The sequence below is a fragment of the Suncus etruscus genome, chromosome 5, assembly GCF_024139225.1.
Source record: "Suncus etruscus isolate mSunEtr1 chromosome 5, mSunEtr1.pri.cur, whole genome shotgun sequence".
In the NCBI taxonomy this organism is placed as follows: domain Eukaryota; kingdom Metazoa; phylum Chordata; class Mammalia; order Eulipotyphla; family Soricidae; genus Suncus; species Suncus etruscus.
The window spans coordinates 28169844-28314022 of NC_064852.1; the positions used below are offsets into that span (position 1 = coordinate 28169844).

Consider the following 144179-nt stretch of genomic DNA (forward strand, 5'->3'; position numbering starts at 1 on the left):
TACCAGGGAATCAAACCCCGGGTCCATCCCCGGTCAGCCACATGCAAGGCAAAAACCCTACCCGCTGTGCTATTGCTCCAGCTCTCCAACATAGTTCTTTTTCTTTCTTTCTTTCTTTCTTTCTTTCTTTCTTTCTTTCTTTCTTTCTTTCTTTCTTTCTTTCTTTCTTCTTTCTTTCTTTTTCTTTCTTTCTTCTTTCTTCTTTCTTTTTCTTCTTTCTTTCTTTCTTTTCTTCTCTTCTTTTCTTTCTTTCTTTCTTTCTTTCTCTCTCTCTCTCTCTCTCTCTCTCTCCCTCCCCCTCCCTCCCTCCCTCCCTCCCTCCCTCCCTCCCTCCCTCCTCTCTCTCTCTCTCTCACTCCTCTCTCTCTCTCTCTCTTTCTTTCTTTCTTTCTTTCTTTCTTTCTTTCTTTCTTTCTTTCTTTCTTTCTTTCTTCCAACATAGTTCTTAAGCCCCTTTAGTTGATTGATATTTGCTTTGTTTGTGGGATTATATACTCCATGGTGTTAGGAGACTGAGTGGTAGGTGCCTTGTCCAGAGCTCTCCTCATGTAAGCATGTTCTCAGCTGGGTGGAGCTAAGTACATTTCCTCTCACCTATATATTGTGGGGCCCAATGAATGTCACCAGAGCACAAGCTCCATGTGTATGGGAACACATGTATGTATGTATGTATGTATGTGGGGTGGGGGTCTGATTCCATATGATGTGTGTATGGCAGCTGTGGGGCATCCACGACTCAGAGGGGTGGCCCCGGAGAACTGATTCAGGCAGCTGAGCTTAGTCGCACTGTACAGATTCTTTGCTGCAAATCGCAGGTTAGGGGACACAGAGGGGACAGGGTCACCTCTTTCTTACCTGGTAGTGGATACACCTGGAAGGTCCTAGCCTGAGCTGAGAAAGAGAGGTGGGGGAGGACAGAGAGAGACAGAGACAGACAGACAGACAGAGACAGAGAGACACAGAGAAAAGGGAGACAGAGAGAGGACAGACAGAGACAGAGAAAGACAGAGACAGAGAGGCACACAGAGGGAGACAGAGAGAGGGGAGAGAGGAAAGACAGTCAGACAGAGACAGAGAGACAGAGAGAGACACAGAGAGATACAGAGAGAGGGGAGACAGAGAGAGAGGACAGACAGAGACAGAGAGAGACAGACAGAGACAGAGAGACACAGAGAGAAGGGAGACAGAGAGAGGACAGAGACAGAGAGAGACAGAGACAGAGAGACACAGAGAGAGGGGAGACAGAGAGAGAGAGGACAGACAGACAGAGACAGAGAAAGACAGAGACAGAGAGGCACACAGAGACAGAGAGAGGGGAGAGAGGAAAGACAGTCAGAGACAGAGAGAGACAGACAGAGTCAGAGAGACACACAGAGAGAGGGGAGACAGAGAGAGGACAGACAGAGACAGAGATAGACAGAGACACACAGAGAGGGAGACAGAGAGAGGACAGACAGAGACAGAGACAGAGAGAGGGGAACAGAGAGAAAGAGAGAGGACAGAGAGAGAGACAGACAGACAGAGACGGAGAGACACATAGAAACACAGAGAGAGGGGAGACAGAGAGTAAGAGAGAGAGAGGAGAGAGACAGAGGAGAGGGAGAAAGAAGAAAGAGAGAGAAAAGAGAGGGGGTCCCCGCTTGTCCCCACCTCCCGCCCACCAGAAGGAGCCCCGGGATGTTGTTGCTGGGTCTTGGGCGTGCACGGAGCAGGTGGGGTGGCTCCGATCCGCGACGCGCCTGTGCGGGGAGACTAGGCGCAGGGTTAGAGGAGCTGATTTTAGGGGGACTCACAGGTGACACGGGGCAGTGGAAGGGGGGGCCAGGCCGGACGCGCAGGCGCCAACAGAGAGCCGAGATCTCACGAAAGAACTCCCCCACCCCTAGGAGGGAGAGAAACGCCCTTTGTCCCCCCGGAAAGGGGCGCGGGGAACGGGCGACCGGCGCGCTCCGGGGGCCTCTCGGAAGGCGCGCGCACCGCGGTATCTCCATCACGCATCGCCGGCTGAGTCTCTCCCTGCAGCCGGGGACCCCCGGATCGTGGTTCCCCGGGTCCCGGAGCACGGAGCGCGCGGGGAAAGCCTCCCTCCCGGTGCCACGGCAACCGCGTCCAGGCAACGCGCCCGCTCCGGAGCGCAGGGGCCGCGCGCGCCCCGGGAACCCCAACTCGGCCGGGCGGTGCGCGTTCGTTCATTGGCCGCACCCCGTGCTTCCCGCGTCCCGTGCCCATCTCTCGCCCAGCCAGCCAGCCAGCCAGCCAGCCAGCCAGCCAGCCAGCCAGCTAGCCAGCCAGGAGCTCCCAGCCAAGGGCCCCGTGCCAGCCCCGGTGCCACACCATGGGCCGCCGAGGAGAAGAACCTTCCCTGCGCGTCGGTGAGTGTTGCGTCCACGACCCCCGGCCCATGCCTCCTTGGGGTTAGGGGTGTCCTCGCGCCTGGCGCGCCCCGGGTATGGTCGATGACCTTGGAACGCACCCCTCTGGGAGGGAGAGGGAGAGGGAGAGGGAGAGGGAGAGGGAGGGAGAGAGAGAGGAGAGGAGAGGAGAGAGTGAGAGAGAGAGAGAGAGAGAGAGAGAGAGAGAGAGAGAGAGAGAGAGAGGAGAGGAGAGAGAGAGGAGAGAGAGGAGAGAGGAGAGAGGAGAGAGAGAGAGAGAGAGAGAGAGAGAGAGAGAGAGAGAGAGAGAGAGAAGAGAGAGAGAGAGAGAGAGAGAGAGAGAGAGAGAGAGAGAGACTGGGAAAGAGCGCGCCGACGAGCCCTGCATGGCCCCTCGAACCTGCAGGCGCTCAGGGGTGAAGTTGGGCACAAGACACAACTGGCGTTGCATGGATGCAACACATGGATGCAAAGAGACACACCATAGTGTGTGTGTGTGTGTGTGTGTGTGTGTGTGTGTGTGTGTGTGTGTGTGTGTGTGATAGCGGTGGTGGGGCGCTGTATTGAGCGTGGGAGGTGGTAGTCACTCAGCCCTGGTCCCAGAGGAGCGCGTGACCTTGGCACTTCTCTGGCCCGCTGGTCCCCATCTCCAGAAGCTTCTTAGGCTCCTCGAAGAAGGGGCCCCCCTGGGAGCCATCTGCAGCTATCTGTGAGATGACCTTGCTGGTTCTGCAAGGAGTTTTCCATGGACTGGTTCCCAAAGCGGGGCAGAAACCCTAATTTTAGGTTAATTGTGGAGAGCCAAGTGGTGAGTGGTCCAGAGAGAGACTTCTCTCTCCAGCCTCCTAGAAGAAAAGATCTCTCCGTGTTTTAAAATCACGAGTAGGATCAGGGCTAAGTCTTGGAAGTGTTTCTTTCCTGTAGTTCATCTAATAGGAAACTTTGTATTTGAACAGGTAAAAATCAAAAACCCAATAGTGAGAGGCAGCAGCGAATGAAGTGAGTCACTTCTTCAAGACGTTTCAACACCACACACACACACACACACACACACACACACACACACACACACACACACGTGCCTGGCTCGACTCAGGCCCTCATTTTTTAACTCTGTGTGTGTGTGTGTGTGTGTTTGTGTGTGTCCGTGTTGAAAATAATGTCAGAGACTTGAGTATCTGGAAATAATGCTGGAATCTCTTGGATCTGCACAAGTGGTCTTTTAAATAAGAGTGAATTTGTGGAAGCAAATCTGTTCTGCACCCAGCACCTTTCCCAGGCAGCACATTATGTGGGCTGTCTGGCCCTGCTGTGGGTGCTGCGTGGGAGAGGGGTGCCCCTGAGACCAGGAGGCTGATACCTCTTCTATTTTTAGCCGTGGCTCTTGCTAGAAAAGGCAGCAAACAGGCCCTATCTAGAGATGTCTTAATTCTTCACTTTGCCTCCTCCCAGGAGAAGAAAGGAAGAAAATGCTCTGGTTCTTTCCCTGGTCACTCTCTACGCGCTCTCGTCTGGTTTTGTTTGTACAGAAATGTGGGCAGGGAAGAAAGACAAAAATGTCAGTGTTAATGAATAAGCCTCTGTTAATGTGTTTACCTCTGGGTTTCATCATCTTGAATGGTTTACATGTTAGCAATCTGATAACTTGAAAAATCCCCGACACCCAGGAATTCTACCACCAAGCTCCTCCAGTGTTTTTATGAATCACACCCCATTAACAGACCGCTCAGCTGCCTTTCTGCAGTGTGAGTTTTCAACCTGCCTTCCATTTGCTTTCTGTCTTGCATCCTGCAGCCATATTCCTGTGTTTCCCATTTTTCTGGTGCCCCCTCTTTAGCTCCAGAGCCTGTCTGAACCACCTCCCCCAGATCTTTCTGCTCAGATCCTACTAGAACAGGGCTGTGGTAACCCCCTGGCTTTCCAGAGCTATTCCCCCATTTCCAGACCCACCAGACATGGTGAACCCAGCTAGGGTTTCTTTCTTAAGGCCGGGATACCTCCCTTCGTATTTCACACTCCTTGCTCCTCTTCAGGGTCAGCTCCTCAGAATCATTTGGAGGTTAGAAAATGGGTTTTTCAGATTCTCTTAAACATGCAAAGTGCCTATGGTCTGCAAATCAAATCCTTATTTTATAGGCAAGCCCCCCCCCCCCCCAAAGAGACAGAAAAACCAAGCAGGCCCATGATTCTGGTGGACATCCAGGCTTGGAATCATCTGATAGTATTGAAAAAAAAAAAAGTAATACAGAGAGAACACCTGGTTTGGTTCTCTTGTTGACTTTGGAGTTTATGTTGAAGCTCTATTCTTCGATCTTGAAGTTCTTGAAAGTCTTCGACATCACCTCCCACGGACTTAGTTTTGCACCTTGCTTTGCTAGTGCAACTCTTAGACTTATTCAATCCTAGAAGGTTTTATTTATTAATTTATTTTTGAGTTTTGAGCCAAACCCAGTAGTGCTCAGGACTTACTTCTTACTCTGTATTCAGGAATTACTCTTGGTGGTACTCAGGAAATTTTATGTGGTACTAAGGAACAACCTGGTTCAAAGCAAAACCTTACTTACTGTACTATATTTTCCCGGTCCAGGGAGTTTATTATTATTATTATTATTATTATTATTATTATTATTATTTTACTTTTAAGCTTTGAAACTTGACCATTGGCTTGTATTACTGAATCTTTGTGTCCACTGCAGTCCACTATTGGCCCTAAGGTTGCTGGTCCTTTTATTAAACGCTTGTTGTTCCAATCCCTTTGTGGCTCCATTTCTCCCCTTGGTGTCTGAATATGTATGGTGTGTGTGTGTGTGTGTGTGTGTGTGTGTGTGTGAAAGAGAGAAAGAGAGAGAGAGAAAGAGAGAGAGAGAACACTTGTCCAGCCATTTTAGTTCCCTTTGTCTTTATTTGTTTTGGTTTATTTATAGGCCACTCCTTCAGTGCTAGGGGGTTATTTCTGGCTCTGTCCTCAGGAATTACTTCTGGTGGGCATGGGGAACCACATGGAGTCTTGGGGATCAAACCCAGGTCAGCCTTGTGCAAGGCAAGTGTCCTATCTATTGTACTCTTGTGCTGTCCCAGTCCACTTTGTCTTCATACTTTGGTCTTTTCTTGATCCAGTTCTCAATCTCAGATTACTCTCAGTATGTGATTTTTCTTCTCTTGAGCCAAATTATCTAGGAGAAACTCACAAAGACATCTTTTTGTTTTTGTTTTGGGTCACACCTGGCTTTGTGCTCCAAAGTCGCTCCTGGCAGGCTCATATGGGATGCCAGGATTTAAACCTGGGTCCTTACCGCTGTGCTATTGCTTTGGTCCCACAAAGACTATTTGTACATATGTGCAAATAATGTGCTGGTTTTGATGTCACTTACGTTTTATTTCTCCATGAAAAAAAAAAAGCCCATTTATGAGGATTTTGGGGGGAGGGGCCATATCTGGTTGTATTCAAGGTTTTCTCCTGACTCTGTACTCAGGGATCCCTCATGGTGAGTTCTAGGAACCATATGGGATGACAAGGATTAAACCTATGTTGGCTGTATACAAGGCAACCAAGGGTACAACAAGGTACCCTGCCTGCTTTTAAACTCATGACTGAGTTCCATAGCTGGGTTTCCATTCTTTAAACTTCCAGTTTCCGGGCCCGGAGAGATAGCACAGCGGCGTTTGCCTTGCAAGCAGCCGATCCAGGACCAAAGGTGGTTGGTGTCCCACATGGTCCCCCGGTGTCCCACATGGTCCCCCGTGCCTGCCAGGAGCTATTTCTGAGCAGACAGCCAGGAGTAACCCCTGAGCACCGCCGGGTGTGGCCCAAAAAACCAAAAAAACAAAAAACAAAAACAAAAACTTCCAGTTTCCCTTTTCAAGAGCCTTTTCCCATTGAGAAGATGAAGAATATTCATATGTTAGTTGACTGCCTTTTTAAAATTTTTTAAATTTTTTTTATTTTGGGGTTATACCTGGTAGTGTTCAGGGATTACTCCTGGCTCTATGCTCAGAAATCACCCCTGACAGGCTTGGGGGACCATATGGGATGCTGGGATTTGAACCAACGTCCTTCAGCATGCAAGGCCCTACCTCCATGCTATCTCTCCGGTTGACTGTCTTTTAATATAAGCTCCCTCTGCCCCCTTTTCAGCCCCTTACCTGTATTTGGTATTCTTTATTTTCCTCTTTCTCAGAGAAAGAACATGTCTCCAAATGATCTCTCCTCCCAAATCCCCATGCCTACACTCTCTCTTCTTTGGACTTTCCCACGTATCTTGGATCTTGTTCCATTAGCTCTTCTATTTCTTTCCCTTTCTTTTACCTTTTTTCATTCTGTCCAACTCTCATCCACCTTATCTTCAAGTCACCTGCTTTCTGGGGGAAAAATAAAAGGTTTGGGCCATATCTGCTGTTGCTCAGGAATCACACCTGGCCATGCTCAGGACATCCTGTGTGGCTGTGTGGATGGAGCCTGTGTTGGCTGTGTTCAGGGCCAGCACCTGATCCCTATTCTCCCTCTGACTGTTCTGATCATAAAAGCCTCATTCTAGAGAAATCCTCTGCCCAGGAGGGCATTCAGTGCTGGCTCATCTACATCTGTACCACTGAGCAGTCCTTGCCCCCCATGGTCCTCACGACAGCTAAGCCTAAGAAGTATGGAATGAGGAAACTAAATTCTAAGTTTCCATTAGAGCCTAGGGTGCTGTGTTCTCCAGGGCTCAGGGTTGTCCTGGTTGTCGATTCCAGGCCTTTATCTCTTTGTGCCCTTGGCAGGCTGAGGGAGACCCCCTTGCACCCTCCTTCCAGCTTCTCTCCCACAGTTTCTCTTCTATTCTAAGGGTACGTGCAGGCCCCAGACATCCCCTCTCCCTCTGGAACTCTCGGCGAGCTTCATGCGCCTCTCCTGCCTTCATGTCCACATCACTGCCCCTGACCCTTATTCCCTCCTCCTCTTCATGTTGCTACTGTGCACTGACCAGTTCAAACTCTGTGCCCAAGGCTTCCTAGGGGACGAAGTGTTCACTCTGACACCTGTGTCCAATCTATGCCCTGTGTAGATGTAAGACCCCACTTATGAGTGTGAGACTTCCTGTGTATGGGTGTTACCCCTTATGCGTGGGTGTGAGACCCCCTATGTGTAGGTATGAGACCTCCCCCAGTCTAGTCTCTTTGCTGTTGGTTGTGGGTTCTGCCAATCAGAAATATTGCAGGTGGCTCTTCAGCGTGTGCTGGCACTGGAGAGACACAACTGAATCACAACAACATGTTTTTGGGTGATGTCAAGACAGAAAGGAAGAGCATGGCATGTCTTGTTTTCAAAAGAAGAAACCAACACCACCAGTAAAGGGCTTGAGGCCATATCTGAGAGCAATGTGAGGAGCAGCTTCTCATCTGCTGGGCCCCCGAGTGTCCTGACACCTTCCTTCATCCACACTCTCCTGCTTTTCTCCACCCCACCCCACCCCGCCTGATGCCACTTCCTGATGCTACTTCTTCCTTGCTCCCATTAATTCTTCATCCCCTTCTCCAGCCCTTTGTCACCTCAGCCTTTTCATTGGCTGAAGGGTAATGTGAGACTAGTTTTGAACTACTCAGTGGTCCTTCCTTCCTTCCTTCCTTCCTTCCTTCCTTCCTTCCTTCCTTCCTTCCTTCCTTCCTTCCTTCTCTTCATTCCTTCCCTCTCTCCTTCCCTCCTTCTCTTCCTCCCTCCCTCCCTTCTTCCCTCCTTCCCTCCCTCCCTCCTTCCTTCCTTCCTTCCTTCCTTCCTTCCTTCCTTCCTTCCTTCCTTCCTTCCTCCTTCCTTCCTTCCTTCCTTCCTTCCTTCCTTCCTTCCTTCCTTCCTTCCTTCCTTCCTTCCTTCCTTCCTTCTTCCTTCCCTCCCTCCTTCCTCCCTCCCTCCTTCCTTCCTTTCTTCCCTCCCTCCCTCCCTCTTTCCTTCCTTCCTTCCGTCCTCCCTCCTTTCCTTCCTTTCCTCCCTTCCTCCTTCCCTGCCTTCCTCCCTCCTTCCCTCCCTCCCTCCTTCCTTCCCTCCCTCTCTCCCTCCTTCCCTCCCTCCTTCCTTCCTTCCTTCCTCCCTCCCTCCCTCCTTCCCTTCCTCCCTCCCTCCTTCCTTCCTTCCTTCCTTCCTCCCTCCCTCCTTCCTTCCCTCCCTCTTCCTTCCTCCCTCCCTTTCCTTCCTTTCCTCTCTTCCTCTTTCCCTGCCTCCCTCCTTCCCTTCCTTCCCTCCTTTCTTCCTCCCTCCCTTCCTCCTTTCCTTCCTCCTTTCCTCCCTTTCTTCCTTCCCTCCCTTCTTCCCTCCTTCCTTCCTTCCTCCTTTCCTTCCTTTCCTCCCTTCCTCCCTTCCTCCTTCCCCCTTTCTCCTTCCCTCTCTCTGTCCCTCCTTCCTTCCTTCCTCCTTTCCTTCCTTTTCTCCCTTCCTCCCTTCCTCCTTCCCTGCCTTCCTCCCTCCCTCCCTACTTCCTTCCTTCCTTCCCTACTTCCTTCTTCCCTCCCTCCCTTCCTTCCTCCTTTCCTCTCTTCCTTCCTTCCTCCCTTCCTCCTTCCCTCCCTCCCTCCTTCCTTCCTTCCTTCCTCCTTTCCTTCCTTCCTCCCTTCCTCCTTCCCTGCCTTCCTCTCTCCCTCCTTCCCTCCCTCCTTCCTTCCTTCCCTCCTTTCTTCCTTCCCTCCTTCCTCCCTCCCTTCCTTCCTCCTTTCCTTCCTTCCTTCCTCCTTTCTCCTTCCCTCTCTCCCTCCCTCCTTCCTTCCTCCTTTCCTCTCTTCCTCTCTCCCTCCCTCCTTCCTTCCTCCTTTCCTCCCTCCCTTTCTTCCTTCCTTCCTCCCTTCGTCCTTCCCTCCCTCCCTTCCTTCCTCCTTTCCTTCCTTCCTCCTTTCCTCCCTCCCTTTCTTCCTTCCTTCCTCCCTTCGTCCTTCCCTCCCTCCCTTCCTTCCTCCTTTCCTCCCTCCCTTTCTTCCTTCCTTCCTCCCTTCATCCTTCCCTCCCTTCCTTCCTCCTTTCCTTCCTCCCTCCTTTCCTCCCTCCCTCCCTCCCTCCTTCCTTCCTTCCTTCCTTCCTTCCTTCCTTCCTTCCTTCCTTCCTTCCTTCCTTCCTTTCTTCCTTCCTTCCTTCCATTTTTTGGACCATATCCAGTGATGTTCAGGGGTTATTCCTGGCTATGAGCTCAGAAATCGCTCCTGGCTTGGGGGACCATATGGGAAGCCGGGGATCATCCTAGGTTAGCCATGTGCAAGGCAAACACCCTACCACTTATGCCACAGCTCCAACCCCTCTCAGTAATCTTTTTATGAGCTCTGATTTCTTGAGCTGTGGATTTCTTTTCATGAACTCACACATGTGAGGCAAGTATGCTAAGGTGAGCATATAGAATGTAGTAGTAGTGAAGCATAGCAGAACCCCGGCCTCTATTTTATGGTCTTTCATTCTTTTTCTTTTTTTTAATTTATTTTTTGTTGTTTTTTTATTCTTTTTTTGGGGGGGGTCACATCTGGCAGTGCTCAGGGTTACTCTTGGCTCTATGCTCAGAAATCACTCCTGGCAGGCTTGGGGGACCATATGGGATGCTGGGATTCAAACCATTGACCTTCTGCATGCAAGGCAAATGCCTTACCTCCATGCTATCTCTCCGGCCCCTGTTTTTATTTTATTTTATTTATTTTTTATATATTTTATTTAAACACCTTGATTACATACATGATTGTGTTTGGGTTTCAGTCATGTAAAGAACACCACCCCATCACCAGTGCAACATTCCATCACCAATGTCCCAGATCTCCCTCCTCCCCACCCAACCCTCACGCGTACTCTAGACAGGGCTTTCTATAACCCTCATCACGTTTCTCATTATTAGGATAGTTCAAAATGTAGTTATTTCTCTAACTAAACTCATCCCTGTTTGTGATGAGCTTCATGAGATGGGCTGTAACTTCCAGCCCTTCTCTCTTTTGTGTCTGAAAATTATTATTGCGAGAATATCTTTCATTTTTCTTAAAACCCATAGATGAGTGAGACCATTATGCATTTTTCTCTCTCTCTGATTTATTTCACTCAGCATAATAGATTCCATGTACATCCATGTATAGAAAAGTTTCATGACTTCATCTCTCCTGATGGCTGCATAATATTCCATTGTGTATATGTACCACAGTTTCTTTAGCCATTCATCTGTTGAAGGGCATCTTGGTTGTTTCCAGAGTCTTGCTGTGGTAAATAGTGCTGCAATTGAATATAGGTGTAAGGAAGGGGTTTTTGTATTGTATTTTTGTGTTCCTACGGTATATTCCTAGGAGTGGTACAGCTGGATTGTGTGGGGGCTCGATTTCCAGTTTTTGGAGGAATCTCCATATTGCTTTCCATAAAGGTTGAACTAGACGACATTCCCACCAGCAGTGAATAAGAGTTCCTTTCTCTCCCCATCCCCGCCAACACTGCTTATTCTCATTCTTTGTGATGTGTGCCAATCTCTGTGGTGTGAGGTGGTACCTCATAGTTGTTTTGATTTGTATCTCTCTGATGATTAGTGATGTGGAGCATTTTTTCATGTGTCTTTTGGCCATTTGTATTTCTTCCTTGTCAAAGTATCTGTCCATTTCTTCTCCCCATTTTTTGATGGGATTAGATGTTTTTTTCTTGTAAAGTTCTGTCAGTGCCTTGTATATTTTGGAGATTAGCCCTTTTTTATTAAAAATTTTTTTGTTTGTTTGTTTTTGTATCACCCAGTGGTGCTCAAGGTTAACGCCTGATTTTGCACTCAGGAATCACTCTTGGCAGTGCTGGGGGGACCATTTGATGAAACTTGGATTAGTAGCATGCAAACATCCTACCTGCTGTACTACCACTCTGGCTCCAATTTGATGGAATTGAATTGAGTTTTCTCCCCCTGGATCTGTATATCCTGATTTTTGTAACATGTAGTTTTTGGTGGTAATCATATATGAAGACCTCTTTGGGGTACATTGGGATGGTGACTGAAATGAAGGAGGCATCGAAAGGTTGCCTTTGGCTGGGGAGATAGTACAGCAGGGGTGCTTGCCTTGAATGTGGCTAACCCAGGTTTAATTTTTGGCACTATGTATGGTCTGTCGAGCTTGCCAGGAGTGTGATCCTGAGTGCAAAGCTTTGAGTGACTGCTGAGCACTACAGTGTGTGGTGGCTCAAAAGCTAAAAACAAAGAAAAAAAAAGCCAACCAACTTAAAAAAAAATCAACCAACCAACCAAACAACAAAAAAGGGAAGAGCCACTATCACGATCTCTGTTAGCACCAGCAGGGTTCTTGAGATAGGAAGTATGATTTTAGAGGGAGTTGATTATTTAGGGAGACATAAGGATTGCTCCTGGCTTGACTGGCTGTTGGGCATTCTTCCCCTTCCAGAAGGCTTCTCTGCAGAAGAGTCTCTCTGGCTAGAGTAGCTGCAGAAGTGAACACAAGTAACTGCCGCTGAGCTGAGTGTGGCTTCAGTAAAAAATGTGTTTATGTGGGAGAATGTGTGTGTGGGTGCTTTCACATTATGGAATTCTTAACAGTGTTGAACTGGGAAGATGTTATTCAGAAACCCGGGTGCCTGCAGCTTGGGTTTTGTTTATTTCAGATTCCCTCTTCCTCCCCCCCATTTTTAATCATCTCTGGGAGAGTTCCCGAGTCCTCCCCTGCTCTGGCGAAAATAGTTCTAAAATGCAGGCGCTGAACTCAGTCATGTCTGCAGAGGAGTCTGGGGGACGGGGCTCCACAGGGAAGTCCCGCCTCTCCTCCTGAGTCTGAGAAGCAGGATTCACTCCTTCCTCCAAGCCCAGTCTTACCTTCCTTATCAGAGACTTCTTTGGGCAGAATGCAACAGTCCCTGCCAGCATTTGACCCTTGGAGCCTGGAGGTCAGGGTAGGGGCAGAGAGCTTAGTAGATGGAATGTTTACACCAGTTCATATAAAACTTCTTAATATATTTTTTCTGTTCTAGCAGTTGCATTTGGCACATTTCTGTTTTTTAACATTTGGGTATGTGCTTCCACTAATGCTAGAAAGAAAAGTTTGCCAAATATAGCCATTGATCATCAAAAAGCACCTTAAAGTCATATTAAGATACTGCCTGTGCAATAGGTCCCATGTATGTTGCTGGACAGCACTGCAGTGTGTGGCTAGGGAATTGGCTTTTCCCTGGCTATCTGAGCCCAGAGGGCAGTGATGAAAATGATGGGTCTTAACTAATTAGAAAAATAAAACAAGCAAATGAGCAAATATTTGTGGATGTCCATGAAGAGTTGCCCCTCAGGGCTTTCCAAGGGTTGCAGATTCATCCATGGCCTTGCTATAACCATACAGCTCAGTTGGGGAGAAAGACTCCACGAATGTTCAAATAACAATAGGAGATTTAAATAGCACTTCAAAATAGCTGTTATTAATAGATGGGAACAAAACCAATCTGGCTTTTTTTTTAAGGGGTTCTCCTAAAAAAGTGAGCTTTTGAGCTGTGGAGAGTGGATTAAAGCCACATGGATTCTTGGGCCCCAGGGGTTTGATGCAGATTCAGTTGCTTCTGAGAGAGGTTCTTATATGTCACAGGCTTACAGATTCCATTGCCCTTAGGGAATTCCTGCACTGGCTGGAAGGTCAAAATGTTTAGGGCACCTTAGATTTCTTTGGCTTTCTTTCTAAGTGGGTCAGAGATGCAGGCATTCTACATCCTTGGAATAGGCAGAATTCCTTAGGTCAGAGAGAGGAAAGTAGACAGGGTTTTGCAAAGTAAAATCAGGCTATATTTTCCAAAAGACAGCAGAAAGATCTGCCTTGAGCCCCTAGGTAGTGATTCGCCCTGGAATCCCACAAGTTTTAGGATGGTGTGCTGATGAGTAGTGCCCATTCATGACCACCTTGAGCCATGCCTGGTGCTTGTAGTCTCTAAGGACCTCTAAGCCCAGGGGCTCCTCAGCATTAGGCCCAGGGGAACAAAGCTCCAAGAAAAATGAGCAGCAAGCTAGGAGTCATTCAAGGGATCAAGTTTCAGTGTAGGAAGATAAAAAAAATGTTCTAGAGACCTTTCATTGACACTATGCATATAGTTAAAATTACTCTGCCATGTTCTTAAACATATTTAAAAGAGGGGATGAAGAGATAGTACAGCAGGTACTAACCGGGTTCGATCTCCAATACCACATAGGATCACCTGAGCCCTACAGAAGCAATCCCAGAGTACAGTCAGGTGTGGCACCAAAACATTAAAAAAAAAATCAGGGACCAGAGAGATAGAATAGGGGTAAAGTATCTTCCTTGTATACAACCAATCTGGGTTTGATTCCTGGCACTGCATAGTGCCTTAAGCTACTTTAGGAATGATCCCTCAGCACAGAGTGAGAAGTGAGCTCTGAGCACTGCTGGGTATATGGCCTTCACTCATTTTCCCTGCCTAAATTCAAATGGTAAATTTCATGTTTTTAAATATATATATGCTACATTTAAAAACTAAAGCAGATTTATATTTTTAAAATTATTTTTATTTTTATTTAACCAACTTTATTACATACATGATTGTATTTGAGTTTTAGTCATGTAAAGAACACCACCCATCACCAGTGCAACATTCACATCACCAATGTCCCAAATCTCCCTCCTCCCCACCCGACCCCTGCCTGTACTCTAGACAGGCTTTCCATTTCCCTCATACATTCTCATTATTAGGACAGTTCAAAATGTAGTTATTTCTCTAACTAAACTCATCACACTTTGTGGTGAGCTTCCTAGGTGAGCTGGAACTTCCAGCTTTTTTCTCTTTTGTGTCTGAACATTATTATTGCAAAAATGTCTTTCACTTTTCTTAAAACCCATAGATGAGTGAGACCATTCTGCGTTTTTCTCTCTCTCTCTGACTTATTTCACTCAGCATAATAGATTCCATGTACATCCATGCAGATTTATATTTTAATGAGCCACATCACCTCTTAAATTCAGCACCAGGCTTGTCTCTTGAGTTTGCTATCAATAAATAGGTAATTTCTATTTCTTTTGATTTCTTTACTTTTTCCTCACTGGTTTATTTATTTGAGTTTTCACTTAAATTTTTATTATTTTGATTAGGACTATGACTCAGTAGGAGAGCCTTGTACATGTGAAGTGCTGGTCTTAATCCTCTGCACCCTAAAAACATAAATAAATTTGTCATGAAAATAGCACCCCCATTAAAGTATTTTGAAAAGGAGGAAAAGTAGAATAAAAATACTTTTTAAAAATTCTAATGATGGGGCCGAAGCAATCGCACAGTTGTAGAGTGTTTTCCTTACATGTAGCCAACCCAGGACGGATCTAGGTTTGATTTCTGGTATACCAGAAACCTGCCAGGAGCTAATTTTGAGCACAGAGCCAGGAGTAACTTTTGAGCAACACCATGTGTGGCCTAAAAACAGAAATAAATAAATAAATAAATAAATTCTATTTATATTTTGATTTCATTCTATTATTAACATTATTACATAATGCTTTTAGCATTGGAACCCCATGCACACTCTCCCCTGTGTGAGGCTGAGAGATTTCTGGGTGCTGGAATATTCTATTGATATATGCAGGGGACAGACAGGGAATGCCAGCACATCAGGTAAATATCATTTTCTGTTCGAGGAAGGATTTGGGTGGAGGATGCCCAGAATCTTAGAGGTCATGGAAGGCCTTACGCTTCCTCAGATGACTTGCCGAGATCCAGCTCATAAATCATATGACATCTACGCCTCCAAATGTGCTAACCTAGGCTATCTTTTACAAAGTTGGCTTCTCTGGTCTTCAAAACTCAAACAGGTATAGAGAATGAGGAAACATTAAAAATGTATTTTTAATTTACTTTTTATTTATTTATACTGGGGAACCACACCAGCTGTGTTCATTCCTGGCTCTGTGCTCAGGGATCTCTCCTGGTGAAGCTGGGGATCAAACCCATGTCAGTTGTATGCAAGACAAGGGCCCTACCCACTGTTCAATCTTTGCAGCCCAGGAGGACCTGACTTTTAAGGAAAGGTATTGAGTCCATCCACTTTGTTGCTCTCTCCTGTTCTGAGCTCCATAATGAAGGGATGGATGCAGAAAGCTCTTTCTGTGAGTGGTCTTTCTTTCGCTTCATGGCATGAGTCATCTCTAGCAACAATGCTAACAGTCCTCACCCTCCACTTTCACTGAAAACAAATCATCTGCCCAGACACTAGCTATTCACACCAAGGAATTCCTGCAATCCTGTATGAGGGATAAGGTGTGGGAAGTAGCATGAAAGGGAAAGGAAAGTCTGAGGAAAGAGGCCTCTGGAAGTTAGAGAGAAGAGGGAAAGAGGGCGGATAATGAGTAGTTGTTCTTAATCATGGATATTTTGGCTTCTATCTCTCTAAGTGTTGTGAGCTTCTTGGCCTGAAAAGAGAAAGGATATACCAAGAAGGAACTTAAACCTCTGGCAGGGTCCCTTAAAGTCTTTTTTTGTTTGTTTGTTTTGTTTTTGGGTCATACCCGGCAGCACTCAGGGGTTACTCCTGGCTCTATGCTCAGAAATCGCTCCTGGCAGGCTCAGGGGACCATATGGGATGCCAGGATTTGAACCACCGTCCTTCTGCATGCAAGGCAAATGCCTTACCTCCATACTATCTCTCCGGCCCAAGGTCCCTTAAAGTCTTAAGTTGATCTGTTTGCATGCCTTTCATTGTTAGGATCTGGAGTAAAGCTATTTTCCTGATGTTAGTTCTAAATAGGAGTATGAACTGGCCTTGAACACAACTCCTGGTTCAATCCTCAGCATCTCAATATAGTCATATTAGTCCTACCAGGAGTGATTCCTGGGTGCAGAGCTAGGAGTAAGCTCTTATCACAGCCTAGTGTAGCCCCAAAACAAACCAACCAACAACAAAAGAATCCAGTTTCATCTTATTCTTTTACAAAGAAAAAAAAAACAAACAAAATCCCCCAAACAAACCCTTTATATGTAATCTAATATATGTATTATTTTTCTGTTTTTTTTTTTTGTTTGCTGTGCTATCGTTATTTTTCTGTTCATAATCTGCAGCCATTATCTGAAATTTTTGCCAAGGGCCTGGAAAGGGTGTAGCTCAAGGGGCCAGTCATTAATGTACTGAGCCCTGGGTTTGAAGCCCAACCAGTATCTTCTCCTAAGCACTGCTGGGTGTGATCCCGAGGGGCCCTTAGCACTTCTGGGAGGTCCCTTCCAAGTCCACTTAAAGAGGGATCAGAGAAATAGCACAGCAGTAGGGTGTTTGCCTTGTATGTGGCTGATGCGGGACAGACCCGGGTTTGATCCCTGGCATCTCATATGGGCCTCCCAGCCTGCCAGAAGTGATTTCTGAGCAGAGAGCCAGGAGTAACCTTGAGTGTCACCAGGTGGGGTCCAAAAACTGGAAGGAAAAGAAAAAAAGAAATACTACTTTAGGTAACATCACATGTTTAGAGTAGATATTTGTTTTAAGGGTGGAGATTGAATAAAAATTGGAAACAGAACAAAAGCACAGCAGTTGGACATTTGCTTTGCATGTGGCCAACCCAGGATAGACCCGGGTTAGACCTCCCATATGGTCCCCTGGGCCTACCAGGAGCACTTCTGAGTGCAGAGTCAGGAGTAACCCCTGAGTGCCATTGGGTATGGTCCAAAAACCAAACCAAACCAAACCAAATAAAGTTTCATTATTGCTCCATAATTTCAACTTGATGAGACCCAAAATGTATAGTCCCCAGAACCTAGGGTAAGATTAATATTTTTGTTTTGGGACCACACCCAGCAATGCTCAGGGGTTACTCCTGGCTCTGTGCTCAGAAATCGCTCCTGGCAGGTCTGGGGGACCATATGGAATGCTGGTGATTGAACCTGGGTCAGTCCCGGGTTGATCGCATGCAAGGTAAAAGCCCCACTACTGTGCTATCTCTTCAGCCCCCAAATTAATTTTATGTGCATGCTGAGAGACTCTTTTGAGCTCAAGGTCTATATATGTTTGCTATATATATATAAACCTCTGCTTTATATATATATTTTTTTTGGGGGGGGCACACCTGTTTGATGCTCAGGGATTACTCCTAGCTATGTGCTCAGAAATCGCTCCTGGCTTGGGGGACCATATGGGATGCCGGGGGATCGAACCGTGGTCCCTCCTACGCTAGTGCTTGCAAGGCAGACACCTTACCTCTAGCACCACCTCGCCAGCCCCAACTGCTTTATATTTTTAAATTAAAAAAAAAATTAAGCCAAAGGTTTTTTTTTGTTTGTTTTTTGTTTTTGTTTTGGTTTTTGGTTTTTGGTTTTTCGGGCCACACCTGTTTGATGCTCAGGGGTTACTCCTGGCTAAGCACTCAGAAATTGCCCCTGGTTTGGGGGGACCATATGGGATGCCGGGGGATCGAACCTCGGTCCTTCCTTGGCTAGCACTTGCAAGGCAGACACCTTACCTCTAGTGCCACCTCGCCGGCCCCTAAGCCAAAGTTTAAAAAAAAAATTTATTTTTAAATAATGTAGTGAAATGGTAAGTTTAAAAAATAAAATTCTCGGGCCCGGAGAGATAGCACAGCGGCATTTGCCTTGCAAGCAGCCGATCCAGACCAAAGGTGGTTGGTTCGAATCCCGGTGTCCCATATGGTCCCCCGAGCCTGCCAGGAGCTATTTCTGAGCAGACAGCCAGGAGTAACCCCTGAGCACCGCCGGGTGTGGCCCAAAAACCAATAATAATAATAATAATAATAATAATAATAAATAATAAAAATAAAATAAAAATAAAAAAAATAAAATTCTCAAAAAAAAGTAAAATTCTCATATATGTATATATAGGTAAGTTTCTCATAGTCAGAGAGAAATTCTTGTTTATTTGTTTGTTTTGGTCACACTCAGTTGTGTTCAGAGCTTACTCTTCTTGGCTGGCTCTACTACACCTAGGATCACTTCTGGCTGTGTTCTACCATGTGATGTGCTAGGAATTGAGGATAGGTTAGCTGTGTATAGGCAAACACTTTACCTGCTGTACTATCACTCTGATCCCCGACTCTAAATATTTTATTGAAATAACATAGCATTACATTATCTAGGTTTCATATATGGCTGACTTTTTTTTTTTTTACCATCTGCATTATTTCACAGAACAAAGGAAACTACAAGATCAAAAAATGGAATTAAACCATAATAGTGAATAGCATTTCATTATAAATGTCAATCAGTAAGGGGTAGCTTACAATTATGGTAGATACATTTTAGGGAATGTAAAGCAGGCATTCAATGTTGTGATATGCTAAAATCCAGCAATACCTACACTCGTAGGCATTTATATAGAGGATCTGAAAACACAAACTGGAAAGGTTATTTGCATCCCTATGTTTAATGGAACTATTATTCACAATAGTTAAAACATAGTATTCATCTAAATATCAATTGACAACTGAGTGGATAAAAAAGCTATGATGTAGTTGAATACTACTCTGCTGTTTGGAAGATTAAGATGTGTGTGTGCTGGGTGGTTCAGTGGTAGGTTGCCTCATACGTAAGACTTTGTACCTGACTCTGCAAAAAAAAAAAAATAAATAAATAAAAAAGAACTTAAAATTCTACCATTCAAAATATATCTTTCCATTTGGGACAAAATGTTTTTGTTGTGTGTTTTTGTGCTTTTGTATTTGGGACTACATCAGGTGATGCTCAGTGCTTAATTTTGGCTTTGTGCTCACTCCTGGTGGTGTTTATGGTGCTGAGGATTGAATCATAGTAAGATATGTGCCTTATCTCTATTATTATCTCTCTAGTTCCAAATGGATAGAAAAAAGCAATATGCTAAGTAAAAAAAAGTCAAGAAAAGACAAGGATAGTATTTCATTCACACTTAGGTTCACGTATACATATAGTGTATGTGAACAGCACATGAACGGTCCAAATCCCACCAAACTTTTAATTCCTAGACTTAGTGGCTTCCAGCAGAAAAGTGGAGGGATAAGAGGAAGGGACAGGTATTACTTTGGTAGTGTGATGACACTGGAAGCTGGGTAGGGAGAAAAGTGGGAAGTGAGCCAGTAATAAATCAGTATGGAAGGAGGAGGGAAGGAATTGGAAAGATGATATGGGTTAGTTTAAGGAAAAGGAAGTATCACTGGAGGCAGAAAGAGAAGAGAGCTGAACGGGGAGGATGGGAGGTGAGAGAGAAGAGGTAGGGGAGAGTTGAGTCCACTTTCCTTCTGCCAAGCCAGGTCTCTGCCTGGCTAAGGGAATCCTGCTCTGGCCTCTACCTACTACCTCATCCATCTGCCTGTCCTCTTATCTTGTCTTTCCCCACAATGGATGCTATTACCTTTCCTTAATAAGTTTCCTGTTCCATGAGAAAGTCTTTCTTTGGCCTTTAACCAATTCCCACCTGTCTTTCTTAGACAAGCCTTCAACTGTTCTTGCCCTCTATTCCTTGTATTCTTATTGTTTGTTTGTTTATTTGTTTTGAGAGATACCACCACTAAGCTCAGGGATTACTCCTGACTCTTTGCTTTTGGTGAACTGGGGAGACCATAGCCGAACTCAAACCGGGGTTGGCTGCATGCAAGGCAAGTATCTTCTGCTGTATTATCTCTCTGGCTCTCAGAGAGTTATTTTTTTTTATTTATTTATTTTTTTTATTTAAACACCTTGATTACATACATGATTGTGTTTGGGTTTCAGTCATGTAAAGAACGCCACCCATCACCAGTGCAACATTCCCACCACCAATGTCCCAAGTCTCCCTCCTCCCCACCTAACCCCTGCCTGTACTCTAAACAGGCTCTCCATTTCCCTCATACATTCTCATTATTAGGAAAGTTCAGAATGTAGTTATTTCTCTAGTTAAACTCATCACTCTTTGTGGTGAGCTTCCTGTGGTGAGCTGGAACTTCCAGCTCTTTTCTCTTTTGTGTCTAAAAATTATTATTGCAAGAATGTCTTTCATTTTTCTTAAAACCCATAGATGAGTGAGACCATTCTGTGTTTTTCTCTCTCTCTCTGGCTTATTTCACTCAGCATAATAGATTCTGTGTACATCCATGTATAGGAAAATTTCATGACTTCATCTCTCCTGACAGCTGCATAATATTCCATTGTGTATATGTACCACAGTTTCTTTAGCCATTCATCTGTTGAAGGGCATCTTGGTTGTTTCCAGAGTCTTGCTATGGTAAATAGTGCTGCAATGAATATGGGTGTAAGGAAGGGGTTTTTGTACTGTATTTTTGTGTTCTTAGGGTATATTCCTAGGAGTGGTATAGCTGGATCGTATGGGAGCTCGATTTCAAGTTTTTGGAGGAATCTCCATATCGCTTTCCATAAAGGTTGAACTAGACGGCATTCCCACCAGCAGTGGATAAGAGTTCCTTCCTCTCCACATCCCCGCCAACACTGTTTATTCTCATTCTTTGTGATGTGTGCCATTCTCTGTGGTGTGAGGTGGTATCTCATCATTGTTTTGATTTGCATCTCCCTGATGATTAGTGATGTGGAGCACTTTTTCATGTGTCTTTTGGCCATTTGTATTTCTTTTTTGTCAAAGTGTCTGTTCATTTCTTCTCCCCATTTTTTGATGGGATTAGATGTTTTTTTCTTGTAAAGTTCTGTCAGTGCCTTGTATATTTTGGAGATTAGCCCCTTATCTGATGGGTATTGGGTGAATAGTTTCTCCCACTCAGTGGGTGGCTCTTGTATCCTGGGCACTATTTCCTTTGAGGTGCAGAAGCTTCTCAGCTTAATATATTCCCATCTGTTAATCTCTGCTTTCACTTGCTTGGAGAGTGCAGTTTCCTCCTTGAAGATGCCTGTAATGTCCTGGAGTGTCTTGCCTATGTGCTGTTCTATATATCTTATGGTTTTGGGGCTGATATCGAGGTCTTTAATCCATTTGGATTTTACCTTCGTACATGATGATAGCTGGGGGTCTAAGTTCAATTTTTTGCAAGCAGCTATCCAATTGTGCCAACACCACTTGTTGAAGAGGCTTTCCCTGCTCCATTTAGGGTTTCCTGCTCCTTTATCAAAAATTAGTTGATTGTATGTCTGGGGAAAATTTTCTGAGTATTCAAGCCTATTCCACTGATCTGAGGGCCTGTCCTTATTCCAATACCATGCTGTTTTGATAACTATTGCTTTGTAGTACAGTTTAAAGTTGGGGAAAGTAATTCCTCCCATATTCTTTTTCCCAATGATTGCTTTAGCTATTCGAGGGTGTTTATTGTTCCAAATGAATTTCAAAAGTGTCTGATCCACTTCTTTGAAGAATGTCATGGGTATCTTTAGAGGGATAGCATTAAATCTGTATAATGCCTTGGGGAGTATTGCCATTTTGATGATGTTAATCCTGCCAATCCACGAGCAGGGTATGCATTTCCATTTCCGCGTGTCCTCTCTTATTTCTTGGAGCAGAGTTTTATAGTTTTCTCTGTATAGGTCCTTCACATTTTTAGTCAAGTTGATTCCAAGATATTTGAGTTTGTGTGGCACTATTGTGAATGGGGTTGTTTTCTTAATGTCCATTTCTTCCTTATTACTGTTGGTGTATAGAAAGGCCATTGATTTTTGTGTGTTAATTTTGTAGCCTGCCACCTTGCTATATGAGTCTATTGTTTCTAGAAGCTTTTTGGTAGAGTCTTTAGGGTTTTCTAAGTAGAGTATCATGTCATCTGCAAACAGTGAGAGCTTGACTTCTTCCTTTCCTATCTGGATTCCCTTGATATCTTTTTCTTGCCTAATCGCTATAGCAAGTACTTCCAGTGCTATGTTGAATAGGAGTGGTGAGAGAGGACAGCCTTGTCTTGTACCAGAATTTAGAGGGAAGGCTTTTAGTTTTTCTCCATTGAGGATAATATTTGCCGTTGGCTTGTGGTAGATGGCTTCAACTAGATTGAGAAAGGTTCCTATCATTCCCATCTTGCTGAGAGTTTTGATCAAGAATGGTGTTGGACCTTATCAAATGCTTTCTCTGCATCTATTGATATGATCATGTGGTTTTTATTTTTCTTGTTATTGATGTTGTGTATGATGTTGATAGATTTACGGATGTTAAACCAGCCTTGCATTCCTGGGATGAAACCTACTTGATCATAGTGGATGATCTTCTTAATGAGGCATTGAATCCTATTTGCCAGGATTTTGTTGAGGATCTTTGCATCTGCATTCATCAGCGATATTGGTCTGTAATTTTCTTTTTTTGTAGCATCTCTGTCTGGTTTAGGTATCAAGGTGATGTTGGCTTCATAAAAGCTATTTGGAAGTGTTTCTGTTTGTTCAATTTCATGGAAGAGTCTTGCCAGGATTGGTAGTAGTTCCTCTTGGAAAGTTTGAAAGAATTCATTAGTGAATCCATCTGGGCCTGGGCTTTTGTTTTTGGGCAGACCTTTGATTACCATTCTAATTTCATCTATGGTGATGGGGGTGTTTAGATATGCTACATCCTCTTCCTTCAACCGTGGAAGATTATAAGAGTCCAAGAATTTATCCATTTCTTCCAGGTTCTCATTTTTAGTGGCGTAGAGTTTCTCAAAGTAGTTTCTGATTACCCTTTGAATCTCTCTCATATCAGTAGTGATCTCTCCTTTTTCATTCCTGATACGAGTTATCAAGTTTCTCTCTCTCTCTTTCTTTGTTAGGTTTGCCAGTGGTCTATCAATCTTGTTTATTTTTTCAAAGAACCAACTTCTGCTTTCGTTGATCTTTCGGATTGTTTTTTGGGTTTCCACTTCATTGATTTCTGCTCTCAGCTTTGTTATTTCCTTCTGTCTTCCTATTTTTGGGTCCTTTTGTTGAGCATTTTCTAGTTCTATTAGCTGTGTCATTAGGCTACTCAGGTAAGCTCCTTCTTCCTTCCTGATGTGTGCTTGCAAAGCTATAAATTTTCCTCTCACTACTGCTTTTGCTGTGTCCCATAAGTTCTGATAGTTTGTGTCTTGATTGTCATTTGTTTCCAGGAACCTTTTGATTTCCTCCTTGATTTCATCTCAGACCCACTGGTTATTGAGTATGAGGCTGTTTAACTTCCAGGTGTTAAGGTTTTTCTTCTGAGTCCCTTTGGAGTTCACAAATAATTTCAGAGCCTTGTGGTCAGCAAAGGCAGTCTGCAAAATTTCTATCTTCTTGATCTTATGGAGGTATGTTTTATGTGCCAGCATGTAGTCTATCCTGGAGAATGTCCCATGTACATTGGAGAAGAATGTGTATCCAGGTTTCTGGGGGTGGAGTGTCCTATATATATCCACTAAGCCTCTTTCTTCCATTTCTCTCCTCAGGTCTAGTATATTCTTGTTGGGTTTCAGTCTGGTTGACCTATCCAGTGTTGACAAAGCCGTGTTAAGGTCCCCCACAATTATTGTGTTGTTATTGATATTATTTCTCAGATTTGTCAACAGTTGTATTAAATATTTTGCTGGCCCCTCACTCGGTGCATATATGTTTAGGAGAGTTATTTCTTCCTGCTCTACATACCCCTTGATTAATATAAAATGTCCATCTTTGTCCCTTACAACCTTCCTGAGTATAAAGTTTGCATTTTCTGATATTAGTATGGCCACTCCAGCTTTTTTATTGGTGTTGTTTGCTTGGATAATTTTTCTCGAGCCTTTTATTTTGAGTCTATGTTTGTTCTGACTATTCAGGTGCATTTCTTGTAGGCAGCAGAAGGTTGGATTGAGTTTTTTGATCCATTTAGCCACTCTGTGTCTCTTAACTGGTGCATTTAGTCCATTGACGTTGAGAGAAAGAATTGTCCTGGGATTTAACGCCATCTTTATTTCAAAATTTGGTGTGTCTTTTGGGTAGTCTTGTCTTAGATTAGGTCTTTCAGTTTTTCTCTTAAGACTGGTTTTGTGTCTGTGAAGTTTCTGAGCTGTTTTTTGTCTGTGAAACCATGTATTCTTCCGTCAAACCGGAAAGTGAATTTTGCTGGGTATAGTATTCTGGGTGAAGCATTCATTTCATTCAGTCTTGTCACAATATCCCACCACTGCTTTCTGGCATTGAGTGTTTCTGGTGACAGGTCTGCTGTAAATCTCAGGGAAGCTTGCTTGAACGTAATTTCCCCTTTTGATCTTGCTGTTTTCAGAATTCTGTCTCTATCTGTGGGATTTGTCATTGTGACTAGGATGTGTCTTGGGGTGTTTTTTCTGGGGTCTCTTTTGGTTGGTACTCTTCGAGCATGTAGGATTTGATCACCTATATTCTTTAGCTCTGGAAGTTTCTCTTTAATGATGTTCTTGACCATTGATTCTTCCTGGGAATTTTCTTCCTGGGTCTCTGGGACTCCAATGATTCTTAAGTTGTTTCTTTTGATCTTATCATAGACTTCTATTTTCATCTGTTCCCATTCTTTGACTAATTTTTCCGTTGTCTGCTCATTTGCTTTAAGTTTTTTGTCCAATCTCTCCTGCTGTATGGAATTGTTATGTATCTCATCTTCCACAGCACCAAGTCTATTCTCAGCTTCTGATACCCTGTCCCAGAGCTTATCCATTTTGTCATTCACTTCGTTTACTGACTTTTTCAGGCTTGTTAATTGATATGTTATTTCAGTTTGGAGTTTTGTGATTTCTGTCTTCATATTTTCTTGGTTCTTATTAGTGTTCTGTTCAACTCGATTCATGGTTTCTTTGAGTTCTTTGAACATGTTCCATATTGCTAGTCTAAAGTCCTTATCTGAGAGGTTGATTAGTTGGTTGGCCATTATCTGGTCATCAGAATTGTCCTCTTCATTCTCTATGTCTGATGCTGGCCTGCGTTGTTTCCCCATTGTCACACTTGTATTTTGGGTTTTTCTACGTGTTGTGGTGGTATTCATTGGCTATATGATGTAGGCAGCACACTTCTCTGGCTCCGCCCTTTCTGGATGGGCTGACTTGTCTCTAAGGGAGGGGAGTCCTCTGTGGATGAAGCCTCACACTGGATCAAATCTTAGGCCCAAGCATTCAACGGAGAAGACAGTTCGAAGAGGAATGCTTGCTTCTGTGTTATAGCTCAGTTCTTAGTGTGATTTTTTCTTCTTGTTACGATGGTGTTCTTTTCTTAGAAAGAGCGCACGGCTGCGTAGCGAAGCGGAGCGGCCATGCTCTGCTGGAGCCTCTTTTGCCCCACTCCCAAGTGTTTCACGCAAGAGGACAGTAGAGAAACATTTACAAGGAGCACTCACAGTTAGGCTCCACTGGGCGGGCGCAGATTCGTGGCTTTTCCCTGCCTGATGTCCCAAACAGGGCAGCTGGCTTCTGCGAAAGCCCGCCGGTTTTCACGTTCTGGAGACCCGCCCTGGAAATGGCCAGAGAGATATTTTTTAAACTATTTTTAAACTATAAAGAAGCAAGCTTCTCCTGGCCTCCACTAAATTACAACCACTTTATTTATAAATATTTTGCCTATTTAAAAAATTTCTGACACATTGAACATATCAGCACTGTAATTTAATAATGAATTTAAGTTAATTTAATTTCTAGATGATTGGTATCTAATTTTTAGTAAAAACAATCATTTAAATGCATTAAATTAATCTACCTCTTCCATTAAAATGATATTGTAGATATTTCTGTCTGGTGTCATATTCCTTATGAAAATATAATTGGAAAGTTGCTCAGTGGAAGAGCAGTTACTTTGCTTATATGAGGCTATGGGTTCAATTTCTGTCATTGAAAAATAATAAAACATTTTGGCATTGTCTTTTTTATCATTAAAATGTCACATATATAAAAATTTTCAATTTTAACAAGCGTAAGTAATGGTTTGGGCTTTAGATAATAACCTGCCTTTTATACTCAAATTCTATTCAGAAGGAGCAGATTTGGGGCATTATGATTTTACCTTTTTTATTCTTCCTCTATTTTCCCCCAAATTTTTAAGCTTTTTTTTTTTGGGGGGGGGTCCACACCCGGTGGTGCTCAGGGGTTACTCCTGGCTGTTTGCTCAGAAATAGCTCCTGGCAGGCACGGGGGACCATATGGGACACCGGGATTCGAACCAACCACCTTTGGTCCTGGATTGGCTGCTTGCAAGGCAAACGGCGCTGTGCTAGCTTTCCGGGCCCATTTTTAAGCTCTTAAACTGGAAATTGATTTATAATAGCAAAACACAGCACAATCAAAGCAGCACACAACCCAGAGCTGCCTAATTATGTTGTAATTGGAGTCAGAGATCATATTTATAATGTACAAGAGCTGATTACCTCAGGCCACTGTGCGACAATAGGAAGAGCCAAGAAATGATTTTTTCAGAAGTTATTAAATCTAGTGGCTTATTTTTGTTTAATGCTTGCTCATTTGCAATATGGAGCCCATTGTTCTGGCAAAAAATCATGATATTAACATAAAGAAATTAACTAAACCAAAGATGGTCTTCATAGCATTTATAAAAGGAGCCCAATCTGAAAAGACTCCAATTCTAAGTGTAGGTAAACCTTGTAAACTTAGACTAATATTTCCAGCCTTCAGTATACAGCGCATGGTTGATAGTGTCTACTGAGAAGCAATTGCAACCCGTACTGCATTTTTTTCCCCCAGAAAGTTGCTGTTTGAGGGCTTCTGTAATGCAGGCAGGATAATTCTAGATAAATGAAATGACCCTCAGAAAAGGAGATTCATGGGTATTTTACTGAGTGGCTAATGTTTGGGATATGGCCTCAGTAAAAAGCTAGATCTCTGGGCCCAGAGAGATAGCACAGCGGCGTTTGCCTTGCAAGCAGCCGATCCAGGACCAAAGGTGGTTGGTTTGAATCCCGGCGTCCCATATGGTCCCCCGTGCCAGGAGCTATTTCTGAGCAGATAGCCAGGAGTAACCCCTGAGCACGGCTGGGTGTGGCTCAAAAACCCGGAAAAAAAAAAAAGCTAGACCTCTAATGAAACCTAGTTCTCAAATGAAAGAAACCTAGTTCTTCTGGCTGTGTTTTTAGAAACTGAGCCAAAGGACTGGAGAGATAGTACTGAGGTTAGGTGCACACCTTGTATGTGGCTGACTCAGCCACTTGTACCACTGGCTGCATGCCTGGAGATTTTTGAGTACCACTACATTTCTGTCTCCAGTCCTAGCATTGAATTGTTGACCTAGTTGGTGCAGTATCACCAGGAGTGGTATTTGGATCCTGTGACTATCTCTGGAGATATCTTTCCTGAATGAAAATAAAGAGAGAAAAAAAAATAGAGGTCATACTGTTTTTGTTATCCTGTATATATTTTTTACTTTTTATTTAATTTGGATTTTTGGACTACAACTAACAGGCCGTACTCAAATAGGCAGGCTGTTCTAAAACTCTACACTCAGGAATTACCCTGTTGGTGCTCAGGGGACTATTTAATGGATACTGAAGGTCAAATCTGGGTCAGCTTCATGCAGGCAAATGCCCTGTCCACTGTATTATTGCTCTGGTCCCCTGTGTACATTTTAGGTAGAGCAGAAATGACACTACCACAATCCAGTTGAGCCCCCTCTAACTCTTGGCCCTTTGTCCCTCTGGTGTACATCATGCTGTAGCCAGATGATACGATTGCCTTTTTTTTGGTTTTCTTTTGTGTGCAGTGCTCTGGAGATTCCAGGGCCCTACCCATTAACCAGGTTGGCAGATTCTATGCCATGACCTAAGGGTGTGGTGCTACTTAAACACTTAGTGCTAATAATTCCTAGACCACTAAAGTTGTGTTGGGGGGCATACAAGGCTAAATACAACGATGTAAGGTTTGGGCTCCAGGGGTACACCTGGAGATACTTAAGGGACCATGTGGTTTAGGGTATCTGTAATATCTCTCTTACCTATTTTTTCTCTTACCTTTTTTTCCCATCTTACCCTCTCTCTTCCCTCTCCTCTCCCTCATCTGTTCATTCCCACCTTCCCTTCTCTTCCTTTCTTCCTACCTATCCTTTTTTTTCTCCTTTCATTTTCTATTGTGATTATGTCACATCTTTTTCTACTCATTTTCTTTTTGTTTTCGGGGCACACCCAGTGATGCTCAGGGGTTACTCCAGGCTGTGCACTCAGAAATAGCTCTTGGCTTGGGGAACCATATGGGACACGGGGAATCGAACCCAAGTCTGTCCTGGATCAGCCGTGTGCAAGGCAAATGCTCTACCGTTGGGCTACCCACTTTTTGATGAGCACTTACAATGAGTTTCTTTATCTTGCCTTTTGGGAATAGTGTTGTTGTGAACATAGGGGTTCACATATCTTTTTGAATTATTTCCTTTTTTTTTTTGAGGAGTAAAACCAGGCTTTATTTAGAAATTCTAAGGAAGAAGAGGAAGAGGATGAGAGAGAGAGTAATGAGAGAGAACTCAGCCTTCTTTAATGGTTAAGAAAGCCCCAACACACATCCAGGAATGAAAATATGAAAGCACACTTCTCAATAGGGGAGATGCAGGAGACATGTGCATGCAGACATCATATGTATGGGCTAGCAACACACATGTGTCTGAATTAATTTTTTATGGTTTCTGACTAAATACCTATCATGGAATTGCTGAATTACATGGCTGTTCCATTTTCACTTTTTGAGAAACTTCCACCTATTTTTTTTTTTATAAAAGCGACAACAATTTATATTCATGCTTACAGGACACAAGATTCCATTTTCTTCACATCCTCTCCAGCACTGGTATGAGTTTTTTGTTCATTTGGATATTAACCTCTTGACTGGAATCTGGTTTGTGGATACTGTCTGTCATTTAGTCGGTGACATTTTCATTTTATTGATGCTTCCTTTTGAGGCACAGAAGCCTTTTAGTTTATATGAATTCATTTAGTTTATATTTTTTGTTTCCTGTGCTGTTGGAGATGAGTACCCAGGCAGCATTAAGACTAATGGCAAAGAATTTATACTTTGTATTTTTGTTCCAGATCATATGTTTATGTTTTCCATACATTATGAATAAATTTGTGTAACTGGTGTAAGAGTGGTCTAGTTTTATTCTCCTGCTCAAGTCTTCTGTTTTTACCAACACCTTTAATTGAGGAGACTTTCCTTTCTCCATTGTAGGCTCTTAGAGGCTCTTGGTTTCTTAGTTGTAAATTTGATGTAAAAAAAAAAAAATTGGGGGGGGGGGCCGGGCGGTGGCGCTAAAGGTAAGGTGCCTGTCTTGCCTGTGCTAGCCTTGGACGGACCTCGGTTCGATCCCCCGGTGTCCCATATGGTCCCCCAAGCCAGGAACAACTTCTGAGCGCATAGCCAGGAGTAACCCCTGAGCGTTACCGGGTGTGGCCCAAAAAAACAAACAAAAAAAATTTTTTTTTTGAGGGGAGGGCAGAGCGATGGTGCAAGCAGTATGGTGTCTACCTACCCCGCACTAGTCTAGGATGGATCATGGTTTGATTCCCTGGCATCTCATATGGTCACCCAAGTCAGGAGCGATTTCTGAGCATCTAGCTCAGGAGTTACCCCTGAGCGTCACCAGGTGTGGCCCAAAACACAAAAACAAAAAAACAAAAATTTTTTTTAATACTTTGGTTGTATTTCATTGGCTATGAGCTTGCTTTAAGTTTTATTATTTGAATACTATATTAAAAGTTTTGCTTTATTTTTTTAAATCTTTATTCAAGCACCTTGATTACAAACATGATTGTAGTTGGGAAGGATTTTATTATTTATTTATTTATTTTTGGTTTTTGGGCCACAACCAGCGACGTTCAGGGGTTACTCTTGGTTCTAAGCTCAGAAATCGCTCCTGCCAGGCTCTGGGGACCATATGAGATGCTGGGAATCGAACCCAGGTTCGTTCTGGGCTGCCCGTGTGCAAGACAAATGCCCTACCGATGTGCTATCTCTCTGGCCAAAAAAGTTTTGCTATAATGGGGGAAGTGTGGCATGCTGGAGGGGTGGGGGTGTTGGAGATGGGGGCTCCATTTTTGGTTCTTTGTATTGTTCTTTTGGGGGGGTTCACACCTGGCAGGCACGGGGGACCATATGGGACGCCGGGATTCAAACCAACCACCTTAGGTCCTGGATTGGCTGCTTGCAAGGCAAATGCCGCTGTACTATCTCTCCGGCCCCGGGAAGTGGGATTCTAACCACCGTTCATCCTGGGTCTGCAGTGTACAAGCAAATGCCCTATTGCTGTGCTATTTCTCCAGTCTCTGTATTGTTCTTTTTATTAGTTTTAATTTAAATCTGGAAAAAAAAAAGTCTTGCTTTATAGTACAGTTTATAACCAGGGGTATAATCCTGTCATGATACATTTTAATTCATTTCCCCTTTTCCCCTATCTCCTGGCTTGTTTTGGTTACTTGATTTTTTTGTGGTTCCATATAGATTTTAGATTTTTTTTAGTTCTATTTACTTGAAAATTAATAGTGGGATCTTAAGAAAGATTGCATTGAATCTATATGATACATTTTATAAAATGGCCATTTTTATAATGTTGATCCTCTGACCAACTTGGGCATTCTTGTTTTTAATTCCCATAAAAAGTATCTTACAGTTTACAGCGTACAGCTCTTTCATGTCAGAGTGTTTGTTCTTTTTGATATATTCATGGACGGTATTGTTTTCTTTTTTTTCCTTCTTTTTTTGGTTTTTCGGGCCACACCCGTTTGATGCTCAGGGGTTACTCCTGGCTAAGCACTCAGAAATTGCCCCTGGGTTGGGGGGACCATGTGGGACGCCCGGGGATCGAACCTCGGTCCTTCCTTGGCTAGCGCTTGCAAAGCAGACACCTTACCTCTAGCACCACTTCATCGGCCCCACGGTATTGTTTTCTAGCTTTCTTTTGCAGCCACTTGACATGCTGCCCTTTACATATCTGTATAAATCTTCTGTGTCAACTCCATATCTGTTTAGATGTGAGTTGTGAAGGGCTGGAGAGATAGCACAGTGGAAAGGATGCTTCTCTTGCACCTAGCTGGCCAGAGTTCAGTCCCTGGCACCTGCCATCATATGGATCCCTGAGCTCCATCAGGAGCAATCCTTGAGTGTAGAACAAGGAATAAGCTTTGAGCACAGGCAGGTGTGGTACTCACAAACAAAACCAAAGTAAATAGTGTACTTAAAAAATCATCTAACTGAGCAGGGAAGAAATAGCTACAAATCAGAACACAGGTTGTAAGGAACAGAATAAAGAGTTCAAAAAATTTAGTTGAGGAAGACTTAATGATTGGTGAGCCTGAAAAGAATGGGTCTGAGTTTTCAGACAGGGAGAGGAGAAGGCATTTTCAGAGAGCACATGACCAGAGTGTACCTGTGCCACGGGGCACAGCAGAACAAGGATAGTGGGGGTAAAGGAGGTGAGGCTGGCAACGGAGGTTTATATTGATAGTGTCAGGCAAGAAGTGACCAGATGGGGGCTGGAGAGATAGCGTTTGCCTTGCATGCAGAAGGACAGTGATTCAAATTCCGGCATCCCATATGGTCCCCCAAGCCTGCCAGGAGTGATTTCTGAGCATAGAGCCAGGAGTAACCCCTGAATGCTGCCGGGTGTAACCCCAAATCAAAACAAACCAAAACAAAACAGAAAAAAGAAGTGATCAGATGGGTTAATCCAAAGGCTAGGCCAGAGTGATGTCTCAGTGAATCATTAATAACTCAAAGCCCTTTCATATTTCCATCAAATTTACTTCCATCTTTCTGACTCAGAAATTACTGAAAATTTTAGGTTTCCAACACAAAAGAAAGTTTTGAAGTTTGCTCTTTTGGGCTTGCGTTTTTAGTAACTAGCTCTGTGATGAAAGGCAGATTCAGCTTTTATGTTGCTGTTAAGCTATAAATTTAATACATTGTCAAAAGCAGTGGCAGTACAGGTAGTGTTGGTGTGCCAAGAAGAGGAATTATGGGCCCGGAGAGATAGCACAGCGGCGTTTGCCTTGCAAGCAGCCGATCCAGGACCAAAGGTGGTTGGTTCGAATCCCGGTGTCCCATATGGTCCCCCGTGCCTGCCAGGAGGAAGTACTCTCTTCTCCCCATTCCTGCGGTGTTTTGTTCATTCGACTAGTTAGCCACTACTCCATTCAATAGTTAGTTTTCAGTCCACCTTTATCTTCAGGCTCTGAGTTCCATGAGAGAGATTTTGGTTTTAGAGAGGATTTTGTTTTCTTGCTATCTACTAGATACTAGATAAATGTTTCCTACTTTAGATCAAACTCTCAACTTAAGAAGTTTGCATCTTTAACATGGTAAAGATCCCATGTTTCTAGACATCAGTAGCTTCCACACTGACTGAATCTTATTTAGTCTAAATGGAAGAAATTATTATCTTTGATACTGAGAAACTCTTTTGGCATCACATTTTGGCAAGAATCATTTTTTTTCTCTTAAGTGTAATTTGTTTAACTTCAAAGTTCTTAGTCTAGGAAAGTGAAATATTCACATTTTGAAAGACTAAAAATAACCGTTGGGAGTTGATGCCAAAACAATGGTTTCAATCAGAAATGCTTTCTGATTTCAGCATCTAAATGAGAGCTAATGACTGAATCCAATCACAGCTAGTAAGCACTTTTTAATTAAATTTTATGAGATATACAAGTTGTTCATGATTGAGTTTCAGTTTGTACAATGTTCAAGCAACCATTCCTTCAGCAATGTATACTTCCCACCATCAATGTCCCCAGTTTACCATTCCTTAGTCCCCAGACTGCCTCTATGGTAGATACTTTTATTTTTTTCCTTTTTTCTTTTAGGCATTGTGGTTTGCAATTTTATTACTGAAAGAGTATTATGCATCTCATTTTACCTTCTTTCAGTAGCCAGTTCTTGTCCAGAGTGGTTATTTCCCACTATCATTGTCATACTGGTCCCTTCTCTGTCCTAACTGCACTCCCCTACACTTGTGACAAGCTTCTTACTAAGGACCAGTCCTCCTGGCCCCCATTTCTATTATTATTATTATTATTATTATTATTATTATTATTAATTTTGGTTTTTGGGCCACTTCTGCTGACGCTCAAGGGCTACTCCTGGCTATGTGCTCAGAAATCGCTCGTGGCTTGGGGGGACCATATAGGACACTGGGATAGCTGCATGCAAGTCAAATGACCTGACTGTTGTGCTATCATTCTGGGCCCATTTCTATTATTTTTGATATTAATCCCATACTGACTTTTTTATTCTGCAAATAAGCATATCCCATACTGTGTTTTTTTTAATCCTGCAAATAAGCATGACCTTTCTATGTTTGTCCCTTTTCCTATGATTCATTTCATTCAGCATGATACTTTGCACATCCATCCATGTATAAGCAAATTTTATGACTTTAAATTTCCTAACATCTGTGTAGTGTTAAATGTACCAATTGTCTAGATGTACCATGGTTTCTTTATCCACCCATCTGTTTTCAGGCACTTGGGTAGTTTCCAGATTCTGACTATTGTGAATAGTGTTACTGCGATGAACATAGGAGTATAAATACCATTTCTGCATTGTAGTTTGGATATATCCCCGGAGCAGAATTGCTGGATTGTAAGAAAGCTAAATTCCTAGTTTTTGAGGAATGCCCATATTGTTTTCCAAAAAGGTTGGAACAATTGACATTCTCACTGGTAATGAATGAGGGTCCCATTTTTTTGTTTCATCCACACCAACACTGGTTATTGTTGTTCTTTGTGATGAGAGCCATTTTCTTTGGTGTAAGATGGTATCCTATTGTTTGATTTGCATTTCCTTGATGATAAGTAATTTGAGCATTTCTTTATATACAGTTTGGCCATTTGGATTTCTTTTCAGGAAGTTTCTTTTCACCTCTTCTTTCCATTTGTTGATGAGGTTGAATTTGTTTTCTTGTGAAGTTCTAGCAGTAATTTATATATCTTGGCTATTAACCCTTTATCAGATGAGTGGTGGGCAAACAATTTCTCCCAGTTTGTGAGCAGTCTTTGTAATCTTGTTTTTATTTTCTCTGAGGTGCAGAAGTTTCTTAATGTACTTAATGTAATGTAGTCTCATTTGTTTATTTTGACTTTCACGTCAGTAATGTATCATCTTAATAGATAAACATACATTGTTTTAAGTCATTTAACAGTAGTGAAATATGTTTGAAATTCTCTAGTTCATTCAGATTTCAAAAGTATTGTGATTATATCCTTTGGTATAAGGATCAAATGTCCTTTAGGTGAAGATGCTATATGAGTAGTATATCCTATACTATGATTTTAAAACCTTTAATCTTGATTTCTCTCTGTTTAATAGTTAGATATTCCCTCAAAATGGATATTATTGATAATATTTATTTTTTTATTTTAAAAATAAGTGATCTAGGGACCAGAGCAGTGGTGCAAGCGGTAATCGTCTGCCTTGCCCACGCTAGCCTAGGATGGACTATGGTTCTATCCCCTGGCTTCCCATATGGTCCCCCAAGCCAGGAGCGATTTCTCAGTGCATAGCCAGGAATAACTCCTGAGCGTCACCAGTGTGGCCAAAAAAAAAACAAAAAACAAAACACAAACATAAAAAAGTGATCTAAGGGTCAGACATACAGTATAATGGGTAAGATGCTTTCCTTGCAAATGATCAACTCAGTTTCAATTCCCAGAACCCCATCTGTTGCCAGAGTTGCAAGAAGTGATCCCTGAATACAGAGCCAGGTGTAAGCTCTGGCTCAAAACAAAAGAGTAAAAAAACACAAACAAGAGTTCTTCCTGGTCTTGTTTTTGAGCTACACCCAGCAACGCCGAGGACCTGGACTACTATTTAGTTGGTCTCCTTTTTACTGGTCTCCATTTTGTTGGAAGAACCATATGGTGCTGAGGATTGAAACCTGGCATCCTGTGTGCAAAGCACACTTCAATATTTTGAGGCATCTCTCCTGCCTAGACAGGTGGTTTTAATTTGCTATGGAATTTACTAAATTTGCTGAGATCAAATATATAAAGGTAATTATCTGAACATTTTTTACAGAGAAGTAAAATCCAATAAAACCTGTTAAAGAAACTATCACATTTCTGTAAAGGTTATTTCTTAAGCTTGAACTGCAAATGTGGGGTGACAAGACTCTCAGAAATGCCATTGAACAGTTGTTGTTGATCTGTCTAGCAAATCTTAATGGCAATTAATTTCATGAGCATTTAAATTTTGCTTCATTCTTTTTTTCCTTATTTGGACACAGTTGTGATATATATCATAGAGGAGATCAAAGACCTTTCATCAAACAAATCAGTACTATCAGCCCACTTATGCTCTATTTCATAAGTTAATAAACCTTAGAGGCCATTTCAATTCCAGATATAAGTTGTTAAATAATTTAATGCTTATTTTTTCAACAGATGTAAATTATTAAAAAGAAAATGGCCCAGCGGAACACTGCATTTCCTTCTCTTGTCGCCAAGGAAAGGTATAATATATGGAAAATATGCATCTAAGGTACACTTTTCCTTTCCACCAATCCCATGGGAGTGGCCAGTGGGTGTGATTGGTTGTGGAAAAACGTTTGTGACTTCTATTATCCTGGAATGACCGTTCAAGGGCAAGATAAGTTCTGTGGAGTACCTTTTCCAGCTTCCAGTTTATAGGGTACCAAGAGGTACTAAGGTACTAAGAGATTATGACTACGATTTCATAGTAATCCAATAGTTTAGTTTGTAATTTCTCACAACAGTCTTATGTAGTCCTGGAGGCTGAAACTCTTATACTGCAACATTGGATGTTATGAGGCCCAGATGATGATTTCATTGAACTCCCTTGTTTGGCCAGTGTTATTTATTTATTTATTTATTTATTTATTTATTTATTTATTTATTTATTTATTTATTTATTTATTCTTTGAGGTCACACCAGGAGGTGCTCAGTACTTTTCCCTGTTTCTGCACTTGGAGATCACTCCTGGTAGGCTCTGGGGGACCCTATGGAGTGCTGGGAATCGAACCTGGTTCAGCTGTGTGCAAGACAAGTGCTTTACCTACTGTGCTATCACTCTGGCTTCCATGGTCTGTGTTATTTAAAATACTCATTGTATAAAGAGTTCGATCCTTGGAACCCCAAGCCACCCAAGTGTAGCCCAAGCTCCCACCCCACCTCCAAATAAAATAAAATACTCTTCGAGAGAGAGAGAGAGTTGTTAGCTTGTAAATACCAGGTGATTTCAGCCTACAAATCTGGAGTTCCTGGCTCATCTGAACTTGTCAGAGAGTTGGAAAAATAGACTTGTGTCCCCAGATGGTCATTCACAAAAATAGGATTGTGGCTGATTTTAGTTGAGGAATGTATTTTTAAGCTTTCAGCTTGTGGAGATCACAGAGCTCACTATGAGGGCATCTGCTTCTCTCAGTACTGTTGTTAAAGATGGAGCCTAGCTTGGGGCTGGAGCAATAGCACAGTGGGTAGAGTGTCTGTCTGCCTTGCATGTGGCCAACCTGGGATCAATTCCTGGGATCCCATATGGTCTCCTGAGCCTGCCAGGAGTAATTTTTGAGTGCAGAGCAGGAGTAACCCTTGAGCATTGCTGGGTGTAGCCCCCTCCCCCAAAATAAAAATGCACAAAAAATGATGTAGCCCAGCCCAAGAGAAAAATTCATAATTTTTTTTTGAGGTTTGGGATCACTCCTAGTAGTACTCAGGGCTTATTCTTGACTTTATGTTCAGGGATTAATACTAGAGGTACTCAGGCAACTGTCTGGGGTAGTAGTGATTGAACTGGGGTTGACTGAATGCAAGGCAAGCACCCTAATTCCTTTACTATTCCAACACAAAAAATTATGCTTATTTTGTTTTAGGTCACACCTGGCAGTGTTCAGAATTTACTCTTGGCTCTGTGATCAGTAGTGATCCCTAATGGTACTCAAAAGACCATAAATGCTGCCTGGAATTTGAAAGGGGGTCAGTAGGATATAATTTCCATCTCTCTTTTGGGTAGAAATCCTGTGTTAAGATTAGTTGTAGCTGGTAGAGATAGATCACTTGTATTTCCTTTTCTGGGAAGTCTAGGGTCTGGCTCTCAAAGACTGATTTCTGCTGATTAATGGTCAGGATGCTGTGCTTTGTCTCCACAGACGAGTTAGAACCATGCCCCGGCATAGCCAGTCCCTGACCATGGCTCCGTACTCAGTGAGTTTGGTGGAGCAGTTGGAGGACCGGATTCTCTGCCACGAGAAGACCACTGCTGCTCTGGTGGAACATGCCTTCCGGATCAAAGATGACATTGTCAGCAGTTTGCAGAAAATGCAGAACAAAGGTGGAGGCGACCGCCTGGCCAGGCTCTTTCTGGAGGAACACATCCGAAACATCACAGCCATTGTGAAGCAACTCAATCGGGACATCGAGGTACTGGTTTGCCAGGGTGGGAAGGTGCCTTTCCTCAGATTCCTCTATGTGTGCAGGTGGGCCTGGCCCCACACCTACTCCCCACAGTCACAGGCTCAGATAGAAGTTGTTTGTCTAGTCTGTGCCTACTGATCTCCAAGGAAACAGCTTGAACAAATACCCCTGGTTAAATTTATTCCAATGTTTGATAGCAGTTACTGTCAGTGTTATTTATATTTTATCTAAATTTACCTTACTGATTATTAAATCATTTTGTTTTGTTTGGCTCTCAATGGGAAAGAAGGGCCAGTCAGATAATTGCCCTATAAGACATTTTACATCCTTAAAGACAGTATTAAATCAATTACTAGGTCAGCCTTTGCTGCTTCAGATAAAATGTTTTTAGGCCATAATGATTATATGCAATATAGTTTATTACTTTTAGATGCCCCGTTTTATTGCTTAATTTTTCTCTGAGATGAGCCCAATAAAAGGCCAATTTTGTCTGTTTTTGGAATTTGTACACAACTATTTACTCAGCAATCATAAGAACCACACAATATAGCTCTGAAAGTTTAAGGTATTTAGGAGTTTAGGCTCTCAAAATTGAATGATATAAATATTCTTGTATGGAAAATGTAAATATATGAGTCAGAGATATGTCTCAATTAAGGAAAAACTGAATCAAGTCACGAAGACAGATTTGAATAATGGGTCCTGAAATTAATCTTCAGTTTTCTTCTACTGTCATATTTTTAAAAAAAAATTTAGCTTTTTGGGAACTGACGCGGTGATGCTCGAGGTAAGGTGTCTGCCTTGCAAGCACTAGCCTAGGACGGACCACGGTTCGATCCCTGGTGTTCCATATGGTCCCCCCAAGTCAGGAGCGATTTCTGAGCGCATAGCCAGGAGTAACCCCTGTGTCAAATGGGTGTGGCTCAAATTCCCCCTCCAAAAAAATTTTAGCTTTTTTGAGGCAGAACCTTTATTTTATCTCTCTCTCTCTCTCTCTCTCTCTCTCTCTGTGTGTGTGTGTGTGTGTGTGTGTGTGTGTGTGTATGTAATCCTGGCTCTGTACTCTTTGGGAGACCATATTGGTTACTGGGGACTGAACTGGGATTAATTGCAAGGCAAGGACCTCACTCCTGTCCTACCTCTCTGGTAAGGTATAATTAAATAAAATTCTTTAAAATTCTAGGCAGTGGGATTTACAATAAATTTAAATTTTTGGTAGTGTGATTTAGTTAGTGTGAAAGGATTTTTTCATACAATGTTCCAACACCACACCCTCCAATAGAAAGTCTCCCTACCTCGAAACTCATAGCACCCCTCATTTCCCCCTGCAATAAGTTCAGCTCTGTAGACCTTCAGGTTCTGTTTCTTACTTCCTTACGATGCTTATTTACACCCCCACCTATGAGTGAGAGATCGTTCTGTTTGTTCCTCTCCGTTTAGCTTCACTAAACTTGATTATGTTCCAGTTCCATTCACAGAGCAGCAAATTGCATGATTTCATCTTTCCTTATAGCTGAGTAGTATTCCATTCTGTATGTACCATAGTTTCTTTATCTTTATCATTGACCCTTTGTATGTATATAATTCAGGGCTCTCTAGTTAATTAATTTATATAGATTTGTTCAGCTGACTATCTACACAGTTTACTTGTAGGACATTCCCTAAATCTCCAAATTTGAGTATGCCTGTTTGCAGTATTTCTGTTCTCTGCCTCAGCTGTAGGATACCTCTTATTTTTTTCAGTCCTCATGTGTTTGTCTGTGCTTGCTTGGGCAGCAAATCTAAATTAAAATTTAAACAATACAGCAAATATTAGTATGGCCTTTGCACAAGGATAACCCATAAGTGTCTGTTTTGTATGTTTTATATAAAAGAGATCTTGTTTGAACTCTGTGTCTTTCATTGACTTTACTTCTTTTTATTAATGGAATCCTTTGGAGGCTCAGCTATGTTCTAGCACAGATCAGTAATCCTTTCTTTTTCTGTCTGAGTAGTTTCCTGTCATATGGCTATTCCTTATTCTGTTTATCATTAGTTGGTGGACACTTGGATTGTTTCCAATCTTTTGCTTTTATGAATAAAACTTCTATGAATACTTGTCTTTGTGAGATCTGTTATCTTTTCTCTTGGACCAGTTACTAGGAGTGGAATTGCTGAATCTTGCCAGTGTATGTTTAACTTTCAATTTAATTTATTTATTTTGTGGGCTTCTAAGTGTGCTCAGGAGGTTTGGGGTCTTCATCTGTGATTATTGGCCAACTGAGATAGTGGTTCTAGGCAGGGTTCTGAGGGTGGAGTTACTTGTCTGACCCTGCATTATTGAGTATTCCTTGGATGATGTTGGTGGTTCTGGGGACTTCCAGGGCTGCACAAATTATGGTTGGGGGGACCTTGCTGAACTAGAAATTGAACCTAGGAGAGTCCATACTAGGTATGTACCCTAACCATTATACTATCTTCCAACTTCTTAATTTTATTTATTTTATTGGGGTGGGGTTGTTACCCAGCAGTACTAGAGGTCATCAGGGCTGCACCAAGCAATGCTAGACCATGCAGTGCCAGGAATTGGACCAATTCTGTGCATGCCTGGCATATGCTATAGCCCATGGAGTCATCTCTCCAGTCCCTGTTTAACCTTTTTAAAATAACATAGACAGATGGCTATTGAAGATAGTGAGTTATTTGAATTAATAATTTATTCAATTACAGATGATTTGTTTTATTCATTTCCCCACATTTTGCTACTAGCCTAAAACTATCCTAGTAGGCTAGTTTTAATAGAAAAACAGTGTAGATACATTTTCCCTCTTTTTTTTTTTTTTGGTTTTTGGACCAAACCAAGCTATGCTCTCAGAGTATACTCATGACTGTACATGTAGGGGCCGGAGAGATAGCATGGAGGTAAGGCATTTGCCTTGCATGCAGAAGGACTGTGGTTTGAATCCAGGCATCCCATATGGTCCCCCGAGCCTGTCAGGAGCGATTTCTGAGTGCAGAGACAGGAGCAACCCCAGAGCGCTTCTGGATGTGACCCAAAAACAAACAAACAAACAAGAAAAACCAAAAAAGACTGTACATGTAGGGATGACTTCTGGCAGTATTGGGAGACCATACACGGTGTTCGAGATTGAACTCAGGTTGGCCACATGCAAGAAGAGCTTCCTGCCTCCTGAACTATTGCTCCAGACCTAGAACATTCTTTTTTATTTGCTAAATAATTCTATCTATAAGGGGGGGGGGGAGAGGACTCTGCCATTTGTACAATTGTACTAGCCCCATATGACACTTCTAATAGCTCAACATTCTCATCTACACTGAGTTTTATCTGCCCTTTCCCAATTCCCTAACCCATCTCTTCACTGTTATTTTAATTGTGATGATCAGGGTTTGCCCACTTGCCTTATTGTGGTACTTACAGCAGTCACCCTGTCACCCTGCAGTATCCATACCTGCCTGAGTCAGGAGTGGCAGGACTTTACTTACGTCTCTGCAGTCATGGAAAGCAGAGCTTCCAGGATGGCACTCAGCACATGTGGCAGCACAGAAAATTGGACTCTCTTCTAATAGTCTTTCTAAGCTACCAAGCTGTTATGTCAACCCCCTACTGTCTTTGATTATAATTCGTGGCTATGTAAAGCTGTATCATGGTTGTTTTGATTTGCAATTTCATAATGATGATTATGTTGAGCACTTTGTCATGTACTTATTGGACATTTGTGTACTGTTGTTGGTGAAATAGTTTCTGCACATTTTATTTTTCATTTTTAAATGTTGATGTTGATGGAAGGGGCAGTTGGGACATACCCAGTTGTGCTTTGGGCTTTTTCCTGGCTCTGTGCTCAAGGATCCCTGTTGGTGTGGCTCAGAAACAACATATGATACCAGGATCAAATTAAGATTAGTTGCATGTAAAGCAAGCACCTTAACCCCATACTAATTCCACAACCTCTGCTTTTAAATTTATTTATTTATTTATTTATTTATTGGGCCACATCCAGTGGTGCTCAGAGGTTACTCCTGGCTCTGTGCTCAGAAATTGCCCCTGGCAGGCTCGAGAAATAATATGGGATGCCAGGAATTGAACCCAGGTTGTTCCAGTGCAAGGCCAAAATGCCTTACCACTGTGTTATCGCTCTGGCTCTGCTTTATTTTGTTTTTTGTTTGTTTTTTGTTTTTCAGGCTACACCCGTTTGATGCTCAGGTGTTACTCCTGGCTAAGCGCTCAGAAATTGCCCCTGGCTTGGTGGGACCATATGGGACCCCAGGGGATCGAACCGTGGGTCCTTCCTTGGCTAGCGCTTGCAAGGCAGACACCTTACCTCTAGAGCCACCTCACCGGCCCCTCTGCTCTGCTTTAATTTTTCTTTTTAAATTTTTTTTCTTTATTTAAGCACCATGATTACATACATTACATACATGAATGTAGTCATAAAAAGAACAACCCCTTCACCAGTGTAACCTTCTCAACACCAATGCTCCCCCCCCCATCTTGAATGTTTTTGTTTTGGGACCACACCCAACTGTGTCTCAGGGAATACTACTGGCTCTCAGCTCAGAAATCGCTCCTGGCAGGTACTGGGGACCATAAGGGATGCTGGTATTTGAACCACCGTTGGTCCTGGGTTGGCTGCTTGCAAGGTGAACACCCTACCGCTGTGCTATCTCTCTGGCCCGGCCCATCTTTAAATTTTAATTTATTTTTTGCCATCCTTAGCCATGCTCACGGATTCTGGCCCCACTCCCAGTGATATTTAACAAAGTGGTGCTGCTAGAGACCCGAATTGCTGGGAACCATAGGGCCATTGGCAGTTCTTGGGGTTACCAGGGTCACACCTGGTGGTGCTTAGGCCCTCTAGGATTACGCCAGTGATGATAGGAACCCATTTGGTGGTGCCTGGGATCAATCCAGAGTCAGATAAATAAATGGTCATCCCTGCGCTCTCTCTCCAGCCCTTCCTTTGAAATTAATTTCTGGACTGGAATGTGACTTAGTAGTATAACTCAATATTTTTGTGTGCATGAGACCCTGAATTTGATCTTAGGAGGTTTAATATAAATATTTGATCAATAAAAGATTTTTTATTTGGAAATTAATAATCATTCAAATGATTTTACATGTTATTCAGGGACTTTAAGTACATTTACTGTACTGTCTGGGACCATTATAACTGCTTATTTTTAAGTCTTATTTTTTGGGGGACCACACCAGGTTATGTTCAAGGGTCACTCTTGGCTCTGCTCTCAGAAATTGCTCTTGACTGGCTCGGAGGACAATATGGGATAACGGAATCTCCCGAGTTGGCTATGTGTAAGGCAAATGCCCTACCAATTTGCTGTCACTCAGTCCCTGATTTCTAAGTCTTTTTAATGATCCCTAATAATAGAAATTTATTTCTATTAAATAATATTTTCTTGTTCCTACTCTCCTTAACCCTTGATAATTTTTGTTCTACTTTGGATAATTAATTTCTATTAATTTGCCTGTTTTAGGTTTGTCATCTATATCTATATAAAATCATTTATATGTTTGTCTTTTTGTGTCTGACTTTCAAGATTTATTCCTTATTTTATTTGGAAAACTGTATTTTTATTAAATTCTTATGATAAGCTTAAATATTTTATGAACTAGTATGGCATATAAAATAAAAGGATATCTTAAATTATAATGGGAATACTATTTTAAAGGAGAACACTAAAATTTCACCGATTGAAAAGCAGGTAATATCTAAGTACCTATACTAATCTTCCTCAGAGGAAAGAACAGAGGTCAGAAAAGTATAAATATACATAAGATATCTAATGCTGTCCTATCACTCTGGTCCCAAGTCTATTATTTTTGCTTGGATTTTCCATAGACTTTGTTTCATATGCCTTGTCAATATCAGTATAGTGAGAATCCTTAGGACTATTGCTTTAATGTCTTTAGCTCTGTTATGTTCATTCTTTCCAGTCTATTGGTTGTGCCATTATTGTGGCTGAGATCTCTCTCTCTCTCTCTCTCTCTCTCTCTCTCTCTCTCTCTCTCTCTCTCTCTCTCTCTCTCTTTTCATTATATCTGGTGCTCCACACAGAGCAGGAAAGTGGCTGGGGAACTGTGGCAGGGTGGTTTTAAGTGGAGACTGGGGTCTCCACTTCAGCAGTGACAGACCATACACTCTGAGACTGAGACTGACAAGGGTACAATTTCTTATTGGTCATGGTACAGTAGGCAGCAATGCCACCTTTGCTGACTGGTTAGACTTTAGTAGTTATATAGCACTTTCTGTCTATGGGGATATAGTTGGCTTGGGAACTGACTGGAGCTAAGGTTGTCTGTCTTTTGGGAGAAAACAGTCTTGAAAATGGTCTTTCTGCAACCAACTAGCTTAACTATTTGCTAGGAAAGTTAGAATAGCTGTGAGGCATTTGTTCTCAGCATCTATTATTGGAGCATAAGATCAAATATGGCACCCCACTGTGCTCCTGCCAGAAAGTTTAGGAGAGGGTTCCAGGTGGCACCTGTCAGAGACACTGATCCCTATAATTTCTTGCATCTTATTCTAGTATTGCAGCTATAGGATTGTAGTATAGGGATGCCAGGTATTAAGTGTACCTTTGCATGCACCAAGGCAAAGTCCCTTGTCTTAGAACTCTCTAAGTTCACCTTGATGCCCTGTGGTAGGGCTACTTTTCTGCTTATTTTCAGTTTGGGTGCTTTTCTCTTGTCTTCTGCTGAAGAACCTTTGTTCTCAGGATTTGAGGTCTGCTTTTGTATAAATGAATCCAAGTTTTGAACTACAGTTTCTGTCATCACAAGGGACAGGGGTTCAAATGCATATTCTCTCCACATAGCTGTCTTCATCATATTATATGCATAACAACCCATTTTTAATTACATTAAAAATCTGTGAGATAGTCTACAAACAAGTCATTATGTATGAGTGATTTTCTATCACTTTGTGGCTTATACTTTTATTCTTTTAATTTTCTAGTTTGAGTCTTTTGAAAGCACAAATTTAAAACATTTTACTCAATCCAATTTACATTTTTTAAAAACATTTTATTGTTTATGCTCTTCATATCTTATCTTAAGAACTATATACTTAGCCCAAACTCACAAAGATGTTTTTCCTTATGCTATCTTCAAAAGTTTTAATTTTAAGTTTTTTAAAGATCTATAATCCATTTGAACTATTTTTAAATTTATTTTTGGGCCACACTCAATGGTGTATAAGGCTTACTCCTGGCTTTGTGCTCAAAGATAACTCCTGGCTGGTTTGGGGGGACCATATAGGGTGTTTGGGATTGAACCTGGGTTGGCTATGTAAAAGACAAGAGCTGCTATATTATCTCATCAGCCTCATTTAAAAAAATTAATTTACTGGGACCAAAGAGATAGCACAGAGGTAGGGTGTTTGCCTTGCATGCAGAAGGACAGTGATTCCAATCCTGGCATTTCATATGATCCCCCGAGCTTGCGTGATTTGATCCAAACCCCTCCCCCAATTTCCTTATCTTAGATACTGTGGCTTACAAAGTTGCTTATAATACAGTTATTTTTGGCATTTAATGTTCCAACTTCAATCCCACCACCAATGTAACATTTCCTCCACCAGTATCCCCAGACCTCACCCAAGTCTACCCTTTGGTAAGTCTGAATAATTTATTTAGATATTGCTGTTACAACTAAATGATAATGGAATTATTTTTTTACAGTCTTAATCAAAATAACACTGTGGTTACAAGGTTGTTCATAATACAGCCCCCCCATCCCCAATAATATTGTTCATGATTGAGTTACACAATATACAACAATCTTCACCACTGTGGATTTCCCACCACCAATGTCAATTGATCTGGAACTTATTTGTGACTTCACAGTTCAGTAAGTTTAATTTGTGGATCTAGACACTTTTTATTTTTGTTTGTGTGTTTTGAGCTACATCCAGCAGCACTTGGGTTACTCCTGGCTCTGTGCTCAGAAATCGTTTCTGGCAGGCACAGGGAACCATATAGGATGCCAGGAATTGAATCCAGTTTGACTGCATGCAAGGCAAAAGCCCTGTCACTAGTGGTGCTATCACTCTGGCCCAGGATCTAGGTACTTTTTTTTTTTTTTTGGTCCCCCAATTCACAATACAGACCAGGCAAAGGGCCTCAGTGATCTAGGCACTTTTTATTGAAGGGTGTGAAGTTTAACTTTGGGCTGCAGGAGTCAGTCAGAGAGGGAATCTACCTGCTCCCATTCCAAGAAGTCTATAGAGTTTTCAGTCCAAATCAGACTACCTGGAAAGTTGACAGTCATCATTTTCTTTTAGAACTTAGTAGAGGAGTTGGGTCATCTTATCTACTGGGAAGATGGTGGGATTGGATGGAGGCTGCTGGATTTTCTGGTAGCAGGAGGTGGGAAGTGGGGGGACTTGGGCTATCCCTTTCTGAGAATATGCCAGGGTTTTCAGTGAGTAGTTTTGGCCCATCTAAGAAGGTTCAGCTGCTCATTTTATTTGAATTCAATCTTGGAGCTGGGCCATTTCTGTCAGAGACTGTCAGGTGTGGCTATGGACAGCTCCCATTTTTATGTATAAAATGAGGTAATGATCTAAGCTGTTACTTTTTTTTTCATGTTTTTTCATATGGCCATTCAAGGAACATCAATCATTTCTCTAATTTGTGCTTTTGTCAAAAGTCAATTGACCATAAAATAGAAGGGGTTATTTTTGAGACTCAGTGATTGAACTGGTAAGCCACATCCTTGGATTCCTGACTCGGTCTGATTTTTCTATTCAAACACCACATTGTCTTAATTTCTAGCTATTGAATATATTTGAGTAATGTAAATATTCTGACTTTGTTCTTCTTTTTTTCAAACTGTTTGAAAAAGGTCCTTTGCATTAGTTATACTTACATATATATAATATATATAATATTTGAGGATTAGATTGATAGTTTCTATACAAAATTTTACATAGATTTTTACTATTTGTATAGCTCAATTTAGGAAGAAAATATTGAATTTTTAATGATCTTAAAGAATATAGTAATTTTTTTTTTTTTTTTTTTTTTTGGTTTTTGGGCCACACCCGGTAATGCTCAGGGGTTACTCCTGGCTATTCGCTCAGAAGTCGCTCCTGGCTTGGGGGACCATATGGGACACCGGGGGATCGAACCGCGGTCCATCCAAGGCTAGCGCAGGCAAGGCAGGCACCTTACCTCTTGCGCCACCTCCCGGCCCCCAAGAATATAGTAATTTTTTTATTATTTTTCTATCTCTTTCAGTTTTCTTCTGTCAATTTTTAAAAATTCTATATTTTATTTTCCTTGTTTTCTTTTTCTAGTTTTTTTTTCTTTATCCCATACTTGGTGATATCAGTGATTGCTTTTCCTTTAGTGCTTGGGGTTGCTCCAAACAGTGTTGCAGGGACTATAAAGTATTATAAATAATATAGAATATTATAAAATAATGGAACCTGTGGTCTGGAACTATAAGGGCTTGAGCTGCACAGAATTCTTAGTCCTAGCACTGAACCAATGACCTGGACCTGATTGATCAAGTCTCATTGGGTGGTTCCTGTGCCCCATAAACATAGCTTGGGAGGTCTCAGTCCACATATATGTGTGAAAATGTAGAAAGAGCTACTTCTGTATTAGTATAGGAACCTACTCTTAGCATCCCACTGTCGTCTCCCCCCTCCCCCGCCTGCCTCTGGGGCAAGCATTTTACTTCTCTCTCTCTCTCTTTTTTTTTTTTTTTTTGGTTTTTGGGTCATACCCAGCAGCACTCAGGGGTTACTTCTGGCTCTAAGCTCAGAAATCGCCCTTGGCAGGCACGGGGGACCATATGGGCAACTGGGATTCGAACCACCATCCTTCTGCAAGGAAGGCAAACGCCTTACCTCCATGCTATCTCACCGGCCCTCTCTCTCTCTTCCTTTTTTTATTTGATTTGTAATATGGTTAATAAAGGGGTATCATGCATATCACTTTATCTCCTTTAGCACCCAGTTTGTGTCCAGAGTGAATAGTTCTGTCATTGTCATAATGGACTCTTTCCTACCCTAACTGCATACCCTGCTTTATGTTGCAAGCTTCCTTCCATGGTCTGGTCTTCCTGGCCCTCATCTCTATTGTTTCTGGATATTATTACCATACTATATTTTATATTTTTATATCCCAAAATCAGTGATATTATTCTATGTCTATCCCATTTGTTTACCTTAGTTTCCATTTGCCTAGCCAGTAGTTTTTCTTTTTTGTTTTTGTTTTTGTTTTTGGGCCACACCTGGTGGTGCTCAGGGGTTACTCCTGGCTGTCTGCTCAGAAATAGCTCCTGGCAGGCACGGGAGACCATATGGGACACTGGGATTAAAACCAACCACCTTTGGTCCTGGATCGGCTGCTTGCAAGGCAAACACCGCTGTGCTATCTCTCTGGGCCCGCCAGTAGTTTTTTATCCTTGAAAATGCTGTTAGCTTCAATGTCATGGAGTGTTTTGCCTACATTTTCTTAGATGTATCTTATGGTTTCAGGCCTGATATCAAAATCCTTCATCCATTTAATCCATTTTAATCTTTAATTCATTTGACCTTTGTGTGTGGTGTTAAGGAGAGATCTGAATTTCCACTTGTTGAAGAGGCTTTTCTTTCTTTGCATTGAATTTCTTGCCCATTTATCAAAGATGATTGATTGTATACCTGGGGGTCAGATTCAGAATACTCAAGTCTATTCCATTGCTTTGAGAGTCTGTCTTTATTCCAATACCACGTTGTTTTAATGACTACTGCTTTATAGTACAGTTTAAAGTTGAGGAAAATGATGCCTCCCATCTTTTTTTCCCAAGGATTTGTTTTAGCTATTCATGTACAGTTATTATTTCAAATGAATTTCAAGAGTGTTTGATCCACTTCTTTGAAAAATGTCATGGGATTGCATTAGATTTGTACAGTATTTTGCAAAGTGTTGCCATTTTAATTACATTAATCCTCCCAATCCGTGAGCAGGGTATATGTCTCCAATTCCTTGTGTCCTCTTTATTTCTTGAAGAAGCATTTGTAGTTTTCTTTGTACAGGGCTTTCTCCTCTTTGGTTAAGTTGACTATAAGGTATACTTGATTTTCTTTTTTTTTTTTTTTTTTGGTTTTTGGGCCACACCCGGTAACGCTCAGGGGTTACTCCTGGCTATGTGCTCAGAAGTCGCTCCTGGCTTGGGGGACCATATGGGATGCCGGGGGATCTAACCGCGGTCTGTCCAAGGCTAGCGCAGGTAAGGCAGGCACCTTACCTCTAGCGCCACCGCCCAGCCCCTATACTTGATTTTCTGAGGCACAATTATAAGTAGGATTTTTTTGTTTTTATTTTTGGGTCACACCCGGCAGTGCTCAGGGGTTACTTCTGGCTCTATGCTCAGAAGTCACTCCTGGCATGCTCGGGGGACCGCATGGGATCCCGGGATTCCAACCACCATCCTTCTGCATGCAAGGCAAATGCTTTACCTCCATTCTATCTCTGGCCCCATAAACAGGATATTTTTAATGTCTATTTCTTCTCTTTCATTATTTATATAAAAAACATAATGGATTTTCATGTTTCATTTTTGTAGCCTGCCAAGTTACTATGCAAATCCATTGTTTTTTAGAAACTTTTTAGGGAGCAATAGCACAGTGGGGAGGGCGTTTGCCTTGCATGTGGCCAACCAGGATTTGGTTCCCAGCATCCCATATGGCCCCTGAGCGAGCCACAGTGATTTCTGAGTACAGAGCCAGAATTAAAACCTGAGCACCCTGAGTGAGGTTCATAAACAACAACAAAAAGAAAATTAAAAAGGAAGAGAGCAGCTAAAAGCTTTTTTTTTTATTTAAGATTTTCTAAATATAGTGCCATGTCATCTGCAAGCTTGACTTCTTCCTCTCCTATCTGGATGTCCTTGATTTTATTTTCATGGCTAATTGTTTTTACAAGTATTTCCAATATTCTGTTGAATAGACGTGGCAAGAAAGGGCAATCTTGTCTTATGCCAGATATTTTCTGATTTGACTTAAATTCTGTTGACCCAGATGAAAGGCATTTTCTAATCTTTCTTACAGAACTTAAAATTTTTTAATAATTTAAAATCTTTCTACTCTCTAGAATTTGAAATCTTATATTCTGGATTCTGCGGATTCTTTTATATATCATTTGCCTAATGGAATTTCAGTTCTGGTTATCAATATTCGCTGTTCTACTTTGAATCCTAATCCTTTCACTTACTGACCGTGACCCTTGGGTTATTTCATTGGCTTGGCTTAGAATATTTTTTAAACATATTGCTTACATTTTGTAGTTAACTATAATTAAATAACTTAAAAATGTTAAGTGAAATAATGTAAGTAAGCATAGTACTTAGTAAACATTCAAAAAAGCTTTTTGGTGGGGCTGGAGAGATAGCATGGAGGTAAGGCATTTGCTTTGCATGCAGAAGGATGGCAGTTTGAATCCCTGCATCCCATATGGTCCCCCAAGCTTGCCAGGAGCAATTTCTGAGCATAGAGCCAGGAGTTACCCCTGAGCGCTACTGGGTGTGACCCAAAAACCAAACCCCCCCCCAAAAAAAAGAAAGAAAGAAAAGAAAAGCACGGGCCGGGTGGTGGCGCTAAAGGTAAGGTGCCTGCCTTGCCTGCGCTAGCCTTGGATGGACCGCGGTTCGATCCCCCAGTGTCCCATATGGTCCCCCAAGCCAGGAGCAACTTCTGAGCACATAGCCAGGAGGGAGTAACCCCTGAGCATTACCGGGTGTGGCCCAAAAACCAAAAAAAAAAAAAAAAAAGAAAAGAAAAGCTTTATGGCAATGAGCTTTTTCATGGAATTGTTATTTTGCCTATATGCAAAGCAGCCTCAACATTGGGATTTGTTTACTAAAGATGATACATGAAGATGATAATGTAGTTCTGAAACCTTTTTATGAAATATAAATATTCATACTTTTTTATGAAATATATACCTCTTTTATGAAACTCATATATACCTCAAATACCATGCAATGAATTTAGGACTAAGTCATGCCAATTGGTAATAAACCAAATAAGCTCCCAAATTCAGTGTTCCTGAAGAGTGTGCTGACTTAATCGGTAGAAGGCATAAGAAATAAACACTTGAACTCACAAAAGAATTTGATTTTTGCACTATGGTAGATTCTTTGGGTATTATCATATTCTCTATTGTCACATAAAACATACCTCATTGTCGATAATTTCTGGATCAGTCCTACATATTTCCCTGTTCTCTTGTTATTTTATTCTCCCTTTAGTCACAGGAACATTTATTTTTTTCATTCATGGGGCAGAACAGATCATAGTGCTTTCTTCTGGTTATATGCCTAAAGACCTATAAGCAAAAAAAGGTGAGCACATTTGAAATCACACATTTGAAATTTGGGGTACTTAGAGTGGAGACAGGAGCCAGAAAAGGTGTGATTTTCTTTCTGGGAGCTTATAGTGGGATTCTCTGTGTAGAGTTTGTCATTGATTTGTACTCAGCATGCCTTCCCAACCCCTAGATTCCACTATGGATTTCTTTCTGTTGGGGGCTGAGGGCAGATCTGCTTTGGCTCTAGGAAGATGTTCACTCTGGTGTTTTGCTGTAGATTATCTGAACTAGCAAGTTTTTTTTTTGTTTTTTTTTTTTTTGTTTTTTTGTTTTTTGTCACACCCGGAGACACTCAGGGGTTACTCCTGGCTCTGTGCTCAGAAGTCACTCCTGGCAGGCTCAGGGGACTATATGGGATGCAGGGATTTGAAACACGGTCCGTCCTCTGTTGGCCATGTACAAGGCAAACGCTCTACCCCTGTGCTATCGCTCCAGCCCCTGACGTAGCAACTTTTTTTGTTTGTTTTTTGGGGGGACCACACCCAGTGACACCCAGGGGTTACTTCTGGCTATGCTCTCAGAATTCGCTCCTAGCTTGGGGGATCATATGGGATGCTGGGGGATCAAACCACTGTTTGTCCTAGGTCAGACGCATGCAAAGCAAATGCCCTACCTCTGTGCCACTGCTCCGGCCCCTGAAGTAGCAACTTTTTAAAAACTAGAGTTGCTGGATTGGAGAGATAGTACTGGAATTAAGCCAGTTGGTTTGCATGCAATTGACTCTTGTTCAGTTCCCAGCACCAAATATGGTCCCTCCAGAGCACCACCAAGTATGATCCCTGAACACAGAGCTAGGCGTTAGTTTTGAGCATTATAAAGTGTGGCACCAAACCAAAACCAAAACCAAAAACAGAGTAGCTTTTCATAGCTCTTTTTTTTCTACTTGGAATATTTCTGACCAAAAAAAAAAAAAAAAAAAAATCAAGATCGTCAGGCAGTATTGAAAGGATCTCTGTCTCAGGAAAAGGTGACTCAGCAAGTGACTCCTATTTTCTGTCTTCAAATCCATTTTTCCCTCATAGTAATTTAGTTATTTCAACTCTGTTCTGGCTATTGTTTCCATAGGTAATATCCTTTACTGATAATTCTTACTATGTCTCATGGAGGTCCCAGAGTACCACAACGTCACCCATTTTCTTTGTTCTTTAAGATTCACACAGCCCTTTCCTTGAGGCAGAGATTCACTCAGAATTATGTCCTTAGTGAAGTTCATTTACCTTCCAGCTTCTAGAATTTCTTCTCTGGATTACTTTGGTTGTGTTAAGAAAGAGCTGGACTATCTATTATGAAGGGGATGTGACCTGCCTCTCTTGTTTTCTGGATTTTTATTTTAATCCATTTTAATTTCTTTGGACGTCCCATATGGTCCCCCTAGGCCAGGAGCGATTTCTGAACGCTTAGCCAGAAGTAACCCCTGAGCGTCAACAGGTGTGGCCCCAAAACAAACAAACAAAAGAAAGATTGCCTTCATTGGTGCCTGTAACTCAGACTCTGATGTTGAGACTTTCATTTTGTGAAACTTGGAACCTGAACAGAATATAAGGGCTGGAAGTAGCTAGGACAGCAGCTATACCTATAGCTTCCTGCTTTAGGACCCTAGAAACACCTTTGCATCTTTTTCTAAGAAGGAACCTGGGAGGCCTTGCTAATCACATACCTCTCTTTCCCATAGCTTTTCAATTAATTCCATCCCTCCATCGCCACATCCCCTCCCCCCCCCCCCAATTAGGGTAGACAAAGTCAAGTTCAGAGGCCTGTGACCAGAGAACTTAAGTGATTTCAGTGGTTTAAGACCTAGAAGGTTTAAGAGATACCAGAGAGAATTTATTTGTTTTTGGAAAGCAGTGTCTATATTTAGAACCATCTTTCCAGTTTTGTATTTGAATGCGAAACCAATTTTATTGCAGAGACTGAATAACTTGGCAATCCCCAGTTGGCGACTTACAAAACTCATGAGACGTTGAACATTTCAATGCTGGAAATGTTCACATTTAAACATCTTAATGTCAGAACACAGTAGAGGGCAGAGAGCACCCTAATCCCAAGGAGGGCTAATCTAATGAGAATTGGATCAGGATCCAATTGGATCAGGAGAAGGAATGAGCCTCAGGTCCTGCATCCTCTCAACACACATAAAAAATACATTATACAGAAAAAACATACCACTGCATTTCCTTTTAGAAAATAGTCTGACCTCCCCATTCTCCTCATGCCCAGCATTTCCCTGTGGGCTCTTACATAGTTTCCCTTTGCTTATGTGGGTGGTAGATGAACTGGAGATCTCAGTCAATCTATTCTGACAGCACTGACCTCAGGTAAAACAATGTTCTGTGTTGAATAATTCCTGGACTTAATTATCCATATAAAAGTCTATAATACTTTTGCTGCAGTTCCCATGTACTTATCCCATAATGGGAGCCAATTCCAAGACATTCTTTCCAACTCAACAGAGTCCTCCCTGCACTTTGATTTCTCTTCATTCTTGGAAGCCTCCCAGTTAGACCCTTCTCTATCCTGTTCTTTCCCTCAATGCACCCTGCTTCTGACACTTACTGTAGAAGTCACTAGAAATAAATGGCATTGTTTCCAAATCTGTTGCCAGATTGTGAACTCTTCAAAAAGGAAGGAATCTCTGCATTATCCAGAATAGTTTCTAGGAGAAAAGTGCTGATTCTGTGACTGCTCAATTTAGAAGGAAGCCAGTTATAGATTTGCTCCTGGCAAAAAGTCCTTGAAGATACAACAAGGTCATCTCTGTAAAATAGTGTCCTTTTTAGAGAAGGCTTGTGAGGCCCAGGGAGGCTAAAGGTGTCAAGGCCAGCAAGTTGCAGTGCTGAGTCTAAACTTAGTTGGTTAAAAAAAAAAAAAAATATATATATATATATATATATACATATACACACACACACACACTGCTTGGCTGGATCCCTAGCACCCTGAAGCATTCCCAGAGTCTTCCAGGAATGACCCCTAAGTACTGACCAGGAGTAAACCCTGAGCATGGCCAGGTGTGGCCCAAAAGCCAAATAGACAAATAACTAAGCAAAATCCTTTTATGGTTCTGTTTGCCTCTTAGAAGCTCTTTTAGAATCTGTTCTTAGGTAACCAACTCTCAAATATGACCAGCCATACTATTCTGTTTTCATCCACTCAGGAAGGAAGAATTTCTTCAGGAAACTAGATAATTTTAGAGTTTGGTTTTTGTTTTATTTGTTTGTTTTGGGGCCATACCTGAAGGTGCTCAGGGTTTATTCCCGGCTCTGTGCTCAGAGATCACTCCTTGAAGTGCTTAGAGGACCCTATGGAATGCCAGGAATTTTACTCAGGTTTGCTGTGTGCTAAGTTAAATGCCCTACATGCTGTACTAGCTTTCTGTTCTACCCCTAGTTTTAGTTCTCATTGAGTTGTGCCTATCACTTCTGTGGGATATTTTTACTGAGCTGCTTATATAATTAGAGTTATTAGCAAGCATTCTTTGTCAGCAAGGCTTTTGCTAATTTAAGCTTTTGATAATTGTTTTTAATATGTCTTTAAAGATGTTTTTCTTTAACATATTTTTCCCTTCCATCCTTCCTTCTTCCCTCCCTTCTTTCCTCCTTTCCTCTCTGCCTCTTTCCTTTCCTTCTTTTCTCTCTTCCTTTTTATTCTTTCTCTTCTCTCCACTCCTCTTTTCTTTCCTTGCTCTTAATTCCTGTTTCCTTCCCTTCTTCCTCCCCTTTTCCCTTCTTTTCTTCCTTCGGTATGAAGAAGTTACTCCGAGCCATGCCTAAGGTCTGTAGAATGCCAGGGATTGAACCAGGCCCTCCAGCATTCAAAGCAGGTGCAACAGCCCTTTGAGCTGTCTCCTAATCCAATTTTTCTTTAATGTATGTTTCTTTAAGATGACTTTTTCTTTAAAATTGTGCAATGCAAGCAAGTTTTAAAGTAATTTTAACCCTGCTGTTTTTCATCTGAAACACATTTTATGTAATAATTATTCATGCTTTAACCATACGGCTTCTTTTATATTTACATATATTTTTGGAATGTGCAGTTCTGCAAATGAAGATTCCTGTTGTAGAGAGACAAAACTTAGTAAAATCTAAATCAGGGGAAATTTTTTTCCCTTTGAATATATAAGCATTTACTTTTTGTAACTGGTAATAACTATATATGTAATATAGCCTATAAAGAGAGCAGAAGGGAGTCTGCACATTCTATAAACTTCAGTAAGAAACACAATCATATGATTTTATAGATATTATTAGTCTAAGCATGTCTACTCAAGCAACCAAAATTAGGATGCATGATGTTAAAATGAAAATAAAAATGTTAAAATAACAAATGATGCATTTGTTAAAATGAAATAACTAATGCATATTTAAAAAAATACAGAAAGTATTTAAAGGTAATTTAATATTAAGAGAGTATTATGCAAAGGGAATATTGCATACTTAAAGCAAAGAGATTGAAATATATGCAAATTGTATCTAAATGATATGAAACTTCTTTTGGTTTGGTTTGGTTTTTGTACCATGAATCAAATCCAGGGTCTGGTACAAATGAACTGCTGTGATAAACCTTCTTCCATGGTTTGTACATTTTTAAATAATTTCCTCGGGTGCGGGAGCAAGTGGTAAGGTGTCTGCCTTGTCTACGCTAGACTAGGACGGACTGAAGTTCTATTCCCTGGCTTCCATTATGGTCCCCCAGGAGTGATTTCTGAGCTCATAGCCAGGAGTAACCTCTGAGCGTCACTGGGTGTGACCCAAAAACCAAAGAAAACTTTTTTCTGGTTTTTAAATAATTTTTATTATAGGTTACAATCATTTTACGGTGTAAATTTTACTTTTATATATAAAAGCTATAAATCTCACTCCAGGTTTCTCCTGATAAAACTAGTCAATTTGAGATATATTAATACTAAAATACTGACACCCTTTCTTTGATTCTCTATCATGTGACTGAAAACAAGAAAGAAGTGGGGCTGGAGAGATAGCATGGAGGTAGGGCATTTGCCTTGCATACAGAAGGATGGTGGTTCGAATCCCGGCATCTCATATGGTCCCCCGAGCCTGCCAGAGGTGATTTCTGAGCGTAGAGCCTGGAGGAACCCCTGAGCACTGCTGGGTGTGACCCCAAAACCAAAACCAAACAAACAAAAAAAGAAGTAAAATATATTGTTGACTGTTAACCTTCCTATATGACCTTTAAGAACTAGAAATACTTTTAGTATTTGCTATATAACAGCATATAATAGGAGCTCAATAAGTGTGTCACTAAAAAATTTCTGGCATCCCAAATTTGTAATTACTGCCCATTTTCTGTCAGTAGGTTCATGTCAAAACTCAAAACCTTTTGTGTGTTAGTTCACAGTAAATGTTTAATAAATGCTGAATAACAAAATCTACTGTTGGAATACATCTTCATTATTGTCTTCATTGACAGGTTACCTTAGGATGGAAAGTATGTTGTCAATTATTTATTCCTCAGATACTTTCCACAAGTTATCATCATCATTATATTATGTACTTTGAGAAGATTATGTGTCAACTATGTGTTATACTTGTGTGGATCATCCATACTGTTTTTGATTTAAATTGGTATCAGTCCCTAAATGCAATCCTGATGGTTTTGTGGGTATTCAGTATTTCCTTCCAAGCCAATGTGATGGCTAAAGTTTTCACTTTGTTTCTAGCCTTTGTGAAACTGTGCAGTTGGCTCTGCTTATTGGCTAAGGCTGAGACCTGCTTTCCATGTGCTCATATTTAATAATATTCCATTGGCGTAGGGTGTTGGCTTTGAGCTAATTGGGTCATGGGAATCAATATTAAGCACTCATCTAATGATCAGATTATATGCAATTTCCTAGTTTAGGAATTTTCAAATGGGCTGCTGAAGGGTTTTCTGAATTTGGGGTTGGGTTTATTAACATGTCTGAGCAGAGGTAGGAACCAGGATGCCAATGGATAGATATTTGGCAAGATGAAAAGATGACTTGATCCAAATTTATCTAATACTGTTGGTAAGGAGAAAGCCTTAAAGTTTTAGACATATGCCTTTTCCTTGGAAGGAGAATTTCAGCCTGCAACTGGGTATTAGCTCCCGTAGGAATTGCTACATTAGAATATTATCATCTATATTTGGATTTTCAGGAGAAGATAGATTTTAGTATATACACTATATAAATGCTAATATGTACAATGTACATATCTATCATTGTATATGAAGATAGATATTTCATAAAGTAGATGATCATAGGTACCGACAAGTCCTACCTCTGCCATTTGCATTGGGAGCTGACCCAGAGCAGGAGATCCCTATACCAATCCAATGGCAGGCAAAAAACAAACAAACAAACAAACAAAAAAACTCACTCCCTACTCCTTTTTGTTCTGTACTTATCCCCCACAAGCAAGGTGGCTGATTACCCCCCATATTGGAGACAATACTCAGCTTTATTCTTTTCACCATTTAAATGCTAATCTCTTCTAGACACACCCTTACAGGCATACCCAGAATAATGTTTAACCTCCCAGCTGGTCCAGCCAAGTGGATGTATCATTAACTATCATTTTACTCAATTTGTTTTTGTTTGAATTCTGCTCACTAGGATTGACTTGGCATGTGGCTTAATTCAGAAGGGGTAGAATTAATTAAATGTAATTTGACTGTTCTAGTCTGTTGATTGATTTTTTTAATGATTTCTTTTTTTCAGGAGAGGAATACCAGGGTTGGAACCCAGCACTTTATATGGCAGATATTTTCTGTCACTGGGCTGTTTCCCTGCCCTTGCAGTCTTTCTATATAAATCAACAAATTAGGGTTCTTATGATGGCTGCCTTAACCTTGAGGGTCAAAGGATTTGAGAAACTGGGTTCATCTCTGAGGAGTTCTTTCACTAGATATAGTCCCTGAGCTTTAAAAACTTAATCCTGGAACTTTTTAGTCAATGAATTTCTGAGCTTACTGCACTGACCCAAGCAGTGGATTTGGTAAGAGTATCCAGATAACATACTTGACCTCAGGTTTAGAAAGTGACACATTTTAGTGGTGTGTTGAGACAGTAAGGGCACTTTACCTAGGTGCTCTGAGAATTCAATGTGGGGAAGAGTGACTGTCGATTGGATGCCAACTGCATGTGTGAACTGAGACTGGAATAAGTCCGCAGGGATCAACCAAAATGGTAATATAGGTATGAAGTAGTCACAGGGAAAAGAACATTTCAGACACCAGTAACTACAGCTTTCAAGGCCAAGAGTAAGAAAAATGGAGCTCAATGTGTTTGCACAGCAGGAAGAGGACAGACAGGATCTGAGTGAGTTCATGATCTCTGATGGGATGGTGGAGTTTGCACATAGGAAGCCATGATTTCATTCCTGGTGACTCACAGCCCAGTGATGTATACCTGTCAGCTTGTTTCTCAGGCTAGCAGTGCATGGCCCACTGGCAATACCACCATGGTGATGGGGATCAAGTTTAGGGTCTCACAATGCCAGTCTTGTTCTGTGCCTCTTGACCTACTTCCTGGTCCTAGTATTAGAAATTAAACATTGACTTCATTAGTAGATGAAAATGGTGTGATTTCAAGATTTTAAAATGTTAAACGGGCTGGAGTGATAACACAGCGATGGGTCATTGGCCTTGCATGTGGCTGATAACACAGCGATGGGGCATTGACCTTGCATGTGGCTGATCTGGAATGGACCTGGGTTCGATTCCTGCCATTCCACATGGTCCCTTGAACCTGCCAGGAATGATTTCTGTGCACAGAGCCAGGTGTGGTCCCAAAACTAAATATATACATACATACATACATACATACATACATACATACATACATACATACATACATACATACATAAATGTTTAAAAATAAAAATAAAATAAAATAAGTTAGGTTGTTGTTTTTTTTTTTTAAAGATCAGTTGTAGGTTTACTCAGAAGAGAGCAGAAAACAGAATTCCCCTCATCTTCTCCCCACAACCCACCATTATTAACACCTGCCAATAGTATGGTTTTTATTTCTTGCTTTGCTTACTAGGAAAATGGAAACTTTTTTAAAAAGTCACTTTTTAAGCTTTTTTTTTAATTTATTTTTAAGGAATTATCATTTCTTTTCTTTGACTTGAGACTTTTGATTGAGAAACTACTAGAATGAACCAAGATTGGCTATGGCCTTTGCTGTTTCTACCATGTCTAATGGCGTTTTCTTCCAGCAGAGACCTATGGGTCATGAACACCCTTGTTTCTGCCCTCTACGTCTAGATTAGTTGCTCTTGAGGTGAGGCCTCTTAAAGATGTGTAGGCACCCTAAAAATATTCAAGAATCCTCATTCTAGACAGAAGTTCAAAGTGCCACATACAAAAAAGAAGAGTTCTTTTACTAGCTGATAAGTACTGCTTCCTGTTGAGAGAGAGCATCTTCTAGTCTTTCCATCAGTGGGAGATGATGAGAACCACAATTAGTCAGATCTGAAGTTTTCTTGCAGAAATATGTTCTGATGACTAATGTTTTGTCATTCACAGGTGAATATAACTACTTTGCATTCTTCTTAATAGAGCTAGTTCATTCAGAAAAAGCTGAAAACTACAGCAAATACCAGAGAGGTTTAGCAGATCCAAAATGCTTCCAACAAAAAAAATTTTTTTACTCTATCACTCCCACCCCAGTTTTCCAGTACAAAAACCACAGACTTTTCACATTCCAATTTCTGCTTTCAACCAGGATACCTAAAAATACTTCTAAAGATGTTCATTTTTTTTTTCTTTTGGTTTTAACGCTCAGAGCTTACTCCTGGTTCTGTGCTCAGAGATTACTCATGGGACTGTTCAGGAAACTATGCAGTGCCTGTAGATTATTTAGGTTTACAAAGTAAGCCCCATGGTATCACCGTAGACTTAAACATTCTAATGTATTTTTTCAGCAGATATTAAATAGTTTAAAATTTTGTTGAGGGTTTGGAGAAATAGTAGCAAGGCTAAGGTGCTAGTCTGGCCTGTGAGTTCAGATTGCCTTTACAGAGCCAGATGTGTGGTCCTTGAACAACACTGGATGAGCGAAAATAAATTGTAAAAGAGTTGAGATAAAGGGCCGGAGAGATAGCATGGAGGTAAGACGTTTTTCTTTCATGCAGAAGGAAGGTGGTTCGAATCCTGCCTCTAATTCGTGAGTCAAAGGTTTTTATGAGAATGAAGTGAAACTGTCTTGTTAATGTTTTTACATCTAATTAATTGATGAAACTGATCAAATAAATGATGGCATTAACAAAACCTATCGGGGTCTGAGAGATAGCATGGAGGTAAGGTGTTTGCCTTGCATGCAGAAAGATAGTGGTTCGAATCCTGGCATCCCATATGGTTCCCTGGTGCCTGCCAGGGGCGATTTCTGAGCATAGTCAGGAGTAACCCCTGAGCGCTGCTGGGTGTGACCCAAAAACAAAAACAAAAACAAAAAAAAGAGTTAAGATAAGGGAGCATAAAAATAACAAAAGCATAGTCACATCGCTTCTTGTTCATTACAATTTGGACTACTCATTGAGAGTCTTTCAGAAATCATTAAATGCCATGATGATTTTCAGTGCCTCCGGGACTATCCCTGTCTGATGTGTCATGCATCTGTATACAGAAACATGGTACCCAGATCAGCACCCTATGTCATCTTCACTATTGAGATACCTAGGAGCCTTCTCTGATCCTGTTCTTTTTAGTAAACGCTGCCTGAATGCATCTATAAATCAACAGTAACAAGTAGGTAGATGATGATTTCCTTAAGAAACACCTAAATGGCAACATAACCCACATCCCTACATGAATAGATCTCTCTCTAGAGACCTATGTTGCCTGTCTGTCAACATGGCTGCAGATACATATGAATCTTCCACACTTACAGCAGGTGGTCAGAGGCAGAAGCTGTGTTTAGTGCTACCTCTGTTCAAACCAATTCTAAGGCCTGCTTCCTCAACAGTTGGGATAAACAGGCAGCCTGACCTGAGGGTGTTGGCAAAAATATAAAATGGGGGAGCCAGGTGTGGAGACAGAGAGTGGGAGATTGTATTGCTGCCTTAAACCATGAGACTAAACCAGTTCTGCCCTCACAGACAGAAACAGTGGCTCGAGGGGAGTACGGGATATACCGTATTTGCCGGTGTATAAGACTTCCTAAAAGTCGGGAGTCATATTATATGCTGGTATATGGCATGCTGAAACTTGTTCCAGCTTCAGGAACGAGTGATCCGCACCCCTCTTACTTTTAAGAAGTAACTTACTTTTAAGACTTTTAGGAAGTTTTTCATGGGTTGAAGGGTCGTCTTATACACCGGCAAATACGGTAAGTGTGCTTGATGGGGGAATATGTGTGAGTTCATGATTGTATGTGGTGTGTGTGTGTGTGTGTATGTGTGTGTGTCTGCACGTGTGTGTGTGCACTTGCACACCACTCTTAATTTTTTTTTTTTTTTTTTGGTTTTTGGGCCACACCCGGCAGTGCTCAGGGGTTACTCCTGGCTGTCTGCTCAGAAATAGCTCCTGGCAGGCACGGGGGACCATATGGGACACCGGGATTCGAACCAACCACCTTTGGTCTGGATCGGCTGCTTGCAAGGCAAACGCCACTGTGCTATCTCTCCGGGCCCACCACTCTTAATTTTGAGGGTAGGGGGTTAGACCCACACCTGGAAGTGACTTCTGGCTATGTGCTCAGGGCTCATTCCAGATAGAGTTCAGGGTGCTGGGGATAGAACCTGGGTTGGCCATATGTAACCTGGCCTTAACACCTGTCTGAATTTTCCAGCTTCAATTCTATACACATTGACTTCTTACTTTCATGAGCAGAGAACAAAAGAATCATCATACACCCAAGGAGGACCAGTGGCTAGTAGGAGAAGGAATAAGCCCAGGTCTTAGAGTAGGTTCTAATGTAGCTGGAAATAGAGACTTCAAGTTAAAAATAATTAGGGCCTGCTGTGGATTGACTTGCCCCACCCAGAACCAATACCTGTGATAAGGCTCTATTCTCCTTTGGGGAGTGATTAGTGTAATATTGAACTTCCTGTAAGAAGGGGAGAAAGAACCAAATTTTTGGCCAATTGGAAAGATGTAGCAAGAAGGCTAAAAGCCAGGGAAAGAGTCCTCAGTAGACCCAACCATGCTCAGGGGTCTCAAACTCGTGGCCCGCGGGCCTTTTGCGACCCTCGTTACAACATTTTGTGGCCCTGCCCTAGAGGAGTCTTTTTTTTTTTTGTTTTGTTTTGTTTTAGTTGTTTGGGTCACACCCCCCAATATTCAAGGCTTACTACTGACTTTGCACTCAAGGATCACCCTGACTTTGCCTCCTGCGGCCCCCAGGTAAATTGAGTTTGAGACCCCTGCATGATAAGCTCACCTTTCACCTAAGGTCTGTGGAACTTCAAAATAGAACTGTGGATTATGTGTAAGCCACATGGTCCAGTGTATTTTGTAAGAGGAACTTTGTTTGATGGAATCAGGAGCTTCTGTAGACCCAAATACAAATATTTCCTTTATCTTCCAGTCTTCCAATGAGTAAAGGAGAAGGGTGTGTTGAGCTCTCATATGGAGGAGCTGCATTAGAAAGCTGGTAGCTGGGGTAATGAGTATATATGGAGCCAGGAGTTGATCCCATGATGGTATGCTTCAAGGATGGAGAAACCCTGAATCTCTTAGGTCACGGGAATTCCCTTTCTTCCCCAATGCTTACTGTACCTATGCAAAAAAAATAAATAAATAAAAAGTGGGGGAAATGCCAAACCCTACCACTCAGCACCCATACTTTTTCTTGTTTTGTTTTGATTTGTTAGTTTTTTTTTTTTTTTTTTTTTTTTTTTTGGGTTTTTGGGCCACACCCGGTGACGCTCAGGGGTTACTCCTGGCTATGCGCTCAGAAGTTGCTCCTGGCTTGGGGGACCATATGGGACGCCGGGGGATCGAACTGCAGTCCATCCTAGGCTAGCGCAGGCAAGGCAGGCACCCCACCGCCCGGCCCCGATTTGTTAGTTTTTGACTTTATTTTCCTTCTCTTTTTTTCTTCCACTTTTTCTTTTTCACTCTTGTGGTTATTATTTAGAGATTTATTTTTATTTTTATTTGCCAGGTCCATTTATTTTCTTTTTTCTTCCATTTTTCGTTTCTTTTTTTTTTCTCTCTCTCTTCTTTTTTTGGTAGTTGTCACCAAATTTTTTCTCCCTTTTTTCTTATCCTTTTTATCTCCAATGACGGTGGAATGGATGCTCAATCTACAACAAGCTGTAAAGTGGAGACCAGTTGCACTAGCATTCTGGAGGGTAGAGGAGGGAGATATGGGATGCATACTGGGAACAGGGGCGGAGGGAAGACAGCACTGGTGGTGGGAATGCCCCTCATTCATTGTCACTATGTACCATAAATGATGCAGTGAAAGATTTGTAATGCACTTTGGTCACAATAAAAATTAAAAAGAAAAGAAAAAAAGAAAGCTGGTAGCAGATATGGGTTTGGTTGTGAAGTTTGGAAAGCAATGGTCAAATTTCTTAGACCTGCAAGGGCCAGGAGCTTCCCCCCAGCAAGGGAAGCAGCAAAAGAAGCCAGACCCTCTAAGGATAGGGAGATAAAGTCAAACCATACAGAGAAACGTGAATAAACATGACACTATAAAGACAGGGAAGAGGCCTCATCTGGTAGAAAAAGTCCCAGGCCTCTAGTACCACATGCAGCTCTCAGAACTCATGGAGGGTGGTGGCATGGGAGTGGTGGAGGCAGTGCCACCAACTGTGGAGGTTGAGCTCTGTCACAGTTGGCCTTGGGCTCCTGCAGTGCTTGGTGTGACTCTATTGTTTTATTTTTTTTTTAAATAAAGTTGTTGTATTGAAAGAATGAGTGATGATATAAACACAACAGTTTAGTGTGGTGACTAAGAGTCCACACTATGGAGCCAGACAGACCTATTCTTTTTATTTTATTTTTAAATTTAATTAATTAATTTAATAATGATATCTCTATTTAAGCACCGTGGTTACAAAAACGTTCACAGTTGAGATTCAGTCATTGAATGAACACCACTCTTCACCAGTGCAGATAGGTGATGAGATATTCTTATAATCTCAGCTCCGGCACTGCTGACTTGTCAGTAGACATGTCACCTAACAGCTTTAAGCAATGGCCATTTATGAAATGGAATCTTAACAGGCCCCATAGAGAGCCACATGAGGATTATGAGCTACCACACCTTCATTGCCTCAAACTTTGCATGGTGTACAATTAGATGCAGTTACTTACTATTTAAAAGCATGGTAGCAATATTATTATCAGGTCAGCTGGAACTTACTATTTAAAACAACATATCAGATAAAGGAAGTTATTATATAATGATTACAGCCTCTTTGATTTTAACTATGTATTGTCAAATGAAATGGCAACACAATAAAGTAAAAATTGTTTAAAAACGTGAGGAGAATATAATGAAAGTTGTTTGCAGTAGGCGAATTCATATTTCTTTTATGGGAAAAAAGACAGTACACAAAAGGAACTAGAGAAAAAAATAATGAAACAGCAAACTCAACAAACAATATTGAACCTTTTGTTCCTTGCAGCATGTTTTTGTATAGCTACAAAACACTACAAAAATCCATTATGTGCAAAACAAACCGAAACACACTGAAAAAAGTTAAGTATCCTACAGACTGTAAATTTATTTTATTTTACTTTTGTTTAAATGCAGTGAAAAAGTTAAGTATCCTACAGACTGCAATTTTATTTTATCTTATTTTTGTTTAAATGCACTGCAAAAGTTAAGTATCCTACAGACTGCAATTTTATTTTATCTTATTTTTGTTTTGTATCATACCCATCAATGCTCAAGGCTTACTCCTGGATTTGTTGAGGGATCACTCCTGATGGGCTCAAGGGACCATATAATGTAAGGTCAGAGATTGAATATGGGTCATCTGTGTGCAAGGCAAGTGCCTTACCCTAGACTGTATTTTATTATATGTCAGTATGATTAGAAATAAAAAATTAAAAAAAAAACTCAAAATGCTTGAAGTTGAAGAAGCAGACTTCAAGGTAGATACTATTAGCACAAAGAGAAATTCAAAACTAACATTTAGGTTTGGAGACATGACTCAAAGAGTTATCAAAGGGTGTCAAAGTGCAGGATTTGCTTGTTGGAGCCCCAAAACAAGGTTTAATATTAAATGGTCTCCTAGGAGTGATCCACCTATACATACTTATATATATATGTATATGTATGTGTATATGCATAGTTTTATGTGTATAACACATATAATATGTACATATTAAATATATGCACATAAATAATGTGCACATTTACTTATATAATGTACATTATATAGGTACACACATATACTATACCATATTATATATACATTATATTATATGATTCATCATACTATATACATTATATCATCATATCATATCATATATTCTATTATATACATACATTTAATTGGAGCCAGAACAATAATATAGTGGGTAGATTTCTTTAGGGGGAAGCTTCCTTTAACATGATCAGCCCCAGGTTGGATCCCCAGAATCCTGTATTTTCCTCTTGAGCACCACCAGGAGTAATTCCTGAGGCAGAGTCAGGAGCAACCCCTGAGCATTGTTGAGTGCATTGAAACCCCATCTCCCCCAAAGATAATATCATCACCATTACAGTTAACAAAGGAGTAGTTAGAGCTCAGAGAACTCTAGACAATAGCCCAGGATCACAATTAGAGGAAACCAGAATTGGGGTTTACCTGATGACACCATTATATGACACACACACACACACACACACCTGATGACACCATTATATCACACACACACACACACACACACACACACACACACACACACACACACACACACACACCAGCCTTTCTTTCTTTAAGCGGCCACACCTGGTCAGTCCTCAGAGGTTACTCCTGGCTCTGTGCTTAGCAATCATTCCTGGCAGGCTTGGGAGACCATAGGGGATGCCAGGACATGCAAGACATCGCCCTACCCACTGTGCTATCATTCTAACCCTGCCAGTCCCTTTCTTCTTGACCGATGCTTTTCTTTTCTTTACTTTTCTTTTTTTCTTTTTCTTTTTTTTTTTTTGTTTTGGGGTCACACCCGGCAGCGCTCAGGGGTTACTCCTGGCTCTATGCTCAGAAATTGCTCCTGGTAGGCTCGGGGGACCAGGTGGGATGCCAGGATTTGAACCACCGTCCTTCAGCACGCAAGGCAAATGCTTTACCTCTTTGCTATCTCTCCAGCCTCAATCGATGATTTTCTAATAGCTTAGCGATTATTCACTGAACACAACTGACCAGGAAGTTTAGGTTAGGGTCTGAGCTTTGCCTTACTTGATGCCCTGGTGCCAATGTTTGTGTTGGTAAATGGTGAAAAGTTGGAGTCTGGTGTGCTTCTGATGTGTTTCCTAAGAGTGTGTGTGTGTGTGTGTGTGTGTGTGTGTGTGTGTGTGTGTGTATTCTGTGTGTAATCCTAGCCACCTACTCCTGGCTAGGCATGCAGTACCCACGCTGCAAAGTAGGCACTGGAACTAACTCAGACTTGAAAAAAAAATCTGAGCTGCTTCTGTGGCCTCTGCTCATTGGTGGGTGACCACGGGGTGTGTTCTGTGCCCTGCAGGTGCTACAGGAGCAAATTCGTGCCCGGGACAACATCAGCTATGGGACAAACTCAGCCTTAAAGACTCTGGAGATGCGGCAGCTCTCGGGTTTGGGAGATCTTCGGGGGAGAGTGGCAAGGTAGGTCACTTCAGCGTGGGGGTTCTGCTTTTTGAGGCTTTCCATAAACTTCACTTTAGGGGGATCTACTCGTGAAGGCCCAGACAACTTCTCTATTTTCTGAGGGCATTGCCCCCCTCCTTTTTTTTTAAATCTGATGGTAGGATAGGACTGGAGCCATAGTGCAGGTAGGGCACTGACCTGGATTTGATACCTAGCACCACAGAGTATCCCTAGCACCTGAGTCCTTCCCAGAGTGATCCCTGAGAACAGAGCCAGGAGAAAACCCTGAGCACCACCAGGTTTGACTCCAAAACAATCAAACAAAAATCTGACACTCATAGATGAGCCCAGCTCTTAGCATGTCAGGGTTTGTTCGATTTCTACACAAGCGGATCAAGATGTGGGAGAAACTGATGAACAAGGTAGGCTGCACCTATATTATTTGGTAGGGACATATTAAGTTCATCAGTCTCCATAACACAAAATTGGACCTCATATTTTGTCATTAAAATAATTTCAGTTTTGGGGCCAGAGAGATAGCATGGAGGTAAGGCTGCCTTTCATGCAGAAGGACGGTGGTTCAAATCCCTTCATCCCATATGGTCCCCTGAGCCTGCTGGGGGTGATTTCTGAGTGTGGAGCCAGGAGTGACTCCTGAGCGCTGCCGAGTGTGACCCCAAAACCAAAGAAACAAACAAAAATAAAAATTTTAGTTTTGAGGCTGGAGAGATAGCATAGAGCCAGGAGTAACCCCTGAGCACTGCCAGGTATGACCCGAAAACCAAAAAAATTTTTTTTTCGGGGCTGGAGAGATAGCATGGAGGTAAGGCGTTTGCCTTTCATGCGGGAGGTCATCAGTTCGAATCCCGGTGCCCCATATGGTCCCCCGTGCCTGCCAGGACCAATTTCTGAGCCTGGAGCCAGGAATAATCCCTGAGCGCTGCCGGGTGTGACCCAAAAAAAAACTACAAAAAAAAAATTTTTTTTTTCAGTTTTGGGGACCAGAGAGATAGGAAGGACACCTGCTTGCACATGACAATTATGTGCATTAATGCATGAATGCATTAATCGCCAGCATATGGATAGGTAGGTCCCTCAAGCCTACTAGGAGTGATTTCTAAGTGCAGAGCTAGAAATAATCCCTGAACACTTCTTTTCCTTTTTTTGGTTTTTGGGCCACACCTGATGACACTCAGGGGTTACTCTGGCATGTTCAGAAACATGTTCAGAAACGCTCTTGGCTTGGGGACCATATGGGATGCTGGAGGATCGAACCAAGGTCTGTTCTAGGCTAGTGTGGGCAAGGCAGACAGACACCTTACCCCTTGTACCATCACTCTGGCCCCTCCCTGAACAGTTCTGATTGTGGCCCCCAGAGTTCTTTTTTTTTTTTTCCTTTTTAGGATGTCTGAGATCAAACCTAGATCTTTTGCACTCAAGATCTATGTTTTGTGGCTAAAAAAAATGCCATTCCATAACTTTTTTTTAAAATTAAAACCTTTTTATTTTTGTTATTTTGGGCCATACCTGGCAATCCTAAGGGTCAATTTCTGGCTCTGCACTCAGAGATCACTACTGGCAGACTTGGGGGACCATACGGATTGCTGAAGATGGAACTTGAGTCTACCATGTGCAAGTCAGGTGCCCTACATGATGTACTATTTTTCTGGCTCATAATTCATTTTTTTTCAGAATTCATTTTTTAAATGTATATTCTGGAAGTTTTGATCAAGCTTAGGTTGGAAATCAAAAATATGTCTCTTTATTAATATATGCAGGGATAAAGGGGATGCTCTCTTTGGGCCTTTCTTAAACTGTTCAAGCAATCGAATAAATATAGAACAGATGATGGAGGAGAAGAAAAAGAACTAATATAATTGCATGTATAACTGCATAAAGGGAAAGACTAGTCTAAATGGGAAAAAACAGAATTTTTATTAGCTCCTAAAGAAGGGAATAGAGGGTTTTCCTTTAAGGAGAGAGAAATGGGAATTCTGGTACAAAATTAGATGCTCTCTAAATATAGATTCTTAGTATGAATTATCTCCTAGGTACAAAAGGTGGTTTCTTGGGGGAGCCAGAGAAATAGTGGCGTGGCTAGGATGCTTGTCTTGCATGATGCCAACCTGAGTTTGAGCCCTCATATTTCATATGGTTTCCTAAGCTTGCCAGGAGTTATCTCTGAATGTAGAGTCAAGAGTAACCCCTGAGCACAGCAGGGTCTGGCCTAAAAACCAAAAAGAAAAAAGAAAAAAAAATGGTGATTTGTGGAGATGGCCAAGGAGCTGGACTATTCTATTTCTCCAGCCTCTGCCTTTAGTTAGTGAGATATAATTTTCTTTTCTTTCTTTTTTTTTTTTGAGATCTAATTTTCATACCCTTCAATTCATAGAAAGTCTAAAATTCAGTTATCAACTACTCATAAAGACTGATTGGTTTATATATATGTAATAACTATAGATATACAATGATTATAATAATAGGAAAGGTGAATAAGACCAATTCATGCTTTAAATATCAGTGTCCACTATCATAAGCATAAAAAGGTTTTTTGAGGGGCAAGAGGCAGGGGACCACACATGGTGGTGCTCAGAGTTTACTGGCTCTGCACTCAGGGATCATTTCTGGAGGATTCGAGGACCATATGGAATGCCAGGGGTTGTACCCAGGTCGGCTGCATGCAAGGCAAGCACCCTACCCTCTATTGCTCGGCCCTGCAATAAATAAAGAGATTTTTCTTTAGTTTACTGCTCAAGTCAATGATAAGTCTGGCAAGCGATAAAGTCAGTCTGCTCCCTGGCGGCCAAAGCATGGAACTGCGCCTAGGAGGTGCCGCAACCTGTCAAAGCACTGACCTGGGAACATTTGGAATGAGTCAATTACTGGCTCAGCTGTCATCCAAAGCATCAAGGGTGAAATTGGACGTTGGATCAGATCTATTCCAAATGGTTGCTTACCTAAAGTCGTTTAGCATGGACACTGTTTTGTTAAAGCCCTAAGAGATGTCTTTTTTTTTTCTTCACTTTATTTAAAGAAAATGCATCACATAGTTGACATAGTGAGCCATAATACATTTGATTCTAGATAAGTGAGAGTGAAGTTATTTAGAAAATAGAAAAAAGGGGGAAAAAGAAAAAGAAAGAAAATTTTAAAAAGAAAAAGAAATACAGTGACAAATTGGTGAAAATTATTTTATCTCCAGTGAGGTCATTGGAAAATACATTTGTTTCCATATAAGTGAGAGGAAAGTTATTAAAATAAGAATAAGAAAAAAAAAAGGAAGAGAAGAAATAAATTTTAAAAAAGTAAGGAGAAAAGTACACTGCAAGCAAATTTATGAAAATTAGAGTAGCTCTGATGAAGTCATTAAGAAGAGATGTCTTTTAAGCTTTATTTATATTTACACTTACATTTATATTTGTCTTTAAATAGTTTTATATTGATAGAACATGTACCAGACCTTCCATTGGTCAACTTTTTATCTAATTTACTCCATTAATTTTCATATGTACATATTTTGTATTTTTGAAAGTAAGAAAAGGGGGCCGGCGCGGTGGCGCTAGAGGTAAGGTGTCTGCCTTGCCAACGCTAGCCTAGGACAGACCACGATTGGATCCTCCGGCATCCCATATGGTCCCCCAAGCCAGGAGCGACTTCTGAGCGCATAGCCAGGAGTAACCCCTGAGTGTCACCGGGTGTGGCCCCAAAACACAAAACAAAACAAAACAAAAAAAAGAAAGTAAAAAAAGCATTTGAAAGTAAGAAAAAGCATGTCTTTTAGTAGAAGTCCTGAGCTGATGTCATTTGCATGTTGTATGAGGATTTGCTCTGCTGTCTGGGACTCTCCCAGGTCAGAAAAACTCTGAGATATATAAAGTCAAAGGAGCATCTCACAGTCTGATTCTATTTTACTCCTTAAAAGTTAATAATTCGGGGACTGGAGAGATAGAATAGAGGGTGGGTTGCTTGCCTTGAAGGCTGCTGATCCAAGTTTTTTTTTTGTCGTGTTTTATAGTTTAATCTCATGATATTAATACATTTCTTACCAGATGCTAAATTTCCTTTTATAAGACACAAGAGCATACATAGTCTAGTAAATCTATTCATTAAATTAATGTGTTTTATATATAATTATATGAACCATTTTTATATGTCCATTTTTATACTTATTTTGATTTTCACCACATATAGTCTGTTCTAACAAAATGTCATACACTAGGGGCCGGGTAGGTGGCGCTGGAGGTAAGGTGTCTGCCTTGCAAGCGCTAGCCAAGGAAGGACCGCGGTTCGATCCCCCGGCGTCCCATATGGTCCCCCCAAGCCAGGGGCGATTTCTGAGCACATAGCCAGGAGTAACCCCTGAGCATCAAACGGGTGTGGCCCAAAAACCAAAAAAAAAAAAAAAAAAAAAAAAAAAGGAAAAAAAAAAATGTCATACACTAAAACAGCGATAACACTTTCTCTTAAAATTCTTTTTTTAAAAGGAAAAAATATTTTGTATTATTCAAAGGGGATCACACTTATTTGTTGAGTTTTTTTTAAAATATATTTTTATTTAAGTAACATGATCATATTTGGGTTACAGTCATAACCAGAACACCCCCCTTCACCAGTGTAACATTACCCCCTCCCCCTTCCCATCCCCCACCTGTACTCTAGACAAGCTTTCTATTTCCCTCGTACATTCTCTTTATTACAAAACGTAGTTATTTCTCTAACTAAACTCATCCCTGTTTGTGTTGAGCTTCATGAGGTGAGCTGTAACGTCCAGCTCTTTTCTCTTTTGTGTCTGAAAGTTATTATTGCAAGAATGTCTTTCATTTTTCTTAAAACCCATAGATGAGTGAGACCATTCTGTGTCTTTCTCTCTCTCTCTGACCTATTTCACTCAGCATGATAGATTTTATGTACATCCATGTATAGGAAAATTTCATGACTTCATCTCTCCTGACAGCTTCATAATATTCCATTGTGTATATGTATCACAGTTTCTTTAGCCATTCATCTGTTAAAGGGTATCTTGGCTGTTTCCAGAGTCTTGCTGTGGTAAATAGTGCTGCAATGAATATATGTGTAAGGAAGGAATTTTTGTATTGTATTTTTGTGTTCCTAGGGAGGAGTGGTATAGCTGGGTCGTATGGGAGCTCGATTTCCAGTTTTTGGAGGAATCTCCATATTGCTTTCCATAAAGGTTGAACTAGACGGCATTCCCACCAGCAGTGGATAAGAGATCCTTTCTCTCCACATCCCCGCCAACACTGCTTGTTCTCATTCTTTGTGATGTGTGCCAATCTCTGGGGTGTGAGGTGGTACCTCATAGTTGTTTGGATTTGCATCTCCCTGATGATTAGTGATGTGGAGCACTTTTTCATGTGTCTTTTGGCCATTTGTATTTCTTCTTTGTCAAAGTGTCTGTTCATTTCTTCTCCCCATTTTTTGATGGGATTAGTTGTTTTTTTCTTGTAAATTTCTGTCAGTGCCTTGTATATTTTGGAGATTAGCCCCTTGTCTGATGGGTATTGGGTGAATAGTTTCTCCCACTCAGTGGGGGGCTCTTGTATCCTGGGCGCTATTTCTTTTGAGGTGCAGAAGCTTCTCAGTTTAATATATTCCCATCTGTTAATCTCTGCTTTCACTTGCTTGGAGAGTGCAGTTTCCTCTTTGAAGATGCCTTTAGTCTCAATGTCCTGGAGTATTTTACCTACGTGTTGTTCTATGTATCTAATGGCTTTGGGTTTGATATCGAGGTCTTTGATCCATTTGGATTTAACCTTCGTACATGATGTTAGCTGGGGGTCTAAGTTCAATTTTTTGCAAGTAGCTAGCCAGTTGTGCCAACACCACTTGTTGAAGAGGCTTTCTTTGCTCCACTTATGATTTCTTACTCCTTTATCAAAAATTAGGTGATTGTATGTCTGGGGAACATTCTCTGAGTATTCAAGCCTATTCCACTGATCTGAGGACCTGTCTTTATTTCAATATCATGCTGTTTTGATAACTATTGCTTTGAAGTAAAGTTTAAAGTTGGGGAAAGTAATTCTTCCCATATTCTTTTTTCCAATGATTGCTTTAGCTATTCTAGGGTGTTTATTATTCCAAATGAATTTCAAAAGTGCCTGATCCACTTCTTTGAAGAATGTCATGGGCATCTTTAGAGGGATCCCATTAAATCTGTACAATGCTTTAGGGAGTATTGCCATTTTAATGATGTTAATCCTGCTAATCCATGAACAGAGTATGTGCTTCCATTTCCGCATGTCCTCTCTTATTTCTTGGAGCAGAGTTTTATAGTTTTCTTTGTATAGGTCCTTCACATTTTTAATCAAGTTGATTCCAAGATATTTGAGTTTGTGTGGCACTATTGTGAATGGGGTTGTTTTCTTAATGTCCATTTCTTCCTTATTACTATTGGTGTATAGAAAGGCCATTGATTTTTGTGTATTAATTTTGTAGCCTGCCACCTTGCTATATGAGTCTATTGTTTCTAGAAGCTTTTTGGTAGTCTTTAGGGTTTTCTAAGTAGAGTATCATGTCATCTGCAAACAGTGAGAGCTTGACTTCTTCCTTTCCTATCTGGATTCCCTTGATATCTTTTTCTTGCCTAATCGCTATAGCAAGTACTTCCAGTGCTATGTTGAATAGGAGTGGTGAGAGAGGACAGCCTTGTCTTGTGCCAGAATTTAGAGGAAAGGCTTTCAGTTTTTCTCCATTGAGGACAATATTTGCCTCTGGCTTGTGGTAGATGGCCTTAACTATATTGAGAAAGGTTCCTTCCATTCCCATCTTGCTGAGAGTTTTGATCAAGAATGGGTGTTGGACCTTATCAAATGCTTTCTCTGCGTCTATTGATATGATCATGTGATTTTTATTTTTCTTGTTGTTGATGTTGTGTATTATGTTGATAGATTTATGGATGTTAAACTATCCTTGTATTCCTGGGATGAAACCTACTTGATCGTAGTGGATAATCTTCTTAATGAGGCACTGAATCCTATTTGCCAGGATTTTGTTGAGGATCTTTGCATCTGCATTCATCAGTGATATTGGTCTGTAATTTTCTTTTTTCGTAGCATCTCTGTCTGGTTTAGGTATCAAGGTAATGTTGGCTTCATAAAAGCTATTTGGAAGTGTTTCTGTTTGTTCAATTTCATGAAAGAGTCTTGCCAGGATTGGTAGTAGTTCCTCTTGGAAAGTTTGAAAGAATTCATTCGTGAATCCATCTGGGCTTGGGCTTTTGTTTTTGGGCAGACATTTGATTACCATTTTAATTTAATCAATAGTGATGGGGGTGTTTAGATATGCTACATCCTCTTCCTTCAACCGTTGAAGATTATAAGAGTCCGAGAATTTATCCATTTCTTCTAGGTTCTCATTTTTAATGGCGTAGAGTTTCTCAAAGTAGTTTCTGATTACCCTTTGAATCTCTGCCATATCAGTAGTGATCTCTCCTTTTTCATTCCTAATATGAGTTATCAAGTTTCTCTCTCTCTCTTTCTTTCTTTCGTTAGTTTTGCCAGTGGTCTATCAATCTTGTTTATTTTTTCAAAGAACCAACTTCTGCTTTCGTTGATCTTTCGGATTGCTTTTTGGGTTTTCACTTCATTGATTTCTGCTCTCGGCTTTGTTATTTCCTTCTGTCTCCCTATTTTTGGGTCCTTTTGTTGAGCACTTTCTAGTTCTATGAGCTGCGTCATTAAGCTACTCAGGTAAGCCCCTTCTTCCTTCCTGATGTGTGCTTGCAAAGCTATAAATTTTCCTCTCAGTACTGCTTTTGCTGTGTCCCATAAATTCTGATAGTTTGTGTCTTTATTATCATTTGTTTCTGTTTTTGTTTTTGTTTTTGGGCCACACCCAGCAGTGCTCAGGGGTTACTCCTGGCTGTCTGCTCAGAAATAGCTCCTGGCAGGCACGGGGGACCATATGGGACACCAGGATTCGAACCAACCACCTTTGGTCCTGGATCGGCTGCTTGCAAGGCAAACGCCGCTGTGCTATCTCTCCGGGCCCTATTATCATTTGTTTCCAGGAACCTTTTGATTTCCTCCTTGATTTCATCTCGGACCCACTGGTTATTCAGTATGAGGCTGTTTAACTTCCAGGTGTTAAAGTTTTTCTTCTGTGTCCCTTTGGAATTTACAAATAATTTCAGAGCCTTGTGGTCAGTGAAGGTAGCCTGCAATATTTCTATCCTCTTGATATTATGGAAGTATGTTTTATGTGCCAGCATGTAGTCTATCCTGGAGAATGTCCCATGTACATTGAAGAAGAATGTGTATCCAGGTTTCTGGGGATGGAGTGTCCTATATATATCCACTAGGCCTCTTTCTTCCATTTCTTTCCTCAGGTCTAATATATTCTTGTTGGGTTTCAGTCTGGTTGACCTATCCAGTGTTGACAAAGCTGTGTTGAGGTCCCCCACAATTATTGTGTTGTTATTGATATTATTTTTCAGATTTGTTAAATATTTTGCTGGACCCTCATTCGGTGCATATATGTTTAGGAGAGTGATTTCTTCCTGCTCTACATAACCCTTGATTAATATAAAATGTCAATCTTTATCCCTTAAAACCTTCCTGAGTATAAAGTTTGCATTATCTGATATTAGTATAGCCACTACAGCTTTTTTATGGGTGTTGTTTGCTGGATAATTTTTCTTCAGCCTTTTATTTTGAGTCTATGTTTGTTCTGACTATTCAGGTGCGTTTCTTGTAGGCAGCAGAAGGTTGGATTGAGTTTTTTGATCCATTTAGCCACTCTGTGTCTCTTAACTGATGCATTTAGTCCATTGACATTGAGAGAAAGAATTGTCCTGGGATTTAATGCCATCTTTATATAGAAATTTGGTGTGTCTTTTGGTTAGTCTTGTCTTAAATTAGGTCTTTCAGTTTTTCTCTTAAGACTGGTTTTGAGTCTGTAAAGTTTCTGAGCTGTTTTTTGTCTGTGAAACCATGTATTCTTCCGTCAAACCAGAAAGTAAGTTTTGCTGGGTACAGTATTTTAGGTGAAGCATTCATTTCATTCAGTCTTGTCACAATATCCCACCACTACTTTCTGGCCTTAAGTGTTTCTGGTGACAGGTCTGCTGTAAATCTCAAGGATGCTCCCTTGAATGTAATTTCCCTTTTTGATCTTGCTGTTTTCAGAATTCTGTCTCTATCTGTGGGATTTGTCATTGTGACTAGGATGTGTCTTGGGGTATTTTTTATGAGGTCTCTTTTGGTTGGTACTCTTCGAGCATGTAGGATTTGATCACATATATTCTTTAGCTCTGGAAGTTTCTCTTTAATGATGTTCTTGACCATTGATTCTTCCTGGAAATTTTCTTCCTGGGTCTCTGGGACTCCAATGATTCTTAAGTCATTTCTGTTGAGCTTATCATAGACTTCTATTTACATCTGTTCCCATTCTTTGACTAATTTTTCCACTGTCTGTTCATTTGCTTTAAGTTTTTTTTTCCAATATCTCCCACTGTATGGAATTGTTATTTATCTCATCTTCCACAGCACCAATTCTCTTCTCAGCTTCTGTTACCCTGTCCCAGAGCTTGCCCATTTTGTCATTCACTTCATTTACTGTGTTTTTGAGGCTTGTTAGTTGACATGTTATTTCAGTTTGGAGTTTTGTGATTTCTGTATTCATATTTTCTTGGTTCTTGTTAGTGTTCTGTTCAACTCAATCCATGGTTTCTTTGAGTTCTTTTTTATGATCTGACTTTTTTTTTCTTTTTTTTTTGGTTTTTGGGTCACACCCGGCAGTGCTCAGGGGTTACTCCTGGCTGTCTGCTCAGAAATAGCTCCTGGCAGGCACAGGGGACCATATAGGACACCGGGATTCGAACCAACCACCTTTGGTCCTGGATCGGCTGCTTGCAAGGCAACGCCACTGTGCTATCTCTCCGGGCCCAGAGTTCTTTGAGCATCTTCCATATTGCTTGTCTAAAGTCCTTATCTGAGAGGTTGATTAGTTGATCATTATCTGGTCATCAGAATTGTCATCTTCATTCTCTATGTCTGATGCTGGCCTGTGTTGTTTCCCCATTGTCACACTTGTATTGTGGGTTTTCCTACCTATTGTGATGGTATTCATTGGCTAAATGATGTATGCAGCCACACTCCTCTGGCTCCACCCTTTCTGGGTGGGTCGACTTGCCTCCAAGAGAGGGGAGTCCTCCATGGATGAAGCCTCTCACAGGATCAAATCTTAGGCCTGAGCATGCAGCAGAGAAGACAGTCCGGAGAGAAATGCTGGGCTTCAGTGATCCAGCATCATTCTTAGTGTGATTTTTTTCTTCTTCTTTTTTTTTTTTTGTTTTTGTTTTTGGGCCACACCCGGCGGTGCTCAGAGGTTACTCCTGGCTGTCTGCTCAGAAATAGCTCCTGGCAGGCACGGGGGACCATATGGGACGCCGGGATTCGAACCAACCACCTTTGGTCCTGGATCGGCTGCTTGCAAGGCAAACACTGCTGTGCTATCTCTCCAGGCCCTAGTGTGATTTTTCTTCTTGTTGCGATGGTGTTCTTTCCTTAGAAAGAGCACATGAGGGGCCGGGCGGTGGCGCTAGAGGTAAGGTGCCAGCGCTAGCCTAGGACGGACCACGGTTCGATCCCCCGGCGTCCCATATGGTCCCCCAAGCCAGGAGCAACTTCTGAGCACATAGCCAGGAGTAACCCCTGAGCGTCACCGGGTGTGGCCCCCCCCAAAAAACAAAAACAAAAACAAAAAAAAAAAAACAAAAGAAAACAAAAAAAAAAAGATAGCACAGTGGCGTTTGCCTTGCAAGCAGCCGATCCAGGACCAAAGGTGGTTGGTTCGAATCCCGGTGTCCCATATGGTCCCCTGTGCCTGCCAGGAGCTATTTCTGAGCAGACAGCCAGGATCAACTCCTGAGCATCAGCCGGGTGTGGCCCAAAAAAACAAAAAAAAAAAAAAGAAAGAAAGAGCACATGGCCGCATAGCGAAGCAGACCTAAGTGCTCTTCTGGAGCCTCTTTTTGGCCCCCTCCCAAGAGGTTCACTCGAGAGGACAGGAGACAGACACACACAGGCAGCACTCACAATTTTTCCTAGTCGGTCCCCACTGGGCAGGTGTAGTTTCATGGATTTTCCCAGCCTGACGTCACAGACAGGGGACCTGGCTTCTGCAAAGTACTGCTTATAGCTGGTTCTCACGTTATGAAGCAGTTCCTTGGTGTTCCCACCCTAGAATGAGCTTCTGGGAGAGCAAGTTTTCTGGAGCCTCTTTTCGGCCCACTCCCAAGAGTCTCACGCGACAGGACAGGAGACAGACACACACAGGCAGTACTCACAATTTTTCACAGTCAGGCTCCACTGGGCAGGCGTAGTTTCATAGATTTTCCCAGCCTGACGTCAGTTATTTATTTTTAAGTTCAGTAAGTTGTACTTTTTTTTCCCTTAAAGGATAAGAGTAAAAAAAAATATATAGTAAAGGTGTGATAGTGGGAATCGCCATTGTTTGCATAGGTTCAAAAAAATGGGAAAATGGAGAAAAACTCCTTGACCTGATTATAAAAAGGCCTCACCCTAGAAGTTTATCCCTAGTATCCCATGTTGTTCCCCAAGCCCACCAGGAGTGATTCCTGGCACAAAACTTGGAATAAGTCATGAACAGCACTTGGTGTGACTTCAAAACAGAAAACGTTTATAATTTGTTCTAGATTTTTCTCCTACATAGCACAAAGTAACAATTCATCACTATTTTTGTTTGTTTTTCGGGCCATACTTGGTGACACTCAGGGATGACACCTGGTTATGCGCTCAGAAATCGCTCCTGGCTCCGGGGACCTTATGGGACGCAGGGGGTGTGAACTGTGATCTGTTTTAGGTTAGTACATGCAAGGCAGATACCCTACCTCTTCATTATCACTCCAGCCCCAACATCACTGTCTTAATATGATGTTTTGAAGCATAATATTATCTAATATGTGATTTTAACTTTACGAAGTATTGAGCGTATTAGTTTGCATTGGTTCCACATATAAAATCTTGTGATCTTTGTTCTAATTTACATGCAAATGACATATAGCTTTAGTTGGTTTTCAAATGGTTTACTACATGTATGTGCCATAATTTAATTTATTTAATTTTTTATATTTGTGGAAATTTATGTCTTATTTGTGTTTCTAGATGAGTCAGTCTTGAAGTCACACTGTAGTTAGTGAAAGTCAATAGGATGGATGTATAGCACAAGATGGAGGGATAGTACATTTCTGGTAATATTCAGAGATCTAACTTAGGTCAGACCATAGGTAATATCTGGGATTGCGTGCAAGACAAATGCCTCATTATCTCTCAAGCCCCAATAGTAATTTAAACCTGCAAAGTTTTATCAGTTTGCTCATCATGGCTTCCTATATTCTGGTCTTTCCTGGGTGTCCCATTTCTTCCTACTGATGTTCATTACTGTTTGATTTAGTAGGGTTTATTCAGAAAGGTTTATGGTCCCCAAGCACTGCCAGTTATGACCCCTGAGTACAGAGCAAGGAGTATGTAGCCCCCCAAGAAAAACAAAAGCAACAAAACAAAGAATTCATAGTTTTGTTTCTCCTGAGAGAAGTGCAAATGGCACTTTTTTGGAAGGAAGGGGGCACACCCAGTGATGCTCAGTGATTACTCCTGGCTATGGTTCCTCATGCCAGGAGAGGTACCATATGGGATTCCAGGGGATCAAACCAGTCTGTCCTAGGTCAGCCATGTGCAAGGCAAATGCCCCACCGCTGCGCCACTGCTCCAGCCCCAAAAGGCACTTTTATCAACACTTCCAGGCCTGCCAAGTGTGTTTTCTGTGATGGCTATGTGAAATTATACCTAAGGAACCTTTAATGCCTGCTTTTGTGCCTTTGTTGTTTGCTGGGACAGATGTGACGCCAGCATTGCCAGACTCTCTGCGGAGCATAAAACCACCTATGAGGGACTCCAGCACTTGAACAAGGAGCAACAAGCTGCCAAACTTATCTTGGAAACAAAAATCAAGGATGCAGAAGGACAGGTATGACCATATCGAGGATCTTGTTCAAGGAGGATCCTTGTCAATAGTGCAGAAGAACACACATATTTCTTGCAGGAGAAACCAGCAGTATGCTCAGCAAAGAAAGCTTTTCCTTTCCTTCCTGCTCTTCCCTTAGGCTGGCCCTTCCTGATCATGGTAGCCATGTACTGGGGGTTTTCAGTCTTTTTTTTTTAAGGATTCTGTCTTCTTAGTCTTCAAAGAAAATTGAAATTAAAATATCTAATCTGCACAGAAAGGGATCAGGGATTCTCTTGCCTTTTGCTCATACTGATTTTTATTCAGGAAATGGTTATTGCAGCCCCCGGAATTCATGCTCTGAGCTAGGAATAACCCCCTTTACATCACCAGGTGTGGCCCAACAAACAAACAAATGAAAACCCCAAAGAACAAATTCAGTTTGTTATCTAATGAATAAGTGTAGACAGAATTATTGTATGGAAAATTGGATGCTGAAGAAATCTTAATTTTCTTTTCAGTCTAGTGAAAGACATCTAGGAATTCAATCCCAGGTGTGGCCCAAAATCCCAAACAAATGACATCTTTTAAGAACAGAAATGTTGGGGCTGGAGCGGTGGCACAGGGTGTAAGGCATCTGCCTTGCATGCAGCAAACCTAGTACAGACTGCAATTCGATCCCCCAGCATCCCATATGGTCCCCCAAGCCAGGAGCAATTTCTGAGTGCATAGCCAGAAGTAACCCCTGAGCATTACTGGGTGTGGCCCCAAAAGAAAACAAAAATTTAAAAAAAATACCAGAAATATTATTTTTCAACAATTTGACTGCTAAAAACATATCTGAACCTTCCATGGGTTTGATGAGTGGAACTTGATTTCTGTCACCAGCATTCACATTAAGGGTAGGATGCCAGGGTAGAAATAAAGGAATTGAGGGGCCGGGCGGTGGCGCAAGAGGTAAGGTGCCTGCCTTGCCTGCGCTAGCCTTGGACGGACCGCGGTTCGATCCCCCGGCGTCCCATATGGTCCCCCAAGCCAGGAGCAACTTCTGAGCACATAGCCAGGAGTAACCCCTGAGCGTCACCGGGTGTGGCCCAAAAACCAAAAAAAAAAAAAAAAAAAAAAAGAAATAAAGGAATTGTGTGTGATAGGGAGAAGATGGTGTTCAGGGGCCAAGGCATGGATGCCTGTCATCTCGTGTCCTGCTTAGCACCACCAGAATATGCTATCAGCGAGTGTGGTCTTGAATCCTGATGGAGGAACTATGAGGTGAACTCCAATGAGAATCAATTACAGTGAATAGAATCTTTATTCCACTGGCCTTAAAGTCACTGAGTGTGTGTTTTTGGCAATGACCTTGGATATGGCTTTTACCGTAGTTTCTTTTCCAGATCTCTCAGCTGTTGAACAGAGTAGATGTGTCGATATCGGAGCAAAGCACCAAACTGAAGATGTCCCACAGGGATAGCAGCCACCAGCTGCAGCTTTTGGATACTAAGTGAGTGTGAAACTGTGAAGATCTGTTCTGTACTGAAGTTATTTTTAAGAGGTGGTTTCCATAGTGGTACTTGGGGGCAGAACATGTGGTTCCAGGGACTGAACTTGGAGTCCTGTGTTTTCTTGCTTTGTATCTGTTTTGCTGGGAATTTTTAGTTCAATTCGCATAACTGGAATGAAATATTTTCTTTTGGTTTTTATCGCACAAAATGAGAATAGGGAAGTTAAAAGGAAAACTTTCTCATCACTTTGTTTCTGTGTTCAGTACTTCTTCATTTTCTTCTTTCGCCTCCTCCTCCTCCTCCTCCTCCTCTTCTTCTTCTTCTCTTCTTTTCTTCTCCTCCTCCTCCTCCTCCTCCTTCTCTTCTTCAGTCAGTACTTTTTCTTCTTCCTCCTCTTCCTTTATTTTTCTTTTCCTCCTCTTCTCTCCTCCTCCTTCTTCTCTTCCTCCTCCTTCTCCTCCTTCTTCTTTTTCTTCTTCTCCTTCTTCTGCTCTTCCTCTTCTTTGTTCAGTACTTCTTTTTTTTTGTTTTTGTTTTTGGGTCACACCCGGCACTGCTCAGGGGTTACTCCTGGCTTTACACTCAGAAATCACTCCTGGCAGGCTCGGGGGACCATATGGGATGCGGGATTCGAACACCGTCCTTTTGCATGCAAGGCAAACACATTCCCTCCATGCTATCTCTCTGGCCCCATGTTCAGTACTTCTTTTTCTTCCTCCTTTTTTCTTCTTTTCCTTCTCTTCTTCTTGTTTTTTGTTTGTTTTGGTTTTTGGGTCACACCCGGCAGTGCTCAGGGGTTACTCCTGGCTCTATGCTCAGGAATCGCTCCTAGCAGGCTCAAGGGACCATATAAAATACTGGGATTCGGGGGCCCGTAGAGATAGCGCAGCGACGTTTGTCTTGCAAGCAGCTGATCCAGGACCAAAGGTGGTTGGTTCGAATCCCGGTGTCCCATATGGTCCCCTGTGCCTGCCAGGAGCTATTTCTGAACAGACAGCCAGGAGTAACCCCTGAGCATCGCCAGGTGTGGCCCAAAACAAAACAAAGCAAAACAAAAATACTGGGGCCCAGAGAGATAGCACAGCGGCATTTGCCTTGCAAGCAGCTGATCCAGGACCAAAGGTGGTTGGTTCGAATCCCATATGGTCTCCCGTGCCTGCCAGGAGCTATTTCTGAGCAGACAGCCAGGAGTAAGCCCTGAGCAACGCCGGGTGTGGCCCAAAAACCAAAAAAAAAAAAAAAAAAAAAAAAAAAAAATACTGGGATTCGAACCACTGTCCTTCTGCATGCAAGGCAAATGCCTTACCTCCATGCTAACTCTCTGGCCCCTCCTCCTCCTCCTCCTTCTTGTTCTTGTTGTTGCTGCTGCTGCTGCTGTTGTTGTTGTTGTTGTTGTTGTTGTTGTTGTTGTTGTTGTTCTTCTTCTTCTTCTTCTTCTTCTTCTTCTTCTTCTTCTTCTTCTTCTTCTTCTTCTTCTTCTTCTTCTTCTTCTTCTTCTTCTTCTTCTTCTGCTGCTGCTGCTGCTGCTGCTGCTGCTTCCTTCTTTCTCTTCTGCTTCTTGCAAGGCAAACACCCTACCCACCAGGCTATTATTTCAGTCTATCCTTCTTTCTTTCTTCTGACTCACTTCACTTCACATGATATGCTCCAATTCTATCCAACTTGAACTGACTAGTGACTATTTCATGATTTCATTGTCCTTTTCAGGTTCATAGTATTTCATCGGTACACATACCATGCCTGCATTATCTACTCAACTATTGTCAGACACCTAGGTTGATTCCTATCCCAGTGATTCCTATCCCAGCTATTTGATTTTTGTTTATTTATTTGTTTTGGTTTTTGTTCTATAACCAGCAGTGCTCAGGGCTTACTCCTAACCTTGTACTCAGGAATCGCTCCTAGCAGGGTTTAGGGGAGCATATTTGGTGTAGGGGATCAAACCCAGGTCAGCCATATGCAAAACAAGCACCATCAATCCAGATCCCATATCTCAAGTATTTCTCTAGGTACTGCAATGAGTACTGGTGTGCCTGTGCCCTTTTTGTTGTTGTTGTTGTTTGTTTGTTTGTTTTGTTTTGGGGCTATACCCAGCAGTGCTCAGGAGCTACTCCTGGCTCTGTACTCAGTAATCACTACTTGCAGGCTGGGGGGACCATATTGGATGCTGAGAATCAAACTTTGGTAGGCTGCATGCAAGGCCAACACTCTCACAGCTGTGCTATCACTTCAGCTCCACTAATGAATGTTTAATGCATGTTTTTGTGTTCTGGGGGATAGATAGAAAGATGTATCATTTTTAAAATGACCCTGACTGCAGTTGGGAAAAGGATCCTAAGGGGCTGAAGAGGGATGGTGAGCTCAGCAAGTGCTGGGCTGTGCATCAGCTGATGCAGTGGTCCTGGAGAGAAAGTTCTGCACCTGGATGCCTGTAAATCTCTAGCTAGCATACTAGAATTCATCATATGCTCCTATCTTGTGACAGGGATGCTACTTTTAGGGTAGGAGGCATTGTGTTCATGGCTAGCTACTCATGATTTAGTGCTAGAGAGATCAAATCCAATTGTGCTCAGGGGACTGTGGGTGCTAGGCTGAAAGCTGGAACTCCTGCATGCAGAACCTGTACTCCAGCCCTTTGAGTACCTGTCTCCCCTGCATTACAATGGTGCTGCAAACTGTATCTACCCACAACAGACCTTCTCTGTTGCTCTTTCCAATTACTAAACCAGGCATTTTTTCCCATCATCAACCTGGAGGCACTTCGTATTGTCTTGATAAGGCAAAGCCAGACGTGCACATGTCTGTGCCTATACCTACATACTTTTATCCTGAAAAAAGTTCATTATATATGTGTGTCTATGTATGTTTGACCTGGGATATCTATATCCATCTCTACACATAAATATACAGACACAGACTTTTGTTTTCTTTTTGGACCACATCCAATAGTGCTCAGTGTTTACCCCTGAGACTGTATCAGCACTCTTAGTAGGACTTGGGAGACTATATGTGATGACAGAAATCATACTTGGGTTAGCAATGGACAAGGCAAGTGACAAGTGAATAAGGCTCTGTTCTATCTCCCCAGACTCCTTAATCTTCCTTCCTTCTTTCCTTCCTTCTTTCTTTCCTTCCTTCCTTCCTTCCTTCCTTCCTTCCTTCCTTCCTTCCTTCCTTCCTTCCTTCCTTCCTTCCTTCCTTCCTTCCTTCCTTCCTTCCTTCCTTCCTTCCTTCCTTCCTTCCTTCCTTCCTTCCTTCCTCTCTCTCTTTCTTTTTTCTCTTCCTTCCTTTCTTCTTTTCTCTCTCTCCTCTCTTTCCCCTCCTCCTTTCTTTTCCCTTCCCTTCCTTCCACTTTCTTTCCCAGGACATCAGTATTTGTAAGGAAGATTCTCTGCTGTTGAGTCATATCCCTAGCCCCTGAGATTACTGATATATGGCATTTTATTAGTGGCTTCTAGAAAGTTTAAGCTTACCATCCTTACGATTCTTATAGCTCATAAATTTCATAGGACTAATGTCCTTAATAGAATTTTTAAAATTGCAAACCATGTTCTTTCCTCTAATAACCCACTTTTATATAGTTATTGAGTTATATGCCTCTATTTCTTATAGCTCCCACAAGCTTGACAAGTACAAAAAGATCTCTCCAGTACTTTTCCTCATATCACACAGAAAGAAAATAAACATTTTGGTATTTTTTTCTCCTATTTCCTATTTTCATAGGAGTCATGAGTAGTCAGCAGACACGAATCTCTATTTTTCCTTCTTTCAGGCTGCTACACTCTTCAAAAATAGAAGAGAGATGTGTCCAGATTCATTATACAAGACCAAGCCAATGTGACACCAAAGTTAGTTATAAAAATCCACTCTAAGACAATGATTTTTAAAATTTGGGGGCTTTCTGGGCTGGAGCGGTAGTGCAGTGGTAGGTAGGGCATTTGCCTTGCATGTGGCTGACCCAGGACTGACCTCGGTTAGATCTCTGGTGTTCCATATGGTCCCCTAAGCCAGGAGCGATTTCTGAGCACATAGCCAGGAGTAACCTCTGAGTGTCACTGAGTGTGGTCCAAAAATTAAAAATTTGGGGGGGGGTCTTTTCTTGTCTAGTGATCTGGGGGATCACTCCCTGAGATGCTCAGGGGGTTACTGAATTTTGAACAAAATTCTGACAAAACTTTACTCAACAACATATGAAAAGGATCATATACCGTAACAAGTTGGATTTATTTCTAGAATGCAAGGTTGTTAATAAATATGGCTCAATAAGTAGCCAACAGATCAATAGGATGAGTGATGAAAGTCACATGACCATCTCCATATGGACAGAAAAACTGTGACAGATGTCACTTTTTTAAAACAATAAATACTCTTAACAAATTGGTAATAAACAATGTACCTCAGAGCCAGAGAGATAATATATCTGATAATACACATACCATGTACATAGCCAACCCTGATTTGTCTCTAGCACTGAATATGTCCTTGAGCACTGTGTTGGTGGTAAACCCTGAGCATAGACCAGTGTGCCCATTTCCTCCATAATCACAAGAAATACTCTATGAACAAGTAATCCTACTGAAAATAGACTCATAACCAATTAAATACTGTTTAAATAAATTTGAGAAGCTAAATGAAAAAAGTTTACATGGAAACTATAAGACTCTGATGAAAGAAATTGAAGGTGGTATAAGTACATGTAAAGATTCATCTATTCCTGGATCAGAGAATTAATTATAGTAAACAATGTTCATTCTACCAAAGTAATATATAGGTTAAATGTAATCATCATCAAATTTCCAATGGTGTTTTTCACAGAGACTGAAAAAGATAATCTTAAAACTCACTGTAGGGGGCGGGGCAGAGAGATAGCATGGAGGTAGTGAGTTTGCCTTGCATGCAGAAGGACTGTGGTTTGAATCCTGGCATTCCATATGGTCCCCCAAGCCTGCCAGGAGTGATTTCTGAGTGTAGAGCCAGGAGTAACTCCTGAGCACTGCCGAGTGTGAACCCCCCAAAAAAACTCACTGGGGGGGGGGCCAGAGCAGTGGTGCAGTGGTAGTGTGTTTGCCTTGCATGCAGCAAACCTAAGACAGACTGCAGTTCGATCTCCCCAGCATCCCATATAGTCCCCCAAGCCAGAAACAATTTCTGAGCGCAGAGCCAGGAGTGGCTCCAGAGCATCACTGGGTGTGCCCCCCAAACAACAACAACAACAAACTCTTTGGGGTTAGAGTGATAGCACAGTGATATTACATTTTGACTTGCCTGCTGCCAACTTGGACGGACCCAAGTTCGATCCCTGGCATTCCATATTCAGATCCCCTGAACCTGCCAGGAGCAACTTCTGGGTACAGAACCAGGAATAACTCTTGAGCACAATGGGTATGGACCCCCCCCCCAAAACAAAACAAAACAAAACAAAATGAAACAAAACAAAAAATTCATATGGAAGCATAAATGCTGCAGGCATCTTGCATCTCAGAAACTCTAGTGGGGGAAATAATTCTTCACAAGAGGAAAGTGGGTGATCATGAGCGGCTGGACAAAATATGAAATATGAAATATAAAATAATGAAACCACACACAAGTATGTGATGACAACATGTTTTCTGGCAAGCATGGGACAAGTTTAACTTTTAAGCAGGGAGTTTTTTTTGTAAGTTTTTGTAAACCAGTCATAGGTATTGAGAAGAATGTTTACAATTACAAAGCAGAGTTTAACAGTAAACAATACATCAAGCTATGGGTGTGAGCCATAAGAATTCTGAGTTACAAAGGAGAAGGTCATAACTCAAGGCAACTTTAGCAACTAACTTCAGATGCAAAATATGGGATTATTAAGACGTAGAAAAAAATCTAGGAACACAATCTTCACTGGGATGAGCTCTATTATTTTAGAGGTCAAGTGAAAGAAAGAGATAAATCCACTAAGTATAGTTCCTAGTTTTGGGGAAGAGTCAATAGCCCAGGATCTACATTCTGGCTATGTCCTTGATTACCAGAAACTGAAACTGCAAGGACATATTTAAAAAAGAGAAAAAATATTGTCTTTGATTTTGGTGCTAAATATTATTCAGAAAAGGGGTTCTTTGGTGCTGGGATTTCTGAAAGAATTTAATTGAGGCCTTATTTTGGCCTCCAATTTTACAAGGGAGAAATAGCCAAATAGGACAGAAAATGTAATACTGAGCATGGATTTATCTCTTTGGGAATTCCTCAACTATCCACGCAGGGGAAGGCGCATCCACAGAAGGTGTTTTGAGGAACCCTGTGGGTGTTTTTATCCGTTTTCCACACCAGGGAAATCTGGGGATACAACTGGTGGGCTTCCTGATGGAGATGTTTATGCATGGTGTGGCACAAAAAAGACTGATTAGCCAAAGCAATCTTGGGACAAATAAAAGAGGCTGTGAATTTGTTAATATATTTACCATTACAAGTGAGCTTTATACATTCATGTCTTTCCATTGTTGATTAGCATCCTTCCATATCATTTGAAGAACTCCCCTTAGAATTTCTTGTGATTGGCGGAGAGATAGCATGGAGGTAAGGCATTTGCCTTTCATGCAGAAGGTCATTGGTTCGAATCTCGGCATCCCATATGGTCCCCCGTGCCTGCCAGGAGCAATTTCTGAGCATGGAGCCAGGAGTAACCCCTGAGTGCTGCCGGGTGTGACCCAAAAACCAAAAACCAAAAAAAAAAAAAAAAAAGAATTTCTTGTGATTAAAGTCTATTAGCGATAAAATACTTCAGTTTTTGTTTGCAATTTTTAAAATCTACCCTTTACTTCTTGTGGATAGTTTTGCCAGGTATGATATCCTTAATGTAAGTATATTTTTTTCTCTCACTATTTTAACTATAATGTCCAACTGTCTTCTGATCTTCAAGAGTTTTGCCATGAAATCTATAATGTGGCAGGGACCGAAGAGATAGTATGGAGGTAAGGCATTTGCCTTGCATGCAGAAAGATGGTGGTTCGAATCCTGGCATCCCATATGGTCCCCTGAGCCTGCCAGGAGCAATTTCTGAGCATAGAGCCAGGAGTAACCCCTGAGTGCTGCTGGTGTGACCCAAAAACCAAAAAAAAAAAAAAGAAAGAAAGAAAGAAAAAAAAAGAAATCTTTAACTTGGCAAGTCTTTTCTTTTTTGGTTTTTGGTTTTTGGTTTTTGGGCCACACCCAGTGGTGCTCAGGGGTTACTCCTGGCTGTCTGCTCAGAAATAGCTCCTGGCAGGCACGGGGGACCATATGGGACACCGGGATTCAAACCAACCACCTTAGGTCCTGGATCGGCTGCTTGCAAGGCAAACACCGCTGTGCTATCTCTCTGGGCCCTATTTCTTTCTTTTTTTTTGTTTTATTTTTGTTTATGTTTTTGTTTTTTTTTTGGGGGGGGTTACACCTGGCAGCACTCAGTGCTTACTCCTGGCTCTAAGCTCAGAAATCGCTCCTGGCAGATTCGGGGGACCATATGGGATGCCAGGATTTGAACCACCGTCCTTCTGCTTGCAAGGCAAATGCTATCTCTCTGGCCCTAGTTACTATTTATTTAAATAAACTCTATTTATTTAAATAAACTCTCTATTTATTTAAATAAACTCTCTGTTCCTTTCTCTTATATCTTTTGGGCACTCCTATAATAAATAGGTTGGTTTGACTTGGGTTTGGGGCCACATCCAGAAGTGTTTAGGAGCTCTGTGCTTGGTGGTTCCTTTTGGTGGTGTTCAGGTGGTGCTGGACCTCTTTGGGGGCCAGAGAAATAGTACAGTTTATACATCTTTTGCATTGCATACTGCAGACCTTTAATTTCTGGCACTTCATATGGTCCCAGAGTGTAGAGCCAAAGGAAGCCCTGAACACTTCAGGGTGTAGTCCCAAGCCCCAACAAACAAACAAACAAACAAAAAAAGACAAACCTGTGCATCTTGCATTTAAAATATGTATTCTGTGTACTGAGCTGGTAATATGACCCAGATCTGCATTTCTTTGGGACTGTTATAGGAATTTTGTTAATTTTCTTTAGTGGCATTCATTCTTTGAGCTTTATATACATTTCTTTATGTCTGCATATTTGGAAGTCTAATCATCATTTCTATTTGTGTGTTTTTTTTGTTGTTGTTTTTTGTTTGTTTGTTTTTTGGGTCACACCCGGCGGTGCTCAGGGGTTACTCCTGGCTGTCTGCTCAGAAACAGCTCCTGGCAGGCACAGGGGACCATATGGGACACCGGGATTCGAACCAACCACCTTTGGTCCTGGATCGGCTGCTTGCAAGGCAAACGCCGCTGTGCTATCTCTCCAGGCCCTCTATTTGTTTTTTTTTTTAAGTTTGCTCTGACAGAGAAAGACTTTAGTTCTAGACTGGCCAGCTAGTGAAGGTGCTGCTAACATAACTTCATGCCCAAGTGATGTAAAAAACTTTTATAATGGTGCCACCAGGAAGCTGTTCTTACCACTTTTACACGTGTCCCAATACCTGAATTCCTCACATAGCAACATTTAGCTGCAGGGAAGACTAGCAGTGGTTGTCACTGGGTTGCTATATATCCTAGTTATGTTGGAGAGTTTCTCATTAGGGAAGAAGAGGAAAACAGACATTACAAACAATGTGAGGGTTTGCCAAAATGTGTATTCACTTGCAATTGTGACTAAGATCACATCTTGTTCTCACACACACTCCTTGGCAACTTCTTAAAATTTTGTAAAATAAGAAAATAATGGGAGACAGGATTTATGGCATGTCATTTTAAGGTATTTAAAAGAGAGAATGAGAGGAATGGAGAGTTTTGTTTGTTTGTTTGTTTGTTTTTCATAATGGTTGGATCAGCAATTTTGAGAGCCTTAGAAAGAACAGAGGAGGGAAAAGCACTCAGGGAGAAACAGGGAGCCTGGGAGAATCAGCAGGGACAGTCTGTCCTCTGATTTTGGGATGTTGCTTGGTGCTTTGAATTGCACAGATTAGCTCTGGCATGGGGCTGGGTCCTGAGGTATCCCTTAGTGATTTCAGCTTTTCAATGGCAGAACATATTATCTGGTGCTTTTCTTGATTTTTCTCCTTTGTTTTTCTTTGTTGTTTTGTGGTTCCAGGCTACCATGCATTTGGTTACAATGCTCACACACACTTGACTATGGTGTGGCAGAGGCTTTACTCTTGTGGCTCTGGGAATTATACTGTTAGTGTTGGGATCATATTTGGTGATGTGGGACAGTGTCAGGAACTGAACTTTTACAGCCTCATATGTGAAGGGAAGTGTTGTACCACTAAGCTTCACTCTCTTGGCCTACGATTCTGGATATCGCCTTCTCATGTTAGTGCGAAGTGCAATTCTAAGAAATGATAAACATTAGGGTCTAAGTGTTAGCACAGTGGTAGGGCATTTGCCTTGCACACAGCCAATCCAGGAGGGACCTGGGTTGGATTCCCAGAATCGCATATGGTTTCCTGAGCCTGCCAGGAGCAATTTCTGAGTGCAGAGTCAGGAGTAATCCCTGAGCACTGCTCGGTGTAGCCCCCAAAACAAATAATCAAACAATAACAACAATAACAACAAACCACATAAGAAATGATAAACATAGAGTTCTGAGGGAGCTTACTTTAATGCTGACCTGGGTATGAGAAAGTTCATAGCTGAGAGTCATGTTGTGTAATGTCATTTTAAAAGTATTTTGTCTTTAAGTTGCTAACTTTCTTATTTTAGATTTAAAGGCACAATTGAGGACCTCAGTAACCAGATTTTATCTGCCCGGAATTGGTTGCAACAGGAACAAGAACGAATAGAGAAAGAACTTTTACAGAAAATTAATCAGCTTTCCTTGGTTGTTCAGGAAAACAGTGTAGGTATTGATGTTTAGCAAGAATTACGTTATTATTTGGGGGGCTGAAATGTTGTTTTGATTTAACAAAAAAAGCTTTAATACTTTCAGGAAAGCTAAACTTAAGACTTTAATAAAACAAGTTATCTATTTGCATCTCTCTCTATTTTTTTGGTGGCAGGGGATGGGGGTGGGTTTGAGCCACAGTTAGAGGTATTCAGGACTTGCTCCTGGCTTCTGGATCAACCCTGGTGATATTTGGGGGGCCATATATGGCACTGGGGATCAAAACAGGATTGGCCACATGCAAGGCAAGTGTCTTAATTTTTGTACTTTCTCTCCACTCCACATCTGCATTTCTTTCTTGTTTTCTGTTTTTAAACCTTATTTATTTAGTTTTTTGGGGGGCCACACCTGGTGGCACTCAGGGCTTACTCATGGCTCTGTGGTCAGAAATTGCTCCTGGCAGACTCAGGGGACTATGTCGGATGCTGAGAATAGAACCAGAGTCTGTCCTGGGTCAGCCCTACTGCTGTGCTATTGCTAAATAACCCCATATCTGCATTTTTTTTTTGGGCCACACCCATTTGACGCTCAGGGGTTACTCCTGGCTATGCGCTCAGAAGTTGCTCCTGGCTTCTTGGGGGACCATATGGGACGCCGGAGGATCGAACCGCGGTCCGTCCTAGGCTAGCGCAGGCAAGGCAGGCACCTTACCTCCAGCGCCACCGCCCGGCCCCTCCCATATCTGCATTTCTAAAGAAAGAAATGAAGCCTTTACCCTAGTTGGCTTTAACCTCATGATCTGGTAAAAACAGTGTTGGTTAGATTTCTCTTTCCAGGCCCTGCATTACCCTCTGAGCACAGTTCATCATGTTAATCAGAACTTACCATTTTATTTATAGCTTCCTTTTCCTTTCCCCTTAGATTCCAACCAAACTGTGATTTGCAGAACTACTATGACTACTATTGCTTGCACACACAGTATCCAAAATCAGTGGGCTCTGAAATTGGTACATGGCAAGCAAATTATTTGGGTTTGGTTATTTAATCATCTTCACCTTTCTCTTTACTTGTACTACCTCCTTGTGGTAGTCTTTTGGAGAGCTACTGGTACAGTTGGCCTGACTCTGCTCTCTCCAGGTGCCCAGCTGTTTTATTGTATATTCTGCTTTAAATGTCAACAAAATCACATAATTCACTATTACCCCAATATTTTAGCCCTCACCTCCAAAGCTGACCTGCAAGAAAGCAAAACAAAAAAACAGAAGCACAAGATTCAGTCAACCAGGTCCAATCCTTGATTTCAATATGGTTCTCTAAGCAGCATCAGGAGTAATTCCTGAGTACAGAGTCAGGAGTAACTCCTGACATAAGCATCACTGGATGTGGCCCCAGGAAAAAAAGCAAAACATAGGACAGGAGTGATAGCACAGCGGAAGGGCATTTGCCTTCTATGTGGCCAATCCAGAATGGACTCAGGTTTGATTCCTGGCATCCATTATGGTCCCCTGAGCCTGCTAGGGACAATTTCTGAGCAAAGAACCAGGAATAACCCCTGGCCATCTCCAGATGTGACTCAAAAACTAAAAACTAAAAAATAGCAAAACATAAAATTAACAACAATCTTACCCCCCAAAAAACCCAAAGAAGTGAGAAGATTTAATATTAAATTTTGATGGGGAGGAGTTTGGGCCACACCTGACTGTGCTCAGGAATTACTCCTGGCAGACTCAGGGGATCATATGGGATGCCAGGGACTGAACCTAGTGAACTGCATGCAAGGCAAGTTTCCTTTCATGTGCTATTGCTCCAACCCCTGAAAATATTTTCTATATGTATACCCCCCCTTTTTTTTTTTGGGTCACACCCAGCATGCTCAGGGGTTACTCCTGGCTCTATGCTCAGAAATCGCCCCTGGCAGGCATGGGGGACCATATGGGATACCGGGATTCGAACCACTGTTCTTCTGCATGGAAGGTAAACGCCTTACCTCCATGCTATCTCGCCAACCCTTGTTTTTTTTTATATCAGAGTTACTGAATGATTTATTGAGATTCTTACTCATACATCTGTTAACTTCTGGAATTTTTTTTCACTTCTGGAATTTTTTGGATAACAGTTTATTTTTACATGTGAACTGATTTAATAATAGCCAGTAAACCCCAGGGTAATTGTGGTTTTAATAAGAGGGAAGCTTATTTTTGTCTTATAAAAAGGATTCTAGATATTGGATGACTTGTCTAATGTGATAACGTGTTAATTCTCAGCAACCCTGGATTCTTATGGCTTATTGCCCTGACAGCCCTATGAGACCTTTGGTCTAATAGTTCTAGGGGGTTGCTAGAATTCTAATATGTCTGAATTCCAAGAATAGAGAAATAAACAAGGGGCCAGCCTATATCACAGTCATCATTCTTAAAATTTTTTTCCTGAAAACTTCCAATCACTTGTACATACTTACATCTCACTAACAAGAAAAATTTGAGGGCCCGGAGAGATAGCACAGCGGTGTTTACCTTGCAAGCAGCTGATCCAGGACCAAAGGTGACTGGTTCGAATCCCGGTGTCCCATATGGTCCCCCGTGCCTGCCAGGAGCTATTTCTGAGCAGACCGCCAGGAGTAACCCCTGAGCATTGCCGGGTGTGGCCCAAAAACCAAAAAAAAAAAAAAAAAAAAAGAAAAATTTGATTATGTGGCACACCAAACTCAAAGAGACAATAGGAAATTCAGTCTTGATTCTGGGTTGCCTTAAGCTTAGGTGATAATTGAGAGTCTAATATGAAGGAAAAGGAGAATGACTATTGGGTTGAACAATATGCAACCTTGGAGATTCATTTCTACAGGTTGTTGTTATATTGTGACCAATGTAAATGCCATGCAGATTTTCCTTTTGGAGCCAACAAATGCAATTCTTAACAGGGAGCCAATGAAAGGGACATGGAGATGAAACTCAGCCAGATGTCAGCCCGACTTGACAAAATAGAAGAGAGTCAAAAGAAGACTATGGATGTGCAGAGAGCAAAACAGGAGGAGAAAGTGCATGGGCGGATCAGCAAGCTGGAGTTACAGATGAACAAGGACATGAAGGAAATGAAAGCAGAAGTTGATGCTGGTAGGCCAAAAAGAAAAGAACATTCATTTGTTGTTCATATTCTTTTTTCTCTAAAAGCCAATTGATTCATAAATTCTACCCTCTCTGACTTAACTCATGGTAATCATAGTGGCATGTCCTTGGCAGATTTTTCAAAAACCCATAGAAGGGACAGATAAGCAAAATTAAAATTGCTCAGCTTGCAACTTTTGGTACATTTTCTTTTCTTTTTCTTTCTTTCTTTTTCTTTTTTTTTATTTTTATTTATTTATTTTTTTTAGTTTTTGGGCCACACCCGGCAATGCTCAGGGGTTACTCCTTGCTATCTGCTCAGAAATAGCTCCTGGCAGGCATGGGGGACCATATGGGATGCTGGGATTCAAACCAACCACCTTAGGTCCTGGATCAGCTGCTTGCAAGGCAAACACCGCTGTGCTATCTCTCCGGCCCCTTGGTACATTTTCTTTTTTGTTATATGAAGATTATTTTGTATTCACAGCAAAGATAAACATGTCTCAAAAAAAAAAATGGGACCAGAGTGATAGCACAACAGTAGGGCATTTGCTTTGCATGTGGCCAACCCGGGATGGACCTGAGTTTGATCCTCAGCACCTCATATGGTCCCTTGAGCATGCCCAGGGCAATTTCTGATCAGAGGCAGGAGTAACCCCAGAGCACCACCAGGTGTGGCCCAACCCCCCCTCACAAAAAAAAAAAAAGGCATGTCTCAGAAAAAAGCCTAAATCTTTGAGAGTTATTTATGTATAGGGGCCACACCTGGTAGTTCTGGGATGGAAGAGCTGGTACGGCCCAGCAATGCTTGGCCCAGAGTGCTCTGGGTCCACTATGGAATGCCAAGAATTAAACTCAGAATTTCATCTGTGGGGAAGGAGTGATAGTACAGTAGGTAGGCACTTACCTCACATGCAGCCAACCTGGGTTCTATCCCCAGCATCCCATATGAACACTGAGCACCACCAGGAGTGACTACTGAGTGCAGAGCCAGGAGTAATCTCTGCACTGCTGGTATGCCCCCTGTCCCCAAACAAAAAGAATGTCATGGGAATTTTATCAATATTGCCTGAGTGCCATCGGGTGTGGCCTCAAAACCAAACCAACCAAACAAACAAACAAAGCAAGAGTCATATATTCCAATTAATTAATTCTAATCCATGAACAAGGGTTGTTTCCATTTCCTGGTTTCTTCTTATATTTCTTTCAATAATGACATACTTTTCACTAAATAAAATCTTTCCTTCCTTATTTTATTGGTTCTTAAGTATTTGATTTTGGAGGACCCAATTGTAAATGATTTTGCTTTTTAATTTTTTCATTTCTAGTTTAAAATAGAATTTTTTTTGTTGTTTGTTTTTGGGCCACCCCCTGGCTATCTGCTCAGAAATAGCTCCTGGAAGGCATGGGGGACCATATGGGACACCGGGATTCGAACCAACCACCTTTGGTCCTAGATCGGCTGCTTGCAAGGCAAACGCCGCTGTGCTATCTCTCCGGGCCCCAAATAGAATATTTTTTATATAGAAATACAACATATTTTTTGTGTATTGATTTTCAGTCTGCTACGATATAGTCTTATAAATTGTTTATAAAAATTGTTTTTGGGGGGCTGGAGAGATAACATGGAGGTAAGACATGCAGAAGGTCATTGGTTCGAATTCCGACATTCCATATGGTCCACCGAACCTGCCAGGAGCGATTCCTGAGCATAGAGCCAGAGTGATGCCGGATGTGACCCAAAAACCAAAAACAAACAAAAAAAATGTTTTTGGTGTGGTGCCTTTAGAGTTTTTTTTATATTATCATCTGTAAGTAATGATAGCTAATTTCTTCTTTTTCAATATGAAACACTCCAAATTTTTTGCATAATTGCTGTGGCTAAGACTTTCAAGTCTACATTGGACATTAATGGTGCTGGACATCCTTGTCTTGTACCTGATTTTAGAGTGATCTTATACATGACCTAAAAGATCTTACAGTGGACTTCCGTTAGCTTTCAGGGTTGTTATTGTTTCTTTGCTATTGAGTATGATATTAAAGTTAATATTGAGTTTAATGTTGTAAGTTTTCTGAAGGGGCTGGAGAGATAGCACGGAGGTAGTGCATTTGCCTTGCATGCAGAAGGATGGTGGTTTGAATCCTGGCATCCCATATTGTCCCCTGAACCTGCCAGGAGTGATTTCTGAGTGTAGAGCCAGAAGTAACCCCTGATCGCTGCCAGGTATGACCCCAAAACCAAAAATACAAAAACAAAACAAAACAAAACAAAAAAAAAAACAATAGGTTTGCCGACTATGGCTTTACTATATTGAGTTAAATTCCTTCTATCTCCATTTGGTGAGAGTTTTCATCACAAATGGGTATTGAACTTTGGCAAAAGCTTTCTCTGCATCTAATAATATCATGATTTTAAGATTTCTTTTTGTTGATGTAATGTATCATGTTGATTAATTTAAATATAGTCACTTATTTTGCATTCCTAAGTGAGTATTAAATCCTCTTTATTTTTATTTATTTATTTTTAAATATCTTTATTTAAGCACCACGGTTACAAACATGTTTGTAGTTGGGTTTCAGCCATAAAAAAACTCCCCACCAAAGAGATAGCATGGAGGTAGGGCGTTTGCCTTGTATGCTGAAGGACAGTGATTCGAATGTTGGCATCCCATATGGTCCCCTGAACATGCCAGGAGCGATTTTTGAGCATAGAGCCAGGAGTAATCTCTGAGCACTGCCAAGTGTGTCCCAAAAGCCAAAAAAAAAAAAAAAAGTACACCCCCCCTTCATCAATGCAACCTTCTTGCCACCAATGCCCCCATCTCCCTCCTCCCCATCCCCTGCCTTGCCTGTCATCAAGACAGGCATTCTATTTCTCTTACTCACTACGATTGTAATGATACCGTGTTTCCCCGAAAATAAGACATCCTCCGAAAATAAGACCTACTTACAGGTTTCCTTCTGGGTGAAATATAAGACATCCCCAGAAAATAAGGCCCCCTAGGCTCTGTCTCAGAATGAAAATTAATTTACTGTAAACAGGTTGCCAGGGTCGCCCCTACTGGTGTCTGTAGGATTCACAGTTTGTCTGGTTTGTGTTGACAACTCCAGTACTACCATACCTTATACAGGTAATAAATTTCCTTTATTTTCATTTAACAATAAATGTGTACTGTATTCTTCTTCATGGAAAAATAAGACATAGCCTGAAAATAAGACCTAGTGCATCTTTGGGAGCAGTATAGTGCATCTTTGGGAGAAATATAAGACACTGTCTTATTTTTAGGGAAACAGGGTAGTTGTTGGTTATAATTCTCTAACAACTCACCAATCTTTGTGATAAGCTTCATTATATGGGCTAGTCCTTCCAGCCTTCATTTCTATTGTCTCTGGGTATTATTACCATACTGTCTTTTATTTTTCTTAAATCCCACAGATGAGTGAAAAACGACTCTGTGTCAATATAAATTCTCTTTAAAAGTTATTTTTTAATTATAGTACTTTTATTTTCTTTGAATTTAAGCACCATGATTATAAACAAGCTTGTAGTGAAGAAAGAACACCCCCCCCCTCCACCAGTGCCCCGCTTCCCCCACCCTCTGTCTATATTTGAGACAGTCATTCTACTTCTCTCACTCATCAACATTGTCATGGTAGTTCTTAGTGTAGTCATTTCTCTAACTGCATTCACCACTCTGTGGTGAGCTTCATATAGTGAGCCAGTCCTTTGGCCTTCATCTCTATCATTTCTGGGCATTATTACAATAATGTCTTTTATTTATTTATTTTTTTCCCATTTCCCTCAGGATCTCATATTTCAGCAATGTTGGAGGGAATGTGTGGTTTTGGAGATGAACTGAAGTTAGCAACATGCAAGACAGACTTCATAATCACTGTCTTCAATGAATCTTAGCATTTACTTTAATTTGTTTTGGGGCCACACTGGTGATGCTCAAGAATTACTCTTGGTTCTGTGCTAAGAAATTCCTCCTGGGGCTGGAGAGATAGCATGGAGGTAAGGCGTTTGCTTTGCGTGCAGAAGGTTGGTGGTTCGAATCCCGGCATCCCATATGGTCCCCCAAGCCTGCCAGGGGCGATTTCTGAGCATAGAGCCAGGAGTAAACCCTGAGTACTGCCGGGTGTGACCCAAAAACCAAAAAAAAGGAAGGAAAGAAAAAGAAAGAAATTCCTCCTGACAGGCTTGGGACACTATCTGGAATACCAGGGATTGAATTTTGCTCAGCTGCATATAAAGCAAACTCCCTCCCCACTATGCTATTGTTCCAGCTCCTTAGCATTTTTATGCTTAAAATTTATTTAAATTTTTATTGATTGATATACTGTGGTTTACAATACTCTTTTTTTTTGGGGGGGGGTCATACCCGGCAGCGCTCAGGGGTTACTCCTGGCTCTATGCTCAGAAATCGTCCCTGGCAGGCACAGGGGACCATATGGGATGCTGGGATTCGAACCACTGTCCTTCTGCATGAAAGGCAAATGGCTTACCTCCATGCTATCTCTCCGGCCCCAGGTTTACAATACTCTTGATGATGGTTTCTCCTACACATAATTTCTTTCTTTCTTTCTTTCTTTTTTTTGGGGGGAGGGGGCCATACCTGGCGGTCCTCAGGGACTACTCCTGGCTCTGCACTCAGAAATTACTCCTAGGGGCCAGAGAGATAGCATGAAGGTAGGGCGTTTGTCTTGCATGCAGAAGGACAGTGGTTTGAATCCCAGAATCCCATATGGTCCCCCAAGCCTGCCGGGAGCGATTTCTGAGCATAGAGCCAAGAGTAAACCATGTGTTGCTGGGTGTGACCCCCCCAAAAAAACCAAACAAACAAACAAAAAGAAATCACTCCTAGCAGTCTCAGGGGACCATATGGAATTGAACCCAGGTTGGTTCCAGTATGGTCACGTGCAAGGCAAAAGTCCAACCAGATCTGTTATTGCTCTGGAGCATATAAATTGATTTTTTTGCCTTTATTTTCATTTTTAAAACTTTTTTTGGTTTTGGGCCATATCCAGAAATTCTCAGGAGTTACTTCTGGCTGTGCACTCAGGAATCACTGAGGAATCATATGGCTTTGGAGACCATATGGGGTGCTGGGGATCAAGTCTGGGTCAACCAGGTACAAGGCAAGCTCCTACCTGCTGTTCTGTCACTCCAATCCCTTGCATTTATTTATTGTATTTATTTAATAGGGACACAATATTAAATAAATTTAAAATTTTGTACCTTCCTCCCTCCCTCCCTCCCTCCTTCCCTCCCTCCCTCCCTCCCTCCCTCCCTCCCTCCCTCCCTCCCTCCCTCCCTCCCTCCCTCCCTCCCTCCCTCCCTCCCTCCCCTTCCTTCCTTCCTTCCTTCCTTCCTTCCTTTCTTTTTCTTTTTTCTCTTAACAACAAACAACAACAACCACCTCCAAATTCTGGGGCCTAACATTTTAGTACTTCTTTGGCCCAATCTCATTCTTTTCTTTTTAACTCATTGTAATTATTATTGAACTAATATGGTTTTTTTTTTTTTTTTTTTTTTTGGTTTTTGGGCCACACCCGGTGACGCTCAGGGGTTACTCCTGGCTATGCGCTCAGAAGTCGCTCCTGGCTTGGGGGACCATATGGGACGCCGGGGGATCGAACCGCGGTCCGTCCGAGGCTAGCGCAGGCAAGGCAGGCACCTTACCTTTAGCGCCACCGCCCGGCCCCGAACTAATATGGTTTACAATAGTGTTAATGTTGATGCTTTGGAAATGCAAAGTTACCACATCACCACTATGAGCAAAATGCCTGAACTTCTTGATGATTCTCCTTAGATCCCTTTAAATTGTCCCATTTCTAGGGCCAGATAAATAGCACAGCAGTAGGGTGTTTGCCTTGCAAGTGGCCGACTAGGACCAACAGTGGCTGATCCAGGATCCATGGTGGTTCGAATTCTGGCAGTTCATATGGTCCCCCATGCCTGCCAGGAGCGATTTCTGAGCACAGAACCAGGAGTAACCCCTGAGTGCCAATCCCCATTTTGGTCATCTCAATTCTGTTTTCAACCCTTAGGACCTAGGACCTGTTTCCATTAGATACTGTCCAATTGTACTTGCTTTGTACAAATGCTTTTATTTATTTGTTTTTTTTTTTTTTTTTTTAATTTTTGGGCCACACCTGTTTGACGCTCAGGGGTTACTTTTGACTATGTGCTCAGAAATCACTCCTGGCTTGGGGGGGACCATATGGGATGTCAGGGATCGAACCACGGTCTGTCCTAGGCTAGCGCTTGCAAGGCAGACACCTTACTTCTAGCGCCACCACTCCGGTCCCTACAAATGCTTCTGCATGCAAGGCAAACGCTTTACTCCGTGCTATCTCTCTGGCCCCATAAATGCTTTTTTGGATGGAAAAGTTTTTTTCTTTTGAAGCCCATTTAAATTTAGAAAAACTGTAAGAATAGTTCAAAAACTCTACCTTCACCTAAATCGACATCAACTGTTAACATTTTAGATATTGACTAAATTTAAATATGTATTTAAATATGTTTTCCTAAATCTCTTGGAAGCAATCGCAGAAATCATAATGCTTTTTTTACCCCTTTGTAATTTTTATACATAAATATATTACAGAGATTATTATAGCAAACCCATCACAGTCTAGGCTTGAATTTCAAATTTCATGTTGTACTTGATTATTCAGCCTCTTTACTGAAAATAGTGCTAAAAACACACACACACACACACACACACACACACACAAAGGGGGCCGGAAAGATAGCATTAAGGTAAGGCATTTGCCTTGTATGCAGAAGGACGGTGGTTCAAGTCCCAGCAACCCATATGGTTCCCTGTGCCTGCCAGGAGCAATTTCTGAGTGTAGAGCCAGGAGTAACCCCTGAGTGTTGCCATGTGTGACCCAAAACCAAAAAACAAACAAACAAACAAACAAAAACAGACCTGTATTATGTGGGATGTCCTGTGTAGCTTGACTCTACTGGTTTCCCTTTAATTAGACGCAGGCTGTGTAGTCTATATATTTTGCTTTGAGATAATGGAGTTTGAACTCCTGGCTCAGGGACCATAGGGGATGCCTGGGATTGATCCAGGTCCATCCTGGATCAGCTGTGTGTAAGGCAAACACCCTAACGCTGTGCTACCACTCTGGTCCCTAAATCACATTATTAAACTAACATTTTATACATTTTATGATCATTCCCACTTTCCTTGCCCTTCTCGCCACTACTTGGTAATCAGATTATAATCTAAAAATGAGAATTCCTCCATGTTTTACATTTATGTTGTGCATTTATTTATTTGGTTTTTGGGGGAGCACCCAGCTATGTTCAGGGTTTAATCCCAAGCTCTGTGTTTAGGAATCCATTTTGGGGATCACTCCTGGCAGTTCTCAGGGGACTATGAAGGTTTTAGATATCAAACCTAGGTTGGCTGCATGCAAAGCAAGTGCCTTTACCCTGGACTATTTTTCCAGCCCAAATTTGTACATTTTAGATAGAAATATGAGAGGTGATGTGTCCTTCCAGATTCTTATTTGGTGGCAGGGGAAGTAGGGACAGAGTGCCTGTTATTAAATTTTCCTGCTATTGGTGACATCAATTTTGATCACTTGTGTGACAGACGTGGTCTCTGTAATCTTTCTTTCTCCTTTTGGAAGTAGTAAGTAACCTAGAGGAAAAACTAAGAAACTATGGAACTGTATTTTCCAATCAGACTTTTTCTTTCATTGTTATAGCTTCCATGAATAATTTTAGCCTGAACCAACCATTATATATTCCATGTTATGGTATTTAATACAGCTTAGTCTCTCACATACCAACTCTTGTGAAATGTATCTCTTCTTCAAGGGTTTACTGCCATCTATGAAAGCATAGGATCCCTCAGGCAAGTTCTTGAAACCAAGATGAAGTTGGATAAGGACCAGTTACAGAAGCAAATCCAGCAGATGCAGAAGCCCGAAGCCCCCATGTGAAGAGAATCAGGATGCAAACCTTATAGGGGACTTCGCTGGTGAGACCAGGAGCAGACCCCTTGGTGGCGTGGCCTTTGCTGGACTGGGAATTGTTCTGTCTGTGGCATGCATGTGCCAGGAAATGGAATTTTCTGGATCTAAGTGTTTACCTTGAGTCTTGAAAACACCCTTTCTTTCAAAGCATTATGTGCAATTTTTAGTAATTTAGTCCACCTTTCTCAATTCAGTGGACTATTCTCTCTCTCCCTCCCTAGATTTTGAAAGCCTTTTATCTCCTTCATTTTATGAATACAAAAAACTTAATGTACAAGTCCCTTCAGTGCTTGACACCCTAACCAAGATTTTACTACTTTTAAGTCAATGTCCTAGTAGTTTTATAAAATCAAGGAGCAAATGAATTGTCACAGGACTGTGTTATTTCTTTCCTTAAAATATGGAATGTCCTGATAAATTAGAATTCGATCTTGGAGTTCATATTTGAATTTTATTATTGTTGTCTGTGTATTCTTTATATTGAATATCTTCCTATGTCTGTTCTGTGTTTTATAAGGGGAAAGAGAGAATCTAGCACTTAGAAAGAGTCCCACTACTTATATAATGAAAATAGTTCAACATTTGATAATTGCCATATTGATTGCCAATTAAAGTGGAGACTATATTTATCTAGAATAATGCAAGGCACACAAAACTTTCAATTGCCTAGAGATGAGAGGTTTTAATATTTAAAACTTTTTAAAGTTATTCACAGCCTGTACAGTAATAGCCATATGCTTAAAAAAATAAAATGGTGGGTAAATAGTCTTTTATTACACAATTTACTGTGTAACTGTTCATTAATTCTAATAGACTAAAGAGGAGATGGACTCCTTTTTAAAATATTTCCAAAATTGGCACAAAGTGCTGGAACTTATATATATATATATATATATATATTATAACTGTATTCTTGTGCCTTGGTTTTATCATAACAATGACCTATAAAAGTGACCCTATACAATATTCCCAGACAAAATACATGGCATGATAATACATCAGAATTAAGATGTGCACCAGAAAGATAGTAGACAGGTTTAGATGATTGCCTTGCATGTGGCCATTCTGGGCTTGATCCCCAGCACCACACAGGGTTCCCCAAGCACTGCCAGGCATGGTTCCTGAGTCGGAAACACTGTCCTGAGCACTGCCAGATGTGGAACCCAAAATAAAGAAAAACAGAATGGTGACATAAAAAAATGGGATTCTTTATATATTTTAAAATGTTCTAAACATTTTCTCACCATTAACAATCAGTATTATTAATGGAATAGAAATTCATCCTTTTGTATGGATGGAGAATCCACTTAATATTACGTTTATAATACTGTCAAGAAACTTTAATCTTGAGCAATTTTGTAGCTGATGGATGATTGATTTTTTTGGTTACCCTGTTTGATTAGTCATTGAAAATTGACCCCAGTGCATGGTTTGTTACTTATACTGGTGGAAAAAAAAAAGATAGCAAGATAGCAAGACACACTATTCCAGACTCTGGAGGAGTCTTTGAAAAAAAAAAAAAAGCCAACATTTTAAAAACTTACAAGATTTATATTTGCTTATTTGTCAGGGACTCAGGAAAATTAAAGTTGTTTTTAACTTTTGGGATAAATTACAAATAAAAATCTCAAACTAACTATTACTGTTTTCCCAGTTAAATTATTATGCTGTTAAAGTACCTAATATATTATCCTCAAAGGCTTGACACAAATTTTTATTTTGTTTTTAAATTTGGACTCGAGAAATGATGTGAAGAAAATGCCCTCCTACACATAGCTCCTTATTTTGTCACCGATCTTTTCACTAAGAAAGGAGGTGAATGTGTTTGTGCCATCAGAAAGGAAATCTCTTTTCTGATATACAGTGACTACGTTGACTTCGTCCAGTTCTTTTGAGCTGAAGTACAGCGGGGCGCAGATCTCTCTTTGAGTCACCGAGGAAGAAGTGTCGCTGTGACCCATGGAAAAGACACATGGACATACCAGCTGGACTGGCCAACGAGACATGTGCAGAAAGAGCCCAGAAAACACCCATGGGTCTAAGCCCCAGTGGGAGTTTCTCACTCTGGCCACAAACTGGAATCCCCTGGAATGTCTGAGAAGCTGCCACCTCTTGGCTGTCCCCAGATTAGTGCCCTCAGAAACACTGGCCATGGGACATGGAACTCAAGATGGACCCAAAGCTCCAGGATTCACTTGCCATGGAGGGTGGGAGTAACCTAGCAACAAACTTTTAGCACCAAAGTTTCCTGAGAATCTGCTTTCGTGTTTTTTCCTTTACCAGAAATTTGGAATAAAAAATAGGAAAATGTTCAAATAAATGTGGCATATGGTTTTTCCCTTCATGTCTTTCTATGGTGCCTGGTGAAAAATTGTCTGAGGTGTGTGTGAGGTGAAATGTGAGTTGAAAAAAAAAAAGTGAGTTGAGGTGAATTGAGGTCCATGTGAGCAGCACATCTGTTTTGTTCTCTAGATATACCCTGGTGGCATGGCTGTGCCTGGATTTTCCAGACTGGGTATGGGTTGGGGTACATGATGTCTGTGATAGCACCTGAGCCTCCGTGTCACTCTTGGGACTTTTCTGTCCATTTTCTGTCCATTTTCTCACTGCAGTTTTGAATGATACTTCCTACTTGACCAGGAGAGAACATTACAGACCACATGAATGGTAATGCAGTCCTCAGGGCTTGCTTTCATTGAGTGCTGTGTCTCTTGTTTTTATAAACCCATCCATGCTGTGATGTGAGGACTTGTCACACCATTTCTCTCCCCATTTTATAGATGAAAAAAGTGAGTTGCTTCAAGTCTCACAACTTGGGGAAAACTTGCAAACTGACCCTTTCCCCATCCCAATCTTTCCCTGCCCTGGCACACTACACTATGCACAGAACACCCTGGGTGCCAGCCTTATAGCTGTCGGACCTTGCAGGCCCACCTTCTGCTTATTTGCTTCTTTATTTGAGTCCCAATATACAGCCTTTAGGACTTTGCTAGGGTCTGATGGTGAATTTGTAAAGCAGGAGGTAGGCGCCATAGATGTTACAGAACTAATAGCCTTGGGTATGTTATTCTAGGTGAGCTGTCCAGTTACTTGTCTGGGAGAAGGGCTGTGTTGGGTGAATAGGGAAAACTGAAAGGATACACTGTCTGAATTCTGGTTCTTTCACTAGACTATCAGGACAAGTCATTGGTAACATCCTGCATATTCAACAGTGACCATGTGGGCCTTATTGTCACTCTCTTTTATCTGTGGACTATGGGGAGGTCTTTTTGGGCCACTCTGATCCTGAGTCTCTTCCTCTGTAGAAAAGGGATTTGAGGGCCTGGAGAGATAGCATAGCGGCATTTGCCTTGCAAGCAGCCGATCCAGGACCAAAGGTGGTTGGTTCGAATCCCGGTGCCCCATATGGTCCCCCGTGCCTGCCAGGAGCTATTTCTGAGCAGACAGCCAGGAGTAACCCCTGAGCAACGCCGGGTGTGGCCCAAAAACCAAAAAAAAAAAAAAAAGAAAAGAGATTTGAAAAATGTGAGAGACCAGAACCATACAGCTGATGGGGCTCTTTTCTTGTACATAGATGACCTAGGTTCAATTTCCGGTACACTATATGATTCCTTACCAGTGGTCAGCAACCTGCAGCTTGCGAGCCACATGTGGCTCTTTACACTTTTAATTTGGCTCTTCTGTGTGCTGGGCAGCTGCTCTAGGAGTCATGACTCTGCTCCTAGCCTCTGTCAGTGCGCGCCCTTTGTGGTTCTCAAAATAAATTTCAATTATGGTTTTGGTGAGATTTGGCTCAGTTGAAAAAAAAGGTTGCTGACCACTGCTAGCTCATCAGGAGTGATTCATAAGCACAGAGCCAGGAGTAAGCCCTGAGTATAGCCAGGTATGGCCACCAAACTAAAAAATAAACAAATGTGAGAGGAGCTAGTGGGTACCTGTCAAGATGCCAAATTAGCATCAAGGGATAAGATAGACACCAGAATGGGGTTGGAGCAGGGCTAGTCTGTGGTGTGATATTGAGAGTTCAGTAAAAGCACAAAGGAGCTAGGCTGAAGTACCCAGCAACAGTGGGGAAAGACTGGCTGGATAACCAGGCTACCTGTGTCATCCTGGGTCTATGTGTGCTGAGACTGCCCAGCAGAGGGCAGTGTTTCCTCAGTAGGAGAAAAGGTGAGTGCCAATGACTGGGTACAAGGTGGGAAAGAAATCAATGGGCACAGAGCCCAGACTTTTGGCTGAAATCCACAGCCATGGGGCTGGAGCAGTAAACGATCTTAAAAAACTTGCACTGTGGGGCCGGAGAGATAGCACAGCGGTAAGGCGTTTGCCTTACATGTGGAAGGTCGCTGGTTCAAATCCTGGCATCCCATATGGTCCCCCGAGCCTGCCAGGGGTGATTTCTGAGCATAGAGCCAGGAATAACCCCTGAGCATAGCCGGGTGTGACCCCCCCAAAAAAAAAAAAAACCAAAAAAAAAAAAAAAAAACTTGCACTGTGGCCAGAGATGTGGCTCAGTGGCAAAGTGTCTGTCTGTCTCTCTGTTTTTGGGCCACAACTGATGGTTGGCCTCATGCAAGGCAAATTTCCTACCCATTGTGCTATCATTCTGCATATGTCTCTCATGTGTGAAGCTCCAGGGTTAAATTCTTGGCACCCCAAAAAAAGCACAATCAAAAACAAAAAAATTGGGGCCGGAGAAATAGCATGGAGGTAGGGTGTTTGCCTTGCATGCAGGACAGTGGTTCGAATCCCAGCATCTCATATGCCCCCACCACACCCCGTGCCTGCCAGGGGCAATTTCTGAGCTAGAGCCAGAAGTAACCCCTGAGCGCTGTTGGGTGTGACCCAAAAAACAAAAAACAAAAACAAAAGAATCATACACACACAAAACCAAGCAAATGACCTGCATCTTAATACATTTAATTTTTATTACTCTATTTGGATGTGATATTACTTTCCTTTGGCTGGTGAAGCAAAGAAAGAAGTTGGATAATGAAAGAAATGATTATTTTTAATAAATAGAGAAGTAGAGATTTGAACTCAAATTTGTCTTGCAAATGTCCAAGTTACCTTTTGATTTTGAATAAGAAAGTCAATGCTCAAGACATAAATGGGGGAGCCAGGAATGGGGTCAGTACTAGGACACTTGCCTTACATGTGTGAATTTCTGGATTCTATCCTTGACACTGAAAAAAAAAAGGTTTTTTGTAAGATTGTGCCACTCATTGAATCTGTATCATGTTTCTCAAAACTTTTCTCAAAACATTTCCACAACAGATAGCATGGAGGTAAGGCATTTGCCCTGCATGCAGAAGAATGGTGGTTGAATCCCGGCATCCCATATGGTCCCCTGAGCCTGCCAGGAGTCATTTCTGAGCATAGAACCAGGAGTAACCCCTGAGCGCTGCTGGGTGTGACCCAGCCCCCCCCCAAAATTCCCACAACAGTAGCACCAGATGTTGCTAAAACTGGTCCCAACTGTGCACATTCACACTCTCTCATTTGAGAATCATCTACCTAGAGATGCACTTCCAAAGGCAGTGGCCATTCATCCTATGGTCATTTAGATTTTAATATGCATTTATCAGATTTGCACTTGCTATATATTGAAGTGCTCACTAGCCCCTAGTAGTGTTTAGTAGCCGTAGCCACTGTCTTGTCTATGCAAATACAGGACATTTCTATTTTTAGTGGAAGTTCTGCTGGTCAGTGTGGTCTGGGGCAGTCATTTTCTCATGCTTTCAGGATAATTCTGGACCCTCATGTTTCCTGGAGCTGGAGAGAGCTGGAGAGAAAAGTTGGATAGCATAGGGGTTAAGGCTCTTGCCTTACATTTAGCTAGATAACCTGGAGATGAGACCCGACACAGCATAATATCCCTAGAGCCTTGGCACAAGTGATCCCTGAGAACAGAGCCAGAAGTAATCCTTGAACAAATTTGCCATCCTCAAAACAAACAAAAAATTGTTTTGCTAACCTGGAACTTACTCGCTACCTCCATCCCTGCATTAAGATGTCAATTATCGGGGGCCGGGCGGTGGTGCTAAAGGTAAGGTGCCTGCCTTACCTGCGCTAGCCTAGGACGGACCGCGGTTCGATCCCCCGGCGTCCCATATGGTCCCCCAAGCCAGGAGCGACTTCTGAGCGCATAGCCAGGAGTAACCCCTGAGCGTCACCGGGTGTGGCCCAAAAACCAAAAAAAAAAAAAAAAAAAAAAAAGATGTCAATTATCTCTGTTAGATATTTTCTAGGTCTGTCTCTGACTTAATCTCACCTGCCAGTTGTGATCAATAGTTCTCTCTCTGTTTTGAGCACAAGCAAGCTGTTGCCTGGCACTGTTGTGTGTGCATGCCTGCTGGATCGATGCAGAACATTCCAGGTATGGCAGGCACCTGGACAAGAGCAATTAGTTGGAAATTTGAGTGATTGTAAGTCTTCTTGGAAGATGGACATGACAGACCTGAGGTTGGGAAAATTGAAAAGGTCACACAAATCCTCTATAGTTAAGATAAAAAAAATTTTTTGTTGTTGTTGCTATTATAGGGTTTGGAACCTCTGCCTGAGGGTCATCAGGGGCTAGTACTCTTGGATCACTCTTGGAAGAGTTCTGGGGACCATGTGGTATCTAAATGGTACCAAGGATCTAATTGGCCTTTCTCTTCAGAGTCTGTGCTCCAGAACATTGAGCTCTTAGTGGTTCTAAAGACCGTGTTTTCACAAAACATTCCCCTTCCCTTCCCTTTTACTGCTGTTGCTGCTGTGATGACAGGAGCCACTGTGGCTAGATGCCCTGCTTGTATGTGTAACTGTGTTCTTCTCAGGGCACATCTTTTTTTTTTTTTTTTTTTTTTGGTTTTTAGGGTCACACCCGGCATCGCTCAGGGGTTACTCCTGGCTCCTCGCTCAGAAATCACTCCTGGCAGGCTCAGGGGACCATATGGGATGCCGGGATTCAAACCACTGACCTTCTGCATGCAAGGCAAACACCTTACCTATGTAGTATCTCTCCGGCCCCTCTCAGGACACATCTATGACCCAAGTGCTTGAAAGCTATTATGTGTTCAAGCTAATCTGGCACTGGTCAGGGTTTCTGGCTTCAGGTATGGTCCATCTACTCTGGTTGGAGCATGTGTGGGGATTGCTGTATGGGACGTATGTACATGCCTGTGATACATTCTAGCTACAGAGCATAAGCATCTGGGATTTAAATTTTACATTCATGGCAAGGTGCCAGAGGGAACCTCCAGAGAGCAGAACTGCAGGGATCAGGTGTAACATATAGGGGAAACCCATATGTCTGAGTTTATGAGGCCCGAGCTTATGGCTCATTCTTGCAAGGACATGCTTTTAAGAGGGGTAGGGATAGGACAGTGGGAGGATGCTTTCTTTACACATAGTCAACTAGGATGTAATTCTCTGTATCACATAGGCTTTTCTACCTGAGTAATACCAGGAGTGATCCCTCAGTACAGAGGCAGGAATAAGCCCTGAGGACTGCCAAGTGTGGCCCTACTCTCAGAAAAGGAAGTACTTTTAGACATTGAGCCACCACTTGAGTGTCCTTAAAAAAGTATGTATAGGGGCTGGAGCGATAGCATGGAGGTAAAGCATTTGCCTTGCATGCAGAAGGTCAGTGGTTCGAATCCTGGCATCCCATATGATCCCCTGAGTCTGCCAGGAACAATTTTTTAGCATAAAGCCAGGAATAACCCCTGAGTGCTGCCAGGTGTGACCCAAAAACCAAAAAACAAACAAAAAACCCAAAAAAGTATGTATAAAGGGGCTGGAGCAATGGCACAGCAGTAGGGCGTTTGCCTTGTACATGGCTGACCCAGGACGGACCGCAATTTGATCCCCAGTGTCCCATATGGTCCCCCAAGTCAGGAGCAATTTCTAAGCACATAGCCAGGAGTAACCCCCTGATTGTTACTGGGTGTGGCCCCAAAACATAAAAAAAGGGTGTATATATATACATAGACTTATATGTACATACATACACACACACACACACACATATATATATATAATCTATAACAAATATGATGTTTGGGAGTGTTTAGGCCACATCTGTGGCACTAGAGGTTGCCCTTATCTTGGTGCTTGGAAGATTTGATGGTGCATGAGATCGAACCCAGAGCTCCAGTATGCAGAGCTTATGCTAACAATCTTTTAAGCTTTTTCCTTGAGTTTCCATGAAACATTATTAATAGATAAAATTGGTGCAAAAGTAAAAATACACAATGAACAAAATATTAACTCTTGAATAATAACATAGTCCAACTATTATTTGTGGAGCCAATCTAGTTTTGGGGGAATTGGGGAGCTTTTTTTCTGATTTGGGGCACACCTGACAGTGCTCAAGGATTACTCCTCACTCTGATTTCAGGAATTACTTCTGGCAGGCTTGGGGGACCATATGGGATGCTGAGAAATGAACTCTATTGACTGCATATGTGCAAAGCAAATGCCCTACTTGCTGTACTCAAGCCCTCTGGAGCCAGTTTAGAATTGAGCCCACACAACATGCCCTTATATACTTTCTTTTGTTTTGTTTTATCTTTGAAAACCACCAGCAATACTCAAGGGTTACTCCTGATTTGGCACTCAGAAATTACTCTTGGGGGAGCAGTTTATGACCTTATGTGATGCTGGAGATTGAAGCCGGGTTGTCCTCTTGCAAGGCAGCCTCCATCCACCCATGTACTTTCATGTACATGGCATGCTTCTCACTTTGAATTTTGGAATGGTTGGGAGAAACACTGCACCACAGTAGTATGGTTGTGCTCAGTGGCTCCTCGGCCATCTTTGGTTTGTGATGTGTTTATATTTTGCATCAGGGGAACTGCCTCCCTCTCCTAATCCTGGTTCTGCTCTAGTGTCTAGATCTGGAGCTAAATTCAGCGTTAAATGACTGTAATTAACTTATCTCAGGTGGGTCAGATTGCTTTTAGCCTTGGGTCTGTCTTTATCCCTAATTATTGTGCTTGGTCTAAATTTGAGCACGTGATTCAGTTCTTCTGGGAAATGGGTTGAGATGGAAACAAAGCTAAGATGGGTTTTCAGGAGCAGAGAAAGAATGGGGACAGAGGAACAGGGACTGAAGGGAGAGGTAGGGTTTGGGAATGAAGATGTTTGCAGGTTCTGTGGCACTGGGTGAGGGAATCTCCCCTGCCAGGAATCTGGTCTTCTATTGCCTCCATGTGGAGAGACTAGAAACTACTGAAGACTGTCAAAGCCAAATTCAAGCTTCATTACAAGGAGCCTCTGAGGTCATTGAAGGCCAATGATTTCAGATGGAAATTCTCAGACCCTGCCCCAGGGCTGTGGAATTACAGATTATGAGGGTGAACTCAATGTGCTTTCCTCAATCCTGTTGATAATCCCCAGGAATGCTGTATCTGAGAATCACTTGGCCAGAGTCCCCAGTCCTCATGTGTCTTCCTGTCCATATCACCATAGAAAATACATGTCAAGGGGCTGGAGAAATAGCATGGAGGTAGGATGTTTCCCTTGCATGCAGAAGAACAGTGATTCAAATTCCGGCATTTCATATGGTCCCCTGAGCCTGCCAGTAGTGATTTCTTTTCTTTTCTTTTCTTTTTTTTTGGCTTTTGGGTCACACCCAGCCACACTCAGAGATTACTCCTGGCTCTATGCTCAGAAATTGCTCCTGGCAGGCTCAGGGGACCATATGGGATGCCGGGATTCGAACCAACAACCTTCTGTATGCAAGGCAAACGCTTTACCTCCATGCTATCTCTCCGGCCTCAGTAGTGATTTCTGAGCACAGAGCCAAAAGTGACCCCTGAGCGCTGCCGGGTGTGACCCAAAAACCAATACTCCTCCTCCTCCTACTACTACTACTATAAATTAAAAATAAAAAATACATGTCAAGTTTAGTTCTTGTTTGTCCCTCCATATTCTGTGCCTAACAGACCTAGGGGAAGCAGAGAACACAGATGTAGGGTTTATGGGAGGATTCAAGTATCAGCCTGATTGCTGTAGGCTCTCACGGAATGAGCAGTGTGACTCTGCACCAGCTGTACAATGACTGCAAACAGAGCAGACCTGACATTCTACCTGAACAGAAGATTTGTGGTGCTGATGGTTAGTTTTAAGTGGTTTAAGTAGTTTTAAAACTTATGTAAGTTTTAAGTGCTCAGGACATGGTCTCAGAACCACTTCCAGCAGAGCTTGGAGGGATGTTTGTTGCTCTTATGGTGACCGGGATTAAACCCAGGACATTGCACACACACACATACACACACACACACACACACACACACACACACACACACACACACACACACAGTGACAGGGATTAAACCCAGGACGTTGCACACACACACACACACACACACACACACACACACACACACACACACACACACACACACACACACACACACACACCATCTGTTCTGCCTCTTTGAGCCATGTCCTTGACTTCTCTTTTGTTTTGGAGTCACACCCAGCTGTGCGCAGGGATAACCCCTGGTGGGTGGAGCCCCAGGGACACTAGGCTGTATCAGGGCTCAGATCTGGCAAGGCAAGCACCTTCTCCAATATGCTATCTCTATCTCTCTGCCCCTATCCCCACCCCAGCTAGTTTTAATTCTTGCATGATATGAGAACAGGATGAAAAAGTACCAGATATATAGTTTTTTGTTTGTTTGTTTGTTTGTTTTTGTTTTTTTTTTTTGGATCACACCTGGCAGCGCTCAGGGGTTACTCCTGGCTCTATACTCAGAAATCACTCCTGGCAGGCTCAGGGGACCATATGGGATGCAGGGATTCGAATCACTGACCTTCTGCATGCAAGGCAAATGCTTTACCTCCACGCTATCTCTCTGGCCCCGAGATATATAGCTTTTGATGCCTTTGGAAGCATCAGCTTCCTTCTCGAAATTTTCCTCCTCCTACATTACCAGGAGGTACCTGTTGTCCTGAGATGCTTCTCACAGATAAGTGTGGAGATTGCAGTTCTGATGCTCTTGGGTTCTCCACACCTGCACTCATTTTTATCCTTGGGTGAGGTGGGGCTCTTTGGAAATTTAGGCCTTATGCATTCTAGTTCAGGGTCTCATAAACTTTCTCTCCTCCCACTTCTACCTCCAACCTTTCCTTCCTCCCCCCTCCCCCAGGTTGGATGCTGCCAGACTGAAACCTCAAACTCACAACATCTAATGTGGATTCTAAATCCATGGTTAGTTCACTATGCATTCAGAAACTGGTCCCCTAGCAGTCATAATAGCACAGCGGCTAAGGCTTTTGCCTTGACCAAGGTTGACCCAGGTTCAATCCCTGGCATCTAGAACAATCCCCCAAGTCCACAAGGAGTGTTCACTGAACAGAGTCAGGAATAAGCCGTGAGTACCGCCAAGTTGTGGCCCAAACTCACCATCACCATCACCATTACCAAAAGAAAAAAGCAACTGTTCCCTGTGGCCAATTTTTTTTTTCCCCTCACAACTTCCGTAGTCAGTTACACAATCCCATATGGGGTTGTGACCCACAGTTTAGGAAGCACTTCTATGAAGAGCTGCTTTGAATCTAGCTCTCCTTGTCTTCATAGCACCTCTGGTCTCCGCGTCCCACTTTTTCAGCTTTTCAACCTTCCCAGGCGATTTGGATTACTTTCTAAAAAATGTTTTTTTTTTTTTTTTTTTTTTTTTGGGGGGGGTCACACCCAGCAGCGCTCAGGGGTTACTCCTGGCTCCACGCTCAGAAATTACTCCTGGCATGCTCAGGGGACCATATGGGATGCCGGGATTCAAACCAATGACCTTCTGCATGAAAGGCAAATGCCTTACCTCCATGCTATCTCTCCAGCCCCCTAAATTTTTTAATTGCCTTTATTTGTTTATTTTGGGGCCACACCCAGTGGTGGCCCAGTGTCACTCCTAGCAGGATTGGGGGACCATATGGGATGTAGGAAATTGAACCTGGGTCAGACCCGGGTCAGCCTCATGCAAGGCAAATGCCCTACCTACTCTACTATCACTCTGGCCCCTTAATTGCGTTATTTAAAAATTAAATACATTTTGGCTCCCTTTTTATTTTGGGGGGTTGTACACCCAAGAAAGAAGGAGGGACTGGAATAATAATTACAGCAGGTAGTGTGTTTGCCTTACACATCGCTGACCCAGGTTCAATCTCCCATATCCCATATGGCACCCCGAACACTGCCAGGAGTGATTACTGAGTGCAGAACCAGCAGTAATCTCTGAGCTGGCTGTCACAAACAACCAAACCCTGCTCCAATAAAAGGAAGGAAAGAAGGGACAACACATCTTACTGTTTTCCTCTTCTCCACCTACCCCTGCAGGAAAGAGCAGTGATCACTGTTTGCGCTTCCTCTTGGGGATGGTCAATCAGTCCTCTTTTCTGGACTGGGCACTGGAACTCCAAGGAAGAAGAAGGCTTGCTCTGTCTGCACTGTAAAGGAAGCTGTGGCCTAGACTATCATCAATGGCTCTTCTGGTTCTGAAGCTATATAAATTTAGAAAATGCTTGCTCCCACCTCCATCTAAGCCTGACTTTAAACAATCTCCTGGTGAACATCTATTTTAAAGTCCTTAACAAGGGGCCGGAGAGATAGCACAGCAGTAGGGCATTTGCCTTGCTCGCAGCCGATCCAGGATGGATGGTGGTTCAAATCCCAGCATCCTGTATGCTTCCCTGTGCCTGCCAGGAGTGATTTCTGAGTGCAGAGCCAGGAATAACTCCTGAGTGACAGCAGATGTGAACAAAAAAGGGAGGAGGGGCTAAAGAGATAGCACAGTGGTAGGGCGTTTGCTTTGCAAGCTGCTGACCCAGAGCCAGGAATAACCCCTGAGCACCTCCAGGTATGGACCAAAAACAAAAAAATAAAATCCTTAACAAAATCTTAGCTAATGAATCCAACAACATATCAAAAAATCATGCATCCTGATCCTGTGGGATTCATCTCAGTTTTGCAAGGATTGCTCAGCATATGCAAACCAACTAACATAATATACCACATTAATCAAGGGAAAGATAAGAAGCATATGATCATCTATTCTAAACCAATACACAGAAACCTTTATTTCTGTTGTTGTTTTTGGGCCACACCTGGGCAGTGCTCAGGGGTTACTTCCTGACTCTGTGCTCAAGAATCTTCCTAGCAGACTCAGGATTATATGGGATGGGATGCTCGGGATTGAACCTGGTTCAGCCACATGCAAGACATGTGCTTTACTCCTCTGTGCTATTATTCTGTAGCCAGAGAAAGATTTTGATAAGATTCAAATCCACTCATGATTAAAGACTCTCAACAAGGGGCCAGAGAGGTGGCGCTAAAGGTAAGGTGTCTGTCTGCCTTGCAAGTGCTAGCCAAGGAAGGATCCCCCGGCGTCCCATATGGTTCCCCCAAGCCAGGGGCGATTTCTGAGCACTTAACCAGAAGTAACCCCTGAGCATCAAATGGGTGTGGCCCAACCCCCCCCCCAATTGTAAAAAAAAAAAGAAAAAAGACTCTCAACAAAATTTGGGTGGAAGGAACTTTGCTCAAGATAGCAATAGCCCATAGTCAGTATTATTCTTTCTTTTATTTTTTTGGTTTTTGGGTCTCACCCGGCAGTGCTCAGGGGTTACTCCTGGCTCCATGCTCAGAAATTGCTCCTGGCAAACACGGGGACCATATGGGACGCCGGGATTCGAGCTGATGACCTTTTGCATGAAAGGCAAACGCCTTGCCTCCATGCTATCTCTCCGGCCCCTATTCTTAATGGTGAAAAACTGAAAACATTTACTCTGAGATCATACACAAGGCAAGGATGTGTACTGTCTCCACATTTTTCCTTTATGGTATTAGAAGTCCTGCCTATAGCAATCATACAATATTATTTTTAGATGACATGATAATTATTATAGAAGACCATAAAGAGTCCACAAAAAGATCATAGAAACAATGTATTTTTTTTTTGGTTTTTGAGTGATGCTCAGGGGTTACTCTAGTCTATGTGCTCAGAAATTGCTCCTGGCTTGGAGGACAATATGGGATGCTGGGGATGGAACCTAGGTCCCTCCTGAGTCAGCTTCATGCAAGGCAAACGCTCTACCATTGTGCTATCGCTTCGGCCCCCAGAAACAATAAATCATTATAGAAAAGTAGCCAGTTTCAAAGTTAATACAAAAATTGGTTGCATGTGTGTGTGTGTGTGTGTGTGTGTGTGTGTGTGTGTGTGTGTGTGTGTGTGTGGTCTTTTGGTCACACCCGGCAGTGCTCAGGGGTTACTCCTGGCTCCATGCTCAGAAATTGCTCCTGGCAGGCACGGGGGACCATATGGGATGCCGGGATTCAAACCGATGACTTTCTGCATGAAAGGCAAACACCTTACCTCCATGCTATCTCTCCAGCCCCAATTGGTTGCATTTTTACATACAAAAATAAATCATAGAGAGAGAGAGAGAGAGATCAACAAGTCGATCCATTTAAAATAGTACCCCAAAGCATCAAGTATCTAGGAATCAACTTAACAAAAGACATGGAAATTATGTACCATGATAACTTTAAATCACTTAAAAAAGAGATAGAAGATGGGCCAGAGTGATAGCACAGAGGTAGAGCATTTGCCCTGCACGTGGTCAACCCGGAACAGATCCGGGTTTGATTCCCGGCATCCCATATGGTCCCCTGAGCTTGCCAGGATCAATTTCTGAGTGGAGAGTCAGGAGTAACCTCTGAGCACCTCAGGGTGTGACCCAACCTCCCCCTCCCCCCAATATAAGCTGATGCTCCAAGATTTGGATCTCAAAAATCTTCAGATCTTATACCACTGGCAAAAGCAACAAAATAAAATATAAACAAATGGGACTGTATCAAATTAAAGTTTTTTTATGGCAAAAGAAACACGTTAAAACTAAAGAATACATGGAAAAATATTTGCTTTTAACACTTCAGCTAAGGGCTTAATACCCAGGATATATAAAGTACTATTAGAAATCAACAATAATAGCAATAACAACAATAATAGCAAAAATTTCTATCAAAAATGAGAAGAGGGGCCAGAGTGGTAGTGCAAGTGATAGGGCATTTGTCTTACATGTGCTGACCTAGGACCGGCCAGGACTGGCCACAGTTCGACACCCCCCCCCAATATAGTCCCCCAAGCCAGAGCGATTTTTGAGTGCATAGCCAGGAGTAACCCCTGAAAGTCACTGGTGTGGCCTCCCCCCCCAAAAACACAAAGAAATGGAAAAAGAAAATGAACAGACAGTTCTCAGAGGAAGACAAGTGGATTACCTTTAGGCACATGAAAAAGTGCTCATCATCACTTATTAGTAGGAAAATCTGAATTAAGAAAACACTAATGAGACATCATCTTACACCAGTGAGGATGGCACATATCAAAAATAGTAGGAACAAGGGCCAATATGGTGGAGCTAGAGGTAAAGCCTCTGCCTTGCCCCGTGTTAGCCTAGGATGGACCACGGTTCATACTGCAGCTTCCCATATCGTCCCCCAAGCCAGGAGCGATTTCTGAGCACATAGCCAGGAGCAACCCTTGAGCATCACTGGGTGTGGCCCAAAACAAACAAAAAACAAAACAAAAAAATGTAGGAACAATTTGATGTGGTGAAAAAGAACTTTTATTCACTTCTAGTGGGAATGTTTCAACCCCTGTAGAAACCAGTAGAAGAGTCCTCAGGAAACTTAAAATTGAGCATCCATGGGGGCCGGAGAGATAGCATGGAGGTAAGGCATTTGCCTTGCAATCAGAAGATCGGTGGTTTGAATCCTGGCATCTCATATGGTTCCCTGAGCCTGCCAGGAGCAATTTCTGAGCATAGAGCCAGGAGTAACCCCTGAGCACTGCTGTGTGTGACCCAAAAACAAACAAAAAAATTGAGCAGCCATTTGATCCTTTTGGCTATTATGGTATCTAAGGTACTATGAGCAGCAATTCCACTTTTGGATATCTACTCCAGGACTTAAAAAAAAAAAAACAAAAAAAAAAAAACAGGGGCTGGAGAGATAGCATGGAGGTAAGGCGTTTGTCTTTCATGCAGAAGGTCATTGGTTCTAATCCCAGCATCTCATATGGTCCCCTGAGCCTGCCAGGAGTGATTTCTGAGCATGGAACCAGGAGTAATCCCTGAACGCTGCCAGGTGTGACCCAAAAACAAAAAACAAAACAAAACAAAACAAAAACATTCACCAGGGGTCAGAGTGGTGGTGCAGTGGTAGGGCATGTGCCTTGTACACAGCCGGCCTAGGCAGGACCTCGTTTTGATCCCCTGTCGTCCTATAGGTCTCCCAAATCAGGGGCAATTTCTAAGTGCATAGCCAGGAGTAACTCCTGAGCATCACCGTGTGTGGCCCCTAAACAAAAACAAAGACAAAAAAATTCACCAAGGGGCTAGAGAGATAGCACAGCGGTAGAGTATTTGACTTGCACAAAGCCGATCCAGAAAGAACGGTGGTTCAAACCCAGCATCCCATATGGTCCCTCGAGCCTGCCTGGAGCAATTTCTGAGCTCAGAGCCAAGAATAATTTCCAAACACCGTCGGGTGTCACCCCAAAACAAACAAAACAAAACAAAAAAACCATTCACCAAAAGGACATATGCACACCATTATTTACTGAGCAATAGCTAAACTGGCATCCATAAACTACAGCCTGCTGAGGACATTTGTTCACCAGTCTGGGTGTTTTTGCCACTGCTGTTTTTGTTTTTGTTCATGTTTTTGGGCCACACCTGGTGCTGCTCAGGAGTTACTCCTGGCTATGCATTCAGAAATTGCTCCTAGAGTGGGGGACCATATGGGACATCGAACTAAGGTCTGTCCTGGATTAGCTGCGTGCAAGGCAAATGCCCTTACCACTGCACTATTGCTCTGACCCCATGTCTTTTTTTTTTTTTTATTCAAAATAAGATATGTGTAGTGTGCATAGGAATTTGATAATAGTTCTTTTTTAAAACTATAGTCTGGCCCTCCAATAATCTGAGGGACAGTGAAGTGCCCCCTGTTTATAAAGTTTTGATGACCCCTGAGCCTAAGATATGGAATCAACCTAGGTGTCCAACAACAAATGAATGGCTTATGAAATTGTGGTACATATACACAATGAAATACTATGCAGCTCCAAGAAATGATGAAATTAAGTAATTTGCTGCAACCTGATTGGAACTTGAAGATAACCCTGTTGAGTGAAGTAAACCAGAAGAAGAAAGAAAAACACAGGAAGATATCACTTCTCTGTGGTATATAAAAATAATTGTCTTAGGAAATGTATGTAATATAAGGGAGATACTAAGATAACCCTTGACCCCAGAGTCTATGAAGGAAAAGAACAGAGAAGAAAAGCAGGAAGGAAGAAGATGAGGAAGGGAAGTAATGGGGAAATGGAGTCAGAGCTTTGGTTAGTTTAAGAATGTAGGAACAGACTCAACAACACTGAAAACATGAGATCTAAGATGAAACCACATAACTTTAATGTGTCTGTCAAGACTAGGCAAGTGGTGGGGTGGTCAGTTGGGGGCTGGGGAGTGACAGCACTGGTGATTGGAGTTAACACTGGTGATGACATTGGTGTTGAAATATTATATGCCTAAAACTCAACTATCAATGACTTTGTAAAAGGTTCTTGAAATAAAAAATTAAGCAAAAGAAAAGGAAAAATGGGCAGATGGATAAGCACTTGTCTTGCACATAGCCAACCCTGGTTAGATCCCATTACAGTCCTGAAGTCCTGCCAGAAGTGATCCCTGGGTACAAAGTCAGGAGAAGCCCTGAGCACAGCTGGGTGTGGCAAGCCCTCACCCCAAATAAAACAAAGGAAGAACAATGAGGGACTGAATAAACACATTTTTTTTTTTTTTGGTTTTTGGATCATACCTAACAGTGCTTAGGGGTTATTCCTGGCACTACACTCAGAAATCTCTCCTGGCAGGCTCAAGGGACCATATGGTATGCCAGGATTCGAACCACTGTCCTTCTGCATGTAAGGCAAACATCCTACCTCCATGCTATCTCTCCGCACCCCTGAATAAACATTTATGCCAAAGAAGACACACAGGTGGCCAATAGGCATACTAAATTGTTCATCTTCATTGTGAATGAAATGCAAATCAAAAGAACAATGAACTAGTGCCACACACTAGTGAGAATGGCATAGATCTAGAAATTCATCCATAGTTGGTGGGAAACAGTATGGAGAGATTTCAAAAATACAAACTGAAACTTTCATATGATCCAGAGATTTCACTCCTTGGCATCTACTTCATGAACATAAATTCATTGACATTAATATTCATTCCAGCACTTGTAGTTTGTTTGTTTTGGGGCCACAACCTGGTGTTGCTCAGGGCTTACTCCTAGCTCTGAGGTCAGGGATCACTCCTGATGGTACTCATGAATCAAACCGGGCTCAGTCATGTGCAAAGCAAGTACCTAAATCACTCTATTATATTTAAGGAACAATTGGAGCAGTCCACAATAATTAGGATCTGGAAACAGCTGACGTGTCCAACAACATATGAATAGATAAAGAAATTGCTGTACACATATACAATGAACTGCTACTCAGTTCTAAGAAGTCAATATATGCCTCTTGCTACCAAGTGGATGAATCTATTACAATGTGGGAAATAGTTTCTTTAGTAAAAAAAAACCCATGATCAAAATTTTCCCGTGGGTAAAACAAGTTTACCTTAGTTTAAAAAAAAAAAAAGAGGACTGTACAAATGTGCACCCAATCAGGAAATGTCTTGCTAAAATAGATTACTCTGACTTCAGTGCTATACATTGAAGGCATATGCTGATTGTTTATCACCTCTTGGTCACAGCTATGTAAATATTCCAATATTTACTCTTTATACACCTGCTAATTCTTAATGCACCTGTTAATGTAAACAAAGGCTAATATGTTGAGAGTCATAGATATGTGGAGGAAATGGATACTGTATTTATTAAATATCCACTGTCATCTTCTTCATGGCAGTCAAGGCTAGCCTGTATCATGGACATGAGACATTGACTCATTCTTTACAATTGGCACAGCTGAAAAGAGGTTGAAAGGGCTGAGTTCCAATTAGTTTTATTGTGGGAAATTACTACATTATGTCAAGTGCAGTGAATCAGGAGGAGAAAGACAAATATGGGCTGATTTATTCATGTGTGGAATATAAAAAAAGTGAGGCCCTGCAGGATGCAAAGAAATAGTATCCTTTTTTTTTTTTTTTTAAGAATAACACCCAAGGGGCCAGAGAGATAGCATGGAGGTAAGCCTTGCATGCAGAAGAACGGTGGTCCGAGTCCCAGCATCCCATATGGTTCCCCAAGCCTGCCAGGAGCGTTTTCTGAGCACAGATCCAGGAGTAACCCCTGAGCCCTGCTGGATGTGACCCAAAAACCAAAAACCAAAAACCAAAAACCAAAAAAAAAAAAAACAAAAACAAAAAACCCAAAGAAACAACAACAGAATAACACCCAAAAATAACACTCCACACTCCAAAAAAGGGGCCAATGTGATAGCATAGCAGTAGGGTATTTGCCTTGTATGTGGCAGACCCTGGATGAACCCTGGTTCGATCCCTGGCATCCCATATGTCTCCTGAGCCTGCCAGGAGCTATTTCTGAGTACAAAGCGAGGAGTAACTCCTGAGCACTGCTGGGTGTGGCCCAAAAAACCAAAATCTAAAAATAACACCCCCCCAAATAGAAATGAGGACTGGTTTGCCACAAAGAGGGTGTAGAAGTACTGATAGGGCAGAGAAGAGACCATTATTATGATACTTGTTGGAAATGATCGCTCTGGGTGCTGAAGAACTGGATGCTGAAAAGGGCTAAAATGATATGCATGTTCCCATTGCAGTAACAGTATTGCAAACTACAGTGCCTAAAAGTAAAAAAGGAAGGGGGGGAAGAGAGAAGAAAATGCTGCCATAGAGGTAGGATGATGGTGGGCAGGGGAGGGAAACTGAGGACATTGGTGGTGGGAAGTGTGCATTAGTGGAAGGAAAGGTGTTGGAACATTGTGTAACTGAAATTCAACCATCAACAACATTTAGTTTGTTTTTGGGCCACAATCAGCGGCACTCAGGGGTTACTCCTGGCTCTTCGCTCAAAAATCGCTCCTGGCAGACTCAGGGGACCATATGGAATGTCAGGTATCAAACCTGAGTCCCTCCCTGGGTCGGCTGTATGCAAGGCAAAGTGCCCTACCTGCTGTGCTATAGTTCTGACCCAACCATCAACAATTTTATAACTGTTTATGTCACTGTATTCAATTAAAAAAAAACAATTACAGAAAAAGAAAAGTGAGGAAACAAATGATGGCTAGTGAAAACCATGCCTGATGTTTCATCGCTAGAGCAGTCTGTGCCAGGCAGCAGAAATGTGGGAAATGGGTGAGGTGGGGTAGGAAATGAGAAGGGACCAAGAGCGTGGTGGAGGGTTTCTGACATTCTGATAATGGGTGTGGAGCAGGATTGTACATCTAGAACATTAATATTTGCTCATGTAAATGGTGACATATATCATGAATCATGATGCCTTAATTTTTTTTTTTTTATTGATTGACATTCTTTGTTTGTAACCTAATAGTGGTTTTCTGGTGCACATAATCCAACACCACACCTATAACTGGTAGCTACTTTGCCTCTCCCAAGGACAACAATCTGACCCTCCCAAACCTCATGCCATTTCCAACTCAACAACTCAGTTGTGTGGATTAGTTCTCTTGTTATGTTTCCATTGGACCTTTGTTTTTTGTTTTTTATTATTTTTTTTCCTTTGGACCTTTGTTTCTACATTGCTTTGTGTCTTTAAGTCCCACATATGAGAGAATCATTCTTTTTTTTTTTTTTTTTTTTTGAGAGAATCATTCTGTCTATTTCCCCCTTTTCTTTCTGTCTGACTTCACCCAGGATGATATCCTCTAGTTTCATCCATGTTATTGAAAATTGCATATTGTAAATATGCATAAATATTTTTATTTGTGAAAAATATTTGGGGCCGGAGTGATAAAACAGTGGGTAAGACGTTTGCCTAACATGCAACTGATCCAGGTTCAATCCCTGGCATCCCAGATGGTTCCCCTGAGTCTGGCAGGAGTAATTTATGACCACAGAGCCAGGAGTAACCCTTGAGTGCTGCCAGACATGACCCCAAAACAAAAGAAACAAAAACAACAACAACAATATTTGGTTATTGGGGCTATTGGGGTTTGACTAATTATTGGCACCACAAAAATTAAAAATTCCAGCCCCTAGACAATTCTGTACTACTTTTCTAGGCCCTAAGGAAATATTTCTTAAATTATTTGCTACCGGAGCCGGAGAGATAGCATGGAGGTAAGGCGTTTGCCTTTCTTTTTTTTTTTTTTTTTTTTTTTTGGTTTTTGGGCCACACCCAGCGGCGCTCAGGAGTTACTTCTGGCTGTCTGCTCAGAAATAGCTCCTGGCAGGCACGGGGGACCATATGGGACACCGGAATTCAAATCAACCACCTTGGGTCCTGGATCGGCTGCTTGCAAGGCAAACACCGCTGTGCTATCTCTCTGGGTCCAGGCGTTTGCCTTTCATGCAGGAGGTCATCGGTTCGAATCCTGGCACCCCATATGGTCTCCTGTGCCTGCCAGGAGCAATTTCTGAGCCTGGAGCCAGGAATAACCCCTGAGCACTGCCGGGTGTGACCCAAAAACAAAAAAAATATTTGCTACCTTTTTTCTGGGGGGGGGACACTTGTTATTGTTCAGAGCTTACTTTTGACTGTACTCAGAGATCTCTCATGAAGGGGCTCAGAGAACCAGATGGAGAGTCAGAGACTGAACCTAAGTCAGGTGTGTGCAAGTCAAAACCTGCCTAAGTCATTGTATTAATCATTGTATTATCTACTAATTGCATTAGTCATTGTACTCTAGGTACAACGGGAAAAAAATTTTTTTTGGTTTTTGGGCCACACCCAGTGGCACTCAGGGGTTACTTCTGACTCAGCACTCAGAATTTGCTCCTAGTAGGCTTGCAGACCATAAGGAATGCTGGGATCCTGGTTGGTCAAGGTTAGCCATGTGCAAGACAAACACCCTATGGCTGTGCTATTGCTCTAGAATATTTCTTAAGTCAAGAGCTGTAGTCATTGTACAATTTCTCTAGACCCCAGGGAAATATTTCTTAAAGTATTTGTTTAAAGCAGAAAGCATAAAAAAAGAAATAGATTGAACTTCATCACACTTTAAAACACTAGTTTGGGGCCAGAAAGTGGGTTGGGTATTTTCCTTGGACATGGCTGACTCTGGTTTGATCTTTGGCACCCCAAGCTCTACTAAGAGTGTTCTCTGAGCACAGCTGGGTGTAAATTAAAACAAATCAAGCAAGCAGCAATCAAGCAATTAAACTCCAACTTACACTGTACTTTATTTTAGGTATACTTTTAAAGTGTTCAAGATCACTTCTGAGAGTGTTGGGGTGACCACATGTGATGCTAAGAATTGAACTTGGTTGGCTGTGTGCAAAGCAAGAGCCTTCCACCTATTCTATTTTTCCAGCCCACTGAGTTACTATTATTATTATTATTATTATTATTTTTTATTATTATTACTAGTAGTAGTAGTAGTATCATCATCAGTTGAAGAAACAATTTATTCATTTTAATTGAACACCTGGCCAGAACTGGACATTTTGAAATATCCAGATCATTTAATTTGGACAGCAAGCACATGAGCAAGAAGTCAGTATTTTCCTCCTAAATCTCAAATTTAAATACAATATAGAAAACTAAACTAAACAAAACAAATAGGAGCAATAGCACAATTGCAGAATATTTGCTTTGCAAGCGGCCGACCCAGGGACAAATCCAAGTTCGATTTCTGGCATCCCATGTGGTCCCCTGAACCTGCCAGGAGCGATTTCTGAGAGCAGAGCCAGGTGTAACCCCTCAGCACTGCTGGGGTTACCCCCAAAAATAAATTTTAAAAATTTAGTGCTGTGGGTGTTCATGGCTCACAGGTGGAAAGAGATTCTTGTTTTTTTCTTTGCCCTTCACAGATTTTTGTCTTCCCAGGTACCAGCAAAGCCACAAAGTGAAGAGAGGGTCAGAGACAACAGGTGGGAAGAGACTAACACCCCCTGGAATGGGCTTCCAGCAGCTGGAAAACATTTCAGTCAGCAAGAGTCACAGAATTTTTATCTCTGCTGAAAAAATAATGGAGCCCTTAGTGGGGTGCAAAGTGACTTCCTGGTAAGTCCTCCAAGACAAACTCCCAGTCAAGGATATTTGACCCCCTGGAGTTGTAGTAATAAGCTAAAAGTGATTGCTCCATTCTGGTTCCTGGATCTGAGGAACAATAGACCCTTTTTTTGGGAGGGGGTTGGTTTTTGGTTTTTGGGCCATACCCAGTGACACTCAAGGGTTACTCCTGACTATGCGCTCAGAAATCACTCCTGTCTTGGGGGACGATATGGGACGCTGGGAGATCGAGCAGTGGTCCATCCTAGGTTAGCACACACAAGGCAAATACCTTACTGCTTGCACCACTGCTCTGCCTCAACAATAGACCCTTTTTTTTCTGGTCTAAAAGACAATATTCCCATGTAACCCAGCAGAACAGATATCAAATGTTTCTGTCCCCCAACCCCACTTCTTGAGACAGCTGGAGGAATGCACGAGTCTTGGAACACTCCAATTTTAAATATAATTTTTATTTTAATCATAGTGGCTTACATATCATTGACAATAATATTTTAGGTATACATTAACATAAAATCAGGGGAATTCCCATCACCGAATTGTCCTCCCTCCACCTCCGTTCCCGTCCTTCTTCCCATATCCTTTTCCCTTATCCTCTTCCCTTACCCCCGGGGCTGCTAGAATAAGTAATTCCCTTTGTGCCTAGCTTACTACTTAGTGGTCTTACACCTATTTGGTCTTGGTACCTCCCTTATCCCCACCCCCAAAATTGGGAGGCGGGACTAGATAGTTTAAGTTATGCAGTCTTGTTTGAAGAAGAGGAAAGTAATAACCTGGAGAAAAAAAAGAAAAAAAGAATCAGATACTCCGGAAATGGGCGGAGTAGTTCGAGAGGCTTTCATCCTTGGTTTGAGAGACGAAGGGGAAAAAGAAGGTGAAACACCATAACAGTACATAAAGAACTATCAAATAAAATATCCAGTGAGCATTCCAAAAACAAACAAACGAAACAAAAAAAAAAGGGTAAGTGCCATATAAAAGCCATGGTACTGAGATAAAAAAATGTGGCAGAGCACATAAGAAAAGAAAAGAAGAAAATAAATAATTAAATATAAATGGAGACATCCATTTCAATAACCAAACCACAACAATGAAATCAACAAAAAATAGATAAGTAAATAATAATAAAAATTTGTTTTGTGCTTTTTTTTCCCCCTCCTGCAGATGCACAGTAAATATTGGGGTCATTTGAAAAGGAATTTCCTTTGCCTAAGAGATACAGGGTTTCTCCACCCTTGAAGTATATTGTCATGGGATTAACTATAGACTCCTTTCAGGTTCATTTACTCTCCTCTTGGTGCTTTTGTGGTGTATGGAAGACTTCTGCTCCGTCCTGGGTGATAACATCAGACCTTTGTTATCTAGAGGTCTCAGTATCTGCACGAGTCAAGGAGTTGGACTTATGATTATGTCTTTCTTTGTGGATCTAGAAGTTCTGTTCCCTCAGTGTCTTTTTAATCCGTCTTCTGTGGTTGGCGGTGCTGGTCTTTGTGCTGATCCTAGGAAGGGGCCTGGAATAGCGTCTTCCGTTATGTTTCCAGAGGTCCCCTTCTGTTGCAATAGTCTCAGACAGACCTCTGGAACTAGAAATCATAATAGTTATGCAGGTCGTAGCTCACACCCTAGACTAGGGCTTTTTTATTGGTCCCAGGATACATACAGTCTGGTCATGGTTCTGTCAGCCAATTATCTGTAAATTGCGATCTTGGCATTTGGATAGACCAAAGGGTGACAAGTCTTTTGGTTTTGTCTTAACGTTAGCTGGTGAGGTAGGATAACTTGCTCTTAGGTCAAGTTGTTCCCATTTTCCTCGTTATTAGGGTATCATATTAAGGCTGGCACTTGTTGGTGTCCGAGCACTATTAAGGATGTCCCGGTTGGGATTTGTTTCCTGTGGCTGCTGTGAAGAAGTGTGCTGTTTCCATGTCTGTGGTCCAGGGTTCAAGGCTGAACGGTTGGTGTCTAATCACCTGGGGTCTAAGTTGGGTCATCATGAGATATTTTCAAGGTGGGAGATACCCCTGTATTGTATACAAGTATGAGTTATTGTCCCTAATAAATAAGAGCTCATTTTTATACGTAATATTTCCCCTTTTTTTAGTGTGCCTTTGCAGGGAGAAATGGTGCTACATTATATTGCCAGTGCATTTGAGGGTGGAGAGAGAAGAAAACAAAAACAGGTCACACACCCAAAAGAGATAAAAATAGAAATAAAAAAATATGTGCTCACGTATATATATGACAAGAAAAAAGATTTTTTAAGAAATGAAGTAAAAAATTAATTAAAGGAACAAGGTGATGGAAGAAAGTATCTTGCATTTGGGGAAAAGCAGGTAAAGAGGTAGTGTAATACAGGTCTTATACTTATGATGGTAGTATAGGTTTCCCCATTGTCTTTTGAGATTTTCTTGTGGTGTGTGGATTCCCGGGCACCTTTTCATCTCCCAACCTGACCTTATTGAGATTGGCAAAAGATTTGTGGCAGGAAGGACTTGGGAAGAGTTCATACATTTGGGGGATACTTGTAGAGCTAAGTCCGGTTTCAAGTAACAGTCCACGTTAGGAAGGGTTGGTAAGGAGGACCATGCAGCATGAGTCAGCAGGAGAGTTGGTTGCCTTTTCTTGTAGGGGGCGAGGTGTGGGTTTGACTGGTTGTCCCTTCGCTTGGGTGCTGGGTAGTGGTTCGCTGGGGTAAGAGGTCATTCTTGATGCCTAATGGAATAGGAACTGAGGGTGAAGAGTTTTAATGTGGGGAATCTGGATGGGATTGTGGGGTGATGGCATAGTCTAATTTTCAAAGGGGTGAAAGGGGAAAGTATATGGAAGGGGCAGGAAAGAAAAGAGAAAATAAATTAAAAAGAAAAAAAGAGAAAAGGGGGGCCGGGAAGGTGGCGCTAGAGGTAAGGTGTCTGCCTTGCAAGCGCTAGCATAGGACGAACCGCGGTTCGATCCCCCGGTGTCCCATATGGTTCCCCCCAAGCCAGGGGCGATTTCTGAGCGCATAGCCAGGAGTAACCCCTGAGCGTCAAATGGGTGTGGCCCAAAAACCAAAAAAAAAAAAAAAAAAAGGAAAAATAAAAAGAAAAAACAGTAGTGAGAAGAGTAGAGAAAAGAGTGAGGGAATGCTAGTTTGTTTGAGTGTATTCGATGAGTAGGGCCTGTAGTATAAGTCTATAGGTCACAGTTGCTGCTTCGATGGTCTGGGTGGTCACATGCTTCAAGTCCTAAACGAAGGTATTACCTAGAGATAAAGAGTATGTTAAAGAGTTTTATTGGGACATTCTCGTAGTGCAAGCTGGGAATGGTATCTCGTGTGATTGAACCCTGAGATGCAATCTTTGTATCTAAGAATGCCTGTGGACAGAAAAGCTGAGAGGTTATTTTAAATATAGAAAGATTAAGACATTAAAACATATTTTTATGGAATGCTTCCGTTGGAGTCAGTGGTTTCCCATGGTATCCTTTACCTGGAATTCTGTATATGATCCCTAAAGGCTTATTATGGGCCTTTGTAGTAGAAGGCTGATTACTTACCTGGTCTTTCTGTGCTTGCTGTTTCTGCTGTTGCTGGTTTTTTTTTTTTGTGGTATAGTGTGTAGTCAAGAGTTTGTATTGTTCATCTTTCATGTGTTTTGGGCACTGCTCTCCAGCTGACTGTTACAGTGTTTGGGGTTTCTACCCTGTTAAACCCTGTTATTTGATTGTTGAGTATTAGTTGTCTATAAGGTGTATGTTCTAGGTGCTTCAGAATAGTGCTATCATTCTGTGTTTATCTTTCATCTTCTGGCTTACTTCATTTAACATATGTTCTAGGTCTATCCACATTGCTGCAAAGTCTGTGATTGTATAATTTCTGACAGCCATGTAGTATTCCATTGTGTATAGATACCATATCTTAATGATCCATTCATCTGTTGTTGGACATCAAGGTTGGTTCCAAGACTTGGCTATTATACTGAGTGCTGTGATAAATAGTGGGGTGCACACATACTTTGGAATAAATGCCCTTTCAATTTGGGGGTAGATACCTAGGAGAGCAATTGCTGGGTCAAATGGTAGCTCAATTCTGAGTTCTTTGAGCACTTTCCAGACTGTTCTTCATAGGTGTTGGACTAGGGGACATTCCCACCAGCAGTGGATGAGAGTGCTTTTCATGCCGCATCCCTGCCAACATAGATTGTTCCTATTATTTTTGATGTGAGCCATCCTCACTGGTGTAAGGTGGTACCTCATTGTTGCCTTTATTTGGATCTCTCTGATGACAAGTGAAGGTGAGCATGTTTTCATGTGTTTGTTGGCCATCTTTTGGTCTTCCTCCGAGAAGTGTCTTCATTTCATCTTCCCATTTTTTATGGCTTTATTTGGTTTTGGGGGGCTCAGCTTTCTGAGTGTTTTGTATATTCTGGATATCAGCCCTTTATTTGATATGATGGGTGAAAAGATTTTTTCCCAGTAGTTAACTGTCTTCTTGTGTTAGGTAGGGTCTCTTTTGCCATGCAGAAGCTTTTTAGTTTGATGTAGTCCCATTTGTTTATGTTTGATGCTAAAGTTCTTGCCATTGGTGCTCCATCCTCGAAGACCTTTTTGATACGTAGGTCTTTGAGTGTTCTACCTATTTTATTCTCTATAAACTTTATAGATTCGGGTCTAATTTCGAGGTCTTTGATCCATTTTAAGTTGATTTTTGTATAAGGAGTGAGGTATGGGTCAATTTTGAATCTCTTGCATGTGGTTTTCCAGTTGTACCAACACCATTTGTTGAAAAGACTTTCTTTGTCCCATTTCAAGTTCTTGGCTCTTTTGTCAAATATCAGTTGACTGTATATCTGGGGGCTTATGTCTGGAAATTTTGTTCTAACCCACTGGTCTGAGGCTCTGTCTTTGTACCAGTACCATGCTGTTTTGATCACTATGGCTTTATAGTATAGCTTCAAGTTAGGTAAGGAGATGCCACCCAGCTTCCTGTTTTTTAGTATGTGTTTGGCTATCCTGGATCTTTTGTGGTTCCAGATAAATTTTATGATTGATTGTTCTAAGTCTTTAAAGAATGATGTCTGAATTTGGATGGGGATTGTGTTAAATCTATATAGGAGTTTGGGTAAGATGATAATTTTGACTATGTTGATTCTACCTACCCATGAGCATGGGATGTTCTTCCATTTCCCAAGATCCTCTTCAATTTCTTTCTGAAGTGTTTTGAAGTTTGCCAGGTATAAGTCCTTCACTTCCCTTGTAAGGTTGATTCCTAGGCACTTGATGTTTTTTATGTTTATTTTGAGTGGATTTGTATTCTTAATCTCTCTCTCTCTCTTCTACTTCATTATTTGTATAGAGAAATGCTACTGTCTTTTGTGTATTGACTTTGTAACCAGCCACTTTGCTGTATTGGTTTATTGTTTCGAGGAGTTTTACTGTGGACTCTTTAGGGTTTTCCATGTATATCATCATGTCATCTGCAAAAAGAGATAGTTTTAATTCCTCTTTCCCTATTTGAATTCCTTTGATTCCCTTCTCTTGTCTGATTGCTAATGTTAGCAATATTAACTAAGACTATATTGAATAAGAGTGGAGAGAGTGGACATCCTTGCCTAGTTCCTGACCTTAGTGGGGATGCTTTCAGTTTTTCATCATTAAGGATAATGTTAGCTGTGGGCTTTTCATAGACAGCTGTAATTATCTTGAGAAAGGTTCCTTCCAGACCTATTTTGCTTAGTGTTTACAACATGAATGGGTGTTGGATTTTGTCAAATGCCTTCTCTGCATCTATTGATATGATCATGCGGTTTTTGTCTTTTTTATTATTGATGTGGTGTATAATGTTGATTGATTTGCGTATGTTAAACCAGCCTTGCATCCCTGGGATGAAACCCACTTGGTCATGGAGTATAATCTTTTTGATGTAGTGCTGGATTCGGTTTGCTACGATTTTGTTGAGTATTTTTGCATCTATGTTCATTAGTGAGATTGGTCTGTAGTTTTCTTTCTTGGTGGTATCTTTGCCCTCTTTGGGAATCAGAGTGATATTAGCCTCATAAAAGGAATTGGGAAAGATTCCTGTCTTTTCAATGGTTTGGAAGAGCCTGTGGATCAGTGGAAGTAATTCTTTTTGGAATGTTTGATAGAATTCACCTGTAAAATCATCTGGGCCTGGACTTTTGTTCTTGGAGAGTTTCTTAATTACTGTTTCAATTTCCTCCAATGTGATTGGCCTGTTTAGGCTTTCTAAATCCTCCTTTTCTAGTCTTGGAAGCTGGTATTTTTCCAAGAATCTATCACTTTCTTCTGGGTTCTCTAGCCTAACTGAGTTTGTTGTTCATAATATGTCCTCATGATGTGTTGGATTTCTTGGGTTTCTGTTGTAATCTCTCCCCTTTCATTTGTGATCCTGGTTATTTGGGTGTTTTCCCTCTTTTTTTTTTTTTTTTTTGGATAGTCTTGCTCGTGGTTTGTCTATCTTATTTATTCTTTCAAAAAACCAACTCCTGGTCTCATTGATTTTCTGTATTGTTTTTTTAGTTTCTATGTTGTTTATTTCTGCTCTGGTTTTTATTATTTCGTGTCTTCTGGTTGTGTTTGGGTTTCTTTGTTGCTGTTGTTCCAGCTCCTTAAGATGGTCCTTTAAGGGAGAGATAGCACGATGGCGTTTGCCTTGCAAGCAGCCGATCCAGAACCAAAGGTGATTGGTTCGAATCCCGGTGTCCCATATGGTCCCCCATGCCTGCCAGGAGCTATTTCTGAGCAGATATCCAGGAGTAACCCCTGAGCACCGCTAGGTGTGACCCAAAAAACAAAACAACAAAACAACAACAACAAAAAGATGGTCCTTTAAGCTACTATTTTTGTCGTTTTCCTCTTTCCTGACATAGGATTGTATTGCTATGAGTTTCCCCCTGATTACTGCTTTTGCTGTGTCCCACAAGTTTTGACAAGTTGTTTCTTCATTGTCCTTTATCTTAAGGAATCTTTTTATTTCTTCCTTGAGTATCTATTTAATCCAGCTGTTTTTGAGCAGCATGTTGTTTAATCTCCAGGTGTTGGATTTTATCCATTGTTTCTTTTTACAATCAATTTTGACCTCTGTTGCATAGTGATCTGACAGGGTACTTCTAATGATCCTTACCTTTGTGATTTTATGCAGGTTAGATTTGTATCCTAAGGCATGGTCTATTCTGAAGAAGGTTCCATGTGGACTTGAGAAGAATGTGTATTCTGCTTTCTGGGAGTGGAGGGCCCTATATAAGTCTATTAACCCTAGTTCTTCTAATTTTTTATTTAGGGCTCTTATTTCTTTTTTTTTTTTTTTTTGGTTTTTGGGCCACACCCTGTGACGCTCAGGGGTTACTCCTGGATATGCGCTCAGAAGTTGCTCCTGGCTTCTTGGGGGACCATATGGGACGCCGGGGGATCGAACCACGGTCCGTCCTAGGCTAGCGCAGGCAAAGTAGGCACCTTACCTCCAGCGCCACCGCCCGGCCCCAGGGCTCTTATTTCTTTGTTAGTTTTTTGTCTGGTGGATCTGTCCAGTGGTGATAGTGGAGTATTAAGGTCTCCTACTACTATCACATTTCCCTTTTATGTGTTTCTACAGTTTTGCAAGCAGTTGCCATACATATTTTGCTGGCTCTGCATTAGGTGTGTAGATGTTAACCAGGATTAGCACTTCTTGGTCTAGTGTTCCCCTGATCAGTAAGTAGTGACCCTCTTTGTCTCTGATCACTTTTTTGAGGCTGAATGCAATTTGGTCTGATATAAGAATGGCCGTCCCTGTTTTTTTTTTTTTTTTTTTATTTCCATTGGCCTGGATAATTGATTTTTATCCTTTTATTCTAAGCCTGTGCCTATCTTGTACTTGTAGGTGTGTTTCTTGTAGGCAGCAAAAATCTGGCTTATGTTTTCTAATCCAGTTCTCTATTATGTGTCTTTTAATGGGAGAGTTTAGTCCATTAACATTTAAGGAGATTATTGACAGAGAGGGCTGTTGTGCAGTTGTGTTGTTTAGGGTGGTTGTTACAATCGGGGGTTTGGATTGTATTATTTGTCTCTGAGTAGTTCATTTAGGGTCTGTTTTGTTTGCACAAATAGTGCAAGTTCTTCTTTGTTTGAGAATGATTTTAGTCTTCCCTCCCATATGAATGAGAGTTTTGCTGGATAATGGACTCTAGGTTGAATTTTTCTTTTATTCAGTTGTTTAAATATGTCATTCCACTGTCTTCTTGCTTGAAGTATTTCATATGGGAGATCTGGTTTGATTCTAATGTTCCTTCCTTTGTATGTGAGGGTTTTTTCCTCCCTTATTGCTTTAATTAGGTCGCCTTTCTCTTTGTTTCTTACCATTTGAATTATGTGTCTTGAAGTTGGTTTGTTAGGGTCTATTTTGTTGAGGACTCTTTTAACCTCCTGGATTTGCTCAGATGTGTCTTTCCAGAGGGTGGGAAAATTTTTCACTATTATCTCCCTGACTAATTCTTCTTCCCCTTTCCCTGATTCCTCCCCTTCTGGAATTCCTACAATTATTAGATTGTTTCTTTTGTCTTTGTTCATTAAATACTGGACTTTTACTTCCAGTGCTTTACCTTCTATTTCTTTGTTGGCTTCTTTGTTGTATTTTGATTGCAGTTTATCTTTGAGTTGTTCTATGTGATTCTCAAGCTGTGCAATTCTGCTCTTCTGGCTTTCTATGGTTTTATGAATTTCTTTTAATTCTGTTTGTATAAAGTCTTTCATATTTTGTAGGAATTCTTGTTTAAATTGGTTTATTTGTTCATCTATTGATTTATTGTAATCTCTGGCCAGTGTGTCTTTCATTTCTTATAGCAAGGCTTGGAATTCTATTCTCATGGCTGCTTTTAGGTCTTCCTCTGTAGTATATGAAAAAGTTTCCATAAGATTATTCTTGGAATTGTTGTATATAAAAGTGTTTCCTTAGGATTGTTCTGTGACTATTGCCCCACCTAGCCCTTCCAGGTGGGCGCTGTGGAGTTGGCAATAAATAGCTTGATGGACAGGGAAGAGGGGTCCTTTTGCGAAAGCTGCTGGCTGCAGGAGGATTCTCTCGCTCTCTTTGCCCAGTCTTTTACACCCTATCCTTCTTGTCTGTGTGGATTATTATTTGCTGCAGATAAATATTACCAAGGTCTTCCCCCAAAAGGGGACAAGGGGATGGGAAGTAATTTCTCATTCTGGGGACTGTTCTTGAATTTACAAATACCCAGCAAAGTTAACAGCGAAGATATATTACAAATGGCGCCGGGAACAGGTGGACCTGGACCCTCAATAAGTGAAACGCTTTATTGGAAATTGCCTCTGGAGATCCTTGGATGGCTTCTATGGTCAGCCATGTTGATTGTGCCACCTTGTTACAAATTCTTTGGTTCTGCGTTTGTCAAGTGGATATTTCCATACTATTTAAAACGAATAGGCTTGATGGTAGGAAAATTCATTGCTTTTGGATGGTTGTGGTCTATAGTTCAAACGAAAACTTATACTCAAATATTTGCCTTGCCTGTGTTGTCTCCATCAGTCATAGTTTGTGGAATCTCTGTGGTTGCTAATATTGTTATGGTGTGCATAGGTATTTGCTGGTATTTAGGAAGTAAAAAGTGTGGAAAAGGTGAGGCTAAGACCAGCTTGGATAATAAGGAGATCTATCCAATGAAACTCCAGGCTAAAGTGCAGGCTGTTGAATCTAGCACCACCATAAAAAATATAGGCATTTTTCCCAACAAAAAATCTACTCGGAAACATAATTTAGAAACTCAGGACCCAAATCAAAATATTAACACTGATAACCAACCCCCGGTGCTAAGTCCACAAGTGAGTCCTGATTCTGTACACAGAATGGAATCACATAATAGTGCCGGCTCAGATGACGAATCACAGGCTAGTGCTCCACATGTCAGGGCTCAGAGCCCAGTGCAAAGTACTTCTGCTAATCCAGCCTCAGTTCCGTTACAAACAGTATATAGACCAATTTATGAACCCCTTGAAATAGAAGACATGGAACGGTTTAAGAAAGCATGTAAGGACTTTGGGCCAACTTCTCCATACTGTCTGGAGATGCTAAGACTTTGGTGTCGAAAATCACTTTGGACCCTGCATGAATTTAAAAACTAGCTGAAATATGCTTGCCATCTAAACAGCAAACCGAATGGGAGATGTTCTATGTGGAGGGTGTGAAATCCAAATTATATAGCCTGGATGGACAAAAAATCGAGTGGCAGGGGTCAATCTCTCATATGAATTATTAATGGCAGAAAATCAATATGCAGATATTCAGGCACAAGCTGCTTTACCTAAGGCAATCTTAAACATAATTAAAGATATTGCAGTATCTTCATGGGAAAAAATTGATATGAACAGCACAGGTGCAGGAACCTTTTTAAGAATTACCCAAGGTCCCCATGAGCCATATATCGAATTTGTAGCTAAACTCAAAGATGCTTTGAAAACACAAGTCAAAGATAAGCAGGTTAGAAAATATTTAGAGCCCAATGCTTGATTAGGGTCGGATCAGTAATATAAAAACACCCTCAAGGGGGGCCGGGCGGTGGCGCTCGAGGTAAGGTGCCTGCCTTACCTGCGCTAGCCTAGGAGACGGACCGCGGTTCGATCCCCCGGCGTCCCATATGGTCCCCCAAGCCAGGAGCGACTTCTGAGCGCATAGCCAGGAGTAACCCCTGAGCGTCACTGGGTGTGGCCCAAAAACCAAAAAAAAAAAAAAAAAAAAAAAAAAAAAAAAAAAAAAAAAAAACACCCTCAAGGTACACTTGCTCCTTGTGCGAGCAGAAGGCCATCCTGCAGGTCTAGGCGGCGGGCCTGGCTGTCTTCCCTGAGCGCCTCGATTTCTGCCAGCACCACAAGGATGAGCAAGGGTAGACAGATGAAGGAGGAGAACGAAAAACAGGTGGAGGTGGTGACTGCTGTGGTGGCAAGCCCTGGCCCCCTGAAGACTGAGAAGGAAAAGGCCACGGCCCATGCTCGAGGCACCTACCCCCGTGAGAAAGGAGGTGACAGGCGCCACCAGGAGCAGGACCCGAGGCGGCGCCTGCTGGGACAAATTGCGGCAGACATTGTACAATACTTGGTGGAGACAGCAGCAGCGGGAATGACAGCAGCGGCGACGGGAGTGGTTAGAGGGCGTAGAGACCACTCCCATTTGCCTTTAAGGCAAAGGGCAGAAGGCGGGAATCGCGGAAGGGGCCGAGGCCGAGGCCGAGGGCGTGGGAGAGGCCGGGGATGCGGCGCCTTGGCCCAGGGGCCCGCTCCCCAATTGGAGCCCGCCCCCGCCCTTGAACCCCGAAGCCCCTCCTCCCTTGAACCCCGAAGCCCCTCCTCCCTTGAACCCCGAAGCTCCTCCCTTGAACCCCACATCAGCCCCTGCAGAGAGGAGCCCGCCAGCCCCCAGTAACAACGGGGATGAAGCCAGTGCAGAAGAAAAAGAGCCAAGTAGTGATGACAGTGACGATGCCTGATTAGACCACACACACACACACACACACACACAACATGGAGGCCTCCTAGTACCTACCCTTGGGATGGTGAAGGTCATGAGGCAAATGCCAGAAGAGAAACCAAGTAGGGATGACAGCGACAACTCTCTCTCACACTCTCTCTCACTCAGTCTCACTCACACACTCAGTCCTCCCAGTCCCTTTCAGTGCCAGTTCATAGCCTGTGTCCTTGTATTCGCAGCTACTAGCTGTCCTTCTGTTTTCAAAGGAAGCATCTTTTATTTTGGTGTTACTGAGGGAAGTTTTGAATTTTGAAGTTTTGCTAGTTTTGAAATTTTGCTTTCTTTCTTCTAAAATTTAGATTTGTGTTGTCCTAGTTTCACAAATAAATCATTTGAAGCTCAAAAAAAAAAAAAAAAAAAAAGAAAATATTTAGAAAAAAGTTTGGCTTATCATAATGCGAATTCAGCCTGCAAATTGATATTGGCCCCTTTGCAGGACAACGCTGACTTAAATGATTTTTTTATATGCCTGCAGAAATGTTTATGATATGCCCCATTCTTCAGCAAACATGGATCCGGTGCAAACCTTTGCAATCACTAAGGGAACAAAGCCCTTCTACCCCCGGGGAAAAAGCGCCGCCCCAAAGCCTGGTCTCTGCCCAAAATGCAAGAGAGGTCACCACTGGGCAAAAGATTGCAGATCTGGAAATCTACCTAATAATAACACAGGGACAGGTTTTAATACTACACCCAGGAGACAATTCTTCTGTTATCATTGTGGAAAACAGGGTCATATCAAAAGAAATTGCCGTCTTTTGTTAAATCAAGCTCCTCAGGGACCCACATTTCCAATGCAGGGAAACGCCTACAGGGCCAGTCCCCAGGCCCATACTAATCAGGGTCAGAGTCCTCAAACCATAATTCTTCCCAGCCCAGCCCAAGATTGCTCACAATTAGCGAATTAATTCATGTGACTGCGGGGAGCGCTGGGCTCAACATAACTTGCCCAGAGGACATTACAATTTACCCAGGAGCATGCCCCTTTATGCTAAAAACTGGCATTGTGGGCCCGCCACCCCCAGATACAATGGGATTGATTCTGGGCAGAAGTTCCCTCAATGTAAAGGGTATATCAGTAACCACAGGTGTCATTGACTCAGATTCAAAGGGAGAAATTATTGTAGTAATTACCCTACCGGCTACTTGGACATTCAAAAAGGGAGAGGCAATTGCCCAGATAGTAATATTGCCGTATGTCAAATTTGGGACTTCAGATAAGACACGAATTGGAGGTTTTGGAAGCATAGATCCAGGGGCCACCCATAACCCAATTATCGCTCTGGTTACTAAATTTAAAGATGAAAATCCAATGATTAAACTTCACTTTCAAGGGCAACCCTTTAATGGAATGATAGACACCGGGGCTCAAATTACCATAATTTCTGATAAAGAATGGCCTGAAAATTGGCCTCTACAAGAAATTCCATACTCGCTTGAAGGAGTGGGAGGCTTAAGTTCCTGTCTGTTAAGTAAAAGGACTATGGTAGTTCACGGCCTAGAAAATCAAAAGGCTATAATTAGACCTCATGTGGGCCCATTCTCACCTTCCCTGTGGGGCCGTGACCTACACAAACAGTGGAAGGCAGAATTCCACATCCCATTAGCTCCAGAAGAGTCTGGAACTTCTCCTGAAATGAAAACTCAGAATTTTTGGTAGGGGCCACTGACAGAAAGAACCCAGCACCGATAAAAATAAAATGAAAATCTGATGAACCAATTTGGATAGGTCAGTGGCCCCTTAAAATTGATAGATTAAAGGTGCTAACAGAATTAGTGGAAGAGGGCCGGGCGGTGGCGCTGGAGGTAAGGTGCCTGCCTTACCTGCGCTAGCCTAAGAGACGGACCGCGGTTCGATCCCCCGGCGTCCCATATGGTCCCCCAAGCCAGGAGCGACTTCTGAGCGCATAGCCAGGAGTAACCCCTGAGCGTCACCGGGTGTGGCCCAAAAACCAAAAAAAAAAAAAAAAAAAGAATTAGTGGAAGAACAGCTAAAATTAGGGCATATTGAGGCTTCATTTTCTCAATGGAATTTGCCTATATTTACCATACAAAAGAAGTCTGGAAAATGGAGACTGTTGATGGATCTGAGAGCTGTAAACATATCTATGGTACCTATGGGAAAATTGCAAACAGGTTTAACATCACCTATAGTTATCCCAAAGGAATGGCCACTAATTATAATTGATTTGAAAGACTGCTTTTACCATATTCCTATTCACCCAGATGATAAACACCGTTTTGCATTCTTAGTTCCTTCTATAAACAATACCCATCCCTGCCAGCGGTTTCAATGGACTGTCCTCCTCCAGGGCATGCTGAATTCCCCAACAATGTGTCAATTTTTTGTAGATAAGATTTGAGCCCTGCTCGTGAAAGATTTCCTCAAGCCATGATCTTTCATTATACTGATGATATTCTTTTTTTTTTTTTTTTTTTTTTTTTTTTTTGGTTTTTGGTGTTTTGGGCCACACCCATTTGATGCTCAGGGGTTACTCCTGGCTATGCGCTCAGAAGTCGCTCCTGGCTTGGGGAACCATATGGGACGCCGAGGGATCGAACCGTGGTCCGTCCTAGGCTAGCGCAGGTAAGGCAGGCACCTTACCTCTAGCGCCTCCGCCCGGCCCCTGATGATATTCTTATCACAATGAACAATGAAACAGATCTACAGAAAGTATATTCTTTTGTTATTGACTGTTTGCAAACAGCAGGACTGAAAATAGCTTTAGAAAAGATACAGACTATGCCACCATATCAATACTTGGGTTTTATTTTGGACCGAACGTCTATACATCCACAAAAAATCTCCATCAAAAAAGAAAACCTTGGGGGCCGGGCGGTGGCGCTAAAGGTAAGGTGCGCCTGCCTTGCCTGCACTAGCTTTGGACGGACCACGGTTCGATCCCCCGGTGTCCCATATGGTCCCCCAAGCCAGGAGCAACTTCTGAGCGCATAGCCAGGAGTAACCCCTGAGCATTACCGGGTGTGGCCCAAAAACCAAAAAAAAAAAAAAAAAAAAAGAAAACCTCAAAACACTTAATGATTTTCAGAGACTTTTAGGTGATGTGAATTGGCTCTGGCCTGCGCTAGGAATCCCAAATGCAGAACTGTCTGATTTGTTTAAAACTTTGGAAGGTGATTCTGCCCTAGACAGCCCGAGAAATTTAACTATAGAGGCCAAAAATGAATTGGACTTCTTCTTAAACAGGTTGCAACAATCATTTCTCTCAAGATTCATCTGGGAGAGAAGGTTTCTTTATTAATCTTCCCTACAAAAGAAACCCCTCCAGGGGCATTGATGCAACAGGCAGGTCCTCTGGAATGGGTATATTTACATAACAAACAGCCTCGGTCTGTGATATCTTATTTGGATTTAATTTCAGAACTCATTATCAAAGCAAGACTCAGATCTATATCTTTATAGATATAGATATATTAGTATTACCAATACCAAAAAAGGAAATTGAGTCAATATTGCCTCTTAATGAATCTTTACAAAGGGCCCTTTCAGATTTCACAGAAGAAATTTCCTCTCATTATCCACCAGGAAAGACATGGGACTTTTTGAAAAAGACTCAGTTTGTTATTTCTTCAATCGTTCGAGATTCTCCTATCCCCAATGCAAAGGGTTTTTACATAGATGGGTCCAGCGCGGGGAGGGGAGGAATAACTGGAGAAAACATGAAAATAACTATAGATACCAAGTATAAGTCTGCACAGAAAATTGAATTAGCAACGTTAATTTACCTATTAGAAAATGTATCTGACGCCATGAATGTTGTTTCTGATTCTTTGTATGTGGTAAATTTATGTCCGGTGGTAGCCACAGCCTCTCTCAATGCTCATAGCCCAATTATACAGAATTTACTACAAACATTACAACAGCTTATTCAAAAACGAACTGAACCCATCTTCATCACGCATATTAGAGCCCACTCAGGTCTTTCAGGGCCAATGGCTCAAGGAAATAAAACTGTGGATTTGTTGGCAATGCCTATATTCAAGTCACCTGCAGAAGAACATATAGCATTACACACAAATGCTCGCCGCTTACATGTAAATTACCAGATTCCCTGGAGGCAAGCTAGAGAAATTATAAAAAGGTGCGACATATGTGCCCTATTAGCAAAAAAGACTCACATAGCAGGAGCAAACCCAAGAGGCTTACAGTCTAATGAACTGTGGCAAATGGATGTAACTCAAACAGATTTATTTCCAAAGAAACCTTATCTTCATGTGGTGGTGGACACTTATTCTCGATTTATTTGGGCAATCCCTATGTCTTCCCAAAAGTCTAAGGCAATTTGTAGTTTTCTTTTACAATGCTTTTCAGTTATGGGTGTTCCGTATTCCATTAAAACTGATAATGGACCCACCTATATCAGCAAAACTTTTGAATTCTTTTGTAAAGAATGGCAGATAAAACATCTGAAAGGAATCCCCTACAATTGCCAAGGACAGGCCATTGTGGAAAGAGCCCACAGGACGCTAAAAACTCAATTACAAAAGAATAGAAAAAGAGGTTTAGCACCTACTGAGCTGTTATCTTTGACTCTTCTCATGTTAAATTATCTAAATTTACCCCAAGGGGAAAGTTACACTGCTGGGGAAAGACATTTTAAAGAAGATATTCAGAGACAAGAAACATCACATATACCGATTTGGATCAAAGAGGATGAAAAATGGATCGCTGGATATCTTCTTCTGAGAGGAAGGGGATATGCATATGTTGGTACAAATGACAACCCCTCCAAGAAATTTTGGGTCCCTTTACGCCTCATCAGAAATCGAATTAGCACAAACCACCAGGATCAGGTTGCTGGGACTACAAGCCTGCCCCCACGTCAAATACAAAATGCTCAAAACACTGACAATTGTAACACTGCTGTGGCCTCTGGGAAAGTAAACAAGGGATTAACGTTCACACCCAATACCTTGAATAAGGCAGACAAGAGTAAGAAACCCTTACATTCCAGAATGCAAATAGAGAAACAGAAACCTGCATTTACTGTATTACGAAATTTAGGTAACTCATGCTATATGAACTCAATATTACAATGCCTGTATAATATTTCAGACTTAACTCAGTATTTTTATCATGATCATTATAAAAAAGACATTAACAAAGAAAATCCAAGCGGACATAAAGGTAAATTAGCAGAACAATTCGGTCATCTCATCAAAATCATGGGAGATGGATGTCATAGGAATGTCAATCCTGAATACTTCAAAGCAACAATTGGTTTACTTAATGACCAATTTGCCGGACACAACCAACAGGATCCTCACGAATTATTGATGTTCCTTATCGAGGGACTACATCAGGATTTGCTTACTGAAAATTCAATAGCAGATAAAACTATACACCTGATAGACAATGAAAAACATGAACAATCTAGGCCTAAACACCAAAAGGCTCACAAATCTCTTATATATGACCTCTTTCAAGGACAGTTCAAATCTATACTACAGTGTCTCACATGTCACCAAAAGTCTGAGGTATATGACACATTTGTTCAGTTGTCCCTGGCAATCAAGCCTACAGATAAATGTACGTTACAAGAATGCCTCGTTGAATTCTTTAAAGAAGAAGATTTGAAAGATAACAATAGAATTCATTGTAACAGCTGCAACACTAAAAGGGACTTTTTGAAGAGGACATACTTATGGAAATTACCTCCAGTATTAATAATTCATTTGAAACGTTTTGCTTTTGATGGCAAACAAATTAAAAAACTACTCACTTATGTGGATTTTCCTTTAGAAGACCTCAACTTAGCAGAATTCACTCAGGAAAAAAATTACAAAACTGAAAAATACATCTTATCATCAGTGTCTAACCATTTTGGACACTGTACATCATACTGTAATATTGACTCAAGACAACACTGGATCAATTTTGATGACAAGAAGATCAAGAAAATTCCTATTGCATTGGTAAAATCCACAGCAGCATACATCCTGTTTTATACTTCTCAGAGATCTACTATAAACGCTTAATAATTATTTATTTTATTTGTTAGTTGTCATTAATGCTTTATGATTCATTTCACAGGTACTACCGCTGAATAGGATTGAATATGATGAATCCCCATTGTAGTTGCTTGTATGATGTATTTATGTCTTAATACCACTATTGATCCAGGCTCACTCGAGAGAAAGCTTCTTCATCGTATTAAGGGTATTATATAGCAATATATTGAGATATACTCATCTAACAACTTTCACTCTTTTTTTTGGGGGGGGGGTTTTGGGCCACACCCAGTAACGCTAGGGGTTACTCCTGGCTATGTGCTCAGAAGTTGCTCCTGGCTTGGGGGACCATATGGGACACCGGGGGATCGAACCGCGGTCCGTCCAAGGCTAGCGCAGGCATGGCAGGCACCTTACCTTCCGCGCCACCGCCCGGCCCAACTTTCACTCTTTCTAATGTCATTGTTTTATTTGCCTCAATTTAGGCTTCAAGATGGAGGTGAATTCATAATTTTGACATAACAGTACCCTTTAGGTGGACTCTCTTTACAGTGCTCATCATTTATCGTTACGATAGAATTACTTGTCTCTACTTGTATTATTGGTTTCCTTGGTCGTATTGTGCATGAAATTCTCTTGCAGATTTACTCGACTATGCCTTAAAAATATATCTTTTGTTGTTGCTGGGAACTTGAAGATATTCATCTAAACTGTTTGCTGGCTATTGTATTTTAAAGCACTTTTTGTTGATTCAGCTGAATTTTTTTTTTTTCGCTCTATTTGGGATCCTTCCCAGCAAACATTTTTTGGTAAGTATGAGTGAGTGATGGCCATGTTTTTGTGAAATATGTTTATGTATGTCTTGTTGTGTGTCTGTATGTCTTACATGTTTTGTATATAGTTCTTTTTTCCTGACTTTATCTTCCCCAATTTATTCTTACTTATCCTTCCCTCTTTTTTCCTAGTCCCTAACAGTCTATTTTCAGGAATCCCTCCACATATGCAAATCATCGTGTGCAAATCATCACCCACAATGACAAGCCTCCTGATCTCGGACTGAGAAAGACATCGTAAACTGTTGCAGTGCTGTATCCTGCTTCTAATTACAACTGCTTTCCCTGACTCATCAAGTTTCTTTGGTCGGACTTTTGGGAGTTCTGGACTCCCCATCCTTTCATAATGGTTTTTGAACTTGGGAGAAATTTCAGCTCTTATAGTTTTATAATTGTAATCCTGTAAAGTTATATTTGATTCTACACTTTTGTTGATTACTGTAATTAATGTTTTTACATTTTAGTTGTTAATTCTCAAAATTGATGTGGTATTACATTAAGGTTTTACTTTTGTTACTTTGGATTAGGGGTTATATACTGTCATAAATAAGTTACTAGATTGTAATCCTGTCTGGTATTTTGGCCTTTTGTGTGGGCGCATCATTGGAAAAAATAGCAAGTGCAAAAGGTGGTTTTATCCATTTTGGATAGACCCTCAATTCATTTACACGGGGAG

General features: G+C 41.7%; 1 protein-coding gene and 1 non-coding gene across 4 annotated transcripts; both read left to right on the top strand.

Annotated features, from left to right (window-relative positions):
* The first annotated feature begins 2031 nt into the window (after positions 1-2031).
* FAM81A (family with sequence similarity 81 member A) lies at positions 2032-102492 on the top strand. 3 transcript variants are annotated; one of them, XM_049773689.1, is made up of 9 exons: positions 2032-2372; positions 35495-35591; positions 37217-37487; positions 66471-66589; positions 79447-79576; positions 80944-81050; positions 90748-90883; positions 93786-93978; positions 101813-102492. In XM_049773689.1, the coding sequence occupies exons 2-9, from the start codon at positions 35572-35574 to the stop codon at positions 101935-101937; spliced, it is 1101 nt and encodes a 366-aa protein (XP_049629646.1). In that variant the 5' UTR covers positions 2032-2372; positions 35495-35571; the 3' UTR covers positions 101938-102492. The 3 variants fall into 3 exon arrangements, with proteins under 3 accessions (XP_049629646.1, XP_049629644.1, XP_049629645.1); XM_049773687.1 differs by having other exon boundaries at positions 35495-35562; XM_049773688.1 differs by lacking the exon at positions 2032-2372 and adding an exon at positions 15319-15419 and having other exon boundaries at positions 35495-35562.
* LOC126009904 (U6 spliceosomal RNA) lies at positions 39248-39350 on the top strand. The gene has a single exon (XR_007496072.1). It is a non-coding gene; the product is annotated as a U6 spliceosomal RNA (small nuclear RNA).
* Positions 102493-144179: the final 41687 nt, after the last annotated feature.

What these genes read in the sequence shown, in the direction of transcription:
- FAM81A (XM_049773687.1), top strand. Translation starts at nt 35,516, where the DNA reads ATGGCCCAGCGGAACACTGCATTTCCTTCTCTTGTCGCCAAGGAAAG. An exon ending in CTTCGGGGGAGAGTGGCAAG is followed by an intron (nt 66,590 to 79,446) that starts GTAGGTCACTTC and finishes TTGCTGGGACAG; the next exon opens with ATGTGACGCCAGCATTGCCA. An exon ending in TCAAGGATGCAGAAGGACAG is followed by an intron (nt 79,577 to 80,943) that starts GTATGACCATAT and finishes TTTCTTTTCCAG; the next exon opens with ATCTCTCAGCTGTTGAACAG.